Source organism: Impatiens glandulifera, chromosome 1 (assembly GCF_907164915.1).
Source record: "Impatiens glandulifera chromosome 1, dImpGla2.1, whole genome shotgun sequence".
NCBI classification, from domain to species: Eukaryota; Viridiplantae; Streptophyta; class Magnoliopsida; order Ericales; family Balsaminaceae; genus Impatiens; species Impatiens glandulifera.
In genome coordinates this window covers 96277026-96421204 of record NC_061862.1, presented here as the reverse complement: position 1 = coordinate 96421204, position 144179 = coordinate 96277026, and the positions used below count along the sequence as shown (strand labels likewise).

General features: G+C 33.8%; 8 protein-coding genes, 4 long non-coding RNA genes and 1 pseudogene across 22 annotated transcripts; 11 read left to right on the top strand and 2 right to left on the bottom strand.

Moving 5' to 3' along the window:
- Window positions 1-2852: 2852 nt before the first annotated feature.
- LOC124937401 (geraniol 8-hydroxylase-like) lies at window positions 2853-5490 on the bottom strand. The gene is made up of 2 exons (XM_047477666.1): window positions 4597-5490; window positions 2853-3458 (listed from the first exon to the last, which is right to left on the bottom strand). The coding sequence occupies exons 1-2, from the start codon at window positions 5488-5490 to the stop codon at window positions 2853-2855; spliced, it is 1500 nt and encodes a 499-aa protein (XP_047333622.1).
- Window positions 5491-29433: 23943 nt separating this feature from the next.
- LOC124937392 (geraniol 8-hydroxylase-like) lies at window positions 29434-29751 on the bottom strand. The gene has a single exon (XM_047477656.1). It carries the CDS (start codon window positions 29749-29751, stop codon window positions 29434-29436), a length of 318 nt encoding a protein of 105 aa, XP_047333612.1.
- Window positions 29752-59992: 30241 nt separating this feature from the next.
- Window positions 59993-60734, top strand: LOC124926094. The gene is made up of 3 exons (XR_007098333.1): window positions 59993-60285; window positions 60395-60582; window positions 60656-60734. It is a non-coding gene; the product is annotated as an uncharacterized LOC124926094 (long non-coding RNA).
- A 161-nt stretch (window positions 60735-60895) lies between these two features.
- Window positions 60896-63388, top strand: LOC124922412. Of its 5 annotated transcripts, XR_007097804.1 has the most exons (7): window positions 60896-61189; window positions 61293-61466; window positions 61716-61792; window positions 62107-62260; window positions 62347-62836; window positions 63115-63161; window positions 63248-63388. It is a non-coding gene; the product is annotated as an uncharacterized LOC124922412 (long non-coding RNA). The 5 variants fall into 5 exon arrangements; XR_007097806.1 differs by lacking the exon at window positions 61293-61466 and having other exon boundaries at window positions 60897-61189; XR_007097807.1 differs by lacking the exons at window positions 60896-61189; window positions 61293-61466 and adding an exon at window positions 61556-61609.
- Window positions 63389-63536: 148 nt separating this feature from the next.
- LOC124922413 lies at window positions 63537-64147 on the top strand. Its single transcript, XR_007097808.1, has 3 exons — window positions 63537-63586; window positions 63676-63794; window positions 63882-64147. It is a non-coding gene; the product is annotated as an uncharacterized LOC124922413 (long non-coding RNA).
- Window positions 64148-77792: 13645 nt separating this feature from the next.
- On the top strand, window positions 77793-79307 carry LOC124919360. Its single transcript, XM_047459589.1, has 5 exons — window positions 77793-78048; window positions 78317-78363; window positions 78721-78789; window positions 78877-78995; window positions 79087-79307. The coding sequence occupies exons 1-5, from the start codon at window positions 77894-77896 to the stop codon at window positions 79126-79128; spliced, it is 432 nt and encodes a 143-aa protein (XP_047315545.1). The 5' UTR covers window positions 77793-77893; the 3' UTR covers window positions 79129-79307.
- Window positions 79308-92489: 13182 nt separating this feature from the next.
- Window positions 92490-95627, top strand: LOC124937366 (annotated as a pseudogene).
- Window positions 95019-97306, top strand: LOC124937350. Its single transcript, XM_047477646.1, has 7 exons — window positions 95019-95175; window positions 95490-95643; window positions 95730-96219; window positions 96498-96544; window positions 96902-96970; window positions 97058-97176; window positions 97265-97306. The coding sequence occupies exons 3-7, from the start codon at window positions 96065-96067 to the stop codon at window positions 97304-97306; spliced, it is 432 nt and encodes a 143-aa protein (XP_047333602.1). The 5' UTR covers window positions 95019-95175; window positions 95490-95643; window positions 95730-96064.
- Window positions 97307-106578: 9272 nt separating this feature from the next.
- On the top strand, window positions 106579-107383 carry LOC124919358 (sulfate transporter 1.2-like). Its single transcript, XM_047459587.1, has 4 exons — window positions 106579-106808; window positions 106912-106992; window positions 107130-107228; window positions 107335-107383. The coding sequence occupies exons 1-4, from the start codon at window positions 106659-106661 to the stop codon at window positions 107347-107349; spliced, it is 345 nt and encodes a 114-aa protein (XP_047315543.1). The 5' UTR covers window positions 106579-106658; the 3' UTR covers window positions 107350-107383.
- Window positions 107384-107722: 339 nt separating this feature from the next.
- On the top strand, window positions 107723-121895 carry LOC124919359. 2 transcript variants are annotated; one of them, XR_007097570.1, is made up of 7 exons: window positions 107723-107872; window positions 120301-120790; window positions 121069-121115; window positions 121202-121304; window positions 121472-121540; window positions 121628-121746; window positions 121836-121895. It is a non-coding gene; the product is annotated as an uncharacterized LOC124919359 (long non-coding RNA). The 2 variants fall into 2 exon arrangements; XR_007097571.1 differs by having other exon boundaries at window positions 121041-121115.
- On the top strand, window positions 113079-114480 carry LOC124919356 (regulator of nonsense transcripts UPF2-like). 2 transcript variants are annotated; one of them, XM_047459586.1, is made up of 4 exons: window positions 113081-113307; window positions 113432-113513; window positions 114026-114313; window positions 114423-114480. In XM_047459586.1, the coding sequence occupies exons 1-4, from the start codon at window positions 113186-113188 to the stop codon at window positions 114459-114461; spliced, it is 531 nt and encodes a 176-aa protein (XP_047315542.1). In that variant the 5' UTR covers window positions 113081-113185; the 3' UTR covers window positions 114462-114480. The 2 variants fall into 2 exon arrangements, with proteins under 2 accessions (XP_047315541.1, XP_047315542.1); XM_047459585.1 differs by having other exon boundaries at window positions 113079-113307; window positions 114026-114438.
- Window positions 118441-119745, top strand: LOC124919355 (regulator of nonsense transcripts UPF2-like). Of its 5 annotated transcripts, none has more exons than XM_047459581.1 (6): window positions 118441-118535; window positions 118609-118710; window positions 118891-119142; window positions 119246-119326; window positions 119464-119562; window positions 119669-119717. In XM_047459581.1, exons 1-6 carry the CDS (start codon window positions 118443-118445, stop codon window positions 119681-119683), a joined length of 642 nt encoding a protein of 213 aa, XP_047315537.1. In that variant the 5' UTR covers window positions 118441-118442; the 3' UTR covers window positions 119684-119717. The 5 variants fall into 5 exon arrangements, with proteins under 5 accessions (XP_047315537.1, XP_047315536.1, XP_047315538.1 ...); XM_047459580.1 differs by having other exon boundaries at window positions 119458-119562; XM_047459582.1 differs by lacking the exon at window positions 119464-119562 and having other exon boundaries at window positions 119246-119419; window positions 119669-119745.
- Window positions 121896-130989: 9094 nt separating the features above from the next.
- Window positions 130990-136145, top strand: LOC124937334 (wall-associated receptor kinase-like 8). Its single transcript, XM_047477645.1, has 6 exons — window positions 130990-131569; window positions 131696-131828; window positions 131945-132092; window positions 134976-135127; window positions 135840-135938; window positions 136091-136145. The coding sequence occupies exons 1-6, from the start codon at window positions 130990-130992 to the stop codon at window positions 136143-136145; spliced, it is 1167 nt and encodes a 388-aa protein (XP_047333601.1).
- The last annotated feature ends 8034 nt before the right edge of the window (window positions 136146-144179 follow it).

Here is a 144179-nt window from a genome sequence, read left to right as displayed (position 1 = left end):
AATCGATGACGAAACCCTGTACAAGGGGCATTTTGTAAAAAAATGTATTGTTATTTTAAATACAACCCTTTCGATAAAAACGAGGGTTGAAAAACTAGAAGATTAACCCTATAAAAAATGTGTTTTGAAATAACGATAGGGCAACATTTTGTCAATTATCATTGATAGTACAAAGTTATCATTACGAGAATCTTGACTTGAGAAATAATCAAGAAAAGAAAATCAACCGAATTAATATTAACAAGGAATCTTGAATTCTAAAACATGTTAAATATTTGATTGATATAAAGAAAGTCAATTTGAACATTTGATCGGTAAAGAGGAGACAAGGAATAAATTAACGTGAAGAGCGCTGAGAAAAGAATCTTAACTCATTAAAAGGCAGTCAAGATTTGATTGATATAACAATCGTCAATTAAAATATATCTTGAAAAAACTAAAACCATAAAAATTTGATTGACATAATAATCGTCAATTAGCAAATATTTTGACAAAACTAAAACCATCAAAATTTGTTTGACACAACAATCGTCAATTATGACAAAACTAAAACTATTAAGATTTGATTGATATAACAATCGTCAATTAATAAATATTTTGACAAAACTAAAACCATCAAGAATTGATTGACATGATAATCAGTCAATTAGAAAATATATTTACCAAACTAAAACCATCAAGAAATGATTGACATAACAATCGTCAATTAAGTAATATCTTGACAACACTAAAATATCCAGATTTAATTGACATAACAATCAAATTAGAAAATATCTTGACAAAACTAAAACTATCAATATTTGATTCACATAATATTCAGTAATTAGAAAATATTTTAACAAAACTAAAACAATCAAGATTTGAATGACATAACAATTGTCAATTAGTAATAATTTTGAAAAACCAAAAACTATCTAGAGATTTGATTGACAAAATAATCGTTAATTAAGAAATATCTTAACAAAAAAATTATTATATAAAAATTTAATAAAAAAGGAAGTCCCAAAGAAAAAAGAAGGGACAGAACAAAGAAGGGAAAGGGAGAAAGGGGAAGAGGGCAAGAAAAAAAAACGTGGAGGCAGAGGGGAAGAAAGGATGGGAGGGAGAAAAAAATTGAAATAAAATAATAATAAAAAGTAAGAAAGAAAAAAGCCAAAAAGAAAATATATATATATAAAAAAAAATCGTTCAAAACATATATTGAAGTATTATTTAAATTTTGAAATTTCAATAACTTCAATAATTATTATCTAAATTATTTATAAATTAGAAGTGTAAAATAATAAGATTTTAAATTTGGCAAAAAAAATGTAAAAACGATAATTTTGACAGGCATGAAAGAGTAAGCTCGATAGTATTTCTCTAATATAACCAAGCCCCGAATCAAAATCGAATTTTTAAAACGCTTTTAATCACTCAAAATATTTTTCCTAATTTTAGAAAAATTAGGTAGCGACTCTATAATTTAAAAAGTCAATTTCTAGATTTATTAAAACTTTTAAAATATTTTGTGAAACAAATTAAGGAATAAAAAAATTATTAAAAATTTAAAAATATATAGAGTAAAGATTTCAAGGCATTACAATAATATAAATGTATATATAGTATATAATTATATAGATTATAAAATAATTAATACAAATAAAATTATTTATATATTTATATATTTATATATTTATATATTTATATATTTATATGTTTATATATTTATATATTTATATATTTATATATTTATATATATTTATATATATATATATTTATATATTTATTTATATATATATTTATATATTTATATATATATATATATATATTTATATATTTATATATTTATATATATATATATATTTATATATATGTATATATATTAAATTATTTATTAAGCAAATTCTAATGAATGAAAAAATATAAAAGTTGAAAATTTTAATTTAAAAAAATGCTTAAAATATGAAAATAAGATTATATATATATATATATATATATATATATATATATATATATATATATATATATAAATATTTATTAAAAAAATAAAAAAATAAAAAGACTTTTCGTATATTATTTCTTAAATTTTATAATTAATAACACATTCATTACTTTTTTAATATATTGTTTTTTATTTTTATTAAATAAGAAAAACATAATTAGAGAAAAGACATTTTGATATAACTTAAACTTAATTAGATTTAAAAAAAAAAAACTTAGTTAGATCTTAACTAAATATCTAAATTAATAGCCCGCCAAATTGGAACCATCTAGAATTAATTATTATTATTATTATAAAAGTTAGGTATACAACTTATTAAATTGAACTTTCCGTTCATTACTCTCAATTGTCTCAAAACCCCAAAGTCAAAACACTTTTGTCTCAATTGTGGATTTATTTGTGTTCCATTGAAACTTTGAGTTGAGATTCAGATATTCTAAAATTTAGTATTCTGTCATAATTAGGTCACTTATGAAAATTATACAATAAAATTTAAGGGCAGTTTTATTTTTATTTATATGAAATATATAATTTAACTAGTTGGAAATTTTGAAAGTGGAAAATAGATGAATAAAGAGACTGATAAATTATGCTATAAAATATTTTTTAATTATTTTTTAACAACTATGTTCTGTCTTCGGAATGATGGTGATAAACTTACATGTTTATTACTCTATATTAATAATATCATGTTTACTGATACCACTTCACATGCCAATATCACTAACAGTAAGAAACTCATTGACCCTATAAAAGATCTTCTAAAGGCAAGTTTTTTAGGACTCAAAATCGCACAAAATGTCAAAGTACTTTATTTAAGGCAAATAAAACATTTCTTTCAAATAAAAAATAAATAAAGTACAATATTTTATATAGGTATTGGAACGGCTAGGAGTGGGTTAGCCCTGTGCAGAGTGATGCCAAATTTCTCTTCCACGTCCAAGTTCTCCGGTTTAAAATCACCATCATTCTTCCAATCAAATGAATTAATTAATGATCCCAACATTGTCAAAAGGATTCTCATTGCCATGGATAATCCCGGGCAAATCCTCCGTCCAGCTCCAAAAGGAATCAATTCAAAGTCCTGACCACGGAGATCAATTTTTGAATCTATAAACCTCTCGGGCTTAAATTCCATGGGGCTTTCCCAGATATCGGGGTCTCGACCTATTGCCCAAACGTTAACCAATACTTGTGCTCCCTTTGGGATTGTGTAACCACATAAATCAATTTCTGTATAAACTTGGCGAGGGATAAGAAACGGGGCTGGCGGGTGCATTCTCATAGTTTCCTTTATAATCGCTTGCAGATAGGGTAATTTGTCAATATCTGACTCTTCTACTTGTTTACCATCACAAACAATTCGTTTAAGCTCATTTTTCGCATTTTTCATGCATGTTGGGTGTCGCAATAATTCTGTCATTGCCCACTCAAGGGTGCTTGAGGTAGTATCTGTTCCAGCAACAAAAAAATCCTGTAATATTGTAAAATTTTCATTATAATATAACATAAAATAAATTGTTTTAATTTTTTATACCAATACATAGTAGTATAAAGATGTATGGTTCAATTTTCGGATTTATTACTAGATATATTAATAGTATATTATTACATCCTTATTACTATTTTTTTAAATCGATAAAATATTTTGTATTATCTAAATATTTGGTAATATTTACAGCAAATATAAGATGAAATAAGAACTTTAAAAATAATCTGATAATTATTATTAAAAAACAAATCATTTACTGATTAATATGTTGGGGAACAATATGAAAAAAAGTTATTATTTGAACTGAGGATCAAGGTTCTCCAAACAAAATTTAATGAATAATTAAATAATATATATATATATATATATATATATATATATATATATATATATATATATATATATATATAATATTAAAGATGGACAAATAATCAGACTAAATTGAAAAGAATCAAACTAACAGTTTATTGTATTAATCTAAAATGGCTTTCAAAAATAATATAATACCATGAAAATATTTATTCAGATTGGATTTACATTTTCTGTTTATTTTCTATTTTATTCCTTAAATTTAATTCACAAATAATTCAAACATCTCATCAAGTTTATTTTTTCTTAGTAAATCATTTATTTATTATTAAAATATTTATTTTTAAAATCTTTTTCATAGAGTTTTGGGTAATTTTCATCTAAATAATTTATTTTTCACAAAATAAATTTTCTTTTTACTTAGTTTATTTTATGTATTGCTAATATTATCTTCCAAAATCATAACTTCCCTTTAAATCAGAACATTTTGTAAGTAAGAATCGAATTTAACGTACTTAATTTCTTAATAATTTATGAATTATTTATTTATTTATTAAGCTATTATACTCTCACAAAATAATAGATATCTAATAAATAAAATAAACAAGCTAAGGAAAGACATAGTCAACTGTCAATTATATATTCTACAAAAGTTAAAACTTCACCTAACTTTACTTTGTTATGTTCAATTTGTTTTTTAAATGTATCATAAATAAAAATAAAAATTAATTGGTTGATTTAGTTTCTATTGTAACTCATTTTAGGTATGAGAAATCGATGTAAACCAAGTGGATAAAGAGAGATTACCAACCATACACATTTGCACTAACTGATCTTTGTTGATTTCGTTGGTATCCTCTTGAGAAATTTTGAGAAGCACGTCCAACGCGTCGTTTTCGGGAATATCCTTCGAAAAGGTTTTCATTACCATTTTCTTGTCAATCATTTGACCGAATAATGTCGATAACTTCAAGTAATATAATGACATACGTCCACGTATCCTCTGCGGATCGATAGAGCGTAGCGCCGGAAAATAGTCAGCCATGTTGGGTTTTCCAGCCTCCAACATAATGTTCCAAACCAACTCCTTAAAGTCACGAGCCTCGTCCCGTTCGGAGTCGGCCAAATCAACCGAGAAAAGAGTGTTGGACAACACATTCAACGATGAAAGGAAGGCTGCCCGACCAACGTTCACCGTCTTGCCTTCGTGACAACATTTTCGGACGTAGGTCATGAGCTCCTCCACCCTTTTACGTCGGACGTGTTGTGTGGAATCAAGTACTCGGCCTGAGAATATATGGGTGTAAGAGAGCCTCCTCAAGCTCCGCCAACGGTCGTTTACGGGTTGAAAAATAATAGAGAGCTTGTGCGCATCGTATGCACGAACAGCGTCCGGAATGAACCTATTGGAAAAGGAAATGTCGTGTTTTTGTAGGACTTCTTGTGCCATTGTGGGTGATGAAATTACTATGGTAGTCAATTGACCTAACTTTATGGACATAATTGGACCATATGTTTGGGCTAATCGTGTTAGTGATCGGTGGGGCTTGTTTCCTAGCTGAAAGAAGTTCCCGATGATTGGCAACGAGATGGGACCCGGTGGGAGACGTTGGGTCGACGATCGACCTCGCCGGACGAGTGCGAGGAGGAGTTGAAGCAATGCCAAAGGAAGAAGGAAACATAAAAACCCTTTCAAAAGTTCCATTTGTTATCTCTCTAAGTTCAACCTCCTATTTATTGTATATAATGAAATTTAAGAAGACTTAAGAAATGGACATTTATAAACAAAGGAAGCTATATGTGGTGTTTGTATATTATTTTCTTTATTTCATCTTTATTTATTTATTTTTTAAAATATTTTGGAATTTCGTCAAAAAAAAAAAAAAAACATTTTTTTGATAAAAAAAAAATAAGTTATTAGTTTTTAATTTTTTATAATATCTCTATATCATTAAATTTAATAAAAGTAAAGTAAGATAATTTAATATTTAAGTAAATGAAATGACTTTTTTTTAATGGTTAGAATGATAGTGCAGTTATAAAAGATAAAAATCTAAAAAGTTGAGTAAAATCCTTACAAAAATATCAAACAAGTTTTGGAACTTCTTATGTTATTATTTTAGGGTTTATTGATTTTTCTTTAATTTTAAGATAAAATTAACATTAATCAAATATTATTTTATTCTCTCTTATCAAATATATATATATATATATATATATATATATATATATATATATTAACTAAAATATTATATATTTAAAGAAATTATTTTATCATTATTTATAATATCCTTTGAAAAAATTGTCAAAAAATACTTATCTACTCAAAATTATCGTCACTAAATATTTTTAAATAAATGTAAATCGAACTAGTACTGAAACATAAAAAAATCTTATTAGATAAAAAAAAAAGTTTTTAAAGATTTTAATTTGTTGAATAATATTTGACAACAAAAAACTAAAAAGAAAATAATAATAATAATTTTCTATTTTCACTAATTTATATATATATTTATTCTCTCTCATAATATATTTATATACATATTTTTTATATTTATATACATTATATATATTTATATTTGTATTTTCTTTCTCATAATAAATTTATTTACCATTTAAAAAAATAATTTAAAGACTAAAAAGTAAGTTATCAAGTAATTCGAGAATCACTTAAATATTATAGAGACGTTATATAAAAAAGAATATAAAATTTAATAAAAATCCTTAAAAAAACTTAGATCAAACTAGGTTTTAGAAGGTAAGATTGGTGAATTAATTAATGGGAGAATTATTAAATTTATCTATAAATTTGTAATATTTTTAAAATTTATCTATCATTTTAAAAAAATTATGTTGTCTATTTATATATATATATATATATATTTAAAATTTGATGAGAGGATGAAAATAGATTAAATCCTTAATTAACTTTGTTTTGTTTTTGTACACATTTTTTTTTATCCCCTCTTATAATATTTTTTTAATCTAATCCTTGCAATTTCATTTCAAATCCACCTACTAAACCACTTGCCAACACATTACAACAATAATAAAATTTATAATTATTTAACATATAAAAAAATTGTATATGTTTTATTTATAATATAAACTTAAAAATAATTCATTACTTTATTTTAATTTATAAAATATAAGAAGTTATATATATTTATTAATAAATATATATATATTTATTATTTTGAAAATATTAAAATGTATTTATGATTGTTATTAGGTTGTAATCATAAGTTAGGTTATTGTAAAATTTATAACTATCTTTCTTGTCCAGAACTAGCCCCAATGTTTGAGATGCCCAGCCTAAAAAAACATGATTTTTAATTGTTAAAAAAAATGATAAAAAAATAAGTTTGGTGACGTTTGAACTCACGACAAAAGGATAATTTTATGTTTTCTTCCCAAACAACTAGTCTAGACTTGTATATGTTCAAAAACATATAAAAATTTATTTTTAATTTTATTTAATGGTCTGCCCTAACTCGGTGGTTTGCTGGGCTTGCTGGACTTGCCCTGCTAACTTATACATTTCTACGGGGTTATTCTTTCAATCAAGCAATATATTACTTTTTTTTTTTTTTTTTATAATTATAAGTATTTGTGCTCCATGTTTGAAAATTACGGTGACATCCGACCTTAATTATATAGAACACTATTTTTATTTCATTTTTAAATGTCACTGATATGCTACCGGGCGGGCGGGCGGATCGGAGGGTGCGGGTGCGTTTACCATCAATTTGTCTACCTCAGAAAATTCCTTTTACTATCATTTCCATCATTTTGAGAAATTATTTTAATATCATTTCCATATTTTGGGAAATTCTAATGTGACACAGCTATATCATATTATAAATAAAAAATTGATTAAACTATATACAAATATTTTTTAATATTATATATATTATAATATATTGAAAAAGCATATTATTATTAAGAAATAAATATAAACTCTTTTAAAATATGAAGAATAAATAAATATATTTATTATTATATATTAATTATGTTTATTAGTGCCCGGGACAGAAATGGTGAGATCGGAACGGTGTCGAGGTGGGGACACAAATACCATCCAACTCTATTTTCGGTCAAATCAGGAAAAAATTTCCCTAACAAATTAGTTCGGATTAAAAACCGCGAGACATAATATAATTAACATCTCGTAGATGTCACCATAATTTTCATGTCAATCAGGTTAATTATGAAATAATAAAAAGAAATTCAAACTTTTAAAAAAGAAAATTACATTTTGAAACAATTAAAAAAAAAAATAAAGGAAAGGAATTCAAAATTTCAAGCTCCATTATCCTAAGAACTCAAATCTAACTTGAATTTGAAACCTTTTAATAAGTGTGAAAACTTTAATTATCATGTCCTATATCTTAACAACAGCTGAAAAAGTAAACAAAACTCATCTACAAGTACGTACTGGCTCTATCCATCATAAATTTAACGCACATGGTATAAATATTTAGTTTCGGATCCTTAATTTTAGGTTTCCTTTTCATATTTTGATTGTAATTAACAATTAATGCAATGAATTCATTGCTGCTAATCATAAACCAGACAAGAATCTAAGTGCTAGATGATTTGATGAAATAGGTAGCTAGTGTAATTATAGAGGTAAACAAATTAATGAAATTATCTATCACCATTGGATTGGACTTAATATTCAAATTTACTATTTATTATTTCATACATCATTAAATTATTATATAATAATAATAATAATGCTTAATTTGATTTTTTTAGTTTATCGGATAAAGGGAGGTTAATTTGAATATATATATATATATATATATATATATATATATATATATATATATATATATATATATATATATATATATATATATATATATATATGAGAGTAATGAATATTTGAATCGAATTGTGGACTGACTCATATAAATTTGTAACGATTAAAAATAAAATTTAAAATATTATAGATATATTTTGAACTTACAACTTAAAAAATTCAATAATTATGTGTGACTGTGATGTGATAGAGATATAAGAGGCTAGTTGTTAACGAAGAGACCGATTATCATATAACATGGTCATGTGTGAATGACATCGTCCATCAATCTCACTTCTTTCATGTCTTCAACATTCTCGATTATCAACTATTGTAAGTCAATTGTTATTGATTTATCTTTCTTACAAACTTTATAGACACATGACACTCTACCTAGCCTTCCTCGGACAAATTTCTCCGGTCGGCTAAGTCGGCAGTGAACAATGAGCTTGGCCTAATCATCAATAATGAAGATCTTAAAAAACATGAACCACAAATTGTGAGAAGATCATAAATAAACCCTAAATTTTTTAAGGTGTTTTAAGAAATTAAAAAACTTCAAGGATTTACTTAATTTTTTTTTTAAAAAAAAAAGATCTTCCGGCTTTTTAAATATAAAATAATTAAATGAGGAGTATATGGAATATCTCTAAATAATGCATCAAAAATTATTTTTTCTAAATGATTTGATATAAATAAGAGTAAGAATAAAAAATATTCTCTGGTATATCACATTTAATTTGTCACCTTATTACACGATCGACACAGGCGACACGACACAGCATGAATTGCACGGTGGCACGATAGGCACATACGTCACGACACGATCGGCACAAGCGACACAATATTGTCTTGCGCTGAAAGTCATCAAATTAGTATGGGTGAGCATAATTTGGGTTTACCCAAACCCAACCCTAACCCAAACCAAAAATATTAATTTGGGTTGGTTAATATGGGTTGGGTTGTGTATGGGTTGAGTTGAGTATGAGTTGGGTTTAATTTGGGTTGGGTTAGGGTTACCCATATTACCCAAATTATATAAATTTAATTTAATTCTTTATTATTAATTCAATATAAACTAATCATTTTCCAACTTTAAGTCGAACACGTTTTTGACATGTTTAACACATTTTTCACACATATAACACATTTTTCACACGTTTATGACGTTTTTAATATTCTTAACACGTTTTCACACTTATAACACGTTTTTCACACGTTTAACACATTTTTCACACGTTTAACACATTTTTAATATTTTAAACACATTTTCACACTTATAACACGTTTTTCACACGTTTAACACGTTTTCATGTTTTGACACGTTTTTGACATATTTAACACGTTTTCACACTAATAACACGTTTTTCACGTTTTTATCACGTTTAACACGTTTTTGACATGTTTAATACGTTTAACATGTTTTTGATAAGTTTAACACATTTTTTACGTTTTTGGCACGTTTAACACGTTTTTAACATATTTAATACGTTAACACGGTTTTAATAAGTTTAACACGGTTTTCACATTTTTGGCACGTTTAACATGTTTTTGACATTTTAATACATTTTTGATATGTTTAACACATTTTCACTCGTTTAACACATTTTCACACGTTTAACATGTTTTTCATATTTTTGGCATATTTAACACGTTTTTGACATATTTGACACGTTTTTCACATTTTTGGAATGTTTAACACATTTTTGACATGTTAAACACGTTTAACACGTTTTTGCCTCATCTTACATATTTTTAGCACATTTAACATATTTTGGTACGTTTAACATGTTTTTCACGTTTTGGCAGGTTTTCACATTTTTGGCACGTTAAACACGTTTTTGACATTTTAACATGTTTAACACATTTTTGCACATTTAAGTATTTAACACATTTTTGACATGTCTAACATGTTTTTTTGCATGTTAACACATTTTAATAAGTTTTAACACGTTTTTGGCATGTTTAACACGTTTTTCACGTTTTTGGCACGTTTAACACGTTTTTCACGTTTTGGCACGTCAAACGTGTGAAAAACGTATTAAACGTGTCAGAAATGTGACTAACATGTTAAACGTGTCAAAAACGTGTTAAAAGTGTCAAAATGTGCCAAAACATGAAAAACATGTCAAAACGTGCCAAAAACGTGAAAACATGTTGAACGTGTCAAAACGTGTTAACCGTGCCAAAAACATGAAAAACATGTCAAAATGTGTTAAATGTGTCATAATCATGAAAAACATGTTTAACGTTTTAAACATGTCAAAACATGACAATAGTGTCCAGCATGTCAAAATGTGTTAAACGTGTCAAAAACGTGTTAAACGTGCCAAAACGTGAAAAACATGTCGGGAATGTGAAAAACGTGTTAAAACGTATTAAACGTGTCAAAAACGTGGGAAACGTGTCAAAACGTGTTAAACGTGTTAAACGTGTCAAAACGTGTTAAACGTGCCAAAACGTGAAAAACGTGTCAAAAATATGAAAAACTTGTTAAACATGTCAAAACGTGTTAAACGTGCCAAAAATGTGAAAAACGTGTCAAAATGTGGAAAACGTGTCAAAACGTGCCAAAAACGTGAAAAACGTGTTAAACGTGTCAAAAATGTGAAAAATTTGTTAAACATGTCAAAACGTGCAAAACACGTGAAAACATGTCAAAATGTGTTACATGTGTCATAATCGTGACAAACGTGTCAAAAATGTGTTAAATATATCAAAACATGAAAATAGTGTCAAGCATGTCAAAATGTGTTAAACGTGCCAAAAACATGTTAAACATGTCAAAAACATGTTAAACGTGTGAAAAACGTATTAAACGTTGAAAACGTGTCAAAACATGTTAAACGTGCCAAAAACGTGAAAAACGTGTTAAAAGTGTCAGTAATGTGAAAAACATGTTAAACGTGTCAAAACTTGTTGAACGTGTCAAAAACGTGAAAATGTGTCAAAATGTGTTAAATGTGTCATTATCGTGAAAAATGTGTCAAACGTGTCAAAAACGTGTCAAACGTGTTAAAAACGTGTTAAACATGCCATAAACATAAAAAACGTGTTTAACTTATCAAAATGTGTTAAACGTGCCAAAAACGTGTTAAACGTGTCAAAAACGTGTGAAAACGTATTAAACATGTCAAAAACATGAAAAACGTGTTAAACATTTCAAAACGTGTCAAAAACGTGAAAATGTGGAAAACGTGTTAAACATGTTAAAAACGTGTTAAACGAATAAAAATATGTTAAATAAGTCAAATAAATGTTAAATGAAAAAATAAAAATAAAATAATTTGGGTAACCCAACCCATACTCAACCCAACCCATACCCAACCCATATTAGTAAATAATATGGGTTGAATTATGGGTTGGGTAAATTTAATTTGGGTTGAATGTGGGTTGGGTAATACGGGTTGGGTTTACCCGTTTGCTCACCCCTACAAATCAGCGTCGAAATCACCTTTGATCAAAGGAAACGCGATCGGCACAGGTGGCACGGAACGATCGGCACGGACAACACAATATTGTCCTGTGCTGTAAGTGATCTGTAAATTTTGCTTGTCTAGGGTTTCTCTTGCATTTGTAAGCGGCTGGAGTTTGTCATCGATTGCGGTTTATCTGTGATCATCTCTTAGATTTTCTACAATTACTCTGTTTCTGCCATCATGGGTAAAGGGAATATCAAAAATAATAAATCTATATAAGTTAAGGAGTTTGTGCTGGAAGGAATTAAGAAAACAGCAATCAAAGAAATTGAAAAAATTGTTGAAGAATTTAATAAATAACAGCAAGATAATAATACAAGTAAGGATCTGCTCCAATTGTTCCTGGAAAAAAATTTCTGTAGAAAATAATGCAGAAAAATAGGGGATAATGAAGAAGTTTGGAAGATACAAGCTAATCTGTTTGGGCTCAGAAATCAGATTACAAAGCTTCTTATGCATGTCAAAAGATGAGAAATTATCATTAATAAGGAGAAAGTACAACATATTATAATTTAACTCAACATCCATTATCTTTAAGACTGGAATCTACTAAAAATGAAGTATATAAAGAAATTGTTTAATAGTCAGTTGCTATAATGAAGAAGCTGATGAAGGTTCCAAAATCCAAGTCATATATTATCAAGAACAACTCGACATGAAAAACTAATGAAGTCTGGAAGAACAACAATGCAAAAAAGGCAGAAGATCATGTCTATAAAGGGAAATCTACTTGGACAATACATAGATAAAAGTGGAGGTACTGAATTTTCTATTTGAATTTAAATTGCCTATTGAAGTAGAGGAAAATTGTATAAAAGAATGGGGAAATGTAATTGTGGGAAACTACATAGGAAAAAAACAAAGTATCTTTCTCAATTATTAAAAATGCACTGTTGAAGCAATTGGAAGGAAAAAGGGCTGAAGAAGATTTCAGTAAATGTCAATGATCTATATTTTCTTAAATTCAAGAAGGGTTATAATCTAGAGGATATTCTAGGAAATTAGAATACATATATATGATCCAACTGTATGAAGTTGAAAAAATGGTCTGAAGACTTGAACTTATTGAGTAAGCCAAAAGAAACTTGACATGTATGGTTCAAGATTTGGAATATAGCTGCACATATGTATAATTCTGAAGCCCTTAGTCATTTTGCAAGTTTGTTAGGTAGATCATTATACATGGACCCAATTGTTGAAGGGGGATAACACTTATTGTTTTCTAGAATTAGCATTTAGGTACATCTTAGAAACACACTACCGAATAGTATGGCAGTAGTAGACAGAAAAGGAAAACCTACTAGCATGGAAATCACTTATGAGTTGAGGCCATACAGATGCTCTTTCTACAATACCTTCCAACATGCAAGCCCAAATTGTGATTTGAAAATTCATAAAGGCCAGAAAGTAAAGATACAGGAAAATGAAACAGAGGTGCCTATTATCAAAATTCAAAATATGGTTAAAGAACATGAAACAAAAGATAAAGAAAATTATGTACAAGAAGAAAGTAGTACGAAGAAGGAGGTGGAACCTCAACCTAATCATGTTGAAGAGAGAGTTGAGGAATCTCAATCAAATCAAGTTGAAGTGGTTATTGATGAAAACAGAGAGGAAGATAATTAGGCTAATAAAGAGAAAAAAGAGAGTTTCGAGGTTGATATAGAGGAATCTAAAGTTGCCGAGGATTCCAAAGCTAAAGCTAAAAGAAATAAAGACAATAATCTTGAAATTCAAGTTGAGAACAACAAGGTGAAGAACTCAAAAATCCTGAAGAATAATTCTTTCTATCAAATTAGAACGGGTTCATATAAAGAAAGAAGTCAAAATGAGAATATGCAATATTCATCATCCTCTTTAGTTCATCTCTATTTCATTGCAAGAGGAAGGGGAAGGGGAAGACAACCTGTTGAAATATCAGGTTGGTATGGAAATAAAAATCCCGATTGGGATAATTAGGATTTGATACAGTTTATAATATTTGTTTTGTAATATCTGTTTCTTGTATGTTTGATTGTTACTAATTAGTTTTTTTAAAGTAATTTTATTGTCATCTTTTAATCATATTTAGAGTTTGTTTAGTTTTGATTCTTAACCCTCCCACTTTTAGTATTTTAATGAAATGGGTTTAACAATTTTCTAAAAAAATTGTCACCTTATCAAAAATGTCAAACAATTTTTTTTATTCGTTTGTCAGATTGACAAAACCATGTCATATGAAAATATTATAATATAATTGGTGATTGTACCAACATCATCCAAAATTTTAATTTATAATATTGGTGATTGTGAGAAAAAATTCACTTTTGTATTTTTAAATACTAATTGAAATTAAAAACAGTTGAATTGTGTTTAAATCATGAACTCACCTAATTTTGATAATTTAGCTTAAATAATCAAAAAGGAAAAAATTGTTAAATTAAGGTCTTAATTGATTTAGGATAATTAACATACTTGATTTTGATGATTGATGATTGATGAAATAGTTTTGATAATGAATGGATAAAACTAAGGATATATATATATATAATTGTTAGTCATATCAATTACATAAATATTTATTTAAATATCAACATCTTAAGTGGTGTAGTGGTAAATACTCTTGTTTGTCACGCGGGTGACCCGGGTTCAAATCTCACCAAGTGCAAATTAATAATCTCAAAGTCTGGAGAAACGCGAGTAGACGATATCTAACTTCATAAGAAGGGCGTCTAAGTAGACGGGGTCTAGACAACTGGCCACAGAGTCCTCTAGATAGCTGGCAGCATATCTCAACTAATGAACGACTGCCATGTACGTTGTTATTCAAATTGCTCGCACTGTACTATTTCAGTACACCATGATCTCAAGAATATATTTCTTTTGTACTATCCAGTACATCATGGCGTACATCCAACGGAAAGAGGACACGTATCCATAAAGAAGATTTGACTGTTGCTACAATTCAGCATACCATGAAAAAGATTTGACCGTTGCTACAATTCATCATAAGAAGTAATCAGAGTATAACGACAATTCACTCATTCACTCTCACTCATGGAATCTTCTAGACTATTCATTGTATCACTAGATTGCTATTGATTTCTTGAATCAACTTACTCTCTGTACCTATTTTATTCTCAAGTGTATTATATAATTCACTATGTGAAGCTGAGAGATAATTTACTGGACTACCTAATAGTCATTAATAGTGCGTTGTAAGTTGAACAGAGGGTATTCTGTTCAACAGTGTATGTGTTAGGAGTTCAAATAAGCGGTTAATTAAGTCTTGGGTTGTCTTGGGTTTCTGACTAGGTTTGTGCAGCTGCTATATAAATCAAAATCTTCTAGTGAATATCCTTCCTATTGAGGAACAATGGGTGACGTATGAGTTTTTATCTCCGAACACCCATAAGAACTCCTTGTGTTATTTCCTTTCCGCTCATTGCATTCTTTCATCTGACGCTTCAAATCCAACAAGTTGTTTCGCACTTGAATTCGTTCAAGAGCCTGCGAAGATTCGCGAAGAATAGAAACAGATCTTAATCCTTAACATGATTAATATCGAAACGAAAGTTGAAAGTTGTTAACTGTAGTTAGACCCCATCTCTATAGTCAACACCGATCCTAACAAAAACGATTAACCAAACTTTTTTGATACCATTACCTGATATGGATATAAGACGTGAAGAAGATAGTAACAAATATCTTTTCAAGGAATTGATTTGCATCAAAGACTATATTTAATCCTTATAGGCTATGTCTTACTAGTACCAGATTTTGGCAAACAAAAATAGATTTCACAAAATTTATTAATGAAGCATCATAATGACCAAATGTCCATACTTCCTCAATTCTCCATTGTCTAAGCCAGATGCCTCCATGTCAATGGAGGTTACTTTGTGGCCAACGGGCTCGAGTAAGGACTTGTACCAACATTAGGAAACATGAATTAGAATAAATGTTTAGGGAATTGTAGTGGATGGATAGTTGCACTTGGGATCCCTGTTACAAGATAGCATATGTGCCCTTTCACGGGGAGGGAGTAATGTAGTAGTAGAAAAAGTATTTTTAACGACCAACATTAACCACAATGAATGTTCGTCGTGGTTAATATATTTATTAGTGTCGGAGATCAATTAGTTTTGGTTAATAATATTTATTAGTGTCGGCCATGTAACACCGACACTAATAAATATTATTAACCATGACTTTCATTGTATTCGCCGTGGTTAATGTTTTGGTTTTCCCGCAACACTCCCTCCATTATTATTAGCCACGGTTTTGTGATTAACGCCATGGCTAAAAGTCATGTTTCCCTGCACTTTCTCCGCCTTAAAAAAAATATTAATAGCCACGACGATAACATAATGGCGTAGCTAATAATCGATAATATTAGCCACGACGATATCATAACACCGTGGCTAATATTTTAAAACTATTAGGGACGATGTTATTATAAAGCCATGGTTAATAATAACGTCGTCCCTAATAACCTTCCATCGACAAATTCCTTAATATTGATTATTTAGGACGACCTTATCATAAAGTCGGGGTAAATAAAAAGATTATTAACCACATATTTATGATAACGCCGTCCTTAATAATCGTCCACTAACAAATTCTAGACTATTGATTATTAAGGACGACGTTATTATAAAACCGTGGTTAATAAAAATATTATTAACCATGGTTTTATGATAACCCCATCCTTAATAATCAATATTCAGACTATTAATGACCCATCAACAAATGCCGTCACTAATAATCTTTGCCAAATAATTTTCGAGGCCTATAAACAGAATGCTTTCGTTATTCTCCACAAGGAATTTGAGTTAGATTCTCTTAAACTATCGATTTCCTTCAAACTAATATGCAATCCATGTTTATTTGATATATTCTCCAATTTGTTAAAAGGATTGAAGATATCTAAGAACGGACATAGTTGCATATTGATTAGAAGCTCATTGGTTGAATATCACAAGGAGAAACCAATTCCTGTAGTAACTTAGCACGTTCCTTACAGAATTTTCTCAACAATCATCAAGCTCTTCTTCAAAATTTTCATCATCTTTAATTAGTTAGAATGAGTAATTAAAGATGGAGATTTGAAAGAAGATTCTGATTGTCTATTGATGAAACCACTTCTCCTAAATTATTGATTTTTTTTTCAAACCAACATGCTATTCAGGTTCATTTAAGATATTCTTCAATTTTTTAAAAGAAATTGAAGATATCTAAAAAGGACCCGATAGCATGTTGGTTAGAAGCTCATTGGTTGAAGATTACAAAGACAAAAAAATTCCTATAGTCACTTAGCACGTTCCTTACAAAATTTTCTCAATGATCATCAATCTCTTTTTCAAAGTTTCCATCATCTTTAATTAGTTAGAATGATTAATTAAAGATGGAGATTTCCAAGAAGAGCCTGATTGTCTAGTGATGAAACTACTTCTCCTAAACTACTATTTTCCTTCAAACCAATTTTCAATCCGAGTTCGTTTGAGATATATTCTTCAATTTGTTATAAGGAAATTGAAGATATCTAAAAAGAATCTGATTGCATATTGGTTATAAGTTAATTGGTTGAAGATCATAATGAGAAACCAATTCCTACAGTCACTTAGCACGTTCCTTAAAGATTAATTTTTTTGTTAGAATGTGGTGTTACATGTTTGAAAATTGATTTTTTTTTTGTAAAACACTTAATTAACAAGATAATAAAAAAAATGATATGATATGGTGCATGATTCAATGATTATTTTATTGATTTATAAGATGTAACCATTTACAAATAATAAAAATTATATGATATCAAATTATTTTCAATATTTATCAAATTTCTATAATTAGAATGAATTGAATTTTCATTAAATTCCTATTAGACTTTGTATGATGAAAATATTTCCTTAATCAAACATTATTAACCACGGAATTAGGTAATTCCGTGGTTAATATGTATTCACCAAAACACATTAATCACGGTGTTAGATAAAGCCGTGGTTAATGTGTTTATTTATTAACCACGGTTTTACCCTAACACTTTGGTTAATAATGTGAACCTACTAAAAAACGAAACGTTTTCTTGGTTAACCATATTAACCACGACATTAGGTAAAAATGTGGTTAATGTGTTTATTTATTAACCACGTTTTAACCTTAACAACGTGGTTAATAATATGAACCTACTGAAAAACAAAACATTTTCTTGGTTAAACATATTAACGTCGGCGTTAGGTAAAGTCGTGGTTAATGTGATTATTTATTAACCACAGTTTTACCCTAACATCATGGTTAATAATGTGAACCTATTGGAAAATGAAATATTTTCTTAATTAATACATATTAACGCTGACGTTAGGTAAAGTCTTGTTTAATGTGTTTATTTATTAACCACGGTTTTACCCAGTCGCCGTGGTTAATAATCATTAAATGAATATTAACGACGACACAATATAATGCATATGTTAATTATATTTATAAACTAAAACATAAACTTGTTTTCTTTATCTTCTTCCTTATTTCTTCCTTCCGCCACTCTCTCATGATTCTTCCTCGCCTGCTCTCGCTGTTCGTCTGCGTTGCCGCCGTCGTTCGTCTTCTTTCCGCCGCCGCCGTCAGGTTAGTTTTGTTTTAGTTTTGATTTAGGTTTGTTTTTTATTTTGTTTGATTTAAGTTGATTGATTTTGGTTTATTTAGGATGTCATTGTAGTTCTGATTAAGTTTTGATATACGTTTGATTTGGGTTTGTTTTATGTTTGATTTAAGTTTGATAAGTTAGATATGTTTTATTTATTGATAGATTAGGTTGTTTTATTAGGTTTGATAAGTTAGATATGTTTGATTTATTGATATATTTAAGTTGTTTAATTAAATTTTATAAGTTAGATATGTTTGATTTATTGATATATTTAGGGTTTTTTATTTTGTTTGATTTAAGTTGTTTGATTTTGGTTCATTTATGTTGTTTTGATCTATGTTATCTAATTGATTATCGTTTTTTATTTTCAGTTTTACCGGTTGTATCAACTAAGTATTCAACATTTACTCTTCGTCGTCATTCTCCATTTGGTAAGTTCTAAAAAATTGGTTGTGATTAGGGTTGCATGTTTAGAGAAATGACTTATTTGGATTATTAGGGTTGAATATTTGGATAAATGAATTATTTGGATTGTTAGGGTTGCGTGTTTAGAGAAATGACTTATTTGGATTGTTAGGATTGCATGTTTAGAGAAATGACTTATTTGAATTGTTAGGGTTGCATATTTAGAGAAATGAATTAAGTAGATGTTAATTTCATTATAATTGGTTGTTCATTTCAAGTTAAAATGGAAGTCCCTGATAAACATTGGATGACTCTACGCCGATATGATCCAAAATATATCAAAGAGGTTGAAATATTCATAGACTTTGCGTTTAGGTTTACTAACAGAACTTCAATTGCTTGTCCATGTGTAAAATGTGCAAATCGAACCTATGAGGATATAACTGTGTTGAGAGATCATCTAATTGTGTTTGGAATCCTTCAAAATTATAATTTTTGGTACTATCAATGAGAAAGAAGATCTGATGATGAGGATGATGAATTAGATGAACTTGGAGATGAAAATAAGGGTGGAGTAGTAGATAATGTCGTTAATGATGAAATGAACGAAGAAATTGATCAATATAATGATCAATTTATGGAAGACATTATAAATGATTTGTATCCAACCGCTGAAACCTCAAATAATGAACGCCTTGTTGATGATGCTAAGGTATTCTACAAGTTGTTGGATGATTCAAAACTTCCATTGTATGAAGAATCACGAATTTCAAAAGCTTTCACCATACTGAAATTACTCCAAATTAAAAATGTTGGTCAATGGACCCACATGTCATTCGATTTGTTATTAAAAATGGTCAAAGAGAAAATATTATCATCTAATTTTGAGTTGCCTAGTTCATACTATGAGTGCAAGAAATTTATTACAAACATCGATTTAACGTATGACAAAATTGATGCTTGTAAGAATGATTGTATGCTATTCCGTAAAGAAGATAAAGATCTGGAAGAGTTTAAAGTTTTGGTGTGTCTAGATGGAAGATCAACCAATCAAGTGGTACGCTTCGAAAAAATGTGGATGCGAAGTTCATTCAAAATAAAATTTTACGATATTTTCCACTTGTACCGAGATTGCAAAGGTTGTACATGTGCTCCAAAACCGCTCCTCAGATGACTTTGAATAAAGAAAATATTAATGTTGAAGATGAAGCCTTAAGACATCTAGTTAATTCAATGACATGGATGTCCTTCGATGAAAAGTTCAAAGATTTCTCCTCCGAGCCTCGTAATGTAATACTAGACAAGCACTATCGAGAGAGTTGGACGCACTCTGAGAGTAAAGACTATCGAGACATTTGGACGACCTCTAAGCTCGTACAGATGATGGAGCTTGTACAGATGATGTAGAGTCCGATGATCCTATAGAGTTTATGGGATTAGAGCTTCATGATATTGAGAGGCTAAATGATCCAAATTCCACCATTCCTGATGAGTCTAGCACCCCGGGGAGGATTCTCTTGTTCCCGAGACTACATGTAGTTAATAATAAATTATACTTGATATTTAAATCATTATATAAGTTTTAAAAAATTTCGTTTTAATGTTATTTTGCAGAAGCGTCTTCATCGAGGAGGCAATTGACATATTTCTCCAGCCATTGATAGACGAGTTGACTAAACTATGGAAAACTGGTGTGAGAACGTTTGATGCACACACCTCGCAATACTTTAACATGCGAGCGACGTTGATGTGGACAATTAACGACTTTCCCGCGTACGCGAATTTATCAGGCTGAAGTATGAAAGGAAAATTCGTTTGTCCCTATTGTAACAACGACACGGTATCTCTTCGATTGGTTCATGGTTCTAAACAATGTTACATGGGTCATAAACACTTCCTTCCACCAAAGAACAAATACAGAAGGGATAAAGAGTCGTTCGATGGTCGAACAGATTACAGAGAACCGTCTAAATTTTTAATGGGGCAAGAAAGTTATGAGCAAGTACGAGACGTAGAAGACATAATTCTTACTACGAATCTCAGTAAGAAAACTAAGATATATCATGAAACGCGGGGAGACAATTGGAATAAACTTATCATTTTCTTCTGTTTGCCTTATTGGAAATCATTATTATTGAGACATAATTTGGATGTGATGCATATTGAGAAAAATATTTGTGATAGCGTGTTGGGAACAATAATTAATGTGAAAGAGAAGACTAAGGATGATCCTAAATCCCGTAAAGACTTACAACTCTTATGCATAAAATGATGGTTACATCCTATAAATGATGAAGGAGTAGTTCATTATCTAGAAGCGCCTTTCACTTTGACATCCGATAATAAAAAATGTCTTTGTAAATTCTTGAAAGATCTCAAGTTGCCTAATGCTTTTTGCTCAAATATTGGCGGTTGTGTAAATTTGAAGAGAAAAAGATTTCGGGATTAAAGAGTCATGATTGTCACATTTTATTAGAATATCTTATTCCTTTAGCAACCCGTGGATTACTTCCAGATAATGTGTATGATGCGTTAGTAAATTTGTCTCGGTTCTTTCGGTTGTTGTGTTTCAAAGAGTTGATTCAAGCAGACCTCGAACAATTATACATGGATATTATATTAACACTTTGCAAATTTGAAATGATTTTTCCACCGTCAATCTTCGACATCATGATGCATCTCTCGGTTCACTTGTCATTTGAGGCTTTGCTTGGGGGACCTGTCCAGTATCGATGAATGTATCCGTTTGATCATTACATGGGTGCAATGAAAAGATATTTGCGGAGAAATAACCACCCCGAAGATTCTATAAGCGAGAGCTATCATGTAAATGAGAGTATTAGTTTATGTGCCAGGTATATGGAGGAAGAAGACCAAGCAAATGCACAAACTGAAATCTCATGCATTTCAATATTTTCATCGTTGAAAAACCTATCTAACCGAAAAACATACAATTTGGATTTTAGCGATCGAGTGACAACTCATTCATACATTTTGAAAAATTGCCCCAAAGCAGAACCTTTTTACATGTAAGATTCTATGTTACTGTTATGGTACATCTTATTAATTAGCATTAAAGAGTATTTAATTTAATATTCGATGTATTTGCAGAGATTATATGCAGTATTGCAATAACAACAAGTCCCGTGGAGAAACGTTTGCCACCTTTTTCAAGCATAGAGTGAGTAAATTATAAACCATATCTAATAATTTTATATTTATTTTAACGACTAAATTTCGGGAATATATATATATAGGTCGCTCAATTAGCAGAAAATGACGACATATCAAGAGACCTCAATATCTTAGGAGAAGGTCCAAGTATGTACCCGTCTATGTATGTTTGGTGTAAAGTAAACGAATACAAATTATGTATAGAAAAATAAGACGAATGTTTGACCACTCAAAATAGTGGGGTGGTTGTTGAAGGGTACAACGGGTCTGAAACTATGTCATACTACGGAGTTTTAACGGATATAATCGAAGTACAATACTTTTCTCACAAACGAGTTGTCTTATTCAAGTGTAAGTGGTTTGATACACACTCGGGGGAACTAGGAGTGAAAGTGGATAAATATGGCTTCGTAAGTATAAATGTAAACAGAATTTTAAAAACCCAAATTCAAGACCCGTTTATATTGTCGAGTCAAGCAAAACAAGTATTCTATGCCCCTGATATGTCAGCCCGACCCGGTTGGAAGATTGTGACAAAAATAAAACCGCGGTTTACAAATATATAGTTCAGATTATATAATTAGGTATATTTATGTTTTTTACTTTATATTCATTCTTATTACTACTTTATTTCAATTATTCACTCATTTTATTAATGGTGCATTAAGAATATCTGAAGGTCGTAAAGAAACTTGGAAGAGTATGAGGAAAACACCCAGCAAACTGTCTAAGCCATACCAAAACCTACTTGCACAATCAGAAAACTTAAGGCTCCGAGAAGAGTCTTCTAGAGATCAAGCACCTATTGTTGTGGACCCGATATGGGATAGATGATGCTCAGATTTAAATAGAGATTATATTCGAATTCATCAAGGAGACGAGGCAGCGGTACTTGCCAATCCTCCACGAGACTACAACCGAGATGATTGGGAGTTTGTGTGTCGAAACCATTACTTCACCGAAAATTTAAGGTACAACTTCATAATTTAATTAAAATCTAATATTAATTATTCTAACTTTATTTTTTATTTCAAATTCAGAAAAACAGTCGTACAAATGTTGTTAACAGAAAGAAGCTAAAATTCTCACATCATACGGGAAGTAGACCATTTGCTTAAGTGGAAGAAGAGTTGATAAGTACATTATTTGTAATAAATTAATATAAAGATTGTTATTAATTATATAAATCATTTATTTTAACAGGCGCTTGAAATTGGACGGGCACCCTCTGAAGTTGAAGTATTCAAGAGGACCCGTACCCCAAAACCTACCAAAGAAAACCCAACCCCCATCCCGGACGAACTAGCGCAAGAGAAAATTGTAAGTGAATTGAATTTAAATAAATTACTCATAGCTAGTTTATTTATTATATAAATGAAAATTTATTTCAAATGTGAAGGTTAGATGGAGGAAGTAAGAAGTAACGAATCAGAAATATCCGACTTTGAGTTGACGGAGATAGGGGTGTTCAATATTTGGTCTGAACCGAATATCCGACCGAATTCGAATTCACCGAATTCAAATTACATTTTCGGTTTTCGAATCGAATTTTAAAACGATTCGAATTCAAATACGGTTTTCGGTTTGGTTTTCGAGTTTATGTTTCAACTCGAAACCAAACCGAAAACCGAATTCATTTTTATTATTTATTTTTATTATATATTATATAAATTATTACATATTATATAATACATTATCATGGGCCTTCTACTAGATCCCTGCATTAAATCCATAATTCCTCATTCATTTTCCCCTTTCTCTAGCTGTTCCCACCTCTCAACCGCCATATATTGTCGTTGTCGACACTGTTTTACTTTTGTCGTTCAATTGTTAAATATATATTGGTGTTAGTTACTAAGCTAAGTTTGCGTGATTTATATTTTTTTTATAATTTAAGTAGATAATATTTTTTTAACAACTTATTTATTTTGTAAACTCTTTTAAAAAAATATTATCTTATGGGTAGGTGATGTATATTTGGTCTAAACCGAATATCCGACCGAATTCGAACCGAATTTGAATTCACCGAATTCGAATAAACCGAAATCGAATTTATTCAAATCGGTTCTTTTTTCGAATTTGCTTAAAAAAAATAAAAAATCGAAGAACTCGAACCGAAAACTCGAATAACCCGAAAACCGAACTGATGAACACCCCTAGACGGAGAGAGTGTTCGGATGCCAAAAGCATGGGGGAGTATTCAGTATGGGATTAGACGTCCGAACCACACACTTTCTTGAGGATCTTCGAAGTGGCAACAATTCACAACGAGCCACTAATCGATTGTTTGAGGATAATCAAAGAATGGCGATGAAACTAGAGGAATTGAAAAAAAAGGGATGAAGAAAAAACTCAAACGATTAATCAAATACAAGAGGAAAATGTAGAATTGATTTCAAGAATGGATAGGGAAAGTGCAAAACAGGAGAAAGAAAGGTTAAAAATGAATGCAAGATTATAGAGTTTTGAAATGTTTATGAGGCAGTATCAACGACCCCCTCCTCCCCCCACCAGCTAATTCAATATGTTTCGACTGTATGAATTGATTGAATACATTTTAATTTTAATGTAAAACATGTTGTTTGGATGATTGGTTTGATTGAGAATTTTGGAATGATCATTTTCTTTATGAATGTAATTTGTTTTATGAATTCATATTGATTTGGCTGAACAGGTTTTGGTTGAGCACAAAACAATCGGGAAATTTAGTAAATTTTATAGGGAAAAACCGAAAGTTAAATGGAATCTTTCGGTTTTTCTTGAAAAGAAAAAACCGAGAGTTCTTCATATACCTCTCGGTTTTATTTGGAAAGGAAAAACCGAGAGTTATTTGGAAAGCTTTTGGTTTAGATACCCGAGAGAAAAACCGAAAGTTAATTGAAAAACTTTCGGTTTTTTTACAGAGGGAAAAATTGAAAGTTAATTAGGTAACTTTTGGTTTTTCTTCAAAGGTAAAAACCGAAAGTTTTGCAATTAACTTTCGGTTTTTCTTCAAAGGAAAAACCGAAAGTTTTCCAATTAACTTTCGGTTTTTCTTCAAAGGGAAAAAACCGAAAGTTTTCCTATTAATTTTCCGGTTTTCCCTTTAAAGAAAACCGAAAGTTAATTAAAAAACTTTTGGTTTTTCCCTTTGAAGAAAAACCGAAAGTTCTCCAATTAACTTTTGGTTTTTCTCTCAAGTATCTAAACCGAAAACTCTACAATATCTCTCGGTAAACGCCCAATTGTTTTTAAAAAAAGAGTCAATACCGAGGAATGGCGAGAGTTACCTAAACTTTCGGTATTGGATCTATACCGAAAGATATAGGGTCAAAACCGAGAATTTTTACTCTCGTTTTTTATCCATTTTTCACCTGTGCAAGTTTCGAGCCGAAACATAATCTCTTAAAAGAATTTAATTATTCAAAATATTTATCTAATTTTACTCTATAATCTAAAAAAGTCAATTCCGATTTATTTAAAAAATTAAAATATTTTCTAAAACAAATTCGCGAATAAAAAGACTATTAAAAATTTAAAACTAAATATGCAAGAGATTTCGAGGTTTTACAGATTCTTTGACAACTCTACTGGGGACATTTGAGGCTTAGTTTAAAACAAACATTTGGCCATTCAAAAATATTTTAAAATTGTTTTAAACTAAAAAATAATTGATAATATAAAAAATCTCGAAGCTTAACTAATTGATTTACGTGAATATTTATCTAATAAAAAAATTGAAGTTTATCTAATTGATTTACGTGAATTTTTAATTAAATAAATAATTTTTTTAAAACTTATCTAATTGATTTAAACAAATTTTTAAATAAAAAAACAAAAAAACTTGAAGCTTATTTAATTGACTTACGTGAATCTTTAAATAATAAAAAGTTCTTAAAATTATTTAATTGATTTACAATGAATTTTTAAATATTAAAAAAAACTTAAAGCTTATTTAATTGATTTATGTGAACCTTATAAGTAAAGGGAACAAACACTTTATTTATTTGAATATGTGTAATAGATGTATTATACGATATACTTTACACATTTATTGAAATACGTGCAAATATTCGTCAAATAGAATAACGATTTGTTCTATATGAGGGATGTTACAAGAGGAAAAACTAGAATGCATGGGATCGAGCCCTCCCCCTTTTGGCGATGAGCCTACGTCCTATCGGACGTAGGCATTGTGTAGTTGGGGAAAATTCCCAATTTAGTTGATATTCCTTGGTTTATGGCGGTGGTTTATCCCTCCACTATCACTAAATTATACTCTCTTATGATTCTCCATAGCACAAAAAACTTGGATATTCTCTCCAAGCCGGTTGTTTGTTGTGCTCAAACAACTAAATTTTGTCACTACAACCCTTACGTGACTACTATATTTACGTGTATCCATTATACTCAAAGTGAACACCTCAAAGGTCATCTTGACTTCAAAACGAAAAAAATGGCCATAATTCTTCAAATTATGGGCAATTTCTCATATCAAAAGAAAATTGAGAAAAGAGGTGTTCACTCATTTAAGAACATGTGTTTGTACATCTATTATGTGCATGTCACAAGAGACATTAATCCTTCGTTATCTAGAAACCTCTAAACACGACTCATCGAGAACGTGATCCAAAACTAAAATGACCACCAAGATAGAGTTATATTCTGAAATGGCCAAAATAAAGCCATGATAACCCAAACGACTACTCTAATGGTTGCACTAATAACTAAATTTGAGCACATGACAAAAAATAACACATTTTCTCAAAAACCGAGCAAACACGATAAGAGAATAAATGTCAAGAGGTATTTCGAATATGACACTCGGGTTATCACAAATATGACAACCACAAGTTAATGTCTAGGTAAAAAAAAATCTCTACTAAAACATTAGTGATGGGGCACCACAACTGAAGAAATGTTCCCGGTAAAAAAAAGTGTTTTGTAAAAAAATAAAAATCTCCATTATCATTTTGTAATTTTTTTATAAAAGTTCTGTTAAAACGAAATTACGAATCGACTTGATTCTTCTGTAATATTAGAAGATACGTAGTCAGTCTATTATCAAGTTCAGTCGAATGCTTATAAAACTCTTATGTTTTGTAAGAAAAAGAGAGGCTTTGACGCCTCTTACTATAAAAAAATAAGTATTTTAGGAAACAAAAAAGAGTATAGTCAACATCATTATTTCAAAATGATCGTCTCAAAAGAAACTCAATCGTTTCATCAAAACTCGATTAGAAGACATCAAATTGAATTTCTTTTCATGTTTAACAAATATTTAAGAAGAGTTAATTCTCGAAGGAAATTTTGTGGCAAAAACAAAAAATACTTTGAGGCTGAACTGAAAGCAACAAATTGAGAATGATATTTCATTTTTTGTTGGTTGAGATATTGAAACCACCACATGTTACTCACTCAGACTCTAGTCTTGATTGCTACGGCAAGAGCATGTGTGTATCGACTCTATCAGATATACTCGAGGTACTAAAAAAGAAGGCTTATGTGTTGGTTGATATACTAAAATCATCATTTCTTTCTCACTCGGACCCTAGTCCTAATTGCTACGACAATAACATAAATGTACCGATTCTACCAGATACACTCTGGTTGCAAAACGACTCATCGATGTTGAGATATTGAAATCACTAATTGATGTTCATATTGGAAAAAAAGACTCAAGTGTACCAATTCTATTAAATATACCCCGAGTCAATAAAGCTTTATTCAAAGCTGCAAAACATTCTCTAAAAATTATATAGATGAAATAAACTTTCAAAGAAATGTGGCTCGAAATAAGACCTATTATAAAAAAATCTCCAGTCATCAAAGTATTAATACTTTGATCAAACTTTTTCGAGAAATTAAAAATTAAAAATAATCATTTCTACACGAGATTGAATTCCATAGTGATGATTATGAAGTCGGAAAAAAAATTGACTTCTTTTTAAGACGATCAAAAAAATTGGTGTTCAAGACTAAATTCTGGAAATATTTTGAATCCTAAAAAGATCTTGATAACTAAATCAAAATTTGTTAGAGGGGTCAATGTTTTATTCCAACTTTCAAAACAAAACTGAAATAATAATCGATGACGAAACCCTGTACAAGGGGCATTTTGTAAAAAAATGTATTGTTATTTTAAATACAACTCTTTCGATAAAAACGAGGGATAAAATACTAGAGGATTAACCCTATAAAAAATGTGTTTAGAAAAAACGACGGGCAACATTTTGTCAACTATCATTGATAGTACAAAGTTATCATTACGAGAATCTTGACTTGAGGAATAGTCAAGAAAAAGGAATTCAGAGGAATAAATGTTAACAAGGAAACCTGACTTCTAAAAAATGTTAAAGATTTGATTGATATAAAGAAAGTCAATTTGAACATTTGATCGGTAAAGAGGAGACAAGGAATAAATTAACGTGAAGAGCGTTGAGAAAAGAATCTTAACTCATTAAAAGAAAAACAAGATTTGATTGATATAACAATCGTCAATTAAAAAATATCTTGACAAAATTAAAACCATCAAAATTTGATTGACATAATAATCGTTAATTAGGAAATATTTTGACAAAACTAAAACCATCAAAATTCGATTGACACAACAATCGTCAATTATGAAATATCGTGACAAAATTAAAACTATTAAGATTTGATTGATATAACAATCGTCAATTAATAAATATCTTGACAAAACTAAAACCATCAAGAATTAATTGACATGACAATCGTCAATTAGAGAATATCTTTACCAAATTAAAACCATCAAGAATTGATTGACATAACAATCGACATTTAAGTAATATATTGATAATACTAAAACTATCAAAATTTAATTGACATAATAATCGTTAATTAGAAAATATCTTGACAAAACTAAAACTATCAATATTTGATTCACATAATATTCGTCAATTAAGAAATATTTTAACAAAACTAAAACCATATTTTTTAATTATATACAATATAGGTATTGGAACGGCTAGGAGTGATGCCAAATTTCTCTTCCACGTCGAAGTTCTCCGGTTTAACATCACCATCATTCTTCCAATCAAATGAATTAATTAATGATCCCAACATTGTCAAAAGGATTCTCATTGCCATGGATAATCCCGGGAAAATCCTTCGTCCAGCTCCAAAAGGAATCAATTCAAAGTCTTGACCACGGAGATCAATTTTTTAATCTATAAACCTCTCAGGCTTAAATTCCATGGGGCTTTCCCAGATATCGGGGTCTCGACCTATTGCCCAAACGTTAACCAATACTTGTGCTCCCTTTGGGATTGTGTAACCACATAAATCAACTTCTGTATAAACTTGGCGAGGGATAAGAAACGGGGCTAGCGGGCGCATTCTCGTAGTTTCCTTTATAATCGCTTGCAGATAGGGTAATTTATCAATATCTGACTCCTCTACTTGTTTACCATCACAAACAATTTGTTTAAGCTCATTTTTCCCATTTTTCATGCATGTTGGGTATCGCAATAATTCTGACATTGCCCACTCAAAGGTGCTTGAGATAGTATCTTTTCCAGCTCAAGGGTGCTTGAGGTAGTATCTGTTTCATTGACAAAAAAATCCTGTAATATTGTAAAAAATCCTTAATTAACTTTGTTTTCTTTTTGTTTTTTTTGTTTGTGTACACATTTTTTTTATCCCCTCTTATAATATTTTTTTAATCTACTCCTTGCAATTTCATTTCAAATCCACCTACTAAACCACTTGCTAGCACATTACAACAATAATAAAATTTATAATTATTTAACATATAAAAAGATTGTATATGTTTTATTTATAATATAAATTTAAAAATAATTCATTAGTTTATTTTAATTTATAAAATACAAGAAGTTATATTTATTAATATATATATATATATATTAATAAATATACTATTTTAAAATTTTTAAAATGTATTTATGATTTTTATTAGGTTGTAATCATAAGTTAAGTTATTGTAAAATTTATAACTATATTTGTTGCCTAACTTATACATTTATATAGGGTTATTCTTTAAAGCAATATATTACTTTTTTTTTAAAAAAATTATAAGTATTTGTGCTCCATGTTTGAAAATTATGGTGACATCGGACCTCAACTATATAGAACACTATTTTTATTTTATTTTATTTTTATTTTTATTTTTATTTTTATTTTTATTTTTAAGATGTCACTGATATGCAACTGGGCGGACAAATCGGAGGGTGGTTTACCATCTTTGTCAACTTCAGAAAATTCCTTTTACTATCATTTCCATCATTTTGGGAAATTCTAATGTGACACAGCTATATCATAATATAAATAAAATATTGATTAAACTATATACAAATATTTTTTAATATTATATATTATAATATATTGAAAAACCATATTATTATAAAGAAATAAATTTTAAATTTTTTTAAAATATGAATAATAAATAAATATATTGATTATTTTATATATTAATTATGTTTATTAGTGTTCGGGACAGAAATGGTGAGATCGGAGCGGTGTCGGAGTGGAGACACAAATACTATCCAACCATATTTTCGGTCGAATCAGGAAAAAAATTGTCCTAACAAATTAATCCGGATCGAAAACGCGAGACAAAATATAATTATCATCCTCCTAGATGTCACCATAATTTTCATGTCAATCAGGTCAATATGAAATAATAAAAAGAAATTCAAACTTTTAAAAAATAAAATTACATCTCGAAACAATTAAGAAAAACAAAATAAAGGATAGGAATTCAAAATTTCAAGCTCCATTATCCTAAGAACTCAAATCTAACTTGAATTTGAAACCTTTTAATAAGTGTGAAAACTTTAATTATCATGTCCTATATCTTAACAACAGCTGAAAAAGTAAACAAAACTCATCTACAAGTACGTACTGGCTCTATCCATCATAAATTTAACGCACATGGTATAAATATTTAGTTTCGGATCCTTAATTTTAGGTTTCCTTTTCATATTTTGATTGTAATTAACAATTAATGCAATGAATTCATTGCTGCTAATCATAAACCAGACAAGAAATCTAAGTGCTAGATGATTTGATGAAATAGGTAGCTAGTGTAATTATAGAGGTAAACAAAATAATGAAATTATCTATCACCATTGGATTGGACTTAATATTCAAATTTACTATTTATTATTTCACACATCATTAAATTATATATATATATATAATAATAATAATAATAATAATAATAATGCTTAATTTGATTTTTTTGGTTTATCGGATAAAGTGAGGTTAATTTGAATATATATATATATATATATATATATGAATATGAGAGTAATGAAAATTTAAATCGAATTGTGGACTGACTCATATAAATTTGTAACGATTAAAAATAAAATTTAAAATATTATAGACCACTTATAAAATTTTGAACTTACCACTTAAAAAATTCAATAATTACGTGTGACTGTGATGTGATAAAGATATAAGAGGCTAGTTGTTAACGAAGAGACCGATTATCATATAACATGGTCATGTGTGATTGACATCGTCCATCAATCTCAATTCTTTCATGTCTTCCACATTCTCGATTATCAACTATTGTAAGTCAATTGTTATTGATTTATCTTTCTTACAAACTTTATAGACATATGACACTCTACCTAGCCTTCCTCGGACAAATTTCTCTGGTCGGCTAAGTCGGCAGTGAACAATGAGCTTGGCCTAATCATCAATAATGAAGATCTTAAAAAACATGAACCATGAATTGTGAGAAGATCATAAATAAACCCTAAATTTTTTAAGGTGTTTTAAGAAATTAAAAAAACTTCAAGGATTTACTTAATTTTTTTTTAGAAAGATCTTCCGGCTTTTTAAATATAAAATAATTAAATAAGGAGTATATGGAATATCTCTAAATAATGCATCAGAAATTATTTTTTCTAAATGATTTGATATAAATAAGAGTAAGAATAAAAAATCTTCTCTGGTATATCACATTTAATTTGTCACCTTATTACACGATCGACACAGGCGGCACGACACGACATGAATTGCACGGTGACACGATAGACACATACGTCACGACACGACCGGCACAAGCGACACGATATTGTCTTGCGCTGGAAGTCATCAAATCAGCGTCGAAATCACCTTTGATCAAAGGAAACGCGATCGACACAGGCGGCACGACACGATCGGTACGGACGACACAATATTGTCATGTGCTGTAAGTGATCTGTAAAGTTTTGCTTGTCTAGGGTTTCTCTTGCATTTGTAAGCGGCTAGAATTTGTCATCGATTGCGGTTTTTTTTATAATCTCTTAGATTTTCTACAATTACTCTATTTCTGCCATCATGGGTAAAGGGAATACCAAAAATAAATCTATATAAGTTAAGGAGTTTGTGCTGAAATGAATTAAGGAAGCAGCAATCAAAGAAATTGAAAAAATTGTTGAAGAATTTAATAAATAACAGCAAGATAATAATACAAGTAAGGATCTGATCCAATTGTTCCAGGGAAAAATTCTGTAGAAAATAATGCAGAAAAATAGGGGGATAATGAAGAAGTTTGGAAGATACAATATAATGAAAGAGCTAATCTATTTGGGCTCAGGAATCAAATTACAAAGCTTCTTATGCATGTCAAAAGAGGAGAAATTATCATTAATAAGGAAAAAGTGTTGGGTTTTGCAACAGAAAAACTATGGATCTTCTTCGAAATCAAACCTGTAACAAATCAGTTTCCAAATCGTCTATGACGACCAACAGATTACGAAGACTGAAATAGCACAAAGCAATAAACGACAACACAATATGCGTGGTTCCGTCAATATCGACCTACGTCCACGGGAGGGATAAGTTTCACTAAATCAAACAAATGTCAATAGTAGAAACTTACATGCCCTTCTCTCAAATGAAAGAAGTGATTACACTAGAAATGATTGGACTACTCCACAATCAAAAGCTCCCCCAATTTTTCTCTCTGGATTAGCCAAAGAACAAGAAGAAGAAGGAAACCAGAAAACCTTAGATCTGTAATTCACTCTCTCTCAACTTTCTGTATGTTATGAGAAAATACCCAAAAAAAGTATTTATACTCTAACTTGTTTTCATAACAGAAAACCCTGACCCGTTTACCCGGAATTTAAGAACCCGCCCGTAATGGCAAGGAACACCTCAACAATTCTCCCTCTTCCGAGCCATGGGAGAATGTTGGTATAAACATTCATCATCGTGACGCTCCTTCCAGAACCATTCCGGCTTTGGCACAACATATCTCATGGGCAAGCCCTTTGTCATCATATCTGACTCGTTCTCATATGTATGCACTTTCTCCAAGTATAACTCCTTCTTCTCGAGTACTTCACGGATCCAATGGTACCTTCTTTGGATGTGTTTTGAACGTGAATGGAAACTTGGATTCTTACTCACATGTGTAGCACTTTGTGAGTCACTAAACACCACAAACATGTCTTGTGCAATGCTTATTTCTTTCAACAATTCTTTCATCCATCTCATTTCCTTACAACATTCAGTAATAGAAATATATTCAGCTTCTGTAGTAGACAAAGCAACACATTTCTGTAGACGAGACTGCCATGATACAGCTCCTTCTCTAAAAGTAAACAAATACCCTGAAGTTGATCTCATTGTGTCAATATCACCACTCATATCTGAATCAGAAAACCCTTCAACATGTGGCTTTCCAGTACCATAACACAAAGTGTATTTGGAGGTTCCTTGAAGATATCTCATTAGCCACTTAACCGCTTTCCAATGTGTCTTACCGGGATTTGAAAGGAAACGACTAAGTACTCCAACCGCATGAGCTATATTTGGTCTTGTACAGACCATTGCATACATCAGACTGCCTATTGCTGAAGCATATAGAACACTACACATTTATTGTCTTTACTCTTCATCCTTGGGAGACATTGTCTTGTTTATTTTCAAGTGTGTAGCCAATGGACAAGCAACTGGCTTTGCCTTGTCCATACAGAATCGTTTTGTTTTCTTCTTAATATATCTCTCTTGAGACAACCATAGCCTTTTCTTCACCCGATCACGAATGACCTGCATTCCAAGAATTTGTCTTGCTTGACCTAAGTCTTTCATCTCAAAAGACTTAGCCAAATCCTTTTTCAACTTGGCAATCTTGAGCTTGTCACTCCCAACAATCAGCATGTCATCAACATATAAGAGAAGTATAATAAAATCATTAGAAGCAAACTTTTGCACAAAGACACAGTGATCTGTAGACGTATTCATGTACCCATGGATGGTCATGAACGACTCAAACTTAAGATACCACTGCCTTGGTGCTTGCTTTAAACCGTACAGACTTTTAACAAGTTTGCACACCTTTCTTTCATCACCTTTCTTATTGTAACCTTCAGGTTTCTCTATATAAACATCTTCATCCAAATCACCATAGAGAAATGCAGTCTTGACATCAAGCTGTTCAACCTCAAGATCCATACAAGCAGCTAGACTTAACACCACCCGGATAGAAGTCATCTTCACTACCGGTGAGAAAATCTCATCATAATCGATTCCATGCCTCTGGCCAAAACCTTTAACAACCAGCCTAGCCTTGTATCTTGTCTTGCTATCATCACCTTCTTGCTTGATCTTGTACACCCATTTATTTTGTAATACTTTTCTGTTCTTTGGTCTTTTAACTAGATCATATGTGCCATTTTTCAGCAATGACTTTATCTCTTCATCCATGGCAGCTAGCCATTCTTTCTTATGAGAATCCTCAAGAGCCTCCTTATAGCATATAGGCTCCCCACAATCAGTTAGAAGAACATACTCTATAGCAGGGTACTTAGAACTTGATCTTTTCTCCATAGTAGACCTCCTAAGTACCTCTGTTTGTTGATTCTGTTGATTTCTATCTTCTTGTTGAACTTCAAAATCAACCTCAACATTATCACCAAGATCAGTTTCAGTATTAGTATCATTTCTATGGCCTACAGCTTGACCCTGAGGAACATCATCATCACTATCTGAGTCTAAAGCTACATGTGGCCTTGTCTCCTCAACATCATGAGACAGCTTAAGACCAGAAAGATCACGTATGTATGCATCAAGTTTTTCACCATCTTCAAAATTCTCAATAGTCTGATCTTCAAAGAATACCACATCTCGGCTTCTCAAAACCTTCTTGTCAACTGTGTCATAACACTTGTATCCCCACTTTTCATCACCATACCCCAAAAATAAGCATTGCCTAGTTTTTGCATCTAGCTTAGACCTCTCATCTTTTGGAACATGCACAAAAGCTCTGCAACCAAAAACACGTAAAAAGTCATAATTAACATCTTTACCTGACCAGACGCTTTCTTCACACTTATTATTCAATGGCTTGGAAGGAGAACGGTTGATCACATACACTGCAGTACTCATGGTTTTAGCCCAAAAATTCTTAGCCAACCTGGCATGGGAGAGCATACTCCTCATCCGTTCTAATATTGTTCTGTTCATCCTCTCTGCCACACCATTTTGTTGTGGAGTCTTGGGCATAGTCTGTTCATGTCGAATACCCTGCTCTTTGCATTAATCATCAAATGAGCCTATGTACTCTCCCCCATTATCTGACCGCACCCTCATCAGTTTTCTTCCTGTCTCTCTTTCAACCAGCTTGTGAAAGACCGCAAACCTTGCTGCAACCTCATCCTTGGACTTTATAGCATAGGCCCAAACCTTCCTAGATGCATCGTCTATGAAGGTTACAAAATAGGAAGCACCACCTATGGATTTAATCTTCATAGGCCCACAAACATATGTATGGACCAGTTCAAGGACATTCTTTTTCAGTTCAACTTTTGACTTACTGAAGGAGACTCTATTCTACTTACCCTTCAAGTAATGCTCACAATTTTTAAGATGAGCATCCTTGAGATTCAGCAACTCATTCCTCTTGATCAAAACATTCAACCCCTTTTCACTGATGTGACCTAGTCTCTTGTGCCACAACTCAGAGGATTACTCCATCAAAACAGAATATGCTGCATCATAGACAATTTTTAAATTTGTCTTGTATAAGGAACAACATTCTTACCTCGTGCAACAACCAATGAACCCTTGCTTAGCTTCCATGCTCCACCACTAAAAACATTATGGTAGTCTCCATCATCGAGCTTACCTACTGAAATCAAATTCATTCTCAAATCAGGAACATGTCTTACATCTCTCAATCTCAGGTAACAGCCCATGTTTGTCTCGATTCTAACATTACCAAGACCATCTACCTTGGACACACCACTGTTATCCATGATAACCTCACCATAATCACCTGCTTTGTAGGACTGGAAGTAACCTTTGTGTGGAGTAATATGGAATGAGGCACCTGTGTCAACAATCCATGTTGTTTCATTTGAAGATGTGCTAAGACAGGAGTCTTGACAGTTAGAAGCATATGTCAGTTCACCATCTGAAGCATAAGCAGATGTATCTGCACTCTGTTCTTTCTTTTCTCTGGGCTTCACTGTACCCTTTGCTTTATCATTTTTAAATTTCCAGCACTCGTTTTTCCAGTGACCCAATTTGCCACAGTAATGGCAAGCACTATCCTTCTTTGGAGCTCTAGACTTGCTTCTAGACTTGCCCCTGCTCGAACCACTTCTATTATCCTTTGATCTTCCTCTACCAGCCACCAAAATATCAGACTTAGATGGTTTATCTCCCTTTCGATTCTCCTCATCAAGTAAGGAACTAGTGACAAATGCCATGTTGACTTTACCATTTTGTGCTGAGTTGCTGAGAGTGATAATAAGTGTCTCCCAACTTGCAGGCAAAGATCCAAGGACTAAAAGTGCTTGTACCTCATCATCAAAGTTTATCTTCATACTACTCAACTGATTCAAAATATTTTGAAATTCATTCAAGTGCTTAGTAATTGATTTATTATCAATGTACTTCAGATTCACCAGCCTTCGTACCAGTGCTGCTTTATTCCCTGCTGACCTCCCAGCATAGAGAGCTTCAAGTTTGCTCCACACACCATACGCCGTAGTCTCGTTCTCAACATGGTGCACAACATTTACACCAACCCAAGAACGAATAAAGTTGCAGGCCTTTCTATCTGTCTTTTTCCAATCAGCCTCTTTTGTAGTCTCAGGTCTAACACCCTCATTTTCAATTGCTTCATTCAAATCATCTGAAACTAACAGATCACTAATCATCAGTTTCCATTGCCTGTAGTTTGTACCATTCAGACTCACCATATCAGGTCGAGATTTCCCTATTATTACTGCTTTAACAACTGACAAAAACCCCAGCAAAGAAACCAATTGATCTCCTCTTTGAATTTCGTCAAGTAACCAGCAGAGCACTCTGCTCCAATGTTAAAACAGATAACCAATCAAAACTGCTCGGATACAACTGTTGGGTTTTACAACAGCAAAACTATGGATCTTCTTCGAAATCAAACCTATAACAAATCAGTTTCTAAATCGTCTATGACGACAAACGGATTACGAAGACTGAAATAGCACAAAGTAATAAACGACAACACAATATACGTGGTTCGGTCAAAATCGACCTACGTCCATGGGAGGGATAAGTTTCACTAAATCAAACAAATGTCAATAGTAGAAACTTACATGCCCTGCTCTCAAATGAAAGAAGTGATTACACTAGAAATGATTGGACTACTCCACAATCAAAAGCTCCACCAATTTTTCTCTCTAGATCAGCCAAAGAACAAGAAGAAGAAGGAAACCAGAAAACTCTAGATCTGTAATTCACTCTCTCTCAACTTTCTGTATGTTATGAGAAAATACCCAAAAAAAATATTTATACTCTAACCCATTTTCATAACAGAAAACCTTGACCCGTTTATCGGGAATTTAAGAACATGCCCGCAATGGCAAGGAACACCTCAATAGAAAGTACAACATATTATAATTTAACTCAACATCCATTATCTTTAAGACTGGAATATACTAAAAATGAAGTATATAAAGAAATTGTTTAATAGTCAGTTGCTATAAAGAAGAAGCTGATGGAGGTTCCAAAATCCAAGTCATATATTATCAAGAACAACTCGACATGAAAAATTAATGAAGTCTGGAAGAACAACAATGCAAAAAAGGCAGAAGATCATGTCTATAAAGGAAAATCTACTTGGACAATACACAGACAAAAGTGGAGGTACTGAATTCTCTATTTGAATTTAAATTGCCTATTGAAGTAGAGGGAAATTGTATAAAAGAATGGGGAAATGTAATTGTGAGAAACTACGTAGGAAAAAAACAAAGTATCTTTCTCAATTCCTAAAGATGCACTGTTGAAGCAATTGGAAGGAAAAAGGGCCGGAGAAGATTTCAGTAAATGTCAATGATCTATATTTTATTAAATTCAAGAAGGGTTATAATCTAGAGGATATTCTAGGAAATTAGAATACATATATATGATCCAACTGTATGAAGTTGAAAAGATGGTTTTAAGACTTGGTATGTATAATTCTGAAACCCTTAGTCATTTTGTAAGTTTATTAGGTAGATTATTATACATTGACCCAATTGTTGAAGGGGGGGAGCACTTATTGTTTTCTAGAATTAGCATTTAGGTGCATCTTAGAAACACACTACCGAATAGTATGGCAGTAGTAGACAAAAAAGGAAAACCTACTAGCATGGAAATCACTTATGAGTTAAGGACATACATATGCTCTTTCTACAATACCTTCCAACATGCAAGACCAAATTGTGATTTGACTAAGGAAGAAGATTAGAAAATTCATAAAGGCCAGAAAGTAAAGATACATGAAAATGAAAAAGAGGTGCCTTTTATTAAAATTCAAAATATGGTTAAAGAACATGAAACAAAAGATAAAGAAAATTATGTACAAGAAGAAAGTAGTACGAAGAAGGAGGTGGAACCTCAACCTAATCATGTTGAAGAGAGAGTTGAGGAATCTCAATCAAATCAAGTTGAAGTGGTTATTGATGAAAACATAGAGGAAGATAATTAGGCTAATCAAGAGAAAGAATAGAATTTCGAGGTTGATATAGAGGAATCCAAAGTTGTTGAGGATTTCAAAGCTAAAGCTGAATGAAATAAAGACAAATTCTTGAAATTCAAGTTGAGAACAACAAGGTGAAGAGCCCATAAATCCTGAAGAATAATTTTTTCTATCAAATTAGAACGGGTTCATATAAAGAAAGAAATCAAAATGAGAATAAGCAATATTCATCATCCTCTTTAGTTCATCTCTATTTCATTGCAAGAGGAAGGGGAAGGGGGAGACAACCTGTTGAAACATCAGGTTAGTATGGAAATAAAAATCCCGATTCAGATAATTAGGATTTGATACAGTTTATAATATTTGTTTGTAATATCTGTTTCTTGTATGTTTGATTGCTACTAATTAGTTTTTTTAAAGTAATTTGATTGTCATCTTTTAATCATAGTTAGAGTTTGTCTAGTTTTGAATCTTGACTCTCCCACTTTTGGAATTTTAATGAAATGGGTTTAACAGTTTTCTAAAAACAATTGTCACCTTATCAAAAATGTCAAACAATTTTTTTTATTCGTTTGTTAGATTGACAAAACAATGTCATATGAAAATATTATAATATAATTGGTGATTGTACCAACATCATCCAAAATTTTAATTTATAATATTGGTGATTGTGAGAAAAAATTCACTTTTGTATTTTTAAATACTAATTGAAATTAAAAACAGTTGAATTGTGTTTAAATCATGAACTCACCTGATTTTGAAAATTTAGCTTAAATAATCAAAAAGAGAGAAATTGTTAAATTAATGTCTTAATTGATTTAGGATAATTAACATACTTGATTTTGATTATTGATGATTGATGAAATAATTTTGATAATGAATGGATAAAACTAAGTAAATATATATATATATATAATTGTTAGTCATATCAATTATATAAATATTTACTTACATATCAACATCTTAAGTGGTGTAGTGGTAAATATTCTTGTTTGTTACGCGGGTGACCTGGGTTCAAATGTCACAAGGTGCAAAATAATAATTGGATTTTTGTTATTTCAGGCACAGCTCAAAGTCAAAGGGAAGTGAGTAGACATCTCAAAGTCTGGAGAAACGCGAGTAGACGATATCTAACTTCATAAGATGGGCGTCTAAGTAGACGACGTCTAGACACAGCTGGCAACAGAGTCCTCTAGATAGCTAGCAGCATATCTCAACTAATGATCGATTTCCATGAACAACTGACAGCATATCTCAACTAATGAACGACTGCCATGTACGTTGTTATTCAAATTGTCCGCACTGTACTATTTCAGTACATCCAACGGAAAGAGGACACGTGTCCATAAAGAAGATTTGATTGTTGCTACAATTCAGCATACCATGAAAAAGATTTGACCGTTGCTACAATTCATCATAAGAAGTAATCAGAGTATAACGACAATTCACTCACTCTCACTCATAGAATCTTCTAGACTATTCATTGTATCACCAGATTGCTAGACTATTGATTTCTTGAATCAACTTACTCTCTACCTATTTTATTCTCAAGTGTATTATATAATTCACTATGTGAAGCCGAGAGATAATTTACTGGACTTCCTAATAGTCATTAACAGTGCATTGTAAGTTGAACAGAGGGTATTGTGTTCAACAGTGTATGTGCTAGGAGTTCAGAATAAGCGGTCAATTAAGTCTTGGGTTTCTGACTGGGTTTGTGCAGATGCTATATAAATCAAAATCTTCTAGTGAATATCCTTCTTGTTGAGGAACAATGGGTGACGTATGAGTTTTTATCTCCGAACATCCATAAGAACTCATTGTGTTATTTCCTTTCCGCTCATTGCATTCTTTCATCTGACGCTTCAAATCCAACAAGTTGTTCCGCACTTGAATTTGTTCAAGAGCTTGCGAAGATTCGTAAAGAATAGAAACATATATTAATCCTTAACATGATTAATATCGAATCGAAAGTTGAAAGTTGTTAACTGTAGTTAGAACCCATCTCTATAGTCAACACCGATCCTAACAAAAACGATTAACCAAACTTTTTTGATACCATTACCTGATATGGATATAAGACGTGAAGAAGATAGCAATAAATATCTTTTCAAGGAATTGATTTGCATCAAAGACTAGGATATGTCTGATTAGTACCAGATTTTGGCAAACAAAAATAGATTTCACAAAATTTATTAATGAAGCATCATAATGACCAAATGTCCATACTTCCTCAATTCTCCTTTGTCTAAGCCAGATGCCTCCATGTCAATGGCGGTTACTTTGTGGCCAACGGACTCGAGTAAGGGCTTGTACCAACTTTAGGCAACATGAATTAGAATAAATGTTTAGGGAATTGCAGTGGATGGATAGTTGCACTTGGGATCCCTGTTACAAGATAGCATATGTGCCCTTTCACGGGGAGGGAGTAATGTAGTAGTAGAAAAAGTATTTTTAACGACCAACATTAACCACAATGAATGTTTGTCGTGGTTAATATATTTATTAGTGTCGGAGATCAATTAGTTTTGGTTAATAATATTTATTTGTGTCGTCCATGTAACACCGACACTAATAAATATTATTAACCACGACTTTCATTGTGTTCGCCGTGGTTAATGTTTTGGTTTTCCCGCAACACTCCCTCCATTATTATTAGCCACGGTTTGGTGATTAACGCCATGGCTAAAAGTCATGTTTCCCTGCACTTTCTCCGCCTTAAAAAAAATATTAATAGCCACGACGATAGAATAATGTCGTAGCAAATAATCGATAATATTAGTCACGACAATATCATAACACCGTGGCTAATATTTCAAAACCATTAGGGACGATGTTATAATAAATCCATGGTTAATAATAAAGCCGTCCCTAATAATCATCCATCGACAAATTCCTTAATATTGATTATTTAGGACGGCCTTATCATAAAATCGTGGTAAATAAAAAGATTATTAACCACAGATTTATGATAACACCGTCCTTAATAATCGTCCACTAACAAATTCTAGACTATTGATAATTAAGGACGACGTTATTATAAAACCGTGGTTAATAAAAATATTATTAACCATGGCTTTATGATAATCCCATCCTTAATAATCAATATTCAGACTATTAATCTTTGCCAAATCATTTTCAAGGTCTATAAACATAATGCTTTCGTTATTCTCCACAAGGAATTTGAGTTAGATTCTCCTAAACTACCGATTTCATTCAAACTAATATGCAATTCATGTTCATTTGATATATTCTCCAATTTGTTAAAAGGATTGAAGATATCTAAGAACGAACATAGTTGCATATTGGTTAGAAGCTCATTGGTTGAATATCACAAGGAGAAACCAATTCCTGTAGTAACTTAGCACGTTCTTTACAGAATTTTCTCAACAATCATCAAGCTCTTCTTCAGAATTTCCATCATCTTTAATTAGTTAGAATGAGTAATTAAAGATGGAGATTTTCAAGAAGATTCTGATTGTCTATTGATGAAACCACTTCTCCTAAATTATTGGTTTTTTTTCAAACCAAAATGCTATTTGGGTTCATTTAAGATATTCTTCAGTTTTTAAAAGAAATTGAAGATATCTAAAAAGGACCCAATAGCTTGTTGTTTAGAAGCTCATTGGTTAAAGATTACAAAGACAAAAAAGTTCCTATAGTCACTTAGCACGTTTCTTACAAAATTTTCTCAATGATCATCAATCTCTTCTTCAAAGTTTCCATCATCTTTAATTAGTTAGAATGATTAATTAAAGATGGAGATTTCTATGAAGAGCCTGATTGTCTAGTGATGAAACTACTTCTCCTAAACTACTATTTTCCTTCAAACTAATTTTCAATACGGGTTCATTTGAGATATTCTTCAATTTGTTATAAGGAAATTGAAGATATCGAAAAAGAATCTGATTGCATATTGGTTATAAGTTAATTGGTTGAAGATCATAATTAGAAACTAATTCCTACAGTCACTTAGCACGTTCCTTAAAGATTAATTTTTTTTTTGTTAGAATGTGGTGTTACATGTTTGAAAATTGATTTTTTTTGTAAAACACTTAATTAATAAGATAATAAAAAAAATGATATGATATGGTGCAGGATTCAATGATTATTTTGTTAATTTATAAGATGTAACCATTTACAAATAATAAAAATTATATGATATCAAATTATTTTCAATATTTATCAAATTTCTATAATTAGAATGAATTGAATTTTCATTAAATTTCTATTAGACTTTGTATGATGAAAATATTTCCTTAATCAAACATTATTAACCACGACATTAGGTAATGTCGTGGTTAATATGTATTCACCAAAACACATTAATAACGGTGTTAGATAAAGCCGTGGTTAATGTGTTTATTTATTAACCACGGTTTTACCATAACACTATGGTTAATAATGTGAACCTACTGAAAAACGAAATGTTTTTTGGTTAAACATATTAACCACGACGTTAGGTAAAGGTGTGGTTAATGTGTTTATTTATTAACCACGTTTTAACTTTAACAACGTGTTTAATAATGTGAACTTACTGAAAAACAAAACATTTTCTTGGTTAAACATATTAACGTCGGCGTTAGGTAAAGTCGTGGTTAATGTGATTATTTATTAACCACAGTTTTACCCTAACATCGTGGTTAATAATGTGAACCTATTGGAAAATGAAATATTTTCTTAGTTAATACACATTAACGCTAACGTTAAGTAAAGCCTTGTTTAATGTGTTTATTTATTAACCACGGTTTTACCCTATCGCTGTGGTTAATAATCATTAAATGAATATTAACGACGGCACAATATAACGCCTATGTTAATTATATTTATAAACTAAAACATAAACTTCTTTTCTTTATCTTCTTCCTTCCGCCACTCTCTCATGATTCTTCCTCGCCCTCGTTGTTCGTCTGCGTTGCCACCATCATTCGTCTGCTTTCCGCCGTCGCCGTCAGGTTAGTTTTGTTTTAGTTTTGATTTAGGTTTGTTTTTTTTATTTTGTTTGATTTAAGTTGATTTATTTTGGTTTATTTAGGATGTCATTGTAGTTCTGATTAAGTTTTGATATACGTTTGATTTGGGTTTGTTTTATGTTTGTTTTATGTTTGATTTAAGTTTGATAAGTTAGATATGTTTTATTTATTGATAGATTTAGGTTGTTTTATTAGGTTTGATAAGTTAGATATGTTTGATTTATTGATATATTTAAGTTGTTCAATTAAATTTTATAAGTTAGATATGTTTGATTTATTGATATATTTAGGGTTTTTTATTTTGTTTGATTTAAGTTGTTTGATTTTGCTTCATTTATGTTGTTTTGATCTATGTTATCTAATTGATTATCGTTTTTTTTTTTCAGTTTTACCAGTTGTATCAACTAAGTATTCAACATTTACTCTTCGTCGTCATTCTCCATTTGGTAAGTTCTAAAAAATTGGTTGTGATTAGGGTTGCGTGTTTAAAAAAATGACTTATTTGGATTATTAGGGTTGAATGTTTGGATAAATAAATTATTTGGATTGTTAGGATTGCGTGTTTAGAGAAATGACTTATTTGGATTGTTAGGATTGCATGTTTAGAGAAATGACTTATTTGAATTGTTAGGGTTGCATGTTTAGAGAAATGACTTAAGTAGATGTTAATTTCATTATAATTGGTTGTTCATTTCAAGTTAAAATGTAAGTCCCTGATAAACATTGGACGAATCTACGCCGATATGATCCAAAATATATCAAAGGGGTTGAAATATTCATAGACTTTGCGTTTATGTTTACTAACAGAACTTCAATTGTTTGTCCGTGTGTAAAATGTGCAAATCGAACCTACGAGGATAGAACTGTGTTGAGATCATCTAATTGTGTTTGGAATCCTTCAAAATTATAATTTTTGGTACTATCAATGAGAAAGAAGATCTGATGATGAGGATGATGAATTAGATGAACTTGGAGATGAAAATAAGGGTGTAGTAGTAGATAATGTCGTTAATGATGAAATGAACGAAAATATTGATCAATATAATGATCAATTTATGGAAGACATTATAAATGATTTGTATCCAACCGCTGAAACCTCAAATAATGAACGCCTTGTTGATGATGCTAAGGTATTCTACAAGTTGTTGGATGATTCAAAACTTCCATTGTACGAAGAATCACGAATTTCAAAAGCTTCCATCCTACTGAAATTACTCCAAATAAAAAATGTTGGTCAATGGACCAACACTTCATTCGATTTGTTATTAAAATTGGTCAAAGAGAAAATATTATCATCTAATCCTGAGTTGCCTAGTTCATACTCTGAGAGCAAGAAATTTATTACAAACATCAGTTTAACGTATGACAAAATTGATGCTTGTAAGAATGATTTTATGCTATTCCGTAAAGAAGATAAAGATCTGGAAGAGTTTAAAGTTTTGGTGTGTCTAGATGGAAGATCAACCAATCAAGTGGTACGCTTCGAAAAAAATTGAATGCAAAGTTCATTCCAAATAAAATTTTACGATATTTTCCACTTGTACCGAGATTGCAAAAGTTGTACATGTGCTCCAAAACCGCTCCTCAAATGACTTTGAATAAAGAAAATATTAATGTTGAAGATGAAGATGAAGCCTTCAGACATCCAGTTAATTCAATGACATGGATGTCCTTCGATGAAAAGTTCGAAGATTTCTCCTCCGAGCCTCGTAATGTAATACTAGACAAGCACTATCGAGAGAGTTGGACGCACTCCGAGAGTAAAGACTATCGAGACATTTGGATGACCTCTGAGCTCGTACAGATGATGGAGCTTGTACAGATGATGTAGAGTCCGATGATCCTATAGAGTTTATTGGATTAGAGCTTCATGATATTGAGAGACTAGATGATCCAAATTTCACCATTCCTGATGAGTCTAGCACCCCGGGGGAGGATTCTCTTATTCCCGAGACTGAAGGTAGTTAATAATAAATTATACTTGATATTTAAATCATTATATAAGTTTTAACAAATTTCGTTTTAATGTTATTTTGCAGAAGCGTCTTCATCGAGGAGGGGATGATGGAATAACAAAAACACAGTTCTTGCGAGAATGGGAACCAGATAGAAGATGATGTTTGAGTTTAGGGACTTTAATGGAAGGCCTATATGCGATAACATCCTCTATCGGTCTCGCCATATTCGCAGTGTTGTCCGGAAAGGCGAGTTGGTGCCACATCGTCTCAAAAACTGGCTTAATCTGTCCAAATCCCAATTAAACCATATATGAAAGTCTATCTCCGTGAGTTTTACACTTTTTAACATGTTATCTTATAATTTGAAACATTCACAATTCTAAAATATATTTTTATATTTCAGGATCCTTTCGAGAGTTCAACAGACATTCTCATTGAAGCCTATAAAGATAAGATGATGCCACAAGAATTTTATTACGAAGATTGGAATTATTTGTTTGACAATCACTACTTCACCCTTAAATTTAAGGTATAGTAAATAGTCATTTATATTTCATTATATGTTATTTTCGAGTATTAACTAAAAACTACTATCTTATAATTGCAAAAAAAAGTAGAACAACGCTGATAATAGAAGGAAATTGATGTACCCCACCACACTGACAACAAACCATTTTCACAGAAGGAGAGAAATATTCATATCAGTAACGGCTATCCAAAGGCAATGTCGTTACTGATATTAATTTTTGTAACGACTCTCCAAAGGCAATGTTATTATTGATATAAATATTAGTAACGACTCTCTTATTGTAATATTGTTACTGATAAATAAATAATTTCCATTTTTTATCGTATTATTAATATTTATTTCCGTTACAATATTTATTTGGTTAATTGTTTCGTTTCTTGAATCGTTAATGTTTGATTCTCCTTCCTTAATGTCTCAAAAAATCTTCTTTAACTGGTATCAAAAGGACAGAAGGAAGATAGATTTCTTCACTATTATTATTTGTCTTAAAATCAAGGCTAGGACTTGAAATCCATCAAGTTTACAACTGCATTATAATACAATTCCCTTATAATTATCCCCCTCATCCTTCTCCTTCACCATAGACTCCGCCATTAACATAAACTGAATCAACTTATTCTTTTCTTAATACATAGTACTCAAATCAAATTCATGATCCAATTTGACATGTATATAACATAAATTTGTGACATGCACAAACTATGTAAGAGAATTAATGTCGTTAGTTGGGCAGCAACGAGGGCCTTCATCACATCTGTTGATATTGAGTTGATGAGTCAGGCCCAATTAAATGAAGTGTCTAAGCCTTAAACCTTTTAAGTTAGTTAGTACAAGTTGCTTATATATATATAAGTAATTCACACAAGATAGATTGAAATTTTATATATGTTTGAGTGATATATATAAAGAACAAGGGTGTAATTGAAACGTTTGATTGTGACAATGGAATCGAGTTCCTAACAGAGCTCGACGGAGACATAGACCATTTTTGGGTCGAACTCCGATATCAAATTTTGTGTTGTTATACTCTTTGTGGTTTCTTATTGTTAATTTTCTTAGTACTTTGATTGATTGGAGGGAATATCCCTATAGTGGTATCAGAGAAATCTTGGAAAGATCTTTGATGCTAGCTAGTGATATGGTTAAGGAAGAGTCCGGCTCAGACGTAGACAGAAACAAAATTAACAAGGTTCAACAATATAAAGAAAGAGATCAACAAAGAAATCTGCACCATAGGAATTATAGTGGCAGCTAATCTTAAGCATGAAGACTAACATTGACAAGTTCAATGGAAATAAAGATTTTCGCATTTGGCAGCGAATATCAGGGCTCTCTTGGCACAACAGCATCTTCTACGAACTCTCGAAGAACCAGTCTCATGGCCACCGAAGATTAGTAAATATCAAAAGATTGAGATGACAAAGACAACGATTGGCACGATCATTTTTCATCTCTCAGATTCTGTGATTCGATTGATAGATAATGAGAAGACTCCAGCATCGATGTGGGGGCGCTTAGATGAGTTGTTCCAATCTAAATTCCAGACCAACAGGATTTACTTGAAGTAGAGGCTGTTCAGTGACAAGATGATGCCAGGAAAGACTCTTACTCAGAATTTCAAAAGCCTCCACCATACTAAAACTCAATATCGAGTTGGAAAACTCAAGCAATAACGAAACAATGAGGAATGAAAACCAGGAAATAATCATCCTCAACTCTCTTTTCGAATCCTACAACGAAGTCCATAATGCGATCAAGTATGGACAAACAAGTATCACTCTTGAAGAAGGCAACGATGTAGCATCGGAGGCTCGGTCACATTAGTGAAAAGGGTATATGGATTCTTAGTGACAAAAAGATATTATGTTCAGGTAGAGTCAATGGTCTAAATTTTTGTGAGCATTGCGTGTTAGACAAGCAACATCGGCAGAAATTTAAGACCGGAATTCACAAGTCCAAGGGCGTGTTGGAGTATGTCCATTCAGACCTATGGGGTCTTGAGAAAACATCTACGCATTAAGATAACATGTACTTCTTGTCAATTGTAGATGATTATTCTCGTAAAGTATGACATTATCTTCTGAAACAAAAAAGTGATGTATTTGAGAAGTTCAAAGCATGGTAGACTTTGGTTGAGAATTTGACAGATAGAAAGTTAAAGACACTGAGAACAAATAATGTGTTAGAGTTTTGTAACGAAGTGTTTGATGGTCATTATCGTGAGCTAGGGGTTTAGAGACATAGAATAGTTTAATCCACACCCCCGGCAAAATAGATTTGATGAGCGCATGAATCGAACTTTGATGGATAAGTCTCAATGCATTCTTTTCGGAGCAGGTTTGTCCAAATTCTTCTAGGGTGAAGCTGGAATGACACCATCATATTTGATGAATCGATGTTTATCGATAGAAATTGAGTTCAAAACTCCTGAAGAAATGTGTACTAATAAACCTCTGAATGTCTCATCTTAGACCATTTGCATGCACAACCTTTGCTCATCAAAAAGAAGGCAAGTTAGAGCCAAGAAGTGTGAAGTGTGTGTTCCTTGGGTATCCTCAAGGAGTGAAAGGTTATAGGTTGTGGTTGAGACAGTCTGGTGGTTTTAAAACCATAATCAGTAAAGACATAGTATTTAATGAAGAAGAGTTTGTGTGTCTCTCTCAAAATCAATCTAGAACTAATCATGGTGACTCGAGTATAAGCGAGTAGGGGACAAATGTAGAATCAATTCTATTAATGATTCATCAAGTTAGTGGTATTGTTAAAATGGAGAGAAATATAGGAGATCATGGTCAGGTAGAGCCATTGGTTTCAGATTAAGACACTGAAATGATTGTTGATAATTATGAGGAGTTTACTAGTACAAATATTGAACATGTTGTGGCACAAGATGAGAAAGTTATAATACAGTTGGAAGCTAGCTATCAACTCACAAGGGACAAGGAAAGGAGGCAACCAAAACTCACCTAGAGGTATGGGTTCTTAGTTTATACCAATATGTTGACATGTGCATTTATGACAACAATTGAGTTAGATAAAACTGAGCCGGAAGATTTCAAAGAGGCTTTGAGTTATAGCGATAGATCCAAGTGGATGAAGCTATGAAGGAAGAAATGAATTCTCTTTATAAGAATTCAACTTTGAAGATTATTTTGACGCCTGTCAAGCAATCTGTGATCAAGTGCAAATGGATATATATAAGATCAAAGAAGGTATTTCATTGCAGGAAGGGGTCAAGTACAAAGCAACATTAGTTGATAATGGGTTCTCTCAAAAAGAAGGAGTGGACTATAATGAGATCTTCACACAAGTTTTCAAGTACAAACCATTTAGATCATTCTCTCGATGATAACTCAGATCGATCTTGAGGTAGAACAAATGGATGTTAAAACTGTGTTTTTTCATGGAAATCTAAAGGAAATCATCTTCATAGAGCAACTAGAAGGGTTCAAAGTTCAGCAAGAGAAGGACATGATGTGATTTCTTAGGAAGTCGTTGTGTGGACTCAAACAATCACCAAGACAGTGGTACCTATAATTTGATACGTTTATTACTCAATAAGGCTTTATGAGGAGCAACTATGATATTTTCTTATATTTTAGAGGGAAGAGTATACTTGAAGCTGATTATCTTCTATTATATGTAGATTATATGTTACTAATCAGCAAAGAAGCCGAGTGTGAATAAGTTGAAGACAGTTCTAAGTTCTGAGTTTGATATGAATGACTTAGAAAAAACTACTAAGATTCTTGGGTTAAGGATTAGTAGAGACAGGAAGAATGGTGTAATGACTCTCAACCAACAAGGCTATCTCGAGAAGGTGATTGCCAAGTTTAACATTCGAGGAACCAAGCTAGCAAAGCTTCCTTTCACGAATCAGTATCTGATTTCGTTTGTGAACTTGACAAAAACTAGGTCAGATCAGACTTACATGAAAAATGTTTCGTATTCAAGTGCAGTTAGGTCTGTGATGTACACAATGGTCTATATCAGGCCAGACTTGGCACATGAGATTAGTGTCTTGAGCAGGTTTATAGCGAGTTCAGGTCGTGAACATTGGCTTGAAATGAAGTCGTTACTGAGATACATAGCCTCAACTACTAATGTGAGATATGTTACAAGAAAATAAGTGGTGCAGAGGTTAGTGTAATTAGTTACGTGGACTCAGACTATGCGGGAGATAAAGACTCAAGAAAATCAACTTTGGCTTTCTATTTTTTTGTGAATGGTAACTGTACCAGTTGGAAGAGTTAGTTGCAATTTGTAGTGGCTTTATCAACAATAGAAGCTGAATATATCGCAACAACTAAATCTGTAAAGCAATATGGATTCAGGGTCTGCTGCAAGAACTGAAGGTGTTTGAAAGACCTGAAATAATGTTCACAAATAGTCAAAAGTGCATTCCACTTGTGCAAGAATCCTGTGTTCCATGATAAAAAAAAAAACATGTGCAATGAAAGCTTCGAGCAATGAATTAATGAACATATTCAATTTCACTAGAGCAAGAGAACGACCCGTCAACCCAAGGTGGAGATTGTTGATATTGAGTTGATGGGTCAGGCCTTTAAATGAAGTGTCAAAGTCTTCAGTTTTTTAAGTTAGTTAAGACAAGTTGCTTATATATATAGATAAGTAATTCACAAAATATAGATTGAGATTTTATATATGTGTGAGTGATATATATAAAGAACAATGGTGTAATCGAAACGTTTGATTGTGATAATGAAATTGAGTTCTTAATACAGCTCGACGGAGATGTGGAACATTTTTGGTTCGAACTCCAATATTAAATCATGTGTTGTTATACTATTTATGGTTTCTTGTTGCTAAAATTTTCAGTTCTGTGATTGATTATGAGAAAATTTCCCTACAACATCCTTCACAGATGGTAAGGATCTAGTCACTTCATCTTTGTAACAAACAAAATCGATTTTGAGATTCATCTACAAAGATCTATTCACAAACATAGATGATAGATTAACTAATAAAGCGGATGGGTGGGTGAGATGAGAGTAATAATTAAGAGAAGAGTTATTACCTTACTTCTTGTACTACATCATGAGAAAGATCTAATTATCTGAACTTGAGATGATTTAGAGAAAGAGGTTTGGTTGTGTGTAACTGTAATCATCTGCATCTTAATCACCACCACCTTATTGGCTGGAGTTTTAATGGTGAAATAAGGTCTCTTGATTAATAGAGGAGATGAGACATAGCATTTGATTGTCATCTTAGATACACAGATTATGAAGAGAGAAGAATATAAGAAAGAAAGAAAAAAGAAGAAGAAAAAAGAGGGAGTTGACCTCTTAATCCATTTTAGCTAGTGATTATAATGAAGGGTCAGGTAAGATTGGTGAATGACGTGAAAAATAGACATAGATATACTGAGGACGAATATCCATTTAGCCCTTCCCCAATATCTAGCCTGAAGCAGATTTCAACCTCATTAATAAATTGGAGAAGAAAAAGAAGAAAGCATTTTATTAGTTTATAAGAAGATCAGTCTAGTTTGAGAAAATAGAATAAAATCATGAATACTTAATAAATTCTATAAGAACAATGTTATAAAATCATCATAAATTAATACTACAGAAAGAAGATATGAACAAGATAGTAATGATTTCAAAATGGTTCTAGAGAATAAACTATGGTTTCAAAATAAGAAAAATTCACCAATTATGATGCGAAAAACAAGTAGCTAAACTAGTCATATATTAGGCCTTAAGATCAAATGAAGACAGGTAAATACAAAGTAGAAGAAAACCAAGATCATCACCTGTGTCAATACCCAGGGTAGTGAGAATGGCTGCATTAATCTCATTAGCATTAAGTGTGTTCTCTATATCTCCCAAAATTATGGGCTGTATATGTATCAAGCACGGTTATTAAATGTTATATTGAACACTAACCCACATTTGAACATGAAAAGAGTGAATTGAGAATCTCCTTTGCTTCTCTGATCAGTTCAAGCTCCTTTGTAGAAAAATCCTAAGCTTCGACCACCTTTCCACTACGAATTAACTCAACCGTTCTCATCTGTTGTAGATGGAAAATCAACTCAGTATTTGAATCCATTACCTGCACCTATGCATGTAAGAAAAACCTTTTAATCAACAAACTCAAAAAAAAATAATTATGGTTCAATAACATCATACATTTGGGATCAAATTATGAATTTTCTGAACTACACCATCATAATTTTCACATTCCACTCATTTCTTAACTTCCATTCGTTCTGTATTTCTTGCATCATCAATATCTGCTAATTATTCATAGGAAAGCACATAATATAAAGAAGAAAAACACAAGTTTGTACTCTTAGAGAAGTGGGGAAATGATATATATGTTCTGTTCCTGACACAAACTTAAACATTTCAGCAGCATCAACAAAACCTTCAATAACAAGAAAGTTCATTACTATCTTGTTCATATCTTCTTTCTGAATCATAAATACCCCCAACGTTATAATCAAGGAAAGCGTCGAACGGAAACGAAACAAAGGGAAAAAAAGAAAAGAGATGAAATTCTCCGGGGTTAATTAAAAGAGTATCAGTAACGGCTCTATGACAATGTCGTTACTGATATTAAGAAAGTTTCAATAACGGTTATTTAAAAAGCCGTTACAGATACCCTTGTTACGAACAATAAAGACAAAACTATAGTAACAGTAACGACTTTCCTTAGAAAAGGGTTACAAATATCTATTATCTGTAATATTGTTAACTATTATGAAATTTTGTAGTTATTCCTCCGTCTATACTATTCAATAGAACAACGAAAAAAAAGAATTATTGCATAGCAACCACATTTGTTTCTCAATATTTTTTAATTTAAAAATGACCTTGAGTTGTTTTCTAGTCCACAATGTTCTTATTGTATATGAGTCTATCCAATTTCTTAACTTAAGCAAGAATATCACTAGCTCTTCTTGAATTTATTAATAATTATATTCTCTCCCATTTTGAATTATAAGATAGAGCTTTCAAACATTTCAAATCAAGAGTGACAATTAGTTAACAGTATGAACATAAGTTTTAAATATTGAATATTATACTAAAATTAATTTAGAGATAAAATAAAGGCAAGTTTACATCTTAAAATATCTAAAATAAAATTATAATATTTTTTTTAGTGAAAACTCTTATTTCATTGGTAGAGTGCATGAAATTATGTCTTCATCACTTAAAAAAAAGTTATTAGGACATTTTAGACTCTGAATTATTTATAAATAAGTTAACACAAAACTTTTAGTGAAAGTATATCACTAGTAAAAAAAAGTATTAGTAAAAGCTAATGCCGTTACAAAAAGCCTCAAAAACCATTACTAATATCCTTCATTACAGCACATAACGTTGTTACAATTCGTTACAGAAACGAATGTTACAGATACTTATTTAGTATCAGTAACGGCTATATAATGTCGTTACTGATACCTATATCAAAACAGCTGCAATATCGTTACTATAAGAGTATCAGTAAGAGCATTATTATGAAGAAAATCGTTACTGTTATTATTAGTATCTGTAACGACGTTATCAAAGGAAAATTCGTTGCTATTATAAGTATCTGTAACGGTTTTATCATTACCATAATCGTTACTGATATTGATATCTGTGACGAATTTCTCTTTCTTAATGCTGTTACAGATACATATATCAGTAACGGCTTTTCCTTTAACAACGCTGTTATAGATATTTTAATATACTTCGTTTTTATTTAAATTATTAATACCTATTACATACCTGTAAACAAAATTAAATATTAAATATTTATATAATCCAAATCTAAATATTATAATCCAAAAATCAAATTATCAATTCAATACACAAATCAAGTATGAGGGGAGGACAGGGAGGAAGGCTTCCGGGAAACATAGATAATATCATTGCCATCTAATCCTTCATCAAAACCATTTCTTCCCTCATTTGGTCATGCTCAGCCTCAGAACGTTGTCTCTTAGCCTCAGAGCGTTGTCTTGCTTCCTCATAGCGCAGTCTGTCAGCCTCACAACGTTGTCTCTCAGCCTCAATCTCTTCACATGACAGTCGTCTCTGATCCTCATTCTCCTCTCACAGCTCTATCATCTCTGCTTCACGCTCCTCTCGAAACTTCTACATCTCCAATTCACGGTCCTCTCACATTTTGCGCATTTCTTCCTGTAGAACCATGTTGTCCTCACGTAATTGTTGAGTGTATGTGCGATGACTGCTTGAAGAACCCCGAGCATCTACTCTAAACGATGTACGTTGTACGCCTACCCCCATACCTACAACTCTACTATGTCCTTGAGACCCGAAGACGTACTCTGTCAACTACTGTTCATTCCTACTCGAGTCTTCTTCTATAGTAGTGCGCAACGCAGACTACAAACACAAATAATTTTGGATTAGTAAAAAAACATAAACAAACACAAATTAAACATATAAATAAACCACACTTACCACTTTCTCAACAACAATAGGGACCTCCGGATTTGGATCCTATAGAGTTGGTTTCTTAGTATGCGTGTGGAGAAATAGGTCAGCGAAATTAGGCGATTCTCTAATAGTCATCTCCTGTACAAATTCAATGATACACATTATAATAAAAACGAAAAAAAATTAGAAACTTTATATGAAATGAGAAAACGCACCAGTTGCTTCATAACTTGTGAAAAAGAGATTCTACCCGCATGATTCTTGTACACGACATGCGTCCTATTATTACTCGTATTTGACATACTTGTTTTATGCATCGAAGGAAAGTTTTTTGTTTAATAGATTATTAAAGTAAGGGTTCGTTAAAAAAATAATAACTTACTTTAAACTCCGGAGTGAAGAAGCGACGCTTTAAAAGATAATGCCAATCACTAAGTGCAATCTCCGAGGGGATTGGCCCGAATCTTTGCCTCGTCACCTTCATGGGCCTTAACGTACAGAGTGTTCCATTGACATCTCCACCTATCCCAAAGTTGTTTTGCGTGATGTATCCCTTGACAACGATAGGTGTCGATATTCCCCTCCGTAGACTCGAAAGGATCTTGAAAAAGAACAGTTTAATCTTCAAATACAATTATAGATTGTGATTAACACATCAAAACGAATAACTTACCGTGATAGTCTGCCATATGTGATCCAGCTGTTTGGAGCTCAGGTCCGTCCAATGTAGGGTCCTATGCGGTACTACATTGGAGTCCCGAATGACACTCCCAATATGCTTCGACCATGTAGTCCTATTATCGCACATGGGTTTCCCATCTATCAGATTGAACTCTAGTGGCATCTTCTCTCCAGCCTGCAACTTACCAACTAAAGTATTTTTGTTCTTAATCCATCTCCTCCTCGAAGATCCCAAAATTGAACACAAATTTATATAGGATCATAAGAACATACATAATCAAACATCGGTACATGCATCTTGCTCAGACGGGGGTTGTGTCTCATCATCATCTATAGTATTTGGTACACAATCAACGATCATATCATCATCATGTTGTGTCTTAGACGGAGGCTGTGTCTCATCATCATCTATAGTATTTGGTACACCATCAACGGTCATATCATCATCATGTTGTGTCTTAGACGGAGGCTGTGTCTCATCATCATCTATAGTATGGGTCACTCATTTGAGTTGGTAGAGTCCTGTTCATATTGATACTAACATAAACGTACTTGTCAACCTTAATTCCCCGATCTTTATGAAGAACATCAAACCATCTATATTTGAAGAGAACCACTCGTCTTCCACTAAAGAATGCTACTTCTATGATTTCATTAAACACTCCATAGTAGTTAATTGTCACTGCCCCATTATTTCCAACAACCAATACACCACTTTTTTGGGTGGTCAAACTCTCATCGTGTTTCTCAATGTTGAACTTATACTCATTTATTTTGCACGAATTATACATTTTAGCATATATTGTAGGCCCCCACCTAAAATCTTAAGATTCATTGTTCTATCAGAGTCATCGATTAATTGTTCCACTTATTCAATAGAAATTATTGTTAAACACATTGTCTAACTAGTAAAAAAGTAAATAAAGAAAATTTTGAGACAATTTACTTACTTTTCCTTTGAAATAACTAACGTATTGTTTATCCCGTTCTTCATTGAAAATATTGGGTTGGCATGATTGCATGAAATCGTTGCACAAGCGTTAAATTAACTTAATTCTAAAATTATTAAAACCAATCATAATTAATAATGAAATTGTTTCACTTACTTATAATATTCTTTAGCTTCGCGACAGTTTTTTAAGATGTACGAATGAGCACGTTGACGATCCCTTGGTTGGTATGTGTAGGACGTGCCATTAGATAGCTCTTCCATAGAAAAGAATATGGACAATGGTGTACTAGTTTGTATCGAGACATCTCGTGATTCTTGATCCTCCAAATATCAGGCACACATGCTCATACTCTCATTCACAAGGTAACTCTTGCTAATTGAACATTTTGGAAAAATCCTATTCCTAAGGTATTTCTTTAGTGTGCTCATATATTATTCAACTGGATACATCCATCGATACTGGACAGACCCTCCAAGGCAAGCCTCAAAAGCTAAATGAACTGTCAAGTACACCATTATATCAAAAATGTCATCCAGTTTACAAAGTGTCAAGACAATGTCGTCCTGTAGTTTTTCCAATAGATCGCGTTGTAAACTTTTTTGGAAAAGCAACCGAAAGAATCTTGACAAATTCACAACATCATTGTACACATCATCAGGAAGTAGGCCACGTATAGCTAGTGGAATGAGATACTGTAATAAAATGTGACAATCGTGACTCTTCAATCCTTATATTTTTTCTCCACTATGTTTACACACACGCCAATATTTGAACAAAAACCGTCCGTTATTTTAACATCTTTCATAAATTGACATAATCATTTCTTGTGTTTTGATATAGTGCATAGGGGATGCTGGACATCGAAGAATACCATCAATCTCAACTGGATGTAAGGAATGCTTTATGTTCAATATGATTAAATTTTTTCTCGCTTTAATCCCATCCTTGGTCTTTTCTTTGAAATTCATTAAATTTCCCAACAAACTATCACATATATTCTTCTCAATATGCATGACATCCAAGTTATGTCTCAACATCAATAATTTCCAGTAAGGCAATTGAAAAAATATACTAAATTTGTTCCAGTTATCACCTCGGGATTCATGAATAACTTTCGTTTTCTTGGGCAGTTACTTTGTCAAACAAATTTCCTTTATATCTCGTGATTGCAATTGAATTTCGGAACCCGATAGTAGAAAATGAGGACCTCTATGCTTAGTACGACCATCAAACGTATCGGTCTCTTTGCGCCAATGATGATTAGGCGGGAGGAATCGTCGATGATTCATGTAACACTCCTTCAGGAAATTTGTTAACCTCAATGATGTAGTGTTCTGATTACAAGATGGACATACAAATTTCCCATTTGTACTCCATCTAGACAAATTTTCATATACTGGGAAATCATTAATAGTCCACATAAGAGCTACCCGCAAGTTAAAATATTATTTTCTGTTTGTATCGTATGTCTTTACACCGGTACGTCACAATTCCATCAACTCTGAACCTACGCGGAACTACAACTCATGAGGTTATATTGTTTTATGTTAAAAAAAACTGTTTTTCATTTAAAATTGTCTTGAACAGGCCTGGTTTAAGATTCTGTCACTCTCGGGGTCATTTCTGCTGACTGAAAATTGGGGGACCACGAAGCAGGACGGGCGGGTTAAGTGTATCGTTTGGGGGCGTGTTTTTAGTGGTTCTGTTGCTGGGCTTTTAACTGCTGCATCCCCTGTTCAGGTCTGGTACTAAAAGAAACAATTATATATAAGAATTTGAAACTGAGTTTTCTAATTCTGTCGTATCAACTATTAATATAGTGGGCCAAAGAGGGTCTTTTAGTTGAGTAACCTCCAACTACGAATGCGGCTGGACACTTAGCCACTGAACTTAAGTTGCATACTTATTATTTCTTTCTAGTGAATTATTAGCTCACAGCTTTGTAGTACCCAAAATTCACATGTTTCATTTCTTTCCTTGTGTTCATATTCTGTTATTTCAGTTTTCCAAGGACTTTAATATCACAGCAGATCAGAAGAAATTTTTCAGGAAGGCATTTAATTCACATCATGATTCTGCTGCAGAACTTCTTCAGTCAGAGCACGCTGTAAGGCATCAATTTTATTAATTGGTTTCTATGTTAGTTCTAGTAATGAGTACTATGCTTCTTATGCAATGCAGATCCATTAATTGTCGAATATGTTTACCTCATCTACCTTCCATACATAAAATATCCATTAAACTGCTGCTATTGATGTTATATTTTTTCTTTCACTTTGACATCAAGTCACTTCGCCAAATGGAGCAAGAAAGTGCCAAGATTCTAAATGCCAAAGGTGAATTAAATGATGAAAATGCATCAACGTATGATAAGTTGCGACGAGTTTATGATCATTTGCATCGAGGTGTATCAGCGTAAGTCATTAAATTGCGTTCCACTTCTAAAAGATATTGGCTACTAGTTGTTATGCTTTTCTTCATATGCACAACACTTTAATTTAATTTTATAGTCCATGGTGAATCCTTTGGAACCAGGTTATGATTGACCTCTTAATCTGAATATGTGCAGCATTTGATTAAGTATTCCTCTTTTAAACTGATTACGACTTTCTGTTTTGACCCACTATTCCTCTTCTTACCTTTATTTTTGTCTCCTGACAAATATTTTGTCCTGCCACTATTGTGACTGTTGAAGCCTTCATTTTCGTTAGAAACAATTATTTTCTATTAAGAATTTTGTTCTGGAAGTTGTTACTAACTTTGTTCTTAGTTGTTTGTTTTGGATTACTTTATATATGATAAAATATTTATAAATTATTAAATAAAAAGAAATGTAATATTTATAAATATCATAATATTTCTTTGTGTGTAATACATGGAGTGTACCTGCAATACCATTTTAAACATTCTATCCTAATGTTTTGACACATATTACAGTGATGTGAATGATAAATTAGTGGCATCCATTTTAACCTTGTCATAATTGTTCTCTGAACACAGCTTGCAAATCCTTTTTGCAATCTACTTAGCAGTGTGAAATGTATGTGAGATGTTAAAATTGTCACTACCTGGCCATACAAATAAGATATCTGCAAGGTTTGGTTGTTTGAATGAGATTTTATGATGTTGAACCTAGTCAAGGAAGATTTGATATTTCATTCCAATCAGCTTTTTTTTCTTTTTTTTTTCTGTTCCACTTGTTGCTTCCACCTAACGTCTATAAATAATGAAAAATATGTATAGTGTAATATCCGAGTAACTATTGATTTTATTATTCTTAACTACAATATGTATACATATAGGATTCACATGAGCCAGACCAAAGTCAGAGCGTTAGCCAAGAACCTGTAGAGGCTTCCCGTGAAGCTGCAGTTGTTCAGGAGGGGAACAATGAGAAAGCCAAAGACAAAGATGCAAAAGAAAAAGAAAAGTGTAAGGATCCTGAAAAAGAGAAAGGAAAAGACAAAGATGCTGAAAGAAAAATAGAAAATGAAAAGGAGAAACTTAAAGGACTAGAGGGGACAAACTTGGATGGTATGTTGCAGAGGCTTCCAGGATGTGTGAGCCGAGATCTAATTGATCAATTAACTGTAACCATCTGTTCCAGCCTTGTCTTTTCTCTTTATATAATTTTTCTACTGTGAATACATCTAGTTTGTTCGTGAAGATTTTGGTAAATATGCATTTTCTATTTTCCAGGTAGAATTTTGTTATTTGAATTCAAAATCAAGCTTGTGAGAGCCTTGTTCAATGTTCCCAGGACATCTCTTGAACTGCTTCCGTATTGCTCTCGTATGGTTGCCACACTATCCACTTGTATAAAAGATGTTTCTTTCATGCTCTTACAACTGCTGGAGGAAGAGTTCAACTCTCTGATAAATAAGAAGGTTTGTTTAGTAGTTTGTTGCTTTCTTTTTTGAAAGTTTTGGTTACACTGAAATTAAAATATTATTTTGCCAGGATCAAATGAATATTGAAACAAAAATACGTAATATTCGCTTTATTGGGGAGCTCTGCAAATTCAAAATTGCTACACCTGGATTAGTTTTCGGCCGTTTGAAGGTAAGTGAGAAATGTACATGGTCTCATCTTTATTTTAACTTGGAACTGTAGCTTTCATTACTTTTCCTACATTTATCCTGTTTCCTGATAATTCTGTTACATAAAAGTTCATTTTAATGCAATAAAGTACTTGTTCATCTTATCCTTTTTCTCATATTCAGCATAATATTCCCTCTACAGACTTGTTTGGATGATTTTTCGCATCATAACATAGATGTTGCATGTAATCTCCTTGAGACCTGCAGACAATTTCTCTATCGATCTCCTGAAACTTCTGTGCGAATGGCCAATATGTTGGAAATTTTGATGCGGTTGAAAAATGTCAAGAATCTGGATCCTCATCACAGCACTCTTTTAAAAAATGTTTATTATCTCTGCAAACCACCTGAACGATCAGCAAGGGTTTCTAAAGTCCGCCCTCCTTTACATCAGGTAGTCATTTTGTAATTTCTCTAACCTGCAAAATGAGTATCATTACTCATATCTTTAGCATTTTGAAGCATAATTTTGAACATGTAGAAAAATCTATCTTCAGGTATGCATATCGTTTGCAAAAATTCTTTTACAAGTGACTAGGCCTCGGATTGCTTTGCTAGGGAATATCCCTAGAACTACGGTATACAGAAATATATTGCAGTATCCAGATGCATCTAGGATTCCGGGGCTATTCCGGGATCTATTTTTCAAATGATAACTATATCCGAGAGAGGTATAATTGGGTAGTAATGTTTGATTTGTTTTTTCTAGTTTCAGAAAATAAACATTAGGGAATTAATAATTTTGTCTACGACTTTGGGGTGGCTTACTGAAGAAGAAGAACCGATTAAAGATAATGACCAGAGAATTCAATATGTGATCATCTGAGATGTCGCATAAGAGCTGCTGCTGTTTTTTGTGTTATACCCTTAAGAAAACATTTGTTGTTTCGGGAATTAATGTTTGTTTTGTTTTGTTGTAGCTGTTACCGACCTAGATACTAGTGGAGTTCACGGGTTGGAAGCGTTGCATCAGTCTCTGCATAAAAAGGAAATCAAGGTTATTAGGTCCTTTGTTTGATGAATCCAAAACTAACCCTTTATTCAATCATCAATCCCTTCATCTTTTAAATCATCAACCAAATTACCCTTTTCTTGTAAAGACATTTTACCCTTAAAAAACCCGGTTTTTACATCAAACAATTTATTTTTTTTCTTTCTAAAACCAAGATTATTTCCAAATAACCCTATAATATCAAATAAGCTCTAGTAGGTTGAATAACAATAAAATCATTGTAACGAAAGGCTACACTTATGATTGATTGATTGTTTGTTTGTTTGTTTGTTTGTGTTGGGTTGAAACAAAAAAAACAGCTTGTTGTAGCAAATCCTGGACCGGTTGTGACAGAGAAGCTGCATTTGTCTAATTTTGTAGAGTTGATTGGGGTGGAGAACGTGTTACTCACTGTTGCAGATGCTGTTCGCAGGTGTTCTCCCCCTGCAGGACCATGAAAGATGTCTGGCGTTGGTATTATTCATTGTTCATTTTCCTTGTTAGTTTCCCTATACGCGGTTGTGATAGTTTACTGATAATGTGCATTTTTTGTGTGTCAGCGACTACATCCAAAGAAGCCTTACTTGCAAACCGCAATGGGTTGGAAGAGAAGCAAACAAAGTTGCCCATTTTATTTGATTTCATTGCAAGATTGGTTCCTTTGGTCATTTTCCCTTTCCCTTGAGCTCTTTGCTCATTGCTAATTTTTTTCACTCTAAATTGGTAACAATTATACTAATAAATTAGTACAAATAAAGAGTTAATAACTTACAAGTTTTATTTATCCACATAGAATCTAATCTTAACACTAAGAAATTGAAAAAAGTTTGTATTTCAGCTAAAATCACATTGAAAGGTCTAATCTGATATGATGTAAGTGTGATATCAAAGGTTAATGAATGCATGTAGGCTTTGTTTCATTTTTATTCCTAGTTATATCAAACATAATAAAGAGGCGTCATCAATGTCGTGCATTGCTGACACAAATTACCTCTCAGAATCTTCAAAGGGCATAGAAGAGGCAAGCCAAGTCAACATTGCAGCTGGAAGGTAATTTTTATTGTTCTAATTTACTGGAAGGAACTCTAAAATATATTTATATGTCTTAATTCTTGAATAAGAGCTAAAGTAGAATTTGGAACAAGAAGTGGGCTAGATTCATCTATGTTCAGTTTGTGTAGGCGCAATTGTTTTGACTTTTCTTGTATTAAGTATATAATCAAGCCTTGTGATTCCTGTATCATCAAACATTACTTTGGTTGTTCTAAAGATCCTTTTCCATTTTCTGGTATATTTTCAGCAAACTTCATTTTCTGGTATATTTACAGCTACATTCTTTGTGGGGAATCATCCAAGCAACACTTGGCTTCTTTAGGTAAGCTCTTGTTATTGAACCGAACCAAACCAAACCTAAACCCTTTTTGAAATCTATTTTTTTTTTGTTTTTCTTTCTGAATTCAGGTTGGGTTTCTTGATTGACTTGCCTTCTCATGCTGTGCCATTGTTGGCTTCATGGCGGGAGTTGCAATTACTAGTGCACTCCAACAGCTGAAAGGTCTTTTTGGTATAAAGGTTTTTACAAAGAAAACCGATATAATTCATGTCCTGAAATATGTATTTCACAGTGCCCATCATGGGTTATGATTTTATTTATTTTATTTTGTCTTTATATTTGAAACAAATGCCGCGGTTCTAATGATTGTTTTGATTTCTTTGAATTATTCTTGGCAGTGGAATTGGGAGACGATAATGATAGGTGTGTATCGTTTCTTGGCTTTTCTTCTTCTCGCCAGGTTCAGGGTAAGTTTTGGTTTCTTTCTTTCATTTAGTAAAGCCTTCTCTGTTTTTTTTTTTTCTTTTTTCTCATGGTGGTGCGGTGGTTATTACAGGGGAAAGAAGAACAAGAAACTCTTTTGGGTTCCGGCTATTATGCCTTGATTTCAGTTATCATCTCGACAGACAGCTTGTGTTTATGGTTTTTGTGCTGACAAGAAAAAGTGTCCAAATTGTGAGTAATCTTTTAAATTCAATGCAATTAATTATTAAACCTACAAAAGCAAAACTATTAGTTAACTAGCTGTCATCTTTTTTTTAGGTGGGGGCCATCACAGGGAATCAATCCTTGGCCTCTCCATAAAAGCAAACATTTATTTGTGGGTTTCAGGATTGGTTTGGTGTTATTGCAGGATTGATCGGACTTATGGTTAATTTGTTTCTGAAAGTGATGAAATGAGGAATGGAATTGACCATTGACACAGATGGATAAATGTAATTATTGTGTGTAATGTGGAATGGAATTACGATTATTGTGTGTTTTGGGGGAATAGAATTACAATTATTGTGTGTAATTGGGGTAAAGGAATTGACCATTTGACAGTGATAAATACAATTATAATTTAATTATAGAAAGTTATTTTAATTTTTAATTCTTACAGAAAATTTTAATAATTTTTTTTATATAATTGTTTTACACATGATTACTTTATCACCATTTAAGAAATATATAAAATAAAAAATGATCCTACTAATAATAAGATATAAACTCAAATTTAAGTTAACAACTTCCTCCACATATTTAATTTTATTTATTTATTTGTGTATAGATATTTTTATGATATGTGTAATTATAAATAAAAAAAAAATCAACAAATTTATGTAACTCAAAGTGATCCTACATATTAATATGATATAAACTCAAAGTTAATAACTTCCTCACCGTATTGAAATGTTCCTCTTCATTTATTATTATTATTTTTGTATGTGTTTGTGTTGTAACAACATGGAAAAAACTAATGTTAAAAAAGAACAAACATACAAAATAAAAATGAGTAACTGTATCCTTCCTTCACCCGAGTTTTTTAATATTCCTATTTAAAAAATAATAATAAAGTTTTTCACTCGTGGTCATTATATATAAACCAGTCCTTCGTCTCTCTACCACCAAACAAGTTTAAAAAAAAAACAGAGAACTTGCTTCTTCTCTACCAAAGAAGCTGTAGCTACCATGGCATCTTCCCTTTCTTCTCTACCAAAAAATCTGCTACTGATCATATTTTTCATACAGTTGTATGTTTTCGAATTAGTAGCTGCTGAGAGCCAGTTCTGCAACAGGACATGCGGGGAAATATCAATTTCGTACCCATTCGGTACCACTGAAGGATGCTATTTAGCGAACGACACCTACCATACTGAATCATTCCATTTGACATGCAAGGACAATGGCGGTTTGTATTGGGGGACTAAAGGAAGAATCCAAATCAGCGAAATCAATGTCTCTGCTGGAAGTGTCAAAATTTTTTGATGGAAATTGGGGAAGACTGTTATAATGAGTCTCAAGCCGACCCAGGATTGTCAACGGGTACATTCGTTGTCTCAACGACCGAAAACAAGTTCACAGCTTTGGGATGCGATACGTATGGGCAAATGGCGACCCGACAGGAAGGCATGAACTTTTTCACCGCCTGCACGACCTACTGTGCCAACCTCGCCGACGTTCAAGACGGAAGGTGCGGCGGTATAGGGTGTTGTCAAGCCGCGATTCCTCAGAATACACAGCATTTGCAAAGTCGAGTTCTCAGTTTTCACAATCATTCCAATGTGGTCGACTTTAATTCTTGCGGTTATGCATTTGTTGCGGCTACGAGCGTTTACCATTTCTCAAGCAAACACCTCAAGGAAAAGCCGCCTAAGGAGGACCGACCGGTAGTGCTCGAATGGGCTGTAAGTAACAAGACTTGCAAAGAGGCGGCCAAGGATGTTCAAACTTATGCTTGCAACGGTCAAAACAAGGAATGCTTGGACATTCAGAATGGGGTAGGTTATAGGTGCAAATGCATCGACGGATTCAATGGGAACCCCTATCTCTTTTATGGTTGTGAAGGTACTAACTAAACTAACTAACTATATACCCACAAAACCTCAGCTAACTAACTTTTTCTTCTTCTTCTTTTTTCTTTCTTTCTTTTGATGATTAACCCTTTCATAACGCTCTTGTTGTTATGCTGCAGATATTAACGAATGCAACGACCCAAAGTTGAATGACTGTGTGAAAATCTGTAAGAATTAACAGGGGAGTCATCATTGTTGTTTATCTGGATGCATCATTTGGTAAAGAAACAAAATCTGATGAAACTCAGACAATGCTTCTTTCAACGAAACGGGGGCTGTTGATAACAAGATGCCAAAAATATATCTTTCTTATTATCTCAAATAGATTTTTACAACTCTTTTATAGGAAAGCATAAACTCTTCATATGCTTGACTCTTCAAATGACAAAATAAAATTAATCTTCATATTAAATAGCTCTCATCCAAATCTCTTGGTTATCCCACTCACCCCTAGTTATTACTCTAGGATTATTAAACATAAAAAAACTAAATACCTTATTAATTAAAGTTTATTCAACAAATTTCCCCCTTAAACTTAAATATTTTTCCCATCTCTCATTCCAATCAGCCTTTTACAACTCTCCAGCAGTGTGGTCGGTAATGGCTTGGTGAATATGTCAGCGGCTTGAGCTCGACTTTCAACATGCTCCAACTCAACCTTTCCTTCTTTGACTTGTTCTCGAATGAAATGAAATCGGACGTCAATGTGCTTGCTCCTTCCGTGATTAACTGGATTCTTTGCCAACTCGATTGCCGACTTGTTATCAACTCGAATCACAGTCCCTTCGTCTCGGATCACTCCCAAATGCTTTAGTAAATTTGAAAGCCATACTGCATGACACACACTCCAAGAGGCCGCCACATACTCTGCCTCGCAGGTCGACAGAGTTACAATAGGTTGCTTCTTTGACAACCAAGTAAAAGCCGTATTTCCGAGTAGGAATACATAACTCGAAGTACTTTTCCGGTCATCAACATCACCACACCAATCACTATCAGAGTAACCCACTAATCGGTAGTTATCTGATTTTGAATAGAAAATACCAAGTGAAAGAGTTCCTCGAACATATCTCAGAATTCTCTTCAAAGCCTTCCAATGTGTATAGCTTGGATCCTCCATGAATCTGCTTGTTATCCCAACACTCAACATTAGGTCGGGTCTCGTGCTTGTAAGATACCTTAGACTTCCGACTAAGCTTCGATATCTCCTAGCATCAGCCCGTTCTCCTCCATCAAACTTTGAGAGTTTAGTGCCTGGTTCCATTGGAGTTGAAACTGGGTTGCAGTCCTCCATTTTAAACTTCTTTAAAATTTCAAGTGCATACCTCTCTTGGGATATAAAAATCCCTTCCTCTGACTGCTTCACTTCTAGGCCAAGAAAATATTTCATCAAACCTAAGTCTATCATTTCGAACTCCTTCTTCATTACCTCCTTGAACTCCTCAATCAGTTTTGTGTTGCTTCCGGTGAATATGAGGTCGTCGACATAGAGAGCGACTACCATCATAGCATTTTCTGATTTCTTTGTGTACAATGCATGCTCGTACCGACATTGCTGGTACCCATTTCTCTTGAAATACTCGTCAATTCTCTCATTCCAAGCACGAGGAGTCTGCTTCAGCCCATAGAGGGCTTTTCTCAATCTCAACACCTTCTTCTCATCACCTCTCTTCATATACCCAAGTGGTTGCTCGACGTACACCTCCTCTTTCAACACTCCATTTAGAAATGCTGATTTCACATCCATCTGTAGAATTGACCATTGGTTTTGAGCAGTTAACGAGATCAGAAGTCGGATTGACTCCATTCTCGTGACAGGAGCAAAAACTTCATCATAATCTATTCCCTCCTTTTGTCTATAGCCCTTCACCACAAGTCGAGCCTTATGACGCCCAACCTCTCCTTCGACATTCATCTTTTTTTTTGTACACCCATTTTACTCCAATGGGTCGAGTTCCTTCAGGAAGGTCGGTTAGCTCCCAGGTTTTATTGCGTTCAATTGCCCCAATTTCTTCATCAATAGCCGATCTCCATTTCTCGTCTTGTACAGCTTTCTCAAAATTCAAATCTTCTGAGTCGGCGAGAAGACATACAATGTGGACTTCATTTGTAGTGTCATATATCTCCGGTAGACTTCTCATTCTAGGTTGTAGAGGCTCAGATTCATCTTTTGAAAGCTCGGTGGTTGTTGATATCGGAGGCATAACAGCCTCTGAACTAGTTTCTTCCTCAATCGGGTTACTCCAGTTCCATGTCATTGATTCCTCCACGTGAACATCTCGACTCACCACCAATTTCTTATTAATAGGATCAAACAATTTATATGCCTTAGATTTTTCATCATACCCGATAAATATGTACTTCTTGCTTCGATCTTCTAACTTTGTCCTGTGCTGACTTGGTACTTGCCCATAGGCCACACTACCGAATACCTTGAGATGAAAGACACTCGGCTTCATACCACTCCAAATCTCTTGAGGTGTCTTCTCTCCTAGCTTGGCATGTGGACATCTATTTTGCACATAAACTGCGCACTGCACTGCCTCTGCCCAAAACTGTTTCGACATATTCTTTCCTTTCAACATAGATCGAACCATATCGAGTATAGTTCGATTCTTTCGTTCTGCTACACCATTTTGCTGCGGAGAGTATGAAGTAGTCAAGAAACGCTTGATTCCATGTTCTTCGCAGTATTTGTTGAACTCGTTAGAAGTGAACTCACCTCCTCTGTCAGATCGGACTGCTTTGATAACTTTGTTTGTTTCTTTCTCCACCATCACTTTAAATTTCTTGAAGTTTTCAAACACTTCTGACTTCTCCTTCAGAAAATAAACCCACGTCTTTCTCGAAAAATCATCAATTAAAGAAAAGAAGTATCTTTTACCACTAAATGATTCTGGAGTTATTGGCCCACATAAATCTGTGTGAATCAGTCTGAGTTGCTCCTTTGCTCTGTATTCAGAACTGCTTGGGAAAGAAGACCTCGCTTGTTTCCCGATCACACATTCTTCACAGAACCTCTTTTCGAATATAATGTTAGGCATTCCAAGTACCATCTCCTTTTTCACCAGCTCGTTCAACCCTGCGAAGTGAAGATGACCGAACCGATAATGCCACTTCATGGCCTCATCCTCTAGATCAAGTTGCATACATTTATCTTGAACTATTTTAAGCTCAAGTTTGTACATATGGTTTTTCTTCATTTCTACCTGGGCAATGAGTCTCCCAAGTTTATCCTTCAGTTGTATTTCTCGGTCCTTCATTATAGCCGAGTACCCTTTCTCCATCAACTGTCCCATGCTCAGTATATTGCTTTTGAGATCAGGTACGTAGTAAACATCTCTGATTTCTCCGATTCCCCCATTTTTCTGCTGATACTTGATCGGTCCTCGACCTTTGACGGCTACTTTTGAAGCATCACCGAAAGAAATGGATCCGGACTCCACCTTTGAGAGTATTTTGAATAAGCTCTCGTCGCCGCACATGTGGTTACTTGCCCCAGTATCCAAGTACCAAAATGAGTTATCAGAACAGCTTGGTTTGATTTCAGTTTCTGGAATTTTTGTCACCAGCAATAACCCTTCATCTTCTTTCTCAGCAAAAATGTTTGTTGGTTCCTCCTTTTTCTTCTCGGATCTACAATCTTTGGAAATATGACCCAGCTTTCCGCAATTGTAACATTTTATCGAGTAACAATCCTTGGCAACATGTCCATTCTTTCCACAGTTATAACACTCAATATTATTATTTGTGTTTGTCCGGCCACCCCGAGCTTGACCTTTGCCATGCCAGTTCTGTTGGCCGACTTGCTCACTTCCTCGTCCACCTCTTCCTCTACCACCTAGGCTTCTGCCTCTTCCTCTACCTCTGGCACTCTGAGCATAAAGCACATTCTCCTCTTTTATTGTCGCCTTCGCTTGGAGAGACTGTTCAAGAGACTCTCCCTTCTTGTTTTTCCTTCTCTGCTCATGCGCTTCCAAAGACCCAGCAAGCTCTTCAATGGTGAGCGTTGATAGATCCTTAGATTCCTCTATTGCACACACAATATTTTCGAAACTATCTGTCAATGACCTCAGAATCTTTTCAACAACTCGGTTTGATGAAAGACTCTCACCATTCCGATTTAGTTTGTTCACCACGGTCTCCACTCGAGTAATGAACTCAGATACGCTTTCAGACTCTTTCATCATCATGTTTTCCAGATCGCCCCTTAGGGTTTGAAGTCAGACTTGCTTCACCCGTTCGTCTCCTTTGTTTGCTATTTCGAGTATATCCCATGCCACTTTGGAAGATTTTGCGTCAGCTATCTTCTCAAAACCAGATTCGTCGACAGATCGGTATAGTAGATATAGAGCCGCCCTATCTTTAGCTCGAACGACCTTCAACGCGTTCAACTGGGCATTTGAATACCCATCTGTGTTCTCCGGTTCCTCATACCCAGTCTCGACCACATCCCAGTTATCTTGGGAACCGAAAAGGGCCTTCATCTGCACCTTCCAGTTGTCGTAGTTGACGCCTTTTGTCAACTTGGGTAGCGGGATGCCATTGGTTAGACCTGCCATTCCTCTCAAGTGTTTACACTCAACACACACCTCACAAGGCTCTCGATCGCTCTTGTTTTTCTCTCTCGGCCAGCGCACACCGCGGCGTTCTCTTTTGAGACTAACAGATTTTCTCACGCTCACCTCACACATAATAGCTCTGATACCAATTTGTTGATAACAAGATGCCAAAAATATATCTTTCTTATTATCTCAAATAGATTTTTACAACTCTTTTATAGGAAAGCATAGACTCTTCATATGCTTGACTCTTCAAATGACAAAATAAAATTATTCTTCATATTAAATAGCTCCCACCCAAATCTCTTGGTTATCCCACTCACCCCTAGTTATTACTCTAGGATTATTAAACATAAAAAAACTAAATACCTTATTAATTAAAGTTTATTCAACAGGGGCTTCATCATGAAAAACCAACTCTCATCTACTCAAGGGTCATCCTCCACAGAAACTGCAAAGATTTTTACCGCCCATGAGTTAGAGGTAGCAACCGGAAGATACAGCAAATCTAATATCCTCGGAGAAGGCGGTTTTGGCACCGTTTATAGAGGTGTTCTTCCAAACAAAACTGTCGTTACTGTCAAGGTCTCCAAAAACATTTAGAAAGGCAACCTAGAACCGTTCATCCCCGGCCAGAAGAAGGGCCAAGTAGAGGAGTTCATAAACGAGGTCGTCATTCTATTGCAGGTCAACCACCGAAACATTGTCAGACTACTCGGATGTTGTCTGGAGACTGAGGTTCCCTTACTAGTCTACGAGTACATCCTAAATGGAACCTTACACGACCACATCCATCCCAAAACCGGCAAGACCAGCTCTCCCCTCACGTCTTCTTGGGAGACTCCCCTCACGTCTTTGAAACTGAGTTTTCTAATTCTGTCGTATATATCTTCGCAGGTTATTGTGGGTAGTTTCATAGAAGATGGTGGGGGGTTCGGAAGAAATCCGAGGCAGTGAATGAAAGGAGCTTGCATCTGCATAGACCAATTTTGGTTCGACAGGAGATGGAGGTTCAACTTCATAATATACATTATCTTAGGAATATAAATAATATATTATTTAATGTGATCTCAAATATATTAAATATATTACATTTATTAATAAATAATGAGTTCCTAATATATACACAATTTTAGAATTTATTTGGAAAATAATTTAAAAAGATAATAATGTATACCAAATTATAAAAATTTATTAAAAAAATAATAAAGAGTTTATCATCTAAAGATTTATATATAATTGTGATGAATATAATTTGTAAGACATTAGTTAAATATAATTTATATAAATATTAACTTATAAATTAGACTTTGGTTATTAATTAAATTCTTATTTTATAAATTACTCTTTAAATGTATATAAGACCTTAAATGTATATAAGACCGCAATTTAAAGTCTTAATACTTTTAAAACTATTAAAGTTTTAATATTTAATCTCCTTAGTTTTATTAATAAATATATTTGTCTAATATAATAAAATAATAAATATAAATGTGAAAAAAAAAACATTTATATAAATAAGATAGAGACTAACTATTTTTATTATTATTATTGAAATAAATATATTGATCTAATATAATAAAATATATAAACACGTAAAACTAATATCAGATCAGATCTTCTGCTACCGAATGGGGTGTTCCCCTGTTGCGGACCAATCAAAACTCAGCATTATTATTATATTAATAAATTAAAACTGGGTTGAAAGGAAGAGAGAGAACCTGAAACCCGTATTTTATTCCGGGTTCAGCAGAAATGGAAATGAGTGAAGCTTCCTTCGCTTCACTCTGTTTTACATGACCATTGAAGAGACAGTCTACACTGTTTTACATGAGGTTGTCCATGTAAAATTGATTGATATATATTCACTGTTGAGTGAAGTAAACTTAAATTGACTCTGATTTATAAATTATGTTTATAAATTTATTTGTGATGTATTTAAATGATTAAATAATAATTCATATAATTTTATTTCTAATATATATAAAATAATAAATATGAATTAATATAATTTTATTTTAAGATTAGTTTAAAATAATAATCATAAATTATATGATTTAAGATATTTAAATTAATTTTTATGAATGATAATAATTATATGTTATGATTGTGATATATTCAAATGAATTTGTACAAATTATTTCATAATGTATATATTTAAATATTTAATATGCACAAATTTTTTATAATGTATTGAAATATATTTTGACAAATTATTTAAAATTTTATATAATTATATAATTATATATTAAATATATACATATAAAAACATATTTTTAATTATTTTTGAAAGATATTTAAATAATTTTATAAATATATTTAAATAACTTTGTAAAAAAAAATATTTAATTTTTTTGTAATATATTTAAATAAATTAAAATATTTTAAAATTTATTTTTAAGATATTTAAAAAAATATTTAAATTATTTTATATTTTATATAATTATATATTAAATATATATAAATGTTCATGTAAAACCATTAACACATTTATGTAAAAACATTTATACGTTCATGTAAAAACATTTATACTTTCATAAGGAAGTAGGCCACGTATAGCTAGTGGAATGAGATACTGTAATAAAATGTGACAATCGTGACTCTTCAATCCTTATATTTTTTCTCCACTATGTTTACACACACGCCAATATTTGAACAAAATCCGTCCGTTATTTTAACATCTTTCATAAATTGACATAATCATTTCTTGTGTTTTGATATAGTGCATAGGGGATGCTGGACATCGAAGAATACCATCAATCTCAACTGGATGTAAGGAATGCTTTATGTTCAATATGATTAAATCTTTTCTCGCTTTAATCCCATCCTTGGTCTTTTCTTTGAAATTCATTAAATTTCCCAACAAACTATCACATATATTCTTCTCAATATGCATGACATCCAAGTTATGTCTCAACATCAATAATTTCCAGTAAGGCAATTGAAAAAATATACTAAATTTGTTCCAGTTATCACCTCGGGATTCATGAATAACTTTCGTTTTCTTGGGCAGTTACTTTGTCAAACAAATTTCCTTTATATCTCGTGATTGCAATTGAATTTCGGAACCCGATAGTAGAAAATGAGGACCTCTATGCTTAGTACGCCCATCAAACGTATCGGTCTCTTTGCGCCAACGATGATTAGGCGGGAGGAATCGTCGATGATTCATGTAACACTCCTTCAGGAAATTTGTTAACCTCAATGATGTAGTGTTCTGATTACAAGATGGACATACAAATTTCCCATTTGTACTCCATCTAGACAAATTTTCATATACTGGGAAATCATTAATAGTCCACATAACAGCTGCCCGCAAGTTAAAATATTATTTTCTGTTTGTATCGTATGTCTTTACACCGGTACGTCACAATTCCATCAACTCTGAACCTACGCGGAACTGCAACTCATGAGGTTATATTGTTTTATGTTAAAAAAACTGTTTTTCATTTAAAATTGTCTTGAACAGGCCTGGTTTAAGATTCTGTCACTCTCGGGGTCATTTCTGCTGACTGAAAATTGGGGGACCACGAAGCAGGACGGGCGGGTTAAGTGTATCGTTTGGGGGCGTGTTTTTAGTGGTTCTGTTGCTGGGCTTTTAACTGCTGCATCCCTTGTTCAGGTCTGGTACTAAAAGAAACAATTATATATAAGAATTTGAAACTGAGTTTTCTAATTCTGTCGTATCAACTATTAATATAGTGGGCCAGAGAGGGTCTTTTAGTTGAGTAACCTCCAACTACGAATGCGGCTGGACACTTAGCCACTGAACTTAAGTTGCAAAATTATTATTTCTTTCTAGTGAATTATTAGATCAGAGCTTTGTAGTACCCAAAATTCACATGTTTCATTTCTTTCCTTGTGTTCATATTCTGTTATTTCAGTTTTCCAAGGACCTTAATATCACAGCAGATCAGAAGAAATTTTTCAGGAAGGCATTTCATTCACATCATGATTCTGCTGCAGAACTTCTTCAGTCAGAGCACGCTGTAAGGCATCAATTTTATTAATTGGTTTCTATGTTAGTTCTAGTAATGAGTACTATTAGAAATGCTTCTTATGCAATGCAGATCCATTAATTGTCGAATATGTTTACCTCATCTACCTTCCATACATAAAATATCCATTAAACTGCTGCTATTGATGTTATATTTTTTCTTTCACTTTGACATCAAGTCACTTCCCCAAATGGAGCAAGAAAGTGCCAAGATTCTAAATGACAAAGGTGAATTAAATGATGAAAATGCATCAACGTATGATAAGTTGCGACGAGTTTATGATCATCTGCATCGAGGTGTATCAGCGTAAGTTATTAAATTGCGTTCCACTTCTAAAAGATATTGGCTACTAGTTGTTATGCTTTTCTTCATATGCACAACACTTTAATTTAATTTTATAGTCCATGGTGAATCCTTTGGAACCAGGTTATGATTGACCTCTTAATCTGAATATGTGCAGCATTTGATTAAGTATTCCTCTTTTAAACTGATTACGACTTTCTGTTTTGACCATTATTCCTCTTCTTACCTTTTTTTTTTGTCTCCTGACAAATATTTTGTCCTGCCACTATTGTGACTGTTGAAGCCTTCATTTTCGTTAGAAACAATTATTTTCTATTAAGAATTTTGTTCTGGAAGTTGTTACTAACTTTGTTCTTAGTTGTTTGTTTTGGATTACTTTATATATGATAAAATATTTATAAATTATTAAATAAAAAGAAATGTAATATTTAAAAATAAAATATGGTTTTGGACTGTACATTCATTAATAAAGTACTTAAAAATTTATTAATCAAGGCTTCATCCTTTTTTTTAAAAATTAATTAAAATAATATTAATTTGTAAAAGGATTTTAGATTAAATCCCAATTTATATTTGCCAAACAAGTGTTTAAATGAGATTTTTTCATACTCAGCAAGTATTAGATTACAGCTAATAACAATATGAGAAATCTCTCTGGAAGAATCAATATTGTAAGCTACTTTATTTGTCTGATCATTGATTGGGTTTCCTAACTAATGTCAACATTCCTTCTTTTAATAGTAAAGTCCAACCAGGCTGTGCACTTTCACTTTCCTGTTGATTATCCATTTGTTTTTCCCCTTGTATTCTTTCCAACTGTGCTTTATGGATTCACGAGATTCTTCAATCTAAAAGAAGTATACTACTCGTGCTTTCACACTGTTAACTCTCTACCCCACCCCAAATTTTTTTTTTGTTTCAGATTAGTAGAAGCTCTTGACATGGAACCTACAGTAATGCCAGAGGATGGCCACACAACCAGGGTTACTACTGTGGGGGAATCATCATTAACAAATTCTGATGAAGACACCAAAGTATTTTATGAAAGCTTGCCTGACCTTAGGTTTGTGCCATCAGATTGTTATGCCTAATGTTTATTGCCTTTTTCTTGAACAAGGAGTTGCATGATGATTTTCTCCTGTTGCTACAATATTGAGTCATTAAGCACTTATTTTATTCTATATCAGAGCTTTTGTTCCAGCTGTGCTTCTGGGAGAAGCAGAACCCAAGGCTAATAACCATTCTCCGAAGTCACAAGAGAAACCATCTGTAAGGAACTCATTTCTATTTTATTTAAGCTCCAACAACTATGTCATATACTTGTATCATAATATTTCTTTGTGTGTAATACATGGAGTGTACCTGCAATACCATTTTAAACATTCTATCCTAATGTTTTGACACATATTACAGTGATGCGAATGATAAATTAGTGGCATCCATTTAAACCTTGTCATAATTGTTCTCTGAACACAGCTTGCAAATCCTTTTTGCAATCTACTTAGCAGTGTGAAATGTATGTGAGATGTTAAAATTGTCACTACCTGGCCATACAAATAAGATATCTGCAAGGTTTGGTTGTTTGAATGAGATTTTATTATGTTGAACCTAGTCAAGGAAGATTTGATATTTCATTCCAATCAGCTTTTTTTTTTCTTTTTTTTTTCTTTTTTTTTCTGTTCCACTTGTTGATTCCACCTAACGTCTATAAATAATGAAAAATATGTATAGTGTAATATCCGAGTAACTATTGATTTTATTTTTCTTAACTTCAATATGTATACATATAGGATTCACATGAGCCAGACCAAAGTCAGAGCGTTAGCCAAGAACCTGTAGAGGCTTCCCGTGAAGCTGCAGTTGTTCAGGAGGGGAACAATGAGAAAGCCAAAGACAAAGATGCAAAAGAAAAGGAAAAGTGTAAGGATCCTGAAAAAGAGAAAGGAAAAGACAAAGATGCTGAAAGAAAAATAGAAAATGAAAAGGAGAAACTTAAAGGACTAGAGGGGACAAACTTGGATGGTATGTTGCAGAGGCTTCCAGGATGTGTGAGCCGAGATCTAATTGATCAATTAACTGTAACCATCTGTTCCAGCCTTGTCTTTTCTCTTTATATAATTTTTCTACTGTGAATACATCTAGTTTGTTCGTGAAGATTTTGGTAAATATGTATTTTCTATTTTCCAGGTAGAATTTTGTTATTTGAATTCAAAATCAAGCTTGTGAGAGCCTTGTTCAATGTTCCCAGGACATCTCTTGAACTGCTTCCGTACTGCTCTCGTATGGTTGCCACACTATCCACTTGTATAAAAGATGTTTCTTTCATGCTCTTACAACTGCTGGAGGAAGAGTTCAACTCTCTGATAAATAAGAAGGTTTGTTTAGTAGTTTGTTGCTTTCTTCTTTGAAAGTTTTGGTTACACTGAAAATAAAATATTATTTTGCCAGGATCAAATGAATATTGAAACAAAAATACGTAATATTCGCTTTATTGGGGAGCTCTGCAAATTCAAAATTGCTTCACCTGGATTAGTGTTCGGCTGTTTGAAGGTAAGTGAGAAATGTACATGGTCTCATCTTTATTTTAACTTGGAACTGTAGCTTTCATTACTTTTCCTACATTTATCCTGTTTCCTAATAATTCTGTTACATAAAAGTTCATTTTAATATCAAATAAGCTCTAGTAGGTTGAATAACAATAAAATCATTGTAACGAAAGGCTACACTTATGATTGATTGATTGTTTGTTTGTTTGTTTGTTTGTGTTGGGTTGAAACAAAAAAAACAGCTTGTTGTAGCAAATCCTGGACCGGTTGTGACAGAGAAGCTGCATTTGTCTAATTTTGTAGAGTTGATTGGGGTGGAGAACGTGTTACTCACTGTTGCAGATGCTGTTCGCAGGTGTTCTCCCCCTGCAGGACCATGAAAGATGTCTGGCGTTGGTATTATTCATTGTTCCTTTTCCTTGTTAGTTTCCCTATACGCGGTTGTGATAGTTTACTGATAATGTGCATTTTTTGTGTGTCAGCGACTACATCCAAAGAAGCCTTACTTGCAAACCGCAATGGGTTGGAAGAGAAGCAAACAAAGTTGCCCATTTTATTTGATTTCATTGCAAGATTGGTTCCTTTGGTCATTTTCCCTTTCCCTTGAGCTCTTTGCTCATTGCAATATTTTTTCACTCTAAATTGGTAACAACTATACTAATAAATTAGTACAAATAAAGAGTTAATAAGTTTTATTTATCCACATAGAATCTAATCTTAACACTAAGAAATTGAAAAAAGTTTGTATTTCAGCTAAAATCACATTGAAAGGTCTAATCTGATATGATGTAAGTGTGATATCAAAGGTTAATGAATGCATGTAGGCTTTGTTTCATTTTTATTCCTAGTTATATCAAACATAATAAAGAGGCGTCATCAATGTCGTGCATTGCTGACACAAATTACCTCTCAGAATCTTCAAAGGGCATAGAAGAGGCAAGCCAAGTCAACATTGCAGCTGGAAGGTAATTTTTATTGTTCTAATTTACTGGAAGGAACTCTAAAATATATTTATATGTCTTAATTCTTGAATAAGAGCTAAAGTAGAATTTGGAACAAGAAGTGGGCTAGATTCATCTATGTTCAGTTTGTGTAGGCGCAATTGTTTTGACTTTTCTTGTATTAAGTATATAATCAAGCCTTGTGATTCCTGTATCATCAAATATTTTCTAAAGATCCTTTTCCATTTTCTGGTATATTTTCAGCAAACTTCATTTTCTGGTATATTTACAGCTACATTCTTTGTGGGGAATCATCCAAGCAACACTTGGCTTCTTTAGGTAAGCTCTTGTTATTGAACCGAACCAAACCAAACCTAAACCCTTTATGAAATCTAATTTTTTTTTTGTTTTTCTTTCTGAATCCAGGTTGGGTTTCTTGATTGACTTGCCTTCTCATGCTGTGCCATTGTTGGCTTCATGGCGGTAGTTGCAATTACTAGTGCACTCCAACAGCTGAAAGGTCTTTTTGGTATAAAGGTTTTTACAAAGAAAACCGATATAATTCATGTCCTGAAATAAGTACTTCACAGTGCCCATCATGGGTTATGATTTTATTTATTTTATTTTGTCTTTATATTTGAAACAAATGCCGCGGTTCTAATGATTGTTTTGATTTCTTTGAATTATTCTTGGCAGTGGAATTGGGAGACGATACTGATAGGTGTGTATCGTTTCTTGGCTTTTCTTCTTCTCGCCAGGTTCAGGGTAAGTTTTGGTTTCTTTCTTTCATTTAGTAAAGCCTTCTCTGTTTTTTTTTTCTTTTTTCTCATGGTGGTGCGGTGGTTATTACAGGGGAAAGAAGAACAAGAAACTCTTTTGGGTTCCGGCTATTATGCCTTGATTTCAGTTATCATCTCGACAGACAGCTTGTGTTTATGGTTTTTGTGCTGACAAGAAAAAGTGTCCAAATTGTGAGTAATCTTTTAAATTCAATGCAATTAATTATTAACCCAACAAAAGCAAAACTATTAGTTAACTAGCTGTCATCTTTTTTTTTTTTAGGTGGGGGCCATCACAGGGAATCAATCCTTGGCCTCTCCATAAAAGCAAACATTTATTTGTGGGTTTCAGGATTGGTTTGGTGTTATTGCAGGATTGATCGGACTTATGGTTAATTTGTTTCTGAAAGTGATGAAATGAGGAATGGAATTTGACCATTGACACAGATGGATAAATATAATTATTGTGTGGAATGTGGAATGAAATTACGATTATTGTGTGTTTTGGGGGAATAGAATTACAATTATTGTGTGTAATTGGGGTAAAGGAATTGACCATTTGACAGTGATAAATACAATTATAATTTAATTATAGAAAGTTATTTTAATTTTTAATTCTTACAGAAAATTTTAATAATTTTTTTTATATAATTGTTTTACACCAGATTACTTTATCACCATTTAAGAAATATATAAAATAAAAAACGATTTGGCACTGTTTATAAAGGAGTTCTTCCAAATAAAACTGTTGTTGTTAAGGTGACGAAAAACATGCAGAAAGACCACATTGAACAATTCATCCCCGACGAGAAGAAGGGTCAAGTCGAAGAATTCATAGACAAGGTGATTATTTTATCGCAAGTAAATCATCAACACATAGTCAAACTACTAGATGTTGTTTTGAGTAAGTGCCCTTATCTACGAGTAAATCTCAAATGTAACTTTACACGATCCAATTCATCCTAAAAACGATAAGACCAGTTCTCACCTCATGTCTTCTTGGGAAACTGGTTTAAGAATAGCCTCAGAAGTTCATGTTAGAAAATTATAACTCTTATTTTTATACATATAATAATTTTTTAATTATTTATATAATATATTTTATTTTATTTATACTATTTAAGTTAAATTTTGTTATATTTTAATCGAAATAGGAAATGTGAGTATAATATAAATAAATTTAAAGTTGACATGTCATGTGAAAAGTTTTTCTCATTTCGATTTAAATTCGTTTGCAGACTTGTACTCATGTTGTGTTCGTGTCGTGCCCACTCGTGATCGTGTCATTATTGTGTTAATTTGTAATCGTTTTGTTATCGTATTGTCTCAACAAAACGAATATCCTAAGAGAAGACGGTTTTGGCACTGTTTATAAAGGAGTTCTTCCAAATTAAACTGTTGTTGTTCAGTTGTCAAAAAACATGCAGAAAAGCATCGTTAACCAATTCATCCACGACGAGAAGAAGGGTCAAGTTGAAGAGTTCATAAAAAATGTCATTATATTATCGCAAGTCAATCATCGACATATATTCAAACTACTTAAATGTTGTTTTAGGAAGTGCCCTTATTAGTCAACGAGTAAATCTCAAACAGAAATTTACACGATCACATACATCCTAAAAATGATAAGAACAGTTGTCACCTAATGTCTTCATGGGAAACCCGTTTTAGAATAGCCTCGGAAATTCATTTTAGAAAATTATAACTTTATTCTTATTCATATAATAATTTTTTAAATATTAATATAATATATTTTATTTTATTTATATTATTTAAGTTAATTTTTTATTTTGTTTTAATCGAAATAGGAAATATGAGTATAACATAAATAAATTTAGAGTTCACATGTCATGTGACAAGTTGTTCTCTTTTGATTCAAATTCGTTTGGAGACTTGTACTCGTGTTGTGTTCGTGTCGTGCCCACTCGTGATCGTGTCATTATTATGTTAATTTGTAATCGTTTTGTTATCGTATTGTCTTAACAAAATGAATATCTTCGGAGAAGACGGTTTTGGCACAGTTTTCAAAGGAGTTCTTCCAAATAAAATTGTTGTTGTTAAGGTGTCGAAAAACATGAAGAAAGTCCACGTTGAACAATTCATCACCAACGAGAAGAAGGGTCAAGTCGAAGATTCCATAAACATGGTCATTATTTTATCGCAAGTCAATCACCGACACATAGTCAAACTACTTGATGTTGTTTAGATAAAGTGCACTTATTAGTATATGAGTAAATCTCAAACCTAACTTTACACAATCACATACATCCTAAAAACGATAAAACCAGTTCTCACTTCATGTCTTCTTGGGATACTCGTTTGAGAATTGCCTTGGAAATTAATGTTAGACAATTATAACTTTTATTCTTATTCATATAATAATTTTTTTAATATTTATATAATATATTTTATTTTATTTATACTATTTAAGTTAACTTTTTTTATATTTTAATCGAAATAGGAAATGTGAGTATAATATAAATAAATTTAAAGTTGACATGTCATGTGACAAGTTTTTCTCATTTCGATTTAAATTCGTTTGCAGACTTGTACTCGTGTTGTGTTCGTGTCGTGCCCACTCGTGACCGTGTCATTATTGTGTTAATTTGTAATCGTTTTGTTATCGTATTGTCTCAACAAAATGAATATATTAAGAGAAGACGATTTTGGCACTGTTTATAAAGGAGTTCTTCCAAATTAAACTGTTGTTGTTCAGTTGTCGAAAAACATGCAGAAAAGCATCTTTAACCAATTCATCCACGCCGAGAAGAAGGGTCAAGTTGAAGAGTTCATAAACAATGTCATTATTTTATCGCAAGTCAATCATCGACAGATATTCAAACTAATTAAATGTTGTTTTTTTCTTTTTTCTCATGGTGGTGCGGTGGTTATTACAGGGGAAAGAAGAACAAGAAACTCTTTTGGGTTCCGGCTATTATGCCTTGATTTCAGTTATCATCTCGACAGACAGCTTGTGTTTATGGTTTTTGTGCTGACAAGAAAAAGTGTCCAAATTGTGAGTAATCTTTTAAATTCAATGCAATTAATTATTAACCCAACAAAAGCAAAACTATTAGTTAACTAGCTGTCATCTTTTTTTTTTAGGTGGGGGCCATCACAGGGAATCAATCCTTGGCCTCTCCATAAAAGCAAACATTTATTTGTGGGTTTCAGGATTGGTTTGGTGTTATTGCAGGATTGATCGGACTTATGGTTAATTTGTTTCTGAAAGTGATGAAATGAGGAATGGAATTTGACCATTGACACAGATGGATAAATATAATTATTGTGTGGAATGTGGAATGAAATTACGATTATTGTGTGTTTTGGGGGAATAGAATTACAATTATTGTGTGTAATTGGGGTAAAGGAATTGACCATTTGACAGTGATAAATACAATTATAATTTAATTATAGAAAGTTATTTTAATTTTTAATTCTTACAGAAAATTTTAATAATTTTTTTTATATAATTGTTTTACACCAGATTACTTTATCACCATTTAAGAAATATATAAAATAAAAAACGATTTGGCACTGTTTATAAAGGAGTTCTTCCAAATAAAACTGTTGTTGTTAAGGTGACGAAAAACATGCAGAAAGACCACATTGAACAATTCATCCCCGACGAGAAGAAGGGTCAAGTCGAAGAATTCATAGACAAGGTGATTATTTTATCGCAAGTAAATCATCAACACATAGTCAAACTACTAGATGTTGTTTTGAGTAAGTGCCCTTATCTACGAGTAAATCTCAAATGTAACTTTACACGATCCAATTCATCCTAAAAACGATAAGACCAGTTCTCACCTCATGTCTTCTTGGGAAACTGGTTTAAGAATAGCCTCAGAAGTTCATGTTAGAAAATTATAACTCTTATTTTTATACATATAATAATTTTTTAATTATTTATATAATATATTTTATTTTATTTATACTATTTAAGTTAAATTTTGTTATATTTTAATCGAAATAGGAAATGTGAGTATAATATAAATAAATTTAAAGTTGACATGTCATGTGAAAAGTTTTTCTCATTTCGATTTAAATTCGTTTGCAGACTTGTACTCATGTTGTGTTCGTGTCGTGCCCACTCGTGATCGTGTCATTATTGTGTTAATTTGTAATCGTTTTGTTATCGTATTGTCTCAACAAAACGAATATCCTAAGAGAAGACGGTTTTGGCACTGTTTATAAAGGAGTTCTTCCAAATTAAACTGTTGTTGTTCAGTTGTCAAAAAACATGCAGAAAAGCATCGTTAACCAATTCATCCACGACGAGAAGAAGGGTCAAGTTGAAGAGTTCATAAAAAATGTCATTATATTATCGCAAGTCAATCATCGACATATATTCAAACTACTTAAATGTTGTTTTAGGAAGTGCCCTTATTAGTCAACGAGTAAATCTCAAACAGAAATTTACACGATCACATACATCCTAAAAATGATAAGAACAGTTGTCACCTAATGTCTTCATGGGAAACCCGTTTTAGAATAGCCTCGGAAATTCATTTTAGAAAATTATAACTTTATTCTTATTCATATAATAATTTTTTAAACATTAATATAATATATTTTATTTTATTTATATTATTTAAGTTAATTTTTTATTTTGTTTTAATCGAAATAGGAAATATGAGTATAACATAAATAAATTTAGAGTTCACATGTCATGTGACAAGTTGTTCTCTTTTGATTCAAATTCGTTTGGAGACTTGTACTCGTGTTGTGTTCGTGTCGTGCCCACTCGTGATCGTGTCATTATTATGTTAATTTGTAATCGTTTTGTTATCGTATTGTCTTAACAAAATGAATATCTTCGGAGAAGACGGTTTTGGCACAGTTTTCAAAGGAGTTCTTCCAAATAAAATTGTTGTTGTTAAGGTGTCGAAAAACATGAAGAAAGTCCACGTTGAACAATTCATCACCAACGAGAAGAAGGGTCAAGTCGAAGATTCCATAAACATGGTCATTATTTTATCGCAAGTCAATCACCGACACATAGTCAAACTACTTGATGTTGTTTAGATAAAGTGCACTTATTAGTATATGAGTAAATCTCAAACCTAACTTTACACAATCACATACATCCTAAAAACGATAAAACCAGTTCTCACTTCATGTCTTCTTGGGATACTCGTTTGAGAATTGCCTTGGAAATTAATGTTAGACAATTATAACTTTTATTCTTATTCATATAATAATTTTTTTAATATTTATATAATATATTTTATTTTATTTATACTATTTAAGTTAACTTTTTTTATATTTTAATCGAAATAGGAAATGTGAGTATAATATAAATAAATTTAAAGTTGACATGTCATGTGACAAGTTTTTCTCATTTCGATTTAAATTCGTTTGCAGACTTGTACTCGTGTTGTGTTCGTGTCGTGCCCACTCGTGACCGTGTCATTATTGTGTTAATTTGTAATCGTTTTGTTATCGTATTGTCTCAACAAAATGAATATATTAAGAGAAGACGATTTTGGCACTGTTTATAAAGGAGTTCTTCCAAATTAAACTGTTGTTGTTCAGTTGTCGAAAAACATGCAGAAAAGCATCTTTAACCAATTCATCCACGCCGAGAAGAAGGGTCAAGTTGAAGAGTTCATAAACAATTTCATTATTTTATCGCAAGTCAATCATCGACAGATATTCAAACTAATTAAATGTTGTTTTAGGAAGTGCCCTAATTAGTCAACGAGTAAATCTCAAACAGAAATTTACATGATCACATACATCCTAAAAATGATAAGAACAGTTGTCACCTAATGTCTTCATGGGAAACTCATTTTAGAATAGACTCGGAAATTCATTTTAGAAAATTATAACTCTTATTCTTATGCATATAATAATTTTTTAAATATTAATATAATATATTTTATTTTATTTATATTATTTAAGTTAATTTTTTATTTTGTTTTAATCGAAATAGGAAATATGAGTATAACATAAATAAATTTAGAGTTCACATGTCATGTGACAAGTTGTTCTCGTTTGATTCAAATTTGTTTGGAGACTTGTACTCGTGTTGTGTTCGTGTCGTGCCCACTCGTGATCGTGTCATTATCATGTTAATTTGTAATCGTTTTGTTATTGTATTGTCTCAACAAAATGAATATCCTCGGAGAAGACGGTTTTGGGACAGTTTATAATGGAGTTCTTCCAAATAAAATTGTTGTTGTTAAGGTGTCGAAAAACATGAAAAAAGTCCACGTTGAACAATTCATCCCCAACGAGAAGAAGGGTCAAGTCAAAGATTCCATAAACAATGTTATTATTTTATCGCAAGTCAATCACCGACACATAGTCAAACTACTTGATGTTGTTTGGATAAAGTGCCCTTATTAGTCTATGAGTAAATCTCAAGTGAACTTTACACAATCACATACATCCTAAAAACGATAAAACCAGTTCTCACTTCATGTCTTCTTGGGATACTCGTTTGAGATTTGCCTTGGAAATTAATGTTAGACAATTATAACTCTTATTCTTATTCATATAATAATTTTTTAAATATTTATATAATATATTTTATTTTATTTTATTTATACTATTTAAGTTAATTTTTTTTTATATATTTTAATCGTAATAGGAAATGTGAAGATAATATAAATAAATTTAAAGTTGACATGTCATGTGACAAGTTTTTCTCATTTCGTTTCAAATTGTTTGCAAACTTGTACTCGTGTTGTGTTCATGTCGTACCCAGTCGTGATCGTGTCATTATCGTGTTTATTTGTAATCGTTTCGTTATCGTATTGTCTCAACAAAATAAATATCCTCGGAGAAGTTGGATTTGGCACTATTTATAAAAGAGTTCATCCAAATAAAACTGTTGATGTTAAGGTGTCGAAAAACATACAGAAAGGCCACGTTGAACAATTCATCTCCGACGAGAAGTAGGGTCAAGTCGAAGAATTCATAAATAGTGTCGTTATTTTATCGCAAGTCAATCACCGACACATAGTCAAATTACTTAATATTGTTTGGAGGAAATTCTTTATTAGTCTACGAGTAAATCTCAAACGTAACTTTACAAAATCACATACATCCTAAAAATGATAAGACAAGTTTTCACCTCATGTCTTTTGGGAAACTCGTTTTAGAATAGCTTCAGAAATTAATGTTAGAAAATTATAACTATTATTTTTATTCATATAATATTTTTTTAATTATTGATATAATGTATTTTATTTTATTTTATTTATATTATTTAAATTATTTTTTTTAATCGAAATAAGAAATGTGAGTATAACATAAATAAATTTAAAGTTGACATGTCACGTGACAAGTTTTTCTCATTTCGATTAAAATTTATTTGCAGACTTGTACTCGTGTTGTTTTCATGTCGTGCCTACTCGTGATCGTGTCATTATCATGTTAATTTGTAATCGTTTTGTTATCGAATTGTCGCTACAAAACTAATATCCTCGGAGAAGACAGTTTTTGCACTGTTTATAAAGGAGATCTTCCAAATAAAACGTTGTTGTTAAGCTGTTGAAAAATATGCATAAAGGTCAAGTTGAACAATTCATCCCCGACGAGAAGAAGCGTCAAGTCGAAGAATTCATAAACAATGTCATTATTTTATCGCAAGTCAATCACCAACATATTGTCAAACTACTAGATGTTGTTTGGAGTAAGTGCCCTTATTAGTCTACGAGTAAATCTCAAACGTAACTTTACACGATCACATTCATCCTAAAAACGATAAGACCAGTTCTCACCTCAGGTCTTCTAGGGAAACTGGTTTGAGATTAGCCTCGGAAGTTTATTTTAGAAAATTATAACTCTTATTTTTATTCATATAATAATTTTTTAAATATTTATATAATATATTTTATTTATACTATTTAAGTTAACTTTTTTTATATTTTAATCGAAATAGGAAATGTGAGTATAATATAAATAAATTTAAAGTTGACATGTCATGTGACAAGTTTTTCTCATTTCGATTTAAATTCGTTTGCAGACTTGTACTCATGTTGTGTTCGTGTCGTGCCCACTCGTGATCGTGTCATTATTATGTTAATTTGTAATCGTTTTGTTATCGTATTGTCTCAACAAAACGAATGCAACGACCCAAAGTTGAATGACTGTGTGAAAATCTGTAAGAATGAACAGGGGAGTCATCATTGTTCATGTCCGTGGGGATATCACAACAATGGAAGCAAAGCTGACACTGGCTGTTCATGGGCTTTCCCTTTGCTCGCTATAGTTATTATCGGTACGTTAGTTATAACTAACTTTTGAAAACTGTATGTTTGTTTGAAAATTTTAAATTTAATTAGACATTTTTTACTGGCATACAGGTACTGGGATCGCCATAATATTCTTATTCAGGGTGTTTATCTGGATGCATCATTTGGTAAAGAAACAAAATCTGATGAAACTCAGACAAAGCTTCTTTCAACGAAACGGGGGCTTCATCATGAAAAACCAACTCTCATCTACTCAAGGGTCCTCCTCCATAGAAACTGCAAAGATTTTTACCGCCCATGAGTTAGAGGTAGCAACCGGAAGATACAGCAAATCTAATATCCTCGGAGAAGGCGGTTTTGGCACTGTTTATAGAGGTGTTCTTCCAAACAAAACTGTCGTTGCTGTCAAGGTCTCCAAAAACATTCAGAAAGGCAACCTAGAACCGTTCATCCCCGGCCAGGAGAAGGGCCAAGTAGAGGAGTTCATAAACGAGGTCGTCATTCTATTTCAGGTCAACCACCGAAACATTGTTAGACTACTCGGATGTTGTCTGGAGACCGAGGTTCCCTTACTAGTCTACGAGTACATCCCAAATGGAACCTTACACGACCACATCCATCCCAAAACCGGCAAGACCAGCTCTCCCCTCACGTCTTCTTGGGAGACTCCCCTCACGTCTTTGAAACTGAGTTTTCTAATTCTGTCGTATATATCTTCGCAGGTTATTGTGGGTAGTTTCATAGAAGATGGTGGGGGGTTCGGAAGAAATCCGAGGCAGTGAATGAAAGGAGCTTGCATCTGCATAGACCAATTTTGGTTCGACAGGAGATGGAGGTTCAACTTCATAATATACATTATCTTAGGAATATAAATAATATATTATTTAATGTGATCTCAAATATATTAAATATATTACATTTATTAATAAATAATGAGTTCCTAATATATACACAATTTTAGAATTTATTTGGAAAATAATTTAAAAAGATAATAATGTATACCAAATTATAAAAATTTATTAAAAAAATAATAAAGATTTTATCATCTAAAGATTTATATATAATTGTGATGAATATAATTTGTAAGACATTAGTTAAATATAATTTATATAAATTTTAACTTATAAATTAGACTTTGGTTATTAATTAAATTCTTATTTTATAAATTACTCTTTAAATGTATATAAGACCGCAATTTAAAGTCTTAATACTTTTAAAACTATTAAAGTTTTAATATTTAATCTCCTTAGTTTTATTAATAAATATATTTGTCTAATATAATAAAATAATAAATATAAATGTGAAAAAAAAACATTTATATAAATAAGATAGAGACTAACTATTTTTATTATTATTATTGAAATAAATATATTGATCTAATATAATAAAATATATAAACACGTAAAACTAATATCAGATCAGATCTTCTGCTACCGAATGGGGTGTTCCCCTGTTGCGGACCAATCAAAACTCAGCATTATTATTATATTAATAAATTAAAACTGGGTTGAAAGGAAGAGAGAGAACCCGAAACCCGTATTTTATTCCGGGTTCAGCAGAAATGGAAATGAGTGAAACTTCTTTCGCTTCACTCTATTTTACATGACCATTGAAGAGACAGTCTACACTGTTTTTACATGAGGTTGTCCATGTAAAATTGATTGATATATATTCACTCTTGAGTGAAGCAAACTTAAATTGACTCTGATTTATAAATTATGTTTATAAATTATGTTTATAAATTTATTTGTGATGTATTTAAATGATTAAATAATAATTCATATAATATTATTTCTAATATATATAAAATAATAAATATGAATTAATATAATTTTATTTTAAGATTAGTTTAAAATAATAATCATAAATTATATGATTTAAGATATTTAAATTAATTTTTATGAATGATAATAATTATATGTTATGATTGTGATATATTCAAATGAATTTGTACAAATTATTTCATAATGTATATATTTAAATATTTAATATGCACAAATTTTTTATAATGTATTGAAATATATTTTGACAAATTATTTAAAATTTTATATAATTATATAATTATATATTAAATATATACATATAAAAACATATTTTTAATTATTTTTGAAAGATATTTAAATAATTTTATAAATATATTTAAATAACTTTGTAAAAAAAAATATTTAATTTTTTTGTAATATATTTAAATAAATTAAAATATTTTAAAATTTATTTTTAAGATATTTAAAAAAATATTTAAATTATTTTATATTTTATATAATTATATATTAAATATATATAAATGTTCATGTAAAACCATTAACACATTTATGTAAAAACATTTATACGTTCATGTAAAAACATTTATGCCTTCATGTAAATCTGCAAAAAAACAAAAAAAAACAAGCACTATCAGGTGAAGCTTGTTTCACCTGAGTATTTACAACACTCAAATGAGTGGAACAAGCACTATCAAGTGAAGCTTGCTTCACTCAATATTTACAGCGCTGAAAGAAGTAAAGCAAACTTCACTTAATATTTAAGTTTGTAAAATATTTAAATTAATTTATTTTAATTATTTTATATGATTATATATTAAATATATATATAACAACATGTTAAAAAAATTTTGTAATATATTTAAATAAATTTGTAAAACAAAATATTTTTAAATTTATTTGTAAGATATTTAAAAAAAATTATTTAAATTATTTTATATTTTATATAATTATATATTAAATATATATAAATGTTCATGTAAAATCATTAAAACATTTATATAAAAACATTTATATGTTAATGTAAGAGCATTTATACTTTCATCAAGAAGTAGGCCACGTATAGCTAGTGGAATGAGATATTGTAATAAAATGTGACAATCGTTACTCTTCAATCCTTATATTTTTTCTCCACTATGTTTATACACACGCCAATATTTGAACAAAAACCGTCCGTTATTTTAACATCTTTCATAAATTGACATAATCATTTCTTGTGTTTTGATATAGTGCATAGGGGATGCTGGACATCGAAGAATACCATCAATCTCAACTGGATGTAAGGAATGCTTTATGTTCAATATGATTAAATCTTTTCTCGCTTTAATCCCATCCTTGGTCCTTTCTTTGAAATTCATTAAATTTCCCAACAAACTATCACATATATTCTTCTCAATATGCATGACATCCAAGTTATGTCTCAACATCAATAATTTCCAGTAAGGCAATTGAAAAAATATACCAAATTTGTTCCAGTTATCACCTCGGGATTCATGAATAACTTCCGTTTTTTTGGGCAGTTACTTTGTCAAACAAATTTCCTTTATATCTCGTGATTGCAATTGAATTTCGGAACCCGATAGTAGAAAATGAGGACCTCTATGCTTAGTACGTCCATCAAACGTATCGGTCTCTTTGCGCCAACGATGATTAGGCGGGAGGAATCGTCGATGATTCATGTAACACTCCTTCAGGAAATTTGTTAACCTCAATGATGTAGTGTTCTGATTACAAGATTGACATACAAATTTCCCATTTGTACTCCATCTAGACAAATTTTCATATACTGGGAAATCATTAATAGTACACATAAGAGCTGCCCGCAAGTTAAAATATTATTTTCTGTTTGTATCGTATGTCTTTACACCGGTACGTCACAATTCCATCAACTCTGAACCTACGCGGAACTGTAACTCACGAGGTTATATTGTTTTATGTTAAAAAAACTGTTTTTCATTTAAAATTGTCTTGAACAGGCCTGGTTTAAGATTCTGTCACTCTCGGGGTCATTTCTGCTGACTGAAAATTGGGGGACCACGAAGCAGGACGGGCGGGTTAAGTGTATCGTTTGGAGGCGTGTTTTTAGTGGTTCTGTTGCTGGGCTTTTAACTGCTGCATCCCCTGTTCAGGTCTGGTACTAAAAGAAACAATTATATATAAGAATTTGAAACTGAGTTTTCTAATTCTGTCGTATCAACTATTAATATAGTGGGCCAGAGAGGGTCTTTTAGTTGAGTAACCTCCAACTACGAATGCGGCTGGACACTTAGCCACTGAACTTAAGTTGCATACTTATTATTTCTTTCTAGTGAATTATTAGCTCACAGCTTTGTAGTACCCAAAATTCACATGTTTCATTTCTTTCCTTGTGTTCATATTCTGTTATTTCAGTTTTCCAAGGACCTTAATATCACAGCAGATCAGAAGAAATTTTTCAGGAAGGCATTTCATTCACATCATGATTCTGCTGCAGAACTTCTTCAGTCAGAGCACGCTGTAAGGCATCAATTTTATTAATTGGTTTCTATGTTAGTTCTAGTAATGAGTACTATTAGAAATGCTTCTTATGCAATGCAGATCCATTAATTGTCGAATATGTTTACCTCATCTACCTTCCATACATAAAATATCCATTAAACTGCTGCTATTGATGTTATATTTTTTCTTTCACTTTGACATCAAGTCACTTCGCCAAATGGAGCAAGAAAGTGCCAAGATTCTAAATGCCAAAGGTGAATTAAATGATGAAAATGCATCAACGTATGATAAGTTGCGACGAGTTTATGATCATCTGCATCGAGGTGTATCAGCGTAAGTTATTAAATTGCGTTCCACTTCTAAAAGATATTGACTACTAGTTGTTATGCTTTTCTTCATATGCACAACACTTTAATTTAATTTTATAGTCCATGGTGAATCCTTTGGAACCAGGTTATGATTGACCTCTTAATCTGAATATGTGCAGCATTTGATTAAGTATTCCTCTTTTAAACTGATTACGACTTTCTGTTTTGACCCAGTATTCCTCTTCTTACCTTTCTTTTTGTCTCCTGACAAATATTTTGTCCTGCCACTATTGTGACTGTTGAAGCCTTCATTTTCGTTAGAAACAATTATTTTCTATTAAGAATTTTGTTCTGGAAGTTGTTACTAACTTTGTTCTTAGTTGTTTGTTTTGGATTACTTTATATATGATAAAATATTTATAAATTATTAAATAAAAAGAAATGTAATATTTAAAAATAAAATATGGTTTTGGACTGTACATTCATTAATAAAGTACTTAAAAATTTATTAATCAAGGCTTCATCCTTTTTTTAAAAAATTAATTAAAATAATATTAATTTGTAAAAGGATTTTAGATTAAATCCCAATTTATATTTGCCAAACAAGTGTTTAAATGAGATTTTTTCATACTCAGCAAGTATTAGATTACAGCTAATAACAATATGAGAAATCTCTCTGGAAGAATCAATATTGTAAGCTACTTTATTTGTTTGATCATTGATTGGGTTTCCTAACTAATGTCAACATTCCTTCTTTTAATAGTAAAGTCCAATCAGGCTATGCACTTTCACTTTCCTGTTAATTATCCATTTGTTCTTCCCCTTGTATTCTTTCCAACTGTGCTTTATGGATTCACGAGATTCTTCAATCTAAAAGAAGTATACTACTCGTGCTTTCACACTGTTAACTCTCTACCCCACCCCAAAATTATTTTTTTTTCAGATTGGCAGAAGCTCTTGACATGGAACCTACAGTAATGCCAGAGGATGGCCACACAACCAGGGTTACTACTGTGGGGGAATCATCATTAACAAATTCTGATGAAGACACCAAAGCATTTTATGAAAGCTTGCCTGACCTTAGGTTTGTGCCATCAGATTGTTATGCCTAATGTTTATTGCCTTTTTCTTGAACAAGGAGTTGCATGATGATTTTCTCCTGTTGCTTTCTTCTAATGAGTTTTTAAGCTACAATATTGAGTCATTAAGCACTTATTTTATTCTATATCAGAGCTTTTGTTCCAGCTGTGCTTCTGGGAGAAGCAGAACCCAAGGCTAATAACCATTCTCCGAAGTCACAAGAGAAACCATCTGTAAGGAACTCATTTCTATTTTATTTAAGCTCCAACAACTATGTCATATACTTGTATCATAATATTTCTTTGTGTGTAATACATGGAGTGTACCTGCAATACCATTTTAAACATTCTATCCTAATGTTTTGACACATATTACAGTGATGCGAATGATAAATCAGTGGCATCCATTTAAAGCTTGTCATAATTGTTCTCTGAACACATCTTGCAAATCCTTTTTGCAATCTACTTAGCAGTGTGAAATGTATGTGAGATGTTAAAATTGTCACTACCTGGCCATACAAATAAGATATCTGCAAGGTTTGGTTGTTTGAATGAGATTTTATGATATTGAACCTAGTCAAGGAAGATTTGATATTTCATTCCAATCAGCTTTTTTTTTTTCTTTTTTTTTCTGTTCCACTTGTTGCTTCCACCTAACGTCTATAAATAATGAAAAATATGTATAGTGTAATATCCGAGTAACTATTGATTTTATTTTTCTTAACTTCAATATGTATACATATAGGATTCACATGAGCCAGACCAAAGTCAGAGCGTTAGCCAAGAACCTGTAGAGGCTTCCCGTGAAGCTGCAGTTGTTCAGGAGGGGAACAATGAGAAAGCCAAAGACAAAGATGCAAAAGAAAAGGAAAAGTGTAAGGATCCTGAAAAAGAGAAAGGAAAAGACAAAGATGCTGAAAGAAAAATAGAAAATGAAAAGGAGAAACTTAAAGGACTAGAGGGGACAAACTTGGATGGTATGTTGCAGAGGCTTCCAGGATGTGTGAGCCGAGATCTAATTGATCAATTAACTGTAACCATCTGTTCCAGCCTTGTCTTTTCTCTTTATATAATTTTTCTACTGTGAATACATCTAGTTTGTTCGTGAAGATTTTGGTAAATATGCATTTTCTATTTTCCAGGTAGAATTTTGTTATTTGAATTCAAAATCAAGCTTGTGAGAGCCTTGTTCAATGTTCCCAGGACATCTCTTGAACTGCTTCCGTATTGCTCTCGTATGGTTGCCACACTATCCACTTGTATAAAAGATGTTTCTTTCATGCTCTTACAACTGCTGGAGGAAGAGTTCAACTCTCTGATAAATAAGAAGGTTTGTTTAGTAGTTTGTTGCTTTCTTTTTTGAAAGTTTTGGTTACACTGAAATTAAAATATTATTTTGCCAGGATCAAATGAATATTGAAACAAAAATACGTAATATTCGCTTTATTGGGGAGCTCTGCAAATTCAAAATTGCTTCACCTGGATTAGTTTTCGGCCGTTTGAAGGTAAGTGAGAAATGTACATGGTCTCATCTTTATTTTAACTTGGAACTGTAGCTTTCATTACTTTTCCTACATTTATCCTGTTTCCTGATAATTCTGTTACATAAAAGTTCATTTTAATGCAATAAAGTACTTGTTCATCTTATCCTTTTTCTCATATTCAGCATAATATTCCCTCTACAGACTTGTTTGGATGATTTTTCGCATCATAACATAGATGTTGCATGTAATCTCCTTGAGACCTGCAGACAATTTCTCTATCGATCTCCTGAAACTTCTGTGCGAATGGCCAATATGTTGGAAATTTTGATGCGGTTGAAAAATGTCAAGAATCTGGATCCTCATCACAGCACTCTTTTAAAAAATGTTTATTATCTCTGCAAACCACCTGAACGATCAGCAAGGGTTTCTAAAGTCCGCCCTCCTTTACATCAGGTAGTCATTTTGTAATTTCTCTAACCTGCAAAATGAGTATCATTACTCATATCTTTAGCATTTTGAAGCATAATTTTGAACATGTAGAAAAATCTATCTTCAGGTATGCATATCGTTTGCAAAAATTCTTTTACAAGTGACTAGGCCTCGGATTGCTTTGCTAGGGAATATCCCTAGAACTACGGTATACAGAAATATATTGCAGTATCCAGATGCATCTAGGATTCCGGGGCTATTCCGGGATCTATTTTTCAAATGATAACTATATCCGAGAGAGGTATAATTGGGTAGTAATGTTTGATTTGTTTTTTCTAGTTTCAGAAAATAAACATTAGGGAATTAATAATTTTGTCTACGACTTTGGGGTGGCTTACTGAAGAAGAAGAACCGATTAAAGATAATGACCAGAGAATTCAATATGTGATCATCTGAGATGTCGCATAAGAGCTGCTGCTGTTTTTTGTGTTATACCCTTAAGAAAACATTTGTTGTTTCGGGAATTAATGTTTGTTTTGTTTTGTTGTAGCTGTTACCGACCTAGATACTAGTGGAGTTCACGGGTTGGAAGCGTTGCATCAGTCTCTGCATAAAAAGGAAATCAAGGTTATTAGGTCCTTTGTTTGATGAATCCAAAACTAACCCTTTATTCAATCATCAATCCCTTCATCTTTTAAATCATCAACCAAATTACCCTTTTCTTGTAAAGACATTTTACCCTTAAAAAACCCGGTTTTTACATCAAACAATTTATTTTTTTTCTTTCTAAAACCAAGATTATTTCCAAATAACCCTATAATATCAAATAAGCTCTAGTAGGTTGAATAACAATAAAATCATTGTAACGAAAGGCTACACTTATGATTGATTGATTGTTTGTTTGTTTGTTTGTTTGTGTTGGGTTGAAACAAAAAAAACAGCTTGTTGTAGCAAATCCTGGACCGGTTGTGACAGAGAAGCTGCATTTGTCTAATTTTGTAGAGTTGATTGGGGTGGAGAACGTGTTACTCACTGTTGCAGATGCTGTTCGCAGGTGTTCTCCCCCTGCAGGACCATGAAAGATGTCTGGCGTTGGTATTATTCATTGTTCATTTTCCTTGTTAGTTTCCCTATACGCGGTTGTGATAGTTTACTGATAATGTGCATTTTTTGTGTGTCAGCGACTACATCCAAAGAAGCCTTACTTGCAAACCGCAATGGGTTGGAAGAGAAGCAAACAAAGTTGCCCATTTTATTTGATTTCATTGCAAGATTGGTTCCTTTGGTCATTTTCCCTTTCCCTTGAGCTCTTTGCTCATTGCTAATTTTTTTCACTCTAAATTGGTAACAATTATACTAATAAATTAGTACAAATAAAGAGTTAATAACTTACAAGTTTTATTTATCCACATAGAATCTAATCTTAACACTAAGAAATTGAAAAAAGTTTGTATTTCAGCTAAAATCACATTGAAAGGTCTAATCTGATATGATGTAAGTGTGATATCAAAGGTTAATGAATGCATGTAGGCTTTGTTTCATTTTTATTCCTAGTTATATCAAACATAATAAAGAGGCGTCATCAATGTCGTGCATTGCTGACACAAATTACCTCTCAGAATCTTCAAAGGGCATAGAAGAGGCAAGCCAAGTCAACATTGCAGCTGGAAGGTAATTTTTATTGTTCTAATTTACTGGAAGGAACTCTAAAATATATTTATATGTCTTAATTCTTGAATAAGAGCTAAAGTAGAATTTGGAACAAGAAGTGGGCTAGATTCATCTATGTTCAGTTTGTGTAGGCGCAATTGTTTTGACTTTTCTTGTATTAAGTATATAATCAAGCCTTGTGATTCCTGTATCATCAAACATTACTTTGGTTGTTCTAAAGATCCTTTTCCATTTTCTGGTATATTTTCAGCAAACTTCATTTTCTGGTATATTTACAGCTACATTCTTTGTGGGGAATCATCCAAGCAACACTTGGCTTCTTTAGGTAAGCTCTTGTTATTGAACCGAACCAAACCAAACCTAAACCCTTTTTGAAATCTATTTTTTTTTTTGTTTTTCTTTCTGAATCCAGGTTGGGTTTCTTGATTGACTTGCCTTCTCATGCTGTGCCATTGTTGGCTTCATGGCGGGAGTTGCAATTACTAGTGCACTCCAACAGCTGAAAGGTCTTTTTGGTATAAAGGTTTTTACAAAGAAAACCGATATAATTCATGTCCTGAAATAAGTATTTCAAAGTGCCCATCATGGGTTATGATTTTATTTATTTTATTTTGTCTTTATATTTGAAACAAATTCCGCGATTCTAATGATTGTTTTGATTTCTTTGAATTATTCTTGGCAGTGGAATTGGGAGACGATACTGATAGGTGTGTATCGTTTCTTGGCTTTTCTTCTTCTCGCCAGGTTCAGGGTAAGTTTTGGTTTCTTTCTTTCATTTAGTAAAGCCTTCTCTGTTTTTTTTTTCTTTTTTCTCATGGTGGTGCGGTGGTTATTACAGGGGAAAGAAGAACAAGAAACTCTTTTGGGTTCCGGCTATTGCGCCTTGATTTCAGTTATCATCTCGACAGACAGATTGTGTTTATGGTTTTTGTGCTGACAAGACAAAGTGTCCAAATTGTGAGTAATCTTTTAAATTCAATGCAATTAATTATTAACCCAACAAAAGCAAAACTATTAGTTAACTAGCTGTCATTTTTTTTTTTAGGTGGGGGCCATCACAGGGAATCAATCCTTGGCCTCTCCATAAAAGCAAACATTTATTTGTGGGTTTCAGGATTGGTTTGGTGTTATTGCAGGAATGATCGGACTTATGGTTAATTTGTTTCTGAAAGTGATGAAATGAGGAATGAAATTTGACCATTGACACAGATGGATAAATATAATTATTGTGTGTAATGTGGAATGGAATTACGATTATTGTGTGTTTTGGGGGAATAGAATTACAATTATTGTGTGTAATTGGGGTAAAGGAATTGACCATTTGACAGTGATAAATACAATTATAATTTAATTATAGAAAGTTATTTTAATTTTTAATTCTTACAGAAAATTTTAATAATTTTTTTTATATAATTGTTTTACACCAGATTACTTTATCACCATTTAAGAAATATATAAAATAAAAAATGATCATACTAATAATAAGATATAAACTCAAATTTAAGTTAACAACTTCCTCCACATATTTAATTTTATTTATTTATTTGTGTATAGATATTTTTATGATATGTGTAATTATAAATAAAATAAAAAATCAACAAATTTATGTAACTCAAAGTGATCCTACATATTAATATGATATAAACTCAAAGTTAATAACTTCCTCACCGTATTGAAATGTTCCTCTTCATTTTTTATTATTATTTTTGTTTGTGTTTGTGTTGTAACAACATGGAAAAAACTAATGTTAAAAAAGAACAAACATACAAAATAAAAATGAGTAACTGTATCCTTCATTCACCCGAGTTTTTAATATTCCTATTTAAAAAATAATAATAAAGCTTTTCACTCGTGGTCATTATATATAAACCAGTCCTTCGTCTCTCTACCACCAAACAAGTTTTTAAAAAAAACAGAGAACTTGCTTCTTCTCTACCAAAGAAGCTGTAGCTACCATGGCATCTTCCCTTTCTTCTCTACCAAAAAATCTGTTACTGATCATATTTTCCATACAGTTGTATGTTTTCGAATTAGTAGCTGCTGAGAGCCAGTTCTGCAACAGGACATGCGAGGAAATATCAATTCCGTACCCATTCGGTACCACTGAAGGATGTTATTTAGCGAACGACACCTACCATACTGAATCCTTCCATTTGACATGCAAGGACAATGGAGGTTTGTATTGGGGGACTAAAGGCAGAATCCAAATCAGCGAAATCAATGTCTCTGCTGGAAGTGTCAAAAATTTTTGATGGAAATTGGGGAAGACTGTTATAATGAGTCTCAAGCCGACCCAGGATTGTCAACGGGTACATTCGTTGTCTCAACCACCGAAAACAAGTTCACAGCTTTGGGATGCGATACGTATGGGCAAATGGCGACCCGACGGGAAGGCATGAACTTTTTCACCGCCTGCACGGCCTACTGTGCCAACCTCGCCGACGTTCAAGACGGAAGGTGCGACGGTATAGGGTGTTGTCAAGCGGCGATTCCTCAGAATACACAGCATTTGCAAAGTCGAGTTCTCAGTTTTCACAATCATTCCAATGTGGTCGACTTTAATCCTTGCGGTTATGCATTTGTTGCGGCTACGAGCGTTTACCATTTCTCAAGCAAACACCTCAAGGAAAAGCCGCCTAAGGAGGACCGACCGGTGGTGCTCGAATGGGCTGTAAGTAACAAGACTTGCAAAGAGGCGGCCAAGGATGTTCAAACTTATGCTTTCAACGGTCAAAACAAGGAATGCTTGGACGTTCAGAATGGGGTAGGTTATAGGTGCAAATGCATCGATGGATTCAATGGGAACCCCTATCTCTTTTATGGTTGTGAAGGTACTAACTAAACTACTAACTATATACCCACAAAACCTCAGCTAACTAACTATTTCTTCTTCTTTTTTTTTCTTTCTTTCTTTTGATGATTAACCCTTTCATAACGCTCTTGTTGTTATGCTGCAGATATTAACGAATGCAACGACCCAAAGTTGAATGACTGTGTGAAAATCTGTAAGAATGAACAGGGGAGTCATCATTGTTCATGTCCGTGGGGATATCACGGCAAAGGAAGCAAAGCTGGCACTGGCTGTTCATTGGCTTTCCCTTTGCTCGCTATAGTTATTATCGGTACGTTAGTTATAACTAACTTTTGAAAACTGTATGTTTGTTTGAAAATTTTAAATTTAATTAGACATTTTTTACTGGCATACAGATACTGGGATCGCCATAATATTCTTATTCAGGGTGTTTATCTGGATGCATCATTTGGTAAAGAAACAAAATCTGATGAAACTCAGACAAAGCTTCTTTCAACGAAACGGGGGCTTCATCATGAAAAACCAACTCTCATCTACTCAAGGGTCCTCCTCCACAGAAACTGCAAAGATTTTAACCGCCCATGAGTTAGAGGTAGCAACCGGAAGATACAGCAAATCTAATATCCTCGGAGAAGGCGGTTTTGGCACCGTTTATAGAGGTGTTCTTCCAAACAAAACTGTCGTTGCTGTCAAGGTCTCCAAAAACATTCAGAAAGGCAACCTAGAACTGTTCATCCCCGGCCAGAAGAAGGGCCAAGTAGAGGAGTTCATAAACGAGGTCGTCATTCTATTGCAGGTCAACCACCGAAACATTGTCAGACTACTCGGATGTTGTCTGGAGACCGAGGTTCCCTTACTAGTCTACGAGTACATCCCAAATGGAACCTTACACGACCACATCCATCCCAAAACCGGCAAGACCAGCTCTCCCCTCACGTCTTCTTGAGAGACTCCCCTCACGTCTTTGAAACTGAGTTTTCTAATTCTGTCGTATTTATCTTCGCAGGTTATTGTGGGTAGTTTCATAGAAGATGGTGGGGGGTTCGGAAGAAATCCGAGGCAGTGAATGAAAGGAGCTTGCATCTGCATAGACCAATTTTGGTTCGACAGGAGATGGAGGTTCAACTTCATAATATACATTATCTTAGGAATATAAATAATATATTATTTAATGTGATCTCAAATATATTAAATATATTACATTTATTAATAAATAATGAGTTCCTAATATATACACAATTTTAGAATTTATTTGGAAAATAATTTAAAAAGATAATAATGTATACCAAATTATAAAAATTTATTAAAAAAATAATAAAGAGTTTATCATCTAAAGATTTATATATAATTGTGATGAATATAATTTGTAAGACATTAGTTAAATATAATTTATATAAATATTAACTTATAAATTAGACTTTGGTTATTAATTAAATTCTTATTTTATAAATTACTCTTTAAATGTATATAAGACCGCATTTAAAGTCTTAATACTTTTAAAACTATTAAAGTTGTAATATTTAATCTCCTTAGTTTTATTAATAAATATATTTGTCTAATATAATAAAATAATAAATATAAATGTGAAAAAAAAACATTTATATAAATAAGATAGAGACTAACTATTTTTATTATTATTATTGAAATAAATATATTGATCTAATATAATAAAATATATAAACACGTAAAACTAATATCAGATCAGATCTTCTGCTACCGAATGGGGTGTTCCCCTGTTGCGGACCAATCAAAACTCAGCATTATTATTATATTAATAAATTAAAACTGGGTTGAAAGGAAGAGAGAGAACCCGAAACCCGTATTTTATTCCGGGTTCAGTAGAAATGGAAATGAGTGAAGCTTCCTTCGCTTCACTCTGTTTTACATGACCATTGAAGAGACAGTCTACACTGTTTTACATGAGGTTGTCCATGTAAAATTGATTGATATATATTCACTGTTGAGTGAAGCAAACTTAAATTGACTCTGATTTATAAATTATGTTTATAAATTTATTTGTGATGTATTTAAATGATTAAATAATAATTCATATAATTTTATTTCTAATATATATAAAATAATAAATATGAATTAATATAATTTTATTTTAAGATTAGTTTAAAATAATAATCATAAATTATATGATTTAAGATATTTAAATTAATTTTTATGAATGATAATAATTATATGTTATGATTGTGATATATTCAAATGAATTTGTACAAATTATTTCATAATGTATATATTTAAATATTTAATATGCACAAATTTTTTATAATGTATTGAAATATATTTTGACAAATTATTTAAAATTTTATATAATTATATAATTATATATTAAATATATACATATAAAAACATATTTTTAATTATTTTTGAAAGATATTTAAATAATTTTATAAATATATTTAAATAACTTTGTAAAAAAAAAATATTTAATTTTTTTGTAATATATTTAAATAAATTAAAATATTTTAAAATTTATTTTTAAGATATTTAAAAAAATATTTAAATTATTTTATATTTTATATAATTATATAAAATATATATAAATGTTCATGTAAAAAACCATTAACACATTTATGTAAAAACATTTATACGTTCATGTAAAAATATTTATGCCTTCATGTAAATCTGCAAAAAAACAAAAAAAAACAAGCGCTATCAGGTGAAGCTTGTTTCACCTGAGTATTTACAACACTCAAATGAGTGGAACAAGCACTATCAAGTGAAGCTTGCTTCACTCAATATTTACAGCGCTGAAAGAAGTGAAGCAAACTTCACTTAATATTTACATTTGTAAAATATTTAAATTATTTTATATGATTATATATTAAATATATATATAACAACATGTTAAATTTTTTTTGTAATATATTTAAATAAATTTGTAAAACAAAATATTTTTAAATTTATTTGTAAGATATTTAAAAAAAATTATTTAAATTATTTTATATTTTATATAATTATATATTAAATATATATAAATGTTCATGTAAAATCATTAAAACATTTATGTAAAAATATTTATATGTTAATGTAAGAGCATTTATACTTTCATCAGGAAGTAGGCCACGTATAGCTAGTGGAATGAGATACTGTAATAAAATGTGACAATCGTGACTCTTCAATCCTTATATTTTTTCTCCACTATGTTTACACACACGCCAATATTTGAACAAAATCCGTCCGTTATTTTAACATCTTTCATAAATTGACATAATCATTTCTTGTGTTTTGATATAGTGCATAGGGGATGCTGGACATCGAAGAATACCATCAATCTCAACTGGATGTAAGGAATGTTTTATGTTCAATATGATTAAATCTTTTCTCGCTTTAATCCCATCCTTGGTCTTTTCTTTGAAATTCATTAAATTTCCCAACAAACTATCACATATATTCTTCTCAATATGCATGACATCCAAGTTATGTCTCAACATCAATAATTTCCAGTAAGGCAATTGAAAAAATATACTAAATTTGTTCCAGTTATCACCTTGGGATTCAGGAATAACTTTCGTTTTCTTGGGCAGTTACTTTGTCAAACAAAATTCCTTTATATCTCGTGATTGCAATTGAATTTCGGAACCCGATAGTAGAAAATGAGGACCTCTATGCTTAGTACGCCCATCAAACGTATCGGTCTCTTTGCGCCAACGATGATTAGGCGGGAGGAATCGTCGATGATTCATGTAACACTCCTTCAGGAAATTTGTTAACCTCAATGATGTAGTGTTCTAATTACAAGATGGACATACAAATTTCCCATTTCTACTCCATCTAGACAAATTTTCATATACTGGGAAATCATTAATAGTACACATAAGAGCTGCCCGCAAGTTAAAATATTATTTTCTGTTTGTATCGTATGTCTTTACACCGGTACGTCACAATTCCATCAACTCTGAACCTACGCGGAACTGCAACTCATGAGGTTATATTGTTTTATGTTAAAAAAACTGTTTTTCATTTAAAATTGTCTTGAACAGGCCTGGTTTAAGATTCTGTCACTCTCGGGGTCATTTCTGCTGACTGAAAATTGGGGGACCACGAAGCAGGACGGGCGGGTTAAGTGTATCGTTTGGGGGCGTGTTTTTAGTGGTTCTGTTGCTGGGCTTTTAACTGCTGCATCCCTTGTTCAGGTCTGGTACTAAAAGAAACAATTATATATAAGAATCTGAAACTGAGTTTTCTAATTCTGTCGTATCAACTATTAATATAGTGGGCCAGAGAGGGTCTTTTAGTTGAGTAACCTCCAACTACGAATGCGGCTGGACACTTAGCCACTGAACTTAAGTTGCAAAATTATTATTTCTTTCTAGTGAATTATTAGCTCACAGCTTTGTAGTACCCAAAATTCACATGTTTCATTTCTTTCCTTGTGTTCATATTCTGTTATTTCAATTTTCCAAGGACCTTAATATCACAGCAGATCAGAAGAAATTTTTCAGGAAGGCATTTCATTCACATCATGATTCTGCTGCAGAACTTCTTCAGTCAGAGCACGCTGTAAGGCATCAATTTTATTAATTGGTTTCTATGTTAGTTCTAGTAATGAGTACTATTAGAAATGCTTCTTATGCAATGCAGATCCATTAATTGTCGAATATGTTTACCTCATCTACCTTCCATACATAAAATATCCATTAAACTGCTGCTATTGATGTTATATTTTTTCTTTCACTTTGACATCAAGTCACTTCCCCAAATGGAGCAAGAAAGTGCCAAGATTCTAAATGACAAAGGTGAATTAAATGATGAAAATGCATCAACGTATGATAAGTTGCGACGAGTTTATGATCATCTGCATCGAGGTGTATCAGCGTAAGTTATTAAATTGCATTCCACTTCTAAAAGATATTGGCTACTAGTTGTTATGCTTTTCTTCATATGCACAACACTTTAATTTAATTTTATAGTCCATGGTGAATCCTTTGGAACCAGGTTATGATTGACCTCTTAATCTGAATATGTGCAGCATTTGATTAAGTATTCTTCTTTTAAACTGATTACGACTTTCTGTTTTGACCCAGTATTCCTCTTCTTACCTTTCTTTTTGTCTCCTGACAAATATTTTGTCCTGCCACTATTGTGACTGTTGAAGCCTTCATTTTCGTTAGAAACAATTATTTTTTATTAAGAATTTTGTTCTGGAAGTTGTTACTAACTTTGTTCTTAGTTGTTTGTTTTGGATTACTTTATATATGATAAAATATTTATAAATTATTAAATAAAAAGAAATGTAATATTTAAAAATAAAATATGGTTTTGGACTGTATATTCATTAATAAAGTACTTAAAAATTTATTAATCAAGGCTTCATCCTTTTTTTAAAAAATTAATTAAAATAATATTAATTTGTAAAAGGATTTTAGATTAAATCCCAATTTATATTTGCCAAACAAGTGTTTAAATGAGATTTTTTCATACTCAGCAAGTATTAGATTACAGCTAATAACAATATGAGAAATCTCTCTGGAAGAATCAATATTGTAAGCTACTTTATTTGTTTGATCATTGATTGGGTTTCCTAACTAATGTCAACATTCCTTCTTTTAATTTCCTGTTGATTATCCATTTGTTCTTCCCCTTGTATTCTTTCCAACTGTGCTTTATGGATTCACGAGATTCTTCAATCTAAAAGAAGTATACTACTCGTGCTTTCACACTGTTAACTCTCTACCCCACCCCAAATTTTTTTTTTTGTTTCAGATTGGTAGAAGCTCTTGACATGGAACCTACAGTAATGCCAGAGGATGGCCACACAACCAGGGTTACTACTGTGGGGGAATCATCATTAACAAATTCTGATGAAGACACCAAAGCATTTTATGAAAGCTTGCCTGACCTTAGGTTTGTGCCATCAGATTGTTATGCCTAATGTTTATTGCCTTTTTCTTGAACAAGGAGTTGCATGATGATTTTCTCCTGTTGCTACAATATTGAGTCATTAAGCACTTATTTTATTCTATATCAGAGCTTTTGTTCCAGCTGTGCTTCTGGGAGAAGCAGAACCCAAGGCTAATAACCATTCTCCGAAGTCACAAGAGAAACCATCTGTAAGGAACTCATTTCTATTTTATTTAAGCTCCAACAACTATGTCATATACTTGTATCATAATATTTCTTTGTGTGTAATACATGGAGTGTACCTGCAATACCATTTTAAACATTCTATCCTAATGTTTTGACACATATTACAGTGATGCGAATGATAAATTAGTGGCATCCATTTAAACCTTGTCATAATTGTTCTCTGAACACAGCTTGCAAATCCTTTTTGCAATCTACTTAGCAGTGTTGTGAAATGTATGTGAGATGTTAAAATTGTCACTACCTGGCCATACAAATAAGATATCTGCAAGGTTTGGTTGTTTGAATGAGATTTTATTATGTTGAACCTAGTCAAGGAAGATTTGATATTTCATTCCAATCAGCTTTTTTTTTCTTTTTTTTTCTTTTTTTTTCTGTTCCACTTGTTGATTCCACCTAACGTCTATAAATAATGAAAAATATGTATAGTGTAATATCCGAGTAACTATTGATTTTATTTTTCTTAACTTCAATATGTATACATATAGGATTCACATGAGCCAGACCAAAGTCAGAGCGTTAGCCAAGAACCTGTAGAGGCTTCCCGTGAAGCTGCAGTTGTTCAGGAGGGGAACAATGAGAAAGCCAAAGACAAAGATGCAAAAGAAAAGGAAAAGTGTAAGGATCCTGAAAAAGAGAAAGGAAAAGACAAAGATGCTGAAAGAAAAATAGAAAATGAAAAGGAGAAACTTAAAGGACTAGAGGGGACAAACTTAGATGGTATGTTGCAGAGGCTTCCAGGATGTGTGAGCCGAGATCTAATTGATCAATTAACTGTAACCATCTGTTCCAGCCTTGTCTTTTCTCTTTATATAATTTTTCTACTGTGAATACATCTAGTTTGTTCGTGAAGATTTTGGTAAATATGTATTTTCTATTTTCAAGGTAGAATTTTGTTATTTGAATTCAAAATCAAGCTTGTGAGAGCCTTGTTCAATGTTCCCAGGACATCTCTTGAACTGCTTCCGTACTGCTCTCGTATGGTTGCCACACTATCCACTTGTATAAAAGATGTTTCTTTCATGCTCTTACAACTGCTGGAGGAAAAGTTCAACTCTCTGATAAATAAGAAGGTTTGTTTAGTAGTTTGTTGCTTTCTTCTTTGAAAGTTTTGGTTACACTGAAATTAAAATATTATTTTGTCAGGATCAAATGAATATTGAAACAAAAATACGTAATATTCGCTTTATTGGGGAGCTCTGCAAATTCAAAATTGCTTCACCTGGATTAGTGTTCGGCTATTTGAAGGTAAGTGAGAAATGTACATGGTCTCATCTTTATTTTAACTTGGAACTGTAGCTTTCATTACTTTTCCTACATTTATCCTGTTTCCTAATAATTCTGTTACATAAAAGTTCATTTTAATGCAATAAAGTACTTGTTCATCTTATCCTTTTTCTCATATTCAGCATAATATTCCCTCTACAGACTTGTTTGGATGATTTTTTCGCATCATAACATAGATGTTGCATGTAATCTCCTTGAGACCTGCAGACAATTTCTCTATCGATCTCCTGAAACTTCTGTGCGAATGGCCAATATGTTGGAAATTTTGATGCGGTTGAAAAATGTCAAGAATCTGGATCCTCATCACAGCACTCTTTTAAAAAATGTTTATTATCTCTGCAAACCACCTGAACGATCAGCAAGGGTTTCTAAAGTCCGCCCTCCTTTACATCAGGTAGTCATTTTGTAATTTCTCTAACCTGCAAAATGAGTATCATTACTCATATCTTTAGCATTTTGAAGCATAATTTTGAACATGTAGAAAAATCTATCTTCAGGTATGCATATCGTTTGCAAAAATTCTTTTACAAGTGACTAGGCCTCGGATTGCTTTGCTAGGGAATATCCCTAGAACTACGGTATACAGAAATATATTGCAGTATCCAGATGCATCTAGGATTCCGGGGCTATTCCGGGATCTATTTTTCAAATGATAACTATATCCGAGAGAGGTATAATTGGGTAGTAATGTTTGATTTGTTTTTTCTAGTTTCAGAAAATAAACATTGGGGAATTAATAATTTTGTCTACGACTTTGGGGTGGCTTACTGAAGAAGAAGAACCGATTAAAGATAATGACCAGAGAATTCAATATGTGATCATCTGAGATGTCGCATAAGAGCTGCTGCTGTTTTTTGTGTTATACCCTTAAGAAAACATTTGTTGTTTCGGGAATTGATGTTTGTTTTGTTTTGTTGTAGCTGTTACCGACCTAGATACTAGTGGAGTTCACGGGTTGGAAGCGTTGCATCAGTCTCTGCATGAAAAGGAAATCAAAGTAATTAGGTCCTTTGTTTGATGAATCCAAAACTAACCCTTTATTCAATCATCAATCCCTTCATCTTTTAAATCATCAACCAAATTACCCTTTTCTTGTAAAGACATTTTACCCTTAAAAAACACAGTTTTTACTTCAAACAATTTATTTTTTTTCTTTCTAAAACCAAGATTATTTCCAAATAACCCTATAATATCAAAAAAGCTCTAGTAGGTTGAATAACAATAAAATCATTGTAACGAAAGGCTACACTTATGATTGATTGTTTGTTTGTTTGTTTGTGTTGGGTTGAAACAAAAAAAAACAGCTTGTTGTAGCAAATCCTGGACCGGTTGTGACAGAGAAGCTGCATTTGTCTAATTTTGTAGAGTTGATTGGGGTGGAGAACGTGTTACTCACTGTTGCAGATGCTGTTCGCAGGTGTTCTCCCCCTGCAGGACCATGAAAGATGTCTGGCGTTGGTATTATTCATTGTTCATTACAGGGGAAAGAAGAACAAGAAACTCTTTTGGGTTCCGGCTATTGCGCCTTGATTTCAGTTATCATCTCCACAGACAGCTTGTGTTTATGGTTTTTGTGCTGACAAGAAAAAGTGTCCAAATTGTGAGTAATCTTTTAAATTCAATGCAATTAATTATTAACCCAACAAAAGCAAAACTATTAGTTAACTATCTGTCATCTTTTTTTTTTAGGTGGGGGCCATCACAGGGAATCAATCCTTGGCCTCTCCATAAAAGCAAACATTTATTTGTGGGTTTCAGGATTGGTTTGGTGTTATTGCAGGATTGATCGGACTTATGGTTAATTTGTTTCTGAAAGTGATGAAATGAGGAATGGAATTGACCATTGACACAGATGGATAAATATAATTATTGTGTGTAATGTGGAATGAAATTACGATTATTGTGTGTTTTGGGGGAATAGAATTACAATTATTGTGTGTAATTGGGGTAAAGGAATTGACCATTTGACAGTGATAAATACAATTATAATTTAATTATAGAAAGTTATTTTAATTTTTAATTCTTACAGAAAATTTTAATAATTTTTTTTATATAATTGTTTTACACCAGATTACTTTATCACCATTTAAGAAATATATAAAATAAAAAATGATCCTACTAATAATAAGATATAAACTCAAATTTAAGTTAACAACTTCCTCCACATATTTAATTTTATTTATTTATTTGTGTATAGATATTTTTATGATATGTGTAATTATAAATAAAAAAAAAAAATCAACAAATTTATGTAACTCAAAGTGATCCTACATATTAATATGATATAAACTCAAAGTTAATAACTTCCTCACCGTATTGAAATGTTCCTCTTCATTTGTTTGTGTTGTAACAACATGGAAAAAACTAATGTTAAAAAAGAACAAACATACAAAATAAAAATGAGTAACTGTATCCTTCCTTCACCCGAGTTTTTTAATATTCCTATTTAAAAAATAATAATAAAGCTTTTCACTCGTCGTCATTATATATAAACCAGTCCTTCGTCTCTCTACCACCAAACAAGTTTAAAAAAAAAACAGAGAACTTGCTTCTTCTCTACCAAAGAAGCTGTAGCTACCATGGCATCTTTCCTTTCTTCTCTACCAAAAAATCTGCTACTGATCATATTTTTCATACAGTTGTATGTTTTCGAATTAGTAGCTGCTGAGAGCCAGTTCTGCAACAGGACATGCGGGGAAATATCAATTCCGTACCCATTCGGTACCACTGAAGGATGCTATTTAGCGAACGACACCTACCATACTGAATCCTTCCATTTGACATGCAAGGACAATGGCGGTTTGTATTGGGGGACTAAAGGCAGAATCCAAATCAGCGAAATCAATGTCTCTGCTGGAAGTGTCAAAAATTTTTGATGGAAATTGGGGAAGACTGTTATAATGAGTCTCAAGCCGACCCAGGATTGTCAACGGGTACATTCGTTGTCTCAACCACAGAAAACAAGTTCACAGCTTTGGGATGCGATACGTATGGGCAAATGGCGACCCGACGGGAAGGCATGAACTTTTTCACCGCCTGCACGGCCTACTGTGCCAACCTCGCCGACGTTCAAGACGGAAGGTGCGACGGTATAGGGTGTTGTCAAGCCGCGATTCCTCAGAATACACAGCATTTGCAAAGTCGAGTTCTCAGTTTTCACAATCATTCCAATGTGGTCGACTTTAATCCTTGCGGTTATGCATTTGTTGCGGCTACGAGCGTTTACCATTTCTCAAGCAAACACCTCAAGGAAAAGCCGCCTAAGGAGGACCGACCGGTGGTGCTCGAATGGGCTGTAAGTAACAAGACTTGCAAAGAGGCGGCCAAGGATGTTCAAACTTATGCTTGCAACGGTCAAAACAAGGAATGCTTGGACGTTCAGAATGGGGTAGGTTATAGGTGCAAATGCATCGACGGATTCAATGGGAACCCCTATCTCTTTTATGGTTGTGAAGGTACTAACTAAACTAACTAACTATATACCCACAAAACCTCAGCTAACTAACTTTTTCTTCTTCTTTTTTTTTCTTTGTTTCTTTTGATGATTAACCCTTTCATAACGCTCTTGTTGTTATGCTGCAGATATTAACGAATGCAACGACCCAAAGTTGAATGACTGTGTAAAAATCTGTAAGAATGAACAGGGGAGTCATCATTGTTCATGTCCGTGGGGATATCACGGCAATGGAAGCAAAGCTGGCACTGGCTGTTCATGGGCTTTCCCTTTGCTCGCTATAGTTATTATCGGTACGTTAGTTATAACTAACTTTTGAAAACTGTATGTTTGTTTGAAAATTTTAAATTTAATTAGACATTTTTTACTGGCATACAGGTACTGGGATCGCCATAATATTCTTATTCAGGATGTTTATCTAGATGCATCATTTGGTAAAGAAACAAAATCTGATGAAACTCAGACAAAGCTTCTTTCAACGAAACGGGGGCTTCATCATGAAAAACCAACTCTCATCTACTCAAGGGTCCTCCTCCACAGAAACTGCAAAGATTTTTACCGCCCATGAGTTAGAGGTAGCAACCGAAGATACAGCAAATCTAATATCCTCGGAGAAGGCGGTTTTGGCACCGTTTATAGAGGTGTTCTTCCAAACAAAACTGTCGTTGCTGTCAAGGTCTCCAAAAACATTCAGAAAGGCAACCTAGAACCGTTCATCCCCGGCCAGAAGAAGGGCCAAGTAGAGGAGTTCATAAACGAGGTCGTCATTCTATTGCAGGTCAACCACCGAAACATTGTCAGACTACTCGGATGTTGTCTGGAGACCGAGGTTTCCTTACTAGTCTACGAGTACATCCCAAATGGAACCTTACACGACCACATCCATCCCAAAACCGGCAAGACCAGCTCTCCCCTCACGTCTTCTTGGGAGACTCCCCTCACGTCTTTGAAACTGAGTTTTCTAATTCTGTCGTATATATCTTCGCAGGTTATTGTGGGTAGTTTCATAGAAGATGGTGGGGGGTTCGGAAGAAATCCGAGGCAGTGAATGAAAGGAGCTTGCATCTGCATAGACCAATTTTGGTTCGACAGGAGATGGAGGTTCAACTTCATATCTCGTGATTGCAATTGAATTTCGGAACCCGATAGTAGAAAATGAGGACATCTATGCTTAGTACGCCCATCAAACGTATCGGTCTCTTTGCGCCAACGATGATTAGGCGGGAGGAATCGTCGACTATTCATGTAACACTCCTTCAGGAAATTTGTTAACCTCAATGATGTAGTGTTCTGATTACAAGATGGACATACAAATTTCCCATTTGTACTCCATCTAGACAAATTTTCATATACTGGGAAATCATTAATAGTCCACATAAGAGCTGCCCCGTAAGTTAAAATATTATTTTCTGTTTGTATCGTATGTTTTTACACCGGTACGTCACAATTCCATCAACTCTGAACCTACGCGGAACTGCAACTCATGAGGTTATATTGTTTTATGTTAAAAAAACTGTTTTTCATTTAAAATTGTCTTGAACAGGCCTGGTTTAAGATTCTGTCACTCTCGGGGTCATTTTTGCTGACTGAAAATTGGGGGACCACGAAGCAGGACGGGCGGGTTAAGTGTATCGTTTGGGGGCGTGTTTTTAGTGGTTCTGTTGCTGGGCTTTTAACTGCTGCATCCCCTGTTCAGGTCTGGTACTAAAAGAAACAATTATATATAAGAATTTGAAACTGAGTTTTCTAATTCTGTCGTATCAACTATTAATATAGTGGGCCAGAGAGGGTCTTTTAGTTGAGTAACCTCCAACTACGAATGCGGCTGGACACTTAGCCACTGAACTTAAGTTGCATACTTATTATTTCTTTCTAGTGAATTATTAGCTCACAGCTTTGTAGTACCCAAAATTCACATGTTTCATTTCTTTTCCTTGTGTTCATATTCTGTTATTTCAGTTTTCCAAGGACCTTAATATCACAGCAGATCAGAAGAAATTTTTCAGGAAGGCATTTCATTCACATCATGATTCTGCTGCAGAACTTCTTCAGTCAGAACACGCTGTAAGGCATCAATTTTATTAATTGGTTTCTATGTTAGTTCTAGTAATGAGTACTATTAGAAATGCTTCTTATGCAATGCAGATCCATTAATTGTCGAATATGTTTACCTCATCTACCTTCCATACATAAAATATCCATTAAACTGCTGCTATTGATGTTATATTTTTTCTTTCACTTTGACATCAAGTCACTTCGCCAAATGGAGCAAGAAAGTGCCAAGATTCTAAATGCCAAAGGTGAATTAAATGATGAAAATGCATCAACGTATGATAAGTTGCGACGAGTTTATGATCATCTGCATCGAGGTGTATCAGCGTAAGTTATTAAATTGCGTTCCACTTCTAAAAGATATTGGCTACTAGTTGTTATGCTTTTCTTCATATGCACAACACTTTAATTTAATTTTATAGTCCATGGTGAATCCTTTGGAACCAGGTTATGATTGACCTCTTAATCTGAATATGTGCAGCATTTGATTAAGTATTCCTTTTTTAAACTGATTACGACTTTCTGTTTTGACCCAGTATTCCTCTTCTTACCTTTCTTTTTGTCTCCTGACAAATATTTTGTCCTGCCACTATTGTGACTGTTGAAGCCTTCATTTTCGTTAGAAACAATTATTTTCTATTAAGAATTTTGTTCTGGAAGTTGTTACTAACTTTGTTCTTAGTTGTTTGTTTTGGATTACTTTATATATGATAAAATATTTATAAATTATTAAATAAAAAGAAATGTAATATTTAAAAATAAAATATGGTTTTGGACTGTACATTCATTAATAAAGTACTTAAAAATTTATTAATCAAGGCTTCATCCTTTTTTTTAAAAATTAATTAAAATAATATTAATTTGTAAAAGGATTTTAGATTAAATCCCAATTTATATTTGCCAAACAAGTGTTTAAATGAGATTTTTTCATACTCAGCAAGTATTAGATTACAGCTAATAACAATATGAGAAATCTCTCTGGAAGAATCAATATTGTAAGCTACTTTATTTGTCTGATCATTGATTGGGTTTCCTAACTAATGTCAACATTCCTTCTTTTAATAGTAAAGTCCAACCAGGCTGTGCACTTTCACTTTCCTGTTGATTATCCATTTGTTTTTCCCCTTGTATTCTTTCCAACTGTGCTTTATGGATTCACGAGATTCTTCAATCTAAAAGAAGTATACTACTCGTGCTTTCACACTGTTAACTCTCTACCCCACCCCAAAAAATTTTTTTGTTTCAGATTGGCAGAAGCTCTAGACATGGAACCTACAGTAATGCCAGAGGATGGCCACACAACCAGGGTTACTACTGTGGGGGAATCATCATTAACAAATTCTGATGAAGACACCAAAGCATTTTATGAAAGCTTGCCTGACCTTAGGTTTGTGCCATCAGATTGTTATGCCTAATGTTTATTGCCTTTTTCTTGAACAAGGAGTTGCATGATGATTTTCTCCTGTTGCTACAATATTGAGTCATTAAGCACTTATTTTATTCTATATCAGAGCTTTTGTTCCAGCTGTGCTTCTGGGAGAAGCAGAACCCAAGGCTAATAACCATTCTCCGAAGTCACAAGAGAAACCATCTGTAAGGAACTCATTTCTTTTTTATTTAAGCTCCAACAACTATGTCATATACTTGTATCATAATATTTCTTTGTGTGTAATACATGGAGTAGTGTACCTGCAATACCATTTTAAACATTCTATCCTAATGTTTTGACACATATTACAGTGATGCGAATGATAAATTAGTGGCATCCATTTAAACCTTGTCATAATTGTTCTCTGAACACAGCTTGCAAATCCTTTTTGCAATCTACTTAGCAGTGTGAAATGTATGTGAGATGTTAAAATTGTCACTACCTGGCCATACAAATAAGATATCTGCAAGGTTTGGTTGTTTGAATGAGATTTTATGATGTTGAACCTAGTCAAGGAAGATTTGATATTTCATTCCAATCAGCTTTTTTTTTCTTTTTTTTTCTGTTCCACTTGTTGCTTCCACCTAACGTCTATAAATAATGAAAAATATGTATAGTGTAATATCCGAGTAACTATTGATTTTATTTTTCTTAACTTCAATATGTATACATATAGGATTCACATGAGCCAGACCAAAGTCAGAGCGTTAGCCAAGAACCTGTAGAGGCTTCCCGTGAAGCTGCAGTTGTTCAGGAGGGGAACAATGAGAAAGCCAAAGACAAAGATGCAAAAGAAAAGGAAAAGTGTAAGGATCCTGAAAAAGAGAAAGGAAAAGACAAAGATGCTGAAAGAAAAATAGAAAATGAAAAGGAGAAACTTAAAGGACTAGAGGGGACAAACTTGGATGGTATGTTGCAGAGGCTTCCAGGATGTGTGAGCCGAGATCTAATTGATCAATTAACTGTAACCATCTGTTCCAGCCTTGTCTTTTCTCTTTATATAATTTTTCTACTGTGAATACATCTAGTTTGTTCGTGAAGATTTTGGTAAATATGCATTTTCTATTTTCCAGGTAGAATTTTGTTATTTGAATTCAAAATCAAGCTTGTGAGAGCCTTGTTCAATGTTCCCAGTGTTGGGGAAAAACCCTGACAGAACCACAAAAGAAGAAAAAACAAACTGAAAGAACACAAACAGAATTTGATAACGGAGTTCGGCCAAAATGTTGCCTACGTCTCCGAGCACTAAGGCTATCAATTAATAAGGAAGAAGAGATACAAATTTGGGTGCCATAAACCAAAGAGGGGAGAGTTTCTTTTATACACTAAGAAACTTCCCCAACTCCCATCATCTTCCGATGTGGGATTTCTGCTAATTGTGAATATAGTTTCTTTTATATACTAAGAAACTTCTTTCAGTCCCATCATCTTCCGATGTGGGATTCTAATTGTGCCAAAAACAACAAATCTCCACATTGGCACAATATCCAAATACTAATCTTCAATATTAAAAAATAAACCTTCAGTGCTTCCAATTGGCGCTCTTCAGCGCCGACTCAAACGCGGAATGTGTTTACCAAATCTAAACAATTAGATTTGGTTTTCCCAATGTCTTTGATCTTGAACTCTCTACCCAATTGAGCCTTCAATTTGTCAACTTCATATTGGCTTTTTGATGCTATCAACATATCATCATCGTAAAAGAGTAAATAGATATAAGACTCATCTTGCAGTTTGCGCAAATACACACATGAACTGAATCTGCTTCTTGTGTACTTGTGCTCAATCATAAACTTATCAAGTCGCTTGTACCATTGTCTCGACGATTGCTTCAACCTGTACAATGATCTGTTCAACTTGCAAACCCCATTTTCTTTATCAGCAACTTTGAATCCATCTGGTTGATAAATGTAGATTTCCTCATTCAAATGAACGTGTATGTCTGCGGTCTTCACATCTGGTTGAGCTAGCTCCAAATTCATCTGCGCTACCAAGTCCAACAAAATTCTAATGGAAGAGTGTTTAACAACATGAGAAGGTACCTCATTATAATCACCTCCTTCCTTCTGAGCGTAGTCTTTAACTACCAATTTTTCTTTGTAGCGAACATCAAATTTTTCAGGAAATCCTTCTTTCTTAGCAAAGATCCATTTACAACCAATAGCCTTCTTCTCTTTTCGTAGATGTCTCAACTTGCATGTCTCATTCTTCTGAATAGATTGCATCTCATCTTCCATAACACCTCTCCTTTTTCCATTTTCAGTACTTCGACTGACATCTGAAAAAGTGGATGAAACATCATCTACGACTAGAAGTGCATAGGCCGCCATGTCAACAAACCGACCTGGTTTTTGAATAACTCGTCTTGGCCTATTAACAACAATTGATTCACTTTGTTCTGAAGGTTCTTGGGTCAGAACCTCTTCCTCATTTAACTCTTCGTCTGTCGTCGGAGAGTCACTTCTAGTTGGGCTCATCTTTATCTGCTCAAACTCCACCTGTTGCGGAGTACAATCAATTTTGTCTAGTGTTACCTTATTCAACATTGAATAATCATCAAAAGTAACATCTCTACTGATAATGGTTTTCTTTGCATCCAAACACCAGAGGCGATACTCTTTAACTCCCGTAGTAAATCCCATAAAAAAAGTCTTCTTTCCTCGTGGATCCAACTTTGATTCAGCTACATGATAATATGCAGTAGAACCAAAAATATGCAAAGAATCATAATCAGTTGCAGGTTTTCCAGACCATACCTCTAATGGAGTCTTGCCACCAAGTGCAGATGATGGTAGGCGATTTACCAAATGTTGAGCGTATGACACAGCTTCTGCCCAAAATTTCCTGTCTAACCCAGCATTAGACAACATACATCGAACTTTCTCCACCAATGTCCTGTTCATACGTTCCGATACTCCATTCTGCTGTGGTGTTTTTCTAACTGTGAAGTGTCGAACTATGTCACACTTTTGGCATAACTTCTGGAATGGATCATTCTTGTATTCTCCACCGTTATCAGTCCGGAGAACTTTGATCTTTCTTCCTGTCTCGTCTTCAACTTGAGTTTTCCATTTAAGAAAAATCTCAAACACTTCACTTTTGTTCTTCATAGTAAACACCCAAACTCTTCTGGAAAAATCGTCAACAAAAGTAACAAAGTAATGTCTACCTCCAAGAGAAGGAGTCTTGGCAGGTCCCCAGACATCTGAGTGCACATAATCCAAAATACCCTTGGTATTATGCATAGCAGTGCCAAATTTTACTCGCCTTTGTTTTCCCAGAATACAATGTTCACAAAAATCTAACTTACAAACTTTTGTACCTTTCAACAATCCTTGCTTGACAAGAGTTTGCATAGATTTCTCACCAGCATGCCCCAATCGCATGTGCCATAGCCTTGTTGCCTCTAACTCCTTACTGCTCCCGGAAGTTGATACACATGATGTCCCATTAACTGTACTACCTTGATAGTAATACAAATTATTACTCTTCCTGATAGCTTTCAACATCACTAGCGCTCCAGATATTACCTTAAGAACTCCATTTTCCAATTTCACATGTAGGCCTTTCGACTCCAAGGCCCCCAAAGAAATGAGATTCTTTTTCATATTTGGTATGTACCGAACATCTCTAATAATTCTGGTGGATCCATCATCATTCCTCAGCTTGATTGAACCTATCCCCTTTATTTTACATGTATTAGCATCTCCCATGTAAACAACTCCACCATCTAGCTCCTTAAAGTCAAAGAACCACTTTCGAACTGGTGTCATATGATAAGTGCAGGCTGAGTCCAATATCCACGCATCAGGATGTGATGTTGTGTGTGACATCGATAAAGAGTATTCTGAATCTGCATCACCTTTGTTTTCTGCAACATTCGCATCTTCAGAATCTTTCTCTTTCTTCTTCAACTTTGGGCAGTTAATCTTCCAATGTCCTTTCTCACGACAGAAAGCACATTCATCTTTGGCAACTCTACTTTCAGATCTTCTTCCTTTCCCTTTTGATTTGTTCTGCTGACGGCCTCTGACCATCAATGCTTCATCTGCTGTATCTACTTTGTTTTTCCTTTTATCATGCTTTCTTAATTCATGACTATATAAAGCAGAACTTACAGCATCAAGAGAAACATTTCCCTTCCCATGAAGTAACGTTGTTTCTAAGTGTTCAAATTCATCAGGAAGGGACGATAGCAACATCAAAGCCAAGTCTTCATCCTCAAACCTAACGTCAAGGTTTAACAAATCCGCTACTAACTGATTAAACTTAGTTATATGCTCATTCATCGTAGTACCTGATTGGTATTCAAACCGGAACAGTCGCTTCTTCATAAGGAGCTTATTCTGACCACTCTTCTTCAGAAACTTGTCCTCCAATGCTTGCCACAGCTTCTGTGCAGAAGTTTCATTCTTCACAGCATACTTCTGCTCTCTGGACAGGCACGACCGAATTGTTCCGCACGCCAACCGATTCATGATACTCCACTCTTTTTCTTCTATACCATCTGGCTTTCCGACCTCAATAGCAACCTCTAGACCCTGCTGAAAAAGACAATCTAGAACTTCACCTTGCCACATGCCGAAATGCCCAGTTCCATCAAAGATCTCCACCGCAAACTTCAAATTCGACATCGGTGTCCTCGTCCAGGATGACGAAGGAGTTGACGCCCCTTTTGAAGACTCCACCATGCCAAGGACGAACCTTCGGCTCTGATACCACTTGTTGGGGAAAAACCCTGACAGAACCACAAAAGAAGAAAAAACAAACTGAAAGAACACAAACAGAATTTGATAACGGAGTTCGGCCAAAATGTTGCCTACGTCTCCGAGCACTAAGGCTATCAATTAATAAGGAAGAAGAGATACAAATTTGGGTGCCATAAACCAAAGAGGGGAGAGTTTCTTTTATACACTAAGAAACTTCCCCAACTCCCATCATCTTCCGATGTGGGATTTCTGCTAATTGTGAATATAGTTTCTTTTATATACTAAGAAACTTCTTTCAGTCCCATCATCTTCCGATGTGGGATTCTAATTGTGCCAAAAACAACACCCAGGACATCTCTTGAACTGCTTCCGTACTGCTCTCGTATGGTTGCCACACTATCCACTTGTATAAAAGATGTTTCTTTCATGCTCTTACAACTGCTGGAGGAAGAGTTCAACTCTCTGATAAATAAGAAGGTTTGTTTAGTAGTTTGTTGCTTTCTTCTTTGAAAGTTTTGGTTACACTGAAATTAAAATATTATTTTGCCAGGATCAAATGAATATTGAAACAAAAATACGTAATATTCGCTTTATTGGGGAGCTCTGCAAATTCAAAATTGCTTCACCTGGATTAGTGTTCGGCTGTTTGAAGGTAAGTGAGAAATGTACATGGTCTCATCTTTATTTTAACTTGGAACTGTAGCTTTCATTACTTTTCCTACATTTATCCTGTTTCCTGATAATTCTGTTACATAAAAGTTCATTTTAATGCAATAAAGTACTTGTTCATCTTATCCTTTTTCTCATATTCAGCATAATATTCCCTCTACAGACTTGTTTGGATGATTTTTCGCATCATAACATAGATGTTGCATGTAATCTCCTTGAGACCTGCAGACAATTTCTCTATCGATCTCCTGAAACTTCTGTGCGAATGGCCAATATGTTGGAAATTTTGATGCGGTTGAAAAATGTCAAGAATCTGGATCCTCATCACAGCACTCTTTTAAAAAATGTTTATTATCTCTGCAAACCACCTGAACGATCAGCAAGGGTTTCTAAAGTCCGCCCTCCTTTACATCAGGTAGTCATTTTGTAATTTCTCTAACCTGCAAAATGAGTATCATTACTCATATCTTTAGCATTTTGAAGCATAATTTTGAACATGTAGAAAAATCTATCTTCAGGTATGCATATCGTTTGCAAAAATTCTTTTACAAGTGACTAGGCCTCGGATTGCTTTGCTAGGGAATATCCCTAGAACTACGGTATACAGAAATATATTGCAGTATCCAGATGCATCTAGGATTCCGGGGCTATTCCGGGATCTATTTTTCAAATGATAACTATATCCGAGAGAGGTATAATTGGGTAGTAATGTTTGATTTGTTTTTTCTAGTTTCAGAAAATAAACATTGGGGAATTAATAATTTTGTCTACGACTTTGGGGTGGCTTACTGAAGAAGAAGAACCGATTAAAGATAATGACCAGAGAATTCAATATGTGATCATCTGAGATGTCGCATAAGAGCTGCTGCTGTTTTTTGTGTTATACCCTTAAGAAAACATTTGTTGTTTCGGGAATTGATGTTTGTTTTGTTTTGTTGTAGCTGTTACCGACCTAGATACTAGTGGAGTTCACGGGTTGGAAGCGTTGCATCAGTCTCTGCATGAAAAGGAAATCAAAGTAATTAGGTCCTTTGTTTGATGAATCCAAAACTAACCCTTTATTCAATCATCAATCCCTTCATCTTTTAAATCATCAACCAAATTACCCTTTTCTTGTAAAGACATTTTACCCTTAAAAAACACAGTTTTTACTTCAAACAATTTATTTTTTTTCTTTCTAAAACCAAGATTATTTCCAAATAACCCTATAATATCAAATAAGCTCTAGTAGGTTGAATAACAATAAAATCATTGTAACGAAAGGCTACACTTATGATTGATTGATTGTTTGTTTGTTTGTTTGTTTGTGTTGGGTTGAAACAAAAAAAAACAGCTTGTTGTAGCAAATCCTGGACCGGTTGTGACAGAGAAGCTGCATTTGTCTAATTTTGTAGAGTTGATTGGGGTGGAGAACGTGTTACTCACTGTTGCAGATGCTGTTCGCAGGTGTTCTCCCCCTGCATGACCATGAAAGATGTCTGGCGTTTGTATTATTCATTGTTCATTTTCCTTGTTAGTTTCCCTATACGCGGTTGTGATAGTTTACTGATAATGTGCATTTTTTGTGTGTCAGCGACTACATCCAAAGAAGCCTTACTTGCAAACCGCAATGGGTTGGAAGAGAAGCAAACAAAGTTGCCCATTTTATTTGATTTCATTGCAAGATTGGTTCCTTTGGTCATTTTCCCTTTCCCTTGAGCTCTTTGCTCATTGCTAATTTTTTTCACTCTAAATTGGTAACAATTATACTAATAAATTAGTACAAATAAAGAGTTAATAACTTACAAGTTTTATTTATCCACATAGAATCTAATCTTAACACTAAGAAATTGAAAAAAGTTTGTATTTCAGCTAAAATCACATTGAAAGGTCTAATCTGATATGATGTAAGTGTGATATCAAAGGTTAATGAATGCATGTAGGCTTTGTTTCATTTTTATTCCTAGTTATATCAAACATAATAAAGAGGCGTCATCAATGTCGTGCATTGCTGACACAAATTACCTCTCAGAATCTTCAAAGGGCATAGAAGAGGCAAGCCAAGTCAACATTGCAGCTGGAAGGTAATTTTTATTGTTCTAATTTACTGGAAGGAACTCTAAAATATATTTATATGTCTTAATTCTTGAATAAGAGCTAAAGTAGAATTTGGAACAAGAAGTGGGCTAGATTCATCTATGTTCAGTTTGTGTAGGCGCAATTGTTTTGACTTTTCTTGTATTAAGTATATAATCAAGCCTTGTGATTCCTGTATCATCAAACATTACTTTGGTTGTTCTAAAGATCCTTTTCCATTTTCTGGTATATTTTCAGCAAACTTCATTTTCTGGTATATTTACAGCTACATTCTTTGTGGGGAATCATCCAAGCAACACTTGGCTTCTTTAGGTAAGCTCTTGTTATTGAACCGAACCAAACCAAACCTAAACCCTTTTTGAAATCTAATTTTTTTTTGTTTTTCTTTCTGAATCCAGGTTGGGTTTCTTGATTGACTTGCCTTCTCATGCTGTGCCATTGTTGGCTTCATGGCGGGAGTTGCAATTACTAGTGCACTCCAACAGCTGAAAGGTCTTTTTGGTATAAAGGTTTTTACAAAGAAAATCGATATAATTCATGTCCTGAAATAAGTATTTCACAGTGCCCATCATGGGTTATGATTTTATTTATTTTATTTTGTCTTTATATTTGAAACAAATGCCGCGGTTCTAATGATTGTTTTGATTTCTTTGAATTATTCTTGGCAGTGGAATTGGGAGACGATACTGATAGGTGTGTATCGTTTCTTGGCTTTTCTTCTTCTCGCCAGGTTCAGGGTAAGTTTTGGTTTCTTTCTTTCATTTAGTAAAGCCTTCTTTGTTTTTTTTTTCTTTTTTCTCATGGTGGTGCGGTGGTTATTACAGGGGAAAGAAGAACAAGAAACTCTTTTGGGTTCCGGCTATTGCGCCTTGATTTCAGTTATCATCTCGACAGACAGCTTGTGTTTATGGTTTTTGTGCTGACAAGAAAAAGTGTCCAAATTGTGAGTAATCTTTTAAATTCAATGCAATTAATTATTAACCCAACAAAAGCAAAACTATTAGTTAACTAGCTGTCATCTTTTTTTTTTAGGTGGGGGCCATCACAGGGAATCAATCCTTGGCCTTTCCATAAAAGCAAACATTTATTTGTGGGTTTCAGGATTGGTTTGGTGTTATTGCAGGATTGATCGGACTTATGGTTAATTTGTTTCTGAAAGTGATTAAATGAGGAATGGAATTGACCATTGACACAGATGGATAAATATAATTATTGTGTGTAATGTGGAATGGAATTACGATTATTGTGTGTTTTGGGGGAATAGAATTACAATTATTGTGTGTAATTGGGGTAAAGGAATTGACCATTTGACAGTGATAAATACAATTATAATTTAATTATAGAAAGTTATTTTAATTTTTAATTCTTACAGAAAATTTTAATAATTTTTTTTTATATAATTGTTTTACACCATATTACTTTATCACAATTTAAGAAATATATAAAATAAAAAATGATCCTACTAATAATAAGATATAAACTCAAATTTAAGTTAACAACTTCCTCCACATATTTAATTTTATTTATTTATTTGTGTATAGATATTTTTATGATATGTGTAATTATAAATAAAAAAAAAATCAACAAATTTATGTAACTCAAAGTGATCCTACATATTAATATGATATAAACTCAAAGTTAATAACTTCCTCACCGTATTGAAATGTTCCTCTTCATTTTTTATTATTATTTTTGTTTGTGTTTGTGCTGTAACAACATGGAAAAAACTAATGTTTAAAAAGAACAAACATACAAAATAAAAATGAGTAACTGTATCCTTCCTTCACCCGAGTTTTTTAATATTCCTATTTAAAAAATAATAATAAAGCTTTTCACTCGTGGTCATTATATATAAACCAGTCCTTCGTCTCTCTACCACCAAACAAGTTTTTAAAAAAAACAGAGAACTTGCTTCTTCTCTACCAAAGAAGCTGTAGCTACCATGGCATCTTCCTTTTCTTCTCTACCAAAAAATCTGCTACTGATCATATTTTTCATACAGTTGTATGTTTTCGAATTAGTAGCTGCTGAGAGCCAGTTCTGCAACAGGACATGCGGGGAAATATCAATTCCGTACCCATTCGGTACCACTGAAGGACATCATTTAGCGAACGACACCTACCATACTGAATCCTTCCATTTGACATGCAAGGACAATGGCGGTTTGTATTGGGGGACTAAAGGCAGAATCCAAATCAGCGAAATCAATGTCTCTGCTGGAAGTGTCAATATTTTTTGATGGAAATTGGGGAAGACTGTTATAATGAGTCTCAAGCCGACCCAGGATTGTCAACGGGTACATTCGTTGTCTCAACCACCGAAAACAAGTTCACAGCTTTGGGATGCGATACGTATGGGCAAATGGCGACCCGACGGGAAGGCATGAACTTTTTCACCGCCTGCACGGCCTACTGTGCCAATCTCGCCGACGTTCAAGACGGAAGGTGCGACGGTATAGGGTGTTGTCAAGCCGCGATTCCTCAGAATACACAGTATTTGCAAAGTCGAGTTCTCAGTTTTCACAATCATTCCAATGTGGTCGACTTTAATCCTTGCGGTTATGCATTTGTTGCGGCTACGAGCGTTTACCATTTCTCAAGCAAACACCTAAAGGAAAAGCCGCCTAAGGAGGACCGACCGGTGGTGCTCGAATGGGCTGTAAGTAACAAGACTTGCAAAGAGGCGGCCAAGGATGTTCAAACTTATGCTTGCAACGGTCAAAACAAGGAATGCTTGGACGTTCAGAATGGGGTAGGTTATAGGTGCAAATGCATCGACGGATTCAATGGGAACCCCTATCTCTTTTATGGTTGTGAAGGTACTAACTAAACTAACTAACTATATACCCACAAAACCTCAGCTAACTAACTTTTTCTTCTTCTTTTTTTTCTTTCTTTCTTTTGATGATTAACCCTTTCATAACGCTCTTGTTGTTATGCTGCAGATATTAACGAATGCAGCGACCCAAAGTTGAATGACTGTGTGGAAATCTGTAAGAATGAACAGGGAGTCCTCATTGTTCATGTCCGTGGGGATATCACGGCAATGGAAGCAAAGCTGGCACTGGCTGTTCATAGGCTTTCCCTTTGCTCGCTATAGTTATTATCGGTACGTTAGTTATAACTAACTTTTGAAAACTGTATGTTTGTTTGAAAATTTTAAATTTAATTCGACATTTTTTACTGGCATACAGGTACTGGGATCGCCATAATATTCTTATTCAGGGTGTTTATCTGGATGCATCATTTGGTAAAGAAACAAAATCTGATGAAACTCAGACAAAGCTTCTTTCAACGAAACGGGGGCTTCATCATGAAAAACCAACTCTCATCTACTCAAGGGTCCTCCTCCACAGAAACTGCAAAGATTTTTACCGCCCATGAGTTAGAGGTAGAAACCGGAAGATACAGCAAATCTAATATCCTCGGAGAAGGCGGTTTTGGCACCGTTTATAGAGGTGTTCTTCCAAACAAAACTGTCGTTGCTGTCAAGGTCTCCAAAAACATTCAGAAAGGCAACCTAGAACCGTTCATCCCCGGCCAGAAGAAGGGCCAAGTAGAGGAGTTCATAAACTAGGTCGTCATTCTATTGCAGGTCAACCACCGAAACATTGTCAGACTACTCGGATGTTGTCTGGAGACCGAGGTTCCCTTACTAGTCTACGAGTACATCCCAAATGGAACCTTACACGACCACATCCATCCCAAAACCGGCAAGACCAGCTCTCCCCTCACGTCTTCTTGGGAGACTCCCCTCACGTCTTTGAAACTGAGTTTTCTAATTCTGTCGTATATATCTTCGCAGGTTATTGTGGGTAGTTTCATAGAAGATGGTGGGGGGTTCGGAAGAAATCCGAGGCAGTGAATGAAAGGAGCTTGCATCTGCATAGACCAATTTTGGTTCGACAGGAGATGGAGGTTCAACTTCATATCTCGTGATTGCAATTGAATTTCGGAACCCGATAGTAGAAAATGAGGACCTCTATGCTTAGTACGCCCATCAAACGTATCGGTCTCTTTGCGCCAACGATGATTAGGCGGGAGGAATCGTCGATGATTCATGTAACACTCCTTCAGGAAATTTGTTAACCTCAATGATGTAGTGTTCTGATTACAAGATGGACATACAAATTTCCCATTTGTACTCCATCTAGACAAATTTTCATATACTGGGAAATCATTAATAGTCCACATAAGAGCTGCCCGCAAGTTAAAATATTATTTTCTGTTTGTATCGTATGTTTTTACACCGGTACGTCACAATTCCATCAACTCTGAACCTACGCGGAACTGCAACTCATGAGGTTATATTGTTTTATGTTAAAAAAACTGTTTTTCATTTAAAATTGTCTTGAACAGGCCTGGTTTAAGATTCTGTCACTCTCGGGGTCATTTCTGCTGACTGAAAATTGGCGGACCACGAAGCAGGACGGGCGGGTTAAGTGTATCGTTTGGGGGCGTGTTTTTAGTGGTTCTATTGCTGGGCTTTTAACTGCTGCATCCCCTGTTCAGGTCTGGTACTAAAAGAAACAATTATATATAAGAATTTGAAACTGAGTTTTCTAATTCTGTCGTATCAACTATTAATATAGTGGGCCAGAGAGGGTCTTTTAGTTGAGTAACCTCCAACTACGAATGCGGCTGGACACTTAGCCACTGAACTTAAGTTGCATACTTATTATTTCTTTCTAGTGAATTATTAGCTCACAGCTTTGTAGTACCCAAAATTCACATGTTTCATTTCTTTTCTTGTGTTCATATTCTGTTATTTCAGTTTTCCAAGGTGATGCGGTGCGAGTCGAAGAGGCGTTTATGCGAAAGTTGCAGCATCCGAAAATATCTCGCAAGTGTCAGATTTCGACGATTGCCTAGTGTTTATCGGGCGGAAACGTGGTGCTGTGAAGAAGTCATGGCTTTGCCATGAGGTATGATGGTTTAAGGCCATCTGACGACCTTTAGGGGCTCAAAATCGCATTTTTATTAGTTTCGGGTGTTTTTTGCAATTTATTAAAAGTTGTTTATTTCTTTTGCAAGCTAGGGTTTGAGTATTTAAAAGAATCTTAAAACACTTTGTTATGGGAAGATTATTAATCAGAAAACGAGGTTTCCTCAATATCTATCAACTTTCGGTATTCGTAAGAATCAACGAATCTTGATAAAGGTTCATCCTAGCCACGCACGCTGCATCAGTTGGTATCAGTTTCCAGTCGACCCTGAGGTATGCCGCCCCGAAGACAGTCGCGCAACCATACCCCTGGTGCTGATGATGGTGACCTTGCTGAGTTGCGACGTGAAAACGCTGAGTTTCGCCGTGATAACGACGATTTGAGGCGGCAGGTTGAATGGTTGACGCAATTGATGGATGCATCTATGCACATGCACCACCCTGAAGATGATGTTACGGTGACAGATGAAAACCCTCTCGGTGGTCTTCAGAATCGATCCCCTGAACGCCCCAATCATCGCTGGGAGCAGGCTTTCAGGGTGGACATCCCTAAGTTCGATGGTAGTCTACCACCGGAAGAGTTTATTGATTGGCTTTCTCAGGTTGAAGAGATTCTGGATTTCAAGGAAGTTCTTACAGATCGTCGTGTACCCCTTGTTACGATCCGCTTACATGATCGTGCACAAGCATGGTGGCAGCAGTTGAAACAGACACGTGTTCGTCATGGTAAGGCAAAGCTCACGAATTGGGACAAATTCAGGAAGCATATTAGGGCTGCGTTTCTACCATATAATTACGAACGTAACCTGTACCAGCGGTTCCAGAATCTTCGTCAGGGTTCTCGTTCTGTGGATGACTATTCCACTGAGTTTTACACCTTTGTGGCTCGTGTTGACCTGTCTGAGTCCCCTCTCCAGTTGGTTTCTAGCTATATTGGTGGCCTTCGCCTCCAGTTGCAGGATATTTTGAATATGTTTGATCCCTTGACTATTTCTGAGGCACATCAGCGTGCTTCACAGGCTGAGAAACAGCTAGCCAGGCGCGGTTCGGGTAGCTTTGGAAAACAGGTTGTCCCCACTAGTGGCATTGGTTCTTCTTCCCAGCCGGCCCATCCCACCCCAGCCCCCCCTCGCAGCACTACAGCCCCCCCCCCCCCCGCAGGGACGTCCCGGTGGCTTGCGTTGTTTCAATTGTGGTGAAGTTGGCCATCGCCAAGCAGAGTGTCACAACCCAAAGTCCACCAATCGTGGTCTTTTTACTGAGGTGGATGATCCTGACTCTGCTCTTCCTTCAGATTCAGCCCCAGTGTATGATGTTTATGATGATGAGGCTGCGGAGGAGTATGTTTCTGGTGATGTTGGCCCCCTTTTGGTGATTCGTCGATCATGTTTAACCCCTCGTGCTCCTGACAACGAGTGGTTACGCAATTATCTGTTCCATTCCACTTGTACCATCGGTGGCAAAGTTTGCACCTTCATCATTGATGCTGGGAGTTGTGAGAATGTGATTTCTGAGGTTGCAGTTTCGAAGCTGGGTCTGTCCACTGAACCTCACCCCAAGCCTTATCGCCTGTCCTGGCTGAGTCAAGGTACGGATGTTACAATTTCCAAGCGCGTACTTGTTAATTTTTCCATTGGTTCTCATTATCGTGATGCTGTATATTGTGATGTGGTTCCTATGGATGCTTGTCACCTTTTACTTGGTCGCCCTTGGCAGTTTGATCATTCTGTTATACATGATAGGCGTGCTAATACCTACACGTTCTTATTTCATGGTACCAAGATTGTGTTGATGCCAAATCAGCCCAAGAAGGGTGCTGCCCCCACTCATCATGCGTCCCCCCTGCCACCTTGTTGTCTCGGGGTCCTTTTTAGACCGCCATGGTCGAATCTGGCATGGTGTTTGCTCTATTTTGTTCGCTGATTACCTGTGGTGCTAGTTCTGAGGTGCCTATTCCAGTGCAGCCGCTGTTACAGGAGTTTGCAGATGTTTTTCCTGAGAATCTGCCTTGTGCCTTGCCTCCTTTGCGTGATATCCAGCATCACATTGACTTGGTTCCAGGTGCTGCCCTACCCAACCGTCCTCATTACCGCATGAGTCCCAAAGAACATGAAGAGTTGCGTAGACAGGTGGAGGACTTGCTGGCTAAGGGACACATTCGAGAGAGCCTTAGTCCCTGTGCTGTCCCGGCCCTTCTTACCCCAAAAAAGGATGGGTCTTGGCGTATGTGCATTGATAGTCGTGCTATCAACAAGATTACAGTGCGTTATCGGTTTCCTATTCCCCGGTTGGATGACTTGTTGGATCAGTTGGGTGGTGCTTCTGTGTTTAGCAAACTGGATCTCAAGAGTGGATACCATCAGATTCGTATTCGCATGGGTGATGAGTGGAAGACTGCCTTTAAGACTCGTGAGGGCTTATATGAGTGGCTGGTTATGCCGTTTGGTCTGTCGAATGCTCCTAGCACCTCTATGCGTGTGATGAACCAGGCTCTTCGCCCTTTCATTGGGAAGTTTGTAGTCGTTTACTTCGACGACATCTTGATTTACAGTGACAGCGAGGTAGCACACCTCTCCCATCTTCGTGAGGTGTTATCTGTTCTCCGGCGTGACAAGTTCTATGCTGCTTCCTCGAAGTGCACATTTCTTACTGATTCTACCCAGTTCCTCGGTTATGTGGTGTCTCGGGAGGGCCTGAAAGTGGACCCGAGTAAGGTACTGGCTGTCAATCAGTGGCCCCACCCCTCTTCGATCACTGACGTTCGCAGTTTTCATGGCTTGGCTTCCTTCTATCGGCGTTTTATTCCTCACTTCAGTAGTGTTACGGCTCCTATAACTGATTGTATGAAGGGGGTTAAGTTCTTCTGGACGGATGATGCCGAGGCTGCCTTTGTTGAGATCAAGCACCGACTCACTTCAGCCCCTATTTTGGTTCTTCCTGATTTTTCCCAGCCATTTGAACTACATTGTGATGCTTCGAAATTGGGTATTGGGGCTGTACTTAGCCAATCTGGGCGTCCTGTTGCTTATTTTAGTGAGAAACTGTCTAGCGCTAAACTTCGTTTCAGTACCTATGATATTGAGTTCTATGCTATTGTCCAGGCAGTCAAACACTGGCGTCATTATTTATTTCAGCGGGAGTTTGTCTTATATACGGATCATGATTCCCTCAAGCATCTTGGTGGTCAGGACAAGATTTCTCATCGTCATGCTTCGTGGGTCTCTTATTTACAGCAGTTTACTTTTGTGATTAAACACAAGGCTGGTGTGTCTAATCGCGTGGCTGATGCTTTGAGTCGTCGTCATGGGCTGTTGGCGGAGATGCGTGTCCATGTACCCGGCTTTGATTCGTTTGTGGACCTCTATCGTGATGATCCTTTCTTTTCTCAGGTCCTCATTCGCATCCAACAGGGGGATTCGAGGGACTTTGTCTTGGAGGATGGGTTCCTTTTCCGCGGTGTGCAGTTGTGCATTCCAGATTGCAGCCTGCGTTTGAGGATGATTCAGGAACTCCACAAAGAAGGCCATGTTGGGCGTGATCGTACCTTCCAGCTTCTTGCAGCTTCTTATTTCTGGCCTTCGATGCGCAAAGAGGTGGGGTGTTTTGTTGCTCGCTGTCGTGTTTGTCAGTTGGCTAAGGGCGCTTCGACTAATGCCGGGTTATACTTGCCTCTGCCTATTCCCACTCAACCATGGTCTGATGTCAGTATGGATTTTGTCCTTGGGCTGCCACGTACCCAGCGTGGTTCTGATTCGATTTTAGTGGTGGTTGACCGATTCTCGAAGATGGTTCATTTCATTCCCTGCAAGAAAACCTCTGATGCTGTGGCTGTTGCACAGCTTTATTTCAGGGATGTGTATCGCCTTCATGGACTTCCTGCCTCCATAGTTTCTGATCGGGACACTCGCTTTGTGAGTCACTTTTGGAGGAGTCTTTGGCGTTTGGTTAATACTCAGCTGAATTTTAGCAGTGTCTATCACCCGCAAACTGATGGCCAAACTGAAGTTGTTAATAGGTCTTTGGGGAACCTTCTGCGCAGTTTAGTTGGGGATCATCCTAAGGCTTGGGATCTGAAGCTGCCTCAGGCCGAGTTTGCTCACAATCATGCTGTTAATCGCTCCACTGGTTTCAGTCCTTTCCATGTGATTTACGGGCTGTCTCCGCGTGCTCCTCTTGATTTGTTAGCGCTGCCCAGCAAGGTGCGTCCTCATTCCACTGCTGCGGATTTTGTTGGTCAGTTGGCTCAGGTTCATCAGACCACTCATGACCGCTTGGTTGCTGCTACTGCCAAGTACAAGGAGAAGGCTGATTCAAGAAGGTGTGCTGTTGATTTTGAAGTTGGTGACTTTGTGTGGGCTATTCTGACTAAGGATCGTTTTCCAGCTCATGAATATAGCAAGCTTGCTGCTAAGAAGATTGGTCCTGTTGAGATTGTGGAGAAGATCAACCCCAATGCTTATCGTTTACGCCTTCCCAGCCATGTGCGTACCTCTGATGTGTTCAATGTGAAGCATCTTGTTCGTTTTGTGGGTGAGTCTTCTTCTGATGAGGATGATGCGGTTCCAGATTCGAGGACGAATCTTTTCTACCCTGGGGGTAACTCAAAGTGATCCTACATATTAATATGATATAAACTCAAAGTTAATAACTTCCTCACCGTATTGAAATGTTCCTCTTCATTTTTTATTATTATTTTTGTTTGTGTTTGTGTTGTAACAACATGGAAAAAACTAATGTTAAAAAAGAACAAACATACAAAATAAAAATGAGTAACTGTATCCTTCCTTCACCCGAGTTTTTTAATATTCCTATTTAAAAAATAATAATAAAGCTTTTCACTCGTGGTCATTATATATAAACCAGTCCTTCGTCTCTCTACCACCAAACAAGTTTAAAAAAAAAAACAGAGAACTTGCTTCTTCTCTACCAAAGAAGCTGTAGCTACCATGGCATCTTCCTTTTCTTCTCTACCAAAAAATCTGCTACTGATCATATTTTTCATACAGTTGTATGTTTTCGAATTAGTAGCTGCTGAGAGCCAGTTCTGCAACAGGACATGCGGGGAAATATCAATTCCGTACCCATTCGGTACCACTGAAGGATGCTATTTAGCGAACGACACCTACCATACTGAATCCTTCCATTTGACATGCAAGGACAATGGCGGTTTGTATTGGGGGACTAAAGGCAGAATCCAAATCAGCGAAATCAATGTCTCTACTGGAAGTGTCAAATTTTTTTGATGGAAATTGGGGAAGACTGTTATAATGAGTCTCAAGCCGATCTAGGATTGTCAACGGGTACATTCGTTGTCTCAACCACCGAAAACAAGTTCACAGCTTTGGGATGCGATACGTATGGGCAAATGGCGACCCGGCGGGAAGGCATGAACTTTTTCACCGCCTGCACGGCCTACTGTGCCAACCTCGCCGACGTTCAAGACGGAAGGTGCGACGGTATAGGGTGTTGTCAAGCAGCGATTCCTCAGAATACACAGCATTTGCAAAGTCGAGTTCTCAGTTTTCACAATCATTCCAATGTGGTCGACTTTAATCCTTGCGGTTATGCATTTGTTGCGGCTACGAGCGTTTACCATTTCTCAAGCAAACACCTCAAGGAAAAGCCGCCTAAGGAGGACCGACCGGTGGTGCTCGAATGGGCTGTAAGTAACAAGACTTGCAAAGAGGCGGCCAAGGATGTTCAAACTTATGCTTGCAACGGTCAAAACAAGGAATGCTTGGACGTTCAGAATGGGGTAGGTTATAGGTGCAAATGCATCGACGGATTCAATGGGAACCCCTATCTCTTTTATGGTTGTGAAGGTACTAACTAAACTAACTAACTATATACCCACAAAACCTCAGCTAACTAACTTTTTCTTCTTCTTTTTTTTCTTTCTTTCTTTTGATGATTAACCCTTTCATAACGCTCTTGTTGTTATGCTGCAGATATTAACGAATGCAGCGACCCAAAGTTGAATGACTGTGTGGAAATCTGTAAGAATGAACAGGGAGTCCTCATTGTTCATGTCCGTGGGGATATCACGGCAATGGAAGCAAAGCTGGCACTGGCTGTTCATAGGCTTTCCCTTTGCTCGCTATAGTTATTATCGGTACGTTAGTTATAACTAACTTTTGAAAACTGTATGTTTGTTTGAAAATTTTAAATTTAATTCGACATTTTTTACTGGCATACAGGTACTGGGATCGCCATAATATTCTTATTCAGGGTGTTTATCTGGATGCATCATTTGGTAAAGAAACAAAATCTGATGAAACTCAGACAAAGCTTCTTTCAACGAAACGGGGGCTTCATCATGAAAAACCAACTCTCATCTACTCAAGGGTCCTCCTCCACAGAAACTGCAAAGATTTTTACCGCCCATGAGTTAGAGGTAGAAACCGGAAGATACAGCAAATCTAATATCCTCGGAGAAGGCGGTTTTGGCACCGTTTATATTCGGTTCAATTAATTTTAATTAAAACCTCATGTAAACCCCCAACCCACCCATGAGAAGACCGCCTGCCTGCCATGGAAAGACAATTACCCGTCTATGTGAATACCAAAATGACATGGATTTTATATTTCCGATTATTAATTATAAATTCAATTAATTGAAGATGACATGCATCAACCGAACAAATCTTCGCCTCAATTACTTGGCTATTTTATTTTTATTAATTTTATATTTCCGTTTATTAATAAATGTTAATTCAATTAATTTGAAATGACAATCAGTAAACGACCAAATATTCGCTTTAATTTTGTTTTTCGAGTAGACGATTGAAAGAGAAGATTTCTTCTTTTCAAATATTTTTAGCCTGACGTTCATGTAAAACCACCTCCCCTCCCATGAGAAGCCAATTTGCCTGTCATGTAAATTCACTTACCCGTGCATTTACATTCCGCGAATAAATCTTCGCTTCGATGAATAGTTTTTATTTTCAATTTATTTTTATTATTTTTGTAAGAACTTACGATATCGAACGAATATTTATTCGCTTCCATGACTAGTTGATATAATTTCAATTTCCCTCTACAAGCCGACTCTCCCTCAATTTCATTTTCATAAGCAACTGTTCATATTCTTCTCTCTCTATCTCCCGGCGATAATCCAAACACTGAACGTCGAAACCCTAGATCTTTTCAATTATACTACAAGGATTTCTTCTGAACATGTCGGTGAACCAAGGCAACAACATGGAAGTGGATCCCATCGACTCCCGAGAGGTCGTCTTGCAAGTTTGTAGGAGCATAAATGAAAACGAAACTGCCCCCACTCCGGCGTCCAACGTCGATCCCAGCAATAAACTAGAGAGGTATGTTAATCTTATTGTGTTTATACTAATTTTACACATGTTTATTAAATTTATTTCGTATAATACTGATTTATGCTATCCCACCAAAATTAATGACTTCGAGGTTTAATACCTTTACATATGAAAGGAAGAGGAAGAGAAATCCGAAGACGAATACTAAGTCGTCATCGACTGCTGAATCAGTTTCCACAGTTGCTGTCGAAGCTACTGATGTTGCTGCAGGTACTGATGAGATTTTACCACCACCTTTCCCCCTAAAAAAAACCCAATGTTATTCCTACCTCCACTCCATCAGTCGATGAAGAGTTACCAGAACCACCCCCAGAAACCACTAATATTTCTCCGTCTACTACCCCATTCGATGAAGAGTTTCCCCAATCTCCCCAAAAAACCAAAACCATCAAGAAACGTAAACTGACATTTCTAACCAGATCATCACCTCATGGCCTCGCTCAACTCATTCCTAAATTGAGCGTAGAACAGAGGGAAGCCGTGAAGGAAATCGGGTTTGGTTCTCCTCTTACAATGGGCGTCTCCAAGTGCCTGGCTCATTTTTCCAGACACGTAATCCAATGTTTTGACCCGGATAAGAGTTCTCTGGTATTGTCCAACAGCGATGAGATCCGTATCGATGAAGATCTCGTACAGCTCGTGATGAACCTCCCTAGAGGGGCAATGAACGTAGTCGAGTCCGTTGGGTTGGACAAGACTAAGGACCCTGATTATTTTAATTTCTTGAGGGATTGGAAGACCAGATGGACCGGGGAAGACTCAAAAGCTCCCGAAACACTTTCTATGATCCCCAAGATATTAAGTAACACAAGTGCAGACAACGATTTCAAAATAGACTCCGTTGTCTTTGTTGTCTCAAGTTTTTTATGTCCAGTTCAAAATTCACGAGCCAGGTAAACATGTATTCAAACCTATTATATATCTAATTGTATTTATGAATACTGACAAATGTATTTTTTTCATTTCAGGTTCAAAATTCTCAAATCCTTAATGGAGGTTGATAACATAAAGGAACTGAACTGGTGCCACTTTACACTACAACGATTGGTTGACAGTGTAAGAAGTTGGAAAGAAAAAGCAAGTAAAGATAAAAATCCATATTTCGATGGACCTATAACCCTTTTATCGGTAAGTATTGTTGCCTCTCTTATATATGATTTATATATATGTAATATTTTCTAACATGTTTCCCACTCCTTTACTCCAGATTTGCTACCTAGATGGTGTTTTTGTGGAAGGTGAACGTATCCCCTACGAAAGAAAATTTCCAATAATCTCCTGTTGGGATGACGTCACCGTGTTAGAGTTTACCAACTTAGAAGTTCGTGCCGGTGGTTTTGGGCTGGGCAGGGCAAGGGCGCGCCTAGTAGTTAAACAACCCGAGAATCCAGTTGACTCGGTTGAACTAAAAGAAGACGATAATGAGGTATGTGGAAACAATAAATTGACTCCCATTGTTCTTTATTATCCTGTTTTCAAGATTAATGAAATCCGGTTTTCATAATGTACAGATGTTGACATCCAAAATCCTGCAAACTTTTAAAGATACAGCCCAACAGCTGAATTACCTATCAGGGGAGTTGGAGAAACGCAACATCGATCCGAAGCCCTTTTTTGAGGCCGGTTTCCTGAACCTCAGAGAGTCTGAAGGGTTCATGAAACACTTGAAGGTGGTGAACGATGGTGCGGTTCATGTAGGCGTGGAAGATCCTACAAGGGAGGCACTTGGGGACACTTTACAGTGTGCGGGCTTGAAAGTCAATAGTCCCGGGTTGATTACACATGTGAGACTGCAGTGGAGGACCATGCAGACAATCCACCAGCACTGGCTGAACTGAATGATTTTGAGGATGCAGTGATGTGAAATCAAGAAAATCCATCAGATCACGTTGAACAGAATGATCTCGATGTTGCCGTTCTGCCCAATGAAGCTCCGTCACCCCCTGTTCAACCGAAATCTGTTGAGGATGTAGGTGAGGACATTGAAGATGAATCACTCCTTCTTGAACAGGAAGATGTAGAGGCTGTATTTCAGCACAGTCAAGCCAAGTCACCCCCTCCTCAGCAGGACGAACATGAGGATTCATTTCTGCCCAACAAAGATGACTCACCCAGTGTTGAACCAACTGATCATGAGGGTGAAGGGAAGGAACCGGATGGGGCACACAAAGTGCAGACAACCACTGTTGAAGACGATGATCAGGGTGAAGGAAAGGAACAGGTTGATGAACCAAAATCTCCGCATGTTGAACCCAATGATCAGGGTGCAGGGAAGGAAAATGTTGAGGAACCCCAAGCTCAGTCTGTTGCACCAAGTGATCAGGGTGAAGGCAAGCAACAGGTTGAGGAACCCAAATCTCAGCATTTTGAACCAAATGATCATGGTGCAGGGAAGGAAAATGTTGAGGTTCCCCAAGCTCAGTCTGTTGCACCAAGTGATCAGAGTGAAGGCAAGCAACAGGTTGAGGCTTCTAAGGCCGTTGAATCTTCTGAAGATGAAGATGAAGGTGATGGGGGGGACGCATCAACATTAAAGAATATCCTAAGAGGAAGATCTCAAAAATTCCTGTGCACCTTCGATCCCCTTACATGCAACAGGTTGCGGATATGTTGGACCACAAAATAACCAACAAGGAACAGAGATTAGCCGATTTTGTGTTTGATGAAGACCTGCCTCCATTGTAAGTTAGTTCGCATTGTTTTAGAAATTTGAAAAATGAAATTAGTTAGTTATGGTCTTCTAAATGAATGTATTTTGCAGTGACGTTCTGTACGAAGGTGCACCTGGTAATATCACCCGTCAATTACTTCGTTCAATGAAAATGGGTCAAGAAATTTCGAGCGAATTGATTGACGCTTGGTCCATAATTGTGCACTTCAAATGCCGTAGGTTGCCAAGGCATGAACCAAGAATAATTTGTTTCTCATCAATTTCACATGTAAGTGCATCTCTTTTTTTTGCTATGTATCCTTCAATGTTCATGACTTTAATGCTCTGCCCTTATTTTACAGGTTAATATGCAGCATGATGCCACCTTATTTTCCCAATCCATTGAAGAAGACATGAGAAACTACCAAGTCACAAAAGAAGACCTCATCTTCGCTGACGTGGTCTGTACATATCCCTCAATTCCAAGTAACGAATATGCAATAAAGTAATAAATGTTTGTGTTCTTTTTGCAGATATTCCTACCCGTTGTCTTTTCCCGACATTTCTTCCTTGTTTGTGTGAATATTAAGGACTCCAAAATCGTTGTACTAGACAACTCCGGCCGTCCTCATGGAATGAAAATTATGGACAAGTATGTCACTTTGAGTAAACAACTCGATTGTTTTGTGAAATTCTTGTTAAGTCAAGGCATGGAAAGAATGGCTGCCAAGGTTAAAAAATACAGGATAACGGCCCCAAAGCTGGACTGGCAAGACAAAACAAACATGACAGACTGTGGTGTATATTTAATGAGACATATGGAAACATATAGAGGAACGGCGAAGAATTGGTCTATTGACATCAACGAAAATAATGTAAGTGTTATACCATATTTTAGTAGATGACATTGAACAATTTTAGATGTTCTTATACTTTCTCTTGTTCTTTTGAAGGCCGAAGAAGCTTTGAGTACGTTGAGGATAAAATATTTATACAGAATTCTTATGTCTGAGCACAATGTCAATAGGTTCAAGTTTAAGACTGCAATTAGATCAAGATATTAGGGATTTGTATGTCTTATACGGAATTATACTTGTAAAGTAATTCTTATGTTTACACAGGTCAATTCACATTTTTTTAATGTATGGATGTTTGATAGTGAATTATAACTTATAATGCAATTCAGATCTTAATGTATGGACTGCAATTCAGATGTTAATGTATGGAGTTATAATGTATTGATGTTTGATGTGTCTTCTTGTACCGATTTTTTTAAAATCATAAACGAGGATATTTTCTTAACTGTGTGTTTTAATATTCTTAAACGAAGATATATTGTCAACATCATGAAACTGATAAACTTGCAACCGTAATATTGACATGCTGACCTTATTTGAAACGAAATTATATTCTTATGTCTTGGGTTCATTTTTAAATTCATAAACGAAGATATCTTCTTATGTTCATTTTTGGTGCAATCCATATTTTGAAAATCCGAGACGAAGATATCTTCTTCACTATATGTTTTTAAATTCATAAACGAAGATATCCTCTTAACTATAAATTTTCAAAATCCTAAACGAAGATATCTTCTTATGTTATTTTGTGGTGCAATCCATATTTTTAAAATCCGAGACGAATATATGTTCTTCACTATATGTTTTCAAATTCATAAACGAAGATATCCTCGCAACTATAAATTTTCAAAATCCTAAACGAAGATATCTTCTTATGTTCTTTTTTGGTGCAATCCATATTTTTAAAATCCGAGACGAAGATATCTTCTTCACTATATGTTTGCCAATTCATAAACGAAGATATCCTCACAACATGTAATGCCCCTACCTGTGGTATGTATTAATGTCAATTCAAGAATGAAAACTCATTTATTACTTCAACTACTGCTGTATCAAGATCATCACTCTCATACCCTCACTCTCACTCTCACTCTCACACTACACTCTCACTCTCACCTCTCTCTCTGTTTTGACTCTTTCCTTCCCAAATCTCTATCTACCGTTGTCTTTCCTTCAGTCATTTAGTGTAAAACTCATAAGATGGATGTAGAGATGGACCCAGACATGCTGGTTTTATCGCAGCAACAGCTGGAGCGATACTTAAGTCTGATCAACGATGACCCTGTCCCTTTTAGTGTCTATCATGTAGATGAGATTCTTCCTCTATTACGAATAAACGTTAACGACGGACTGATGGCCCACATGCAAAGCAGATGGAATACGGACTCTCGTTCTTTTGTTATTGGGGAAATGCACATATGCCCGACGATAGAGGACTTTGCTTCAATCCTTAGGTGTGGTAGTCTTGCACTCATGATCTTGCCTGTCCATCAAGATCCTCATATGGCCGTCCACATTTGCGACAGTTTCTATGGATGTACAATGTTTGATGCTCTTTTGTTTACCCTCCAACATGGATTTCTGAATATGACAAACATAGACGAGTACATTTGGCGTGTCCAGGGAGCTGAGAGGACCATCAACCACACACAAAGCAAACTGATCATGCTTGTGGTTCTGGCTCATTTTTTTTTTATGTCCGGCTGCAGGACGACGGCCTTCGGAAAGGATCCTGCAGGTAGTTCCTGCACTGATGGGAAACGCCCCAAACCTGGCTAGCCTGGTACTTGCTGAGACATTACTTGGTCTTAACGAATTTGTTCCCGAGGAAAACAACTATTCTCGCCGTGGATCACCTTTGGTTCTATACCTCTGGTTGTTAGACAAGTTGCATTGGTTGCCCCGTCCTTCAATTCCCTACACTTCCTTTGCCAATCTACAAGTGCAAAGGGTCAATGGACTCGTGCCTCCGAATTTTATTTCGGATATTCACCCAATTAGGTTCATTGTTCCGTGGTATCTGTTTACTGAAATGATGTACGAGATGAGGGGTTCTCCATTCATCATTTTGTTGGGCGTTGAGGGAACTACCTCCTACTGCACAACTGTCATATACAGACAATTTGGCCTACGGAATCCCCTACCTTCAAATGGACACAATCCTCCGGAGGACTTCATGCTTACTCCTCACCATCTTTACTTAGAGTACGCATCAATAATTGAAAATTCTTTGACGGTTTTCATCCCCAACCGATGGATCAATGCTGTGAACGAAGCCATTCAGCTATACATTCCACCCGTCATCGAACATGAGGTCGTGTCGCTGACAGGACCGATAGACGAGTCATCCTCTCATGAATCAGACTAGAGCTTCATTTGTATTGTTGAACAGCTATATTGTTGGTTAATTTGTGCAGTACTTATGTAAACGGATTATGGAATGTTTTTGTGTATTCAACAATATTATGAAGTTATGTTTGATTATAGTCTGAAGTTATATTTTACATTATGTAGTTAGTTTATTCTGGAGTGATATAAATCGAATCATTGTCGTTATGTTTGATTCTTTGATTGCAATTTGGATGTCATGATCAATTCAAAGTATAATGTAAAACAACTGATCTGTTCATGTAAACCCCTTACATTGATCCATCGATTGGTTGTTCGCTTCCTTACACAATATCTAATCAGTAAATCTAACGGACCTTTCTTCGCCTGTAAACCCATTGAAAACGAAGATGAAGTCGCATCCAATCTTTGAAGTTACATATTATTGTATTTGTGACACTTTCATGTCATACTGTAATGAATTTGAAAACGAAGAATCATTCGCCTGTAAGTTTCTATATTAAACACAACATTGTTACGAAACGAAATACTATTCGCTTGATATTCATATTTGAGGTCGACCACATTGAACGAAAATGTATTCGCTTGTATATTAAATCCAAGGAATGGTTGAATGATTGAAGAAGCGCCAAAACATTTTACATTACATGTCACGTCAGATTACAATTATGGCAATGATTTCACTTATGGGAAACGTATAATTAGCCAGAAGAGTAGATATTATAATACTTTATTATTTATAATAAATTCGATATTTTATAAATGTTTAATGACATGTGCATGAAAATATGAATAACAAATAATTATTATAATTCGACGTACAAAATTTCATTACAAGTTTCATAAACATTTCTACGTTTCATAAACATTTGTACATTTTAACAATATTCATCTGCATCTCCAGCTTCAAGGCATCTCCATTGAAGCGACCACAGCGGCTCTCTCACGCATAACTGGGGTCATACACCTGTTGAGTTATCTCTTGAGATGTTTTCCATCCCAGGGAATCTCCCAAAGCTGGCGCATCCCACCAGCAGTGGACACGAATGATCTTCATTTGATCGGTAGTTTCTACTTGAGGTATCAAGCATTCGTGGTAACTGAAGATGTTTTCCGCCAGTTGATCTACATTGTACAAGTTTTCCATCACAGAGAATCTCCCAAATGATACATCCCAACAAACTATCTAAAAAAAATACACACTCTCAACAACAACGCTCACGAAATATTTCATGCTGCCGACTAATATTGTTTATGTAATCCCTACATTTATAGCAAACAGAAAATCTGTTTTATTCATAAAATATTTAGATCTATTGATTCAGAAAAAGTAAATTTCCAGTGATGAAATATCAAATCGGAACAGTTGGCAGTCCTTTGGTCACATCATGAAAAAGTAATTTCATTCACGAAAAAGTACTAACACTTAATAATATTAAATAAAAGAAATAATTCAATATTGTCATTCACATAATATTAAAAGAAATAATTCAATATTTCTACATTAATAAAAATAATTTCATAAATAATTATAAAATTATATTCAATATAATATTTTTGGTATATGAATAAAATTATGTTCAATATAAATAAGAATGAAAATAGAGATAAGCCTGAAAACATTTCAATATCCCACAATTTACCAAAATGAACATGAATTTTGAAGTTCCGTGTATCATATAAAAAAATAATTCGAACAGCGAAGAGATCTGAGCTAAACTAACTCCATAAGCGAAGAAATCTTCGCCACAATTGTTTTCGAACTGTCCCCCGTGTACACCCCCCAAACACAACAATGAGAAGCCCGCTTGTCTATCATGGAAAGACACTAACCCGTGTATGTGTAGACCAAAATTTAATTAAATGTATTTTAAATTTCCCTTTATTTCATATTATATTAAATTATTATAACTGACATGAAGAGAACAAATATTCGCTCAAATGACTTGCCGGATCAGTAGGCAGTCCTTTGTTTTGTCACATCATGTAGAAATTATATTTCATCATTGAAAAAGAAGTGTGTTTTTGTATAAAACCCTATAAAGAAATCATTTCATATCTATGGATTCAGTAAAAGTATAAGCCCGTCATCACATGTCAAATCGGAACAGTGTGCAGTATTGTTGTCACATCACAAAAAGTAATAAATATTATATTTTAATAAAGTATTTATATTATATTAAATATTTCATTATTGATAAAGTATTGTTACAATAGTGTAATGTTACCATTTTATTTTATTAAATATTATTTCTATATAGATAAGATCTTATATGTTAAGAAATAAGTATAAATTTTTATTAGATATACTATTATTTCTATATGAGCAAAATCATATCGAATATAATTTACATTTAAAATGTCATGAATTAAAGAAATTCATATAATTCAATTATAGCGTCAGACCAATTTAATCAAAGACTTGCAAATGACATGCAGCGAATAAATCTTCGTAAACATATTAACATTAATTTTTTTTTCAATTTTTAAACATATTCGATTGATTTAGGTGTTTTTAATTTTTTAGAAATGAATTAGTGTGGTCATTCATTTGGTATTTCATAAAACTTCGCATGCATACATTCGACCTTATTCTTGGTTTCAAATCCAACATACATACAATACTATATACATATCAGATTTCACATGAAACTGGAATTCGATAGTTGAGATGACAAAAGAACAGTGAACGGAGTATTGGCGTCCATGCTGAAACTTTCGTCCCATTGTTGAGGAGTTGAGAACTGAGGAGTTGTCGTTGGCATTGCATTTGATGGCTGGAAAGGAATATCAAATTTATTTAAAAGTATGTTATTATATGAATATTAATAACACAATTATTAGTAAAGAAGGTAAGTCAGCAAATTCATACCGGAATCTGTGATTCACTAGTTATTCTTGTTGATTTTCTTTTTCTTGAGTTCTTCTCCAGTCCACCTTTCCTTCTCTTACCAGACTTTGTTGGCTTCTTAGTTTTGATTCCTTTCGCTTGAACAGGGCACCCGCGGCAGAACATGATACACCGGTTGGTGGAGTTTGCATATTTATACTCTCCTGTAATTTTTTATCCACAAACGTACACTGGCTAAGCATAATTTCCCTGACATGCTTATAAGTGTCATCTCTTTCGGCTTCCTTGGTAAATAAATGCATGGACAAGCCACACAAATCTCTGTATCTTATGTTATGAAGTTCACTCGGATCAACATTACTACTGTCCACGATGGGATCAGTTCCCAATATTCTATCTTTGGCGGTTCTTGTCCACCTCTTCAATATCAACGCCGGAGGAATCTTCAACACGTCAATCGTTGTGAAAATCTTTAGGATGTGAGCACACAAAATCCCTCCAAATTCAAATTTACAGCAGCTACACTCGATATTCTTATCATCATTCTTATGAACTGTAACTGTATGAGAGCATCTCCTAGTGTGGGGTGTTACCTTGTATTTTCTGTGTGTGTCTACATCCTCTAACATTTCTACACCACAATCATGCGACATAAACCATTGTTGTTCAAAGCACTTAAAGACCTCTGGGGTGTAAACTTTGCAGGCATCCTTTAAGATCAAAACTGGATAGTTAAGACTTGGTTGGCTGGTAATTGATTTGAAACCAGCCTTCAACACATCATATCTTCTTTCATCGAGTAGTCTTTCAAAGTGTTTGAAAAATTCTAAAAACTTGTGTTTGTAGGAGCAGTACCTTTTCAACATACTGTTCATACTCTCACTTCTCTGTGTTGTCGTCATATCAGCACAAAACATTTGTCGTCCATAGACTAATGCCCACTTTCGCCTGATGCTAAACATGCGTTTCAACCCGTCGTTGTTTTCAAGCCCGTAGTTTGTCAACATTTGATTCCAAGCTTCAACAAACTCTATCTCTTCTTCAAAATCATATATACACGAAGAAAAATCCTTAGAAAAATCTCAGAAATTATGGAACACCGAGCTAAGATGTATGGCTGTATTTTGAAATATGTGCCAAATACAGAGACGATGATTTGTTTCGGGCCATGTAGACGCCAAGGCCTTAGCCATGGCCGCGTCTTGATCTGTAAGAATGGTTTTTGGTTTTTTCCCACGCATAGCTTTGGTGAAAGTCTCAAACAACCAATCAAAAGTCATCGCAGTTTCATCGTATAATAGAGCTGCCCCAAAAATAATTGATTGTTTGTGATGATTGACACCTACAAAAAGCGCAACTGGACGACCTTCATTATTCTTCTTGTATGTGGTGTCAAAACTGACCACGTCTCCGAAGTATGAATAATCGGACCGCATGTTGGAATCACACCAAAAATTATTCGTTATCAAATCGTCCGCATCAAGTTGAAAAGCATTATAAAAACCAGGATCATTGGATTGTTTTTTCTGCAAATACTCTAATACACCCCCTGTTTCCCCAAAATTACACTCTCTGGTTCTTTTCGTGCGCAGGTAATTTTTGTAATCCTCAAGAAGAAAACCTAGATTCTCCCTTCCACCGATTTGTTTAGACATTAGAGCATGTGATGACTTAGGAGGAATTCCCACGTTAGTGGCCATCTCGATATGTAAGCCTGCAACTGCAGAAATATTCCTATGGCATCTATACAGGTGAGTTTTCTTTGGACTTGCAAGAGGATGACTATGATCACTAATAAAATTAACCACTTGGAACTTTCCATTGTCTGCCCTCTTTATCCTCAATTTCGCTTCACAACAGAACCTAGTCACAGAACGTCTACGTTTCACATAGACATCACGTTTGTCCTTTCCCCGTTCACCCTGTGCACTACAACAAAAAACTCTATCCAGTATTTTACCCTCGTTGTCTACATGTTTTGAACTGCGCCTTATACCAAATCCTATTAGTTTAGCGTATGCTAAGTAGAATACGTAGCCTTCTTCTTCACTCTCAAATTCCCTACCTAAATGTGGAATTGAGTTGGCTTCGATGTCCTCCAAAGGTTGGCCGTTGCCATCGAAATTCAATTGACGTCGACAAGTAGCAGATTCGATGTTCAATTGGAACACGTGGAAAAAAGAGGTTGAACTAACCAGAACTTGTAGATTATTTTAAAATGAAGACAATATAAGCGAAGAGAGCTTCACTTCAACATTATGAAGATTGTAATATTAGGCGAATATAGTTTCGCTTTATAAGAGATTATCTAAAAATATATTAGTGAAGAGATCTTCGCTTACATGTGCACTAAAAAAATGGGAGAAGTTAAACAATGTTACCTTAAATCATTAA

Coding starts and splice junctions, on each gene's coding strand:
- LOC124937334 (XM_047477645.1), top strand. CDS start 130,990: ATGGAAATTGGGGAAGACTGTTATAATGAGTCTCAAGCCGATCTAGGA. Junction 135,128..135,839: donor TTTCAGCACAGTCAAGCCAA/GTCACCCCCTCC, acceptor TGTATTTTGCAG/TGACGTTCTGTACGAAGGTG. Junction 135,939..136,090: donor AGCGAATTGATTGACGCTTG/GTCCATAATTGT, acceptor CTTATTTTACAG/GTTAATATGCAGCATGATGC.
- LOC124919356 (XM_047459585.1), top strand. CDS start 113,186: ATGGAACCTACAGTAATGCCAGAGGATGGCCACACAACCAGGGTTACT. Junction 113,308..113,431: donor GAAAGCTTGCCTGACCTTAG/GTTTGTGCCATC, acceptor ATTCTATATCAG/AGCTTTTGTTCCAGCTGTGC. Junction 113,514..114,025: donor AGTCACAAGAGAAACCATCT/GTAAGGAACTCA, acceptor GTATACATATAG/GATTCACATGAGCCAGACCA.
- LOC124919355 (XM_047459580.1), top strand. CDS start 118,443: ATGGTTGCCACACTATCCACTTGTATAAAAGATGTTTCTTTCATGCTC. Junction 119,143..119,245: donor TCCGCCCTCCTTTACATCAG/GTAGTCATTTTG, acceptor ATCTATCTTCAG/GTATGCATATCGTTTGCAAA. Junction 119,327..119,457: donor GGAATATCCCTAGAACTACG/GTATACAGAAAT, acceptor TGTTTTTTCTAG/TTTCAGAAAATAAACATTGG.
- LOC124937350 (XM_047477646.1), top strand. CDS start 96,065: ATGAATGCATGTAGGCTTTGTTTCATTTTTATTCCTAGTTATATCAAA. Junction 96,545..96,901: donor GCAACACTTGGCTTCTTTAG/GTAAGCTCTTGT, acceptor TATTCTTGGCAG/TGGAATTGGGAGACGATACT. Junction 96,971..97,057: donor TTCTTCTCGCCAGGTTCAGG/GTAAGTTTTGGT, acceptor TGGTTATTACAG/GGGAAAGAAGAACAAGAAAC.
- LOC124919358 (XM_047459587.1), top strand. CDS start 106,659: ATGGCCAATATGTTGGAAATTTTGATGCGGTTGAAAAATGTCAAGAAT. Junction 106,809..106,911: donor TCCGCCCTCCTTTACATCAG/GTAGTCATTTTG, acceptor ATCTATCTTCAG/GTATGCATATCGTTTGCAAA. Junction 106,993..107,129: donor GGAATATCCCTAGAACTACG/GTATACAGAAAT, acceptor TTCTAGTTTCAG/AAAATAAACATTGGGGAATT.
- LOC124937392 (XM_047477656.1), bottom strand. CDS start 29,751: ATGTCAGAATTATTGCGATACCCAACATGCATGAAAAATGGGAAAAAT.
- LOC124919360 (XM_047459589.1), top strand. CDS start 77,894: ATGAATGCATGTAGGCTTTGTTTCATTTTTATTCCTAGTTATATCAAA. Junction 78,790..78,876: donor TTCTTCTCGCCAGGTTCAGG/GTAAGTTTTGGT, acceptor TGGTTATTACAG/GGGAAAGAAGAACAAGAAAC. Junction 78,996..79,086: donor CAAGAAAAAGTGTCCAAATT/GTGAGTAATCTT, acceptor TTTTTTTTTTAG/GTGGGGGCCATCACAGGGAA.
- LOC124937401 (XM_047477666.1), bottom strand. CDS start 5,490: ATGGAACTTTTGAAAGGGTTTTTATGTTTCCTTCTTCCTTTGGCATTG. Junction 3,459..4,596: donor AGTTAGTGCAAATGTGTATG/GTTGGTAATCTC, acceptor ACAATATTACAG/GATTTTTTTGTTGCTGGAAC.